Source organism: Pithys albifrons, chromosome 2 (genome assembly GCF_047495875.1).
Source record: "Pithys albifrons albifrons isolate INPA30051 chromosome 2, PitAlb_v1, whole genome shotgun sequence".
In the NCBI taxonomy this organism is placed as follows: domain Eukaryota; kingdom Metazoa; phylum Chordata; class Aves; order Passeriformes; family Thamnophilidae; genus Pithys; species Pithys albifrons.
The window spans coordinates 13,688,292-13,812,264 of NC_092459.1; the positions used below are offsets into that span (position 1 = coordinate 13,688,292).

Here is a 123,973-nt window from a genome sequence, read left to right on the forward strand (position 1 = left end):
TCAGCACTGAAGGTCCATAAATACTCAGGCAGAAACAACATTTGCAAGTCTCAGCACTGGCACTTTTTCCAAGATCTGAGAAATGGCTCCTACAGACACAAGGACATATCATCCTCATCTCACTAGTTTCCCTCCAGGTTCAGAGGCAGACATCCCAAACTCCTCTGAATCTTTGGTCTGTTGTTTCTCAGAGAATGAAAAAGACAAAGATGGACATTCTATGAGAAGCTTATGTGACCATACATAGTGGCCATAGTCCATACATAGTCTAGTCCACGCCAAATGAAGAAGAAATCTATCAGAAAAGAAAACCCTCAAATGAAGAAGAAATTACAAATCATGGTCCAGGCCTAACATTTCAGAAGTTGAATTTTGGCTTGTTTGCATACCACAGTTTAAAAGTACGTTTACTTTTTCTTGGAAATCTGATGGAGGTCCTTAAATATTTTCTTGTACATTTTGTGAATTTCGTACAGTTCTCTGTTTAAACATGTCATACTTCTTCCCTACCCTACAATAATTAAATGCTTGCCTAAAGAAGTCCAAAAATTAGTCTGTGACAAAATAGCCTGTGCAGAAGAACAGCCACATACACTAGAAGCTTAAGCAAATATAGACCACCCAGCCTGAAAGAAATGAAGACAATGTGTTGCCAGGTATTTTGCAACTTAACCCCGTACATGGTTGCAGGCAATTACTCATTAAAGAGCAGGGAATTTAACAGGTTTGACATTAATTTCACTAGTGCTTCTTGGCTTAGGTTAACATTGCTAAGGTGACAGTTTCACGACTGTGGAACCGTGTTACCTTTGAACAAACAAGAACAAAGTGTTCTGCACAACCTGTATTGTCAGGTTGCTTTCAGGCCACATCAATTCCCCCTAAACTGCGACAGAGAATTGTGTCAGTAGGTTTTGACTGTTGAAGGAGGTGAGCACTCATTTGTTTCACATGTTGAAGCAGAGCCTTCATCCAAATGGGTGCTTGCACGTTTCCTACCAGTCTCCTAATCCTGCAGGACAAAGAATACTGTTTGAGGTTAACTTTGCTCTTTCGGATAGTGCAATCAAGGCAATGTTTGTATCCTGTAAGTAGGACGTTCTAAAAACTAGGTAATACTTCAGGTGTATTCCTGATGACATGATTTAGCTACTGAGTCCAATAGTTGACTTGCCAGCACCAGTACAGGGTAGTCAATCTCTGTCATTTCTTGACTGAGTCACTACAGTTTTGAGGCAGGTTATCCTGCTCTGATAAGCCCACAAGGTGCCAGATCTTCAATATCTGTACTGCTTCCTTCCTTCCTGCTTTATCTCCTCCTTGGTGCTGTAATGCCTCTGTACAATGAGTCTGTATGCTGTTATCCAAAACAAAACATGACTTCCAGAAATAAAGAAGATCCATGTTTTTATTGCTATTTGTTTTGGTGTTTGGTTTTTGGTTTTGTTTTAATTTACAGCAGTAAGGAGGAAAGTCAGTCTAACTCAGTAAAGTGCAGACTTTGGAGGACTAAAATACCCTCTAGCTTCAGGCTAATAAAAAACACAAATCACTTTCCCAAAGTGAAAACATTGTTTTATTGGGTTCTGTAGAAAACTAGGAATGTTCCTCCCAGGAAAATAGAGCCAAAAGCTCCAAGCAGCACAGCATGCATATGGCTATTACGACCTCACATAAGCTTCAGAAAGCTGAGTGGAATAACAAAAACAAAAAAAAGATTTGCACTTTCCAACTTGCAGGACAAAGTCAAGTATCTACATGAGCAAGGGGAAGAATGATGCAATTAAGCAGCAGACCTTTCAGTGCCTTCAATACAAGCCCATCTGTCAACAGGCTTTTTCCTGTAAGGTATAAACCACATCACATACATATTCTTCTACAGTGCTGCAAAATGTATATATGAAATTTTGCCCCCCTCCCCCCTCCCCCTTTTATTTTAGGATTTCTAGGTGGATTTGTATAACTCAGATATATATTACAAAGATTGAATTGATTAATGTCTTCTATGTGACATCATGCAGCCTTATCCATGTTAAACATACACATCTCTGTGAAGCCTCAATGGTTTAACTGATTTTCATGGCATTTCTCTCCTTTTACTGTAAAATCATTGAGCAGGAACCATGGCTTTTTATTTATTTATGTAGAAGCATCATGCTGGAGACTGCCACTCCTTTTCCATAACACAGTTTTAAGAAAGAGATGATCAAGGAAGCAGATGGCTTCATCATCCTTCCCAAACACACAAGAACCCATCTGTTACTGAAAAGAGAAGGGAAAGCCTTTGCAGTTGTTCTGGACAAAACTAATTGGATGTTGGCCAGAAAGAGACTATTGAAGCCCTTCACGAAAGCAAAAGAAGTTGTTGAATCTTTGCTAAGGCCCACACAGCTGATAATGCTGATCCAAGAGAAATGTCTGAATTACTGGAGAATGGCTGTAGAATCTCTCATCCAAAAGGGAACCTGTGTCTCCAGGTATGTGACATGTCATGCTCCTCAAGGAGGTGGGAGGGGAAATAAAGGACACCTGTTAAAAACCAAACCAAACCAAACCAAAAAAAAAAAAAAAGGAAAAAAGAGAAGAGAACTTCATTCGGATTAGGTATAGCCAGAGCTAAGAATAAACTGTAGGAAAAGGAGTGATTTACCTGAGTATCATGCCTAACACTGTCTAAAACATGTTACTAGACCAGAAAATTCCCAAATCCAAATTAGTGTAGAGTAAAAAGTGCCAACAGGAACTGCCCAAGTCTGTTCCACAAGCATCTTTTTGTTTGTATGTATTGCACTCCTGATATGCACAAATCCTGTATTCTTGAATAGAAACTCCCGGTTGTATGTACCTTGAGGATTTACCTGGCTCCTTAAGCTCTTTTGCTCCATTTGTAAATGATGGAATTTCTTTCAAACTTTTTTGAATACCCTTATATGAGAGAATCACAGAAGAGTAATAGTTGAATCATGAAGGGATCTCAGCATAATGTCCAGTTCAGGCCCTACCCTGCTCAAACATTAGTCAACTACAGCAGAATGCGTGGGACCTTTTCCTGTTGGATTTCCAGGGGCTCCAGGGCTGAAGACTCCACAACCCCGCTGGGACACCTGTTTCAGTGTCTGACCACCATCATTATAAAGAAGTTATTTCTTATATTTAAGTGGAATTTCCTGTCTTTCCATTAGTGCCCATTGCCACTTGTCCTTTCTGCGTGGTCTTTTACTACCTTAATTCCTTCTGGTATTTACACATATTGATAAGATCTACCAAGCCTTCTTTCCTCCAGGTTAAACAATTCCAGCTCTCTCACCTACTCCTTGTATGACACATTCTCCATTCTCTTAATTATCATTTTGACCCTTCACTGAACTTTCTCCACTATTTGCACTTAGCTCTGGGGAGCTCAGAACTAGACACAGGTCTCAAGGTGTGGTCTCACAAGGGAATCACTTCCCTTGATCTACTGGCAATGCCTGGATGTCGTTGGCTGTCTTTTCTGCAACTGCACACTGCTGGTTCATGGTCAACATTTTGTCCACCAAAAGCCCTGGATCCCTTTCTGCAAAGCTGCTTCCTAGGCTTCAATGTGAACTAGTGTGTGGGGTAAATCCTCACCCACTGCAGGACTTGGCATTTTTCTTTGTTGAATTTGATGAGGTTCATGAACAAGAGTCAGAGCATTTCTCCAGCCTGTCAGTGTCCCTCTGCATCCATCGGATCTGAGCCATTCCTCTCAACCTTGCCTTGTCTGGAAGTTTGCTGCAGGTGCACTCTGTCCCCATCATCCAGGTCCTTAATGAAGACAATAAATAGTACAGGCTCAGGTGTCAACTCCCATGGTATTGCATGAGTGACTGGCCTCCTGCTAGACTTTGTGTCCAGCCCAGCCTTTTGAGCCCGGCAGTTCATTCAGTTTTCAGCCCACCTCACTGTTCATTTATCTAGTCTGCACTTCATTAGTTTGTCTCAGTGGATGTTACAGGACACAACATCAAAAGCCTTGCTGAAGTCAAGACAAACAACATGCACCACTCTCCTTTCACCTGCAAAGCCAGACATTTCATCACAGAAGGCCATCAAATTATTCAGACAAGATTTACTCTGTTTATATCTACATTGACCCCTAATCATTCTGACCATGAAGTATTAGAAAATAATTTCCATGAAGATTTGCTCTATTACCCTCCTAGGGATTTAGGTGAGTCTAACAAGCTGAAGTTCCCTGGATTCTCCTTCTTGCCTTTCTGGAATACAAGTGGGATGTTTGCTTTCTTACTGTCCCCAGGAACCTTTTCTGATTCCATAAGCATCCAGACAGAACTGAGAGCAGCTCTGCATGCATGGTTGAATCCCACCAAATCCTATGGACTTGTATACACTCTATTTGTTTAAATGTTTCCTAACTCAATCCTCCTCCACTGACATTAAGTCTTCAGAGCTCCAGATTTTTCCACAGATTTCCATGGCCTAGGATCCCTGAAAGTACACCTTACCAGTAAAAACCAAGGCAAATTATTTAGTTCAGCAGTATAAATAATTCTGTTTTATTCAGCTGCAATATTTCTTGTATCTGTGTTGGAATTAGCAAATGAATGAGGGCAATGACTGAGAGATGCCTCTTGAGCAACCTGCACTCGAACAGTATCTGTCTAAAACTACCGTTCTTTGTGGCGAATGACATACAGACATTAAAAGATGAAAAACTGTTAGAAGTAGCTGAGGGCATTTTCCTGCAGAATCATATTGTGATATTGGCAATATAAATCTGGACTAGGGAAAAAAAAAGAAGAATGATAAATCTCTCATAAACCTGGAACAATATTTTAACAATCATAAAAAAGCCAAATTCCTCCTTGTGAAAGGAATAGGGGGAAAGCATTTTTTTTCCTTTCAAATAAAATACGTAACTTTTATACCTAAATACTGCAGATAATGCAAGAATGAAAGCAATCATCTTCATGCCTTTGAGAACTCAATTTCGAAGTTTCTGATCAAATTCCTGTTATTGTATTGTTAAGGAAGTGGCCTTGTTTGCTGAGCTAAAGCAGCACTGGAAGAGCTTCCTGTTTAAAACAGCAGGGAGTGCAGCCCCGAGAACATCAATCACACAGCTCATGGTATTAACTTGACTGGAGCACTGCAGGAAAGGGGCTCCAGTCAGATTCACGGGTCCCCTGCAGGGTTATAAACGGCAAGATACTGAAGTCAGTATTTCTTCGCTGTGACACAATAACTAATAGAAATCAGTACAGTTAGGAAGTGATAGAACAACTTTACAGCACTAGGGGATCAGATCAGTGGTTTAGCATTCTCTCTCTCTAGCATCTTTCAAAAAGGTGCAAAACTTTGAGAGGTCAATTACATAACAACCTACCCATAAGTTTCTTCCACAGAACAAATAATAGTTGCTTAGTTGAACAACCAGAAGTCCAAGGCTTAAAGATTTATACCCTTTGTGATCTTAAATTATCTCTACTGTTGCTGATATTTTAAAAATAGATTTAAGGCGCCTTTTATTTTCTGGTAGTGAATTCCATGGAAGATCTATGTACTTTTAATGTGTTATCTGTTCTACATTCTTCAGAAAAATTTCTAGACAAGAAGATATAATGGTCCTATGAAATCTTTATTACTCTTTATTAAATGTCATAATAATTTGTCAATAAAAATGTCAAAACTAGGAGCAGGATGATCAAAACAAGCAGTGATGTCAGACAGATTTGCTCTCTACAACAAAAACCTGTGGACAAAATATCAAGAAATGGGCTCTTCTGACCTCCGTAACAGTTGATGTTATGAACAGGCTTTGTTATGTGCAGACATATATCCTAATGTTCATAGAAGTGAAGAAGGTGCTATCAACTTGATGCAAGAGATGCAATACTGCCTTTTCATTCAGGCTGGTTAATCATTCATGGCCCCAAATATCCATCCTCCAATTAATCTTCAGTTTAGAAACATTACATTTACTATCATCTTAAATATCAATTTCGAAAATCATGGAGGAGATAGTAGCCAAACCCTGCTCTTACACATTGTGCAGAGGGTCAAAAGAAAGAAGCACAGCAGAATAAACATATCTAATGTGATAGTGATTTACCTATATATCTATGTATGTATGTATATATCAATTTATATATATCAATTGTATGTTTACTAAAACACTTCTTCAGTTTCCTAGACAGGTTTTCTGAAAGATAAATTTATATCCTAGAGTGTTTCATGTTCACATAGTGCAATTTTAGAGAGAGCACTGCTCGACTGAATGGTTGAACTTTATGCAAATAGTTCACTCATGCAAGTAACACCACTTATATAAATGGGACACGTATCTGAGCTTGTATATGGCTTGAAGTAACTCTCAGAAATCTGAATGCTGGTAAGCACCATTGGCTACTGTTCCCAGAACATTAGTTAATAAAGTTTTGGGTATGTTTTTGGGAGGACTTTGTTATTATGGCTATTATCTCACAAATTTGCATTTGGTGAATGCTCACATGCTTGCAGAGACACACTTAGCAGTCAGGACATCAAGCTAAGATACAATGAACAGAATTAAACCTCAGTGAAGTATTTTTATGCTCAGTGGCTGACAGTGTGAGGCTCTTGGTCCCTTTCCTCTTGGGCCTCTAGATCTCTGAGTTGAGCAGCCTGTCCTGCTGCTCTGAACAGCAAGGGCTCACCCACTAGGACAGATGGCAACAGCTTCTTGCTTGTTGCACAAAGCAAGAGAAAGGCATTGGTGACACGGGTGAGTCCTACAGCAATTGCAGAAACATTCAGACTCTGACTGAGTGACAAGTTCAATTGCACTGGACTGTTCCTGGCTGCAGCTGACAGGTCGAACATCCCAAGTACCTACTTTGCATTCATCACCTGACACTCAACCCAATTTTGCCACACACCACCACTGGTGGGCGTCTGTCATGACCTACTGGTGGCAAACACAAGGTCCCTCAAGCAGTGCTGACTGATGCTGTTAGAGTCAGAAGCAAAAGGAAAGAATTTTCAGAGCAGAAGCCCCAACAGTATGTAGTCCAACTCTATCCTTTCTAGTGCTGATATCTACAATTTTCATAAAGAATTTAAACTTAATAGCAGACAATGAAACTAATAAGATGTATGAACATTGAAAATGTCTTATGACAGAAACTCAGAAAATGTTCCCAAAATAGGATAATTTAAACTCAAGTGAACACACGAGACCAACACAGAAACCCCTCAAGGAAAATCTCCTACTTCTTACTGAAAAGAAATATGATCAGGATTGAACAGTATAATGCATAAGAACAGGGAGAACCACCCCAAAGTAAGTAGCAATGACCATATGGACTGAGAAAGCTATTTAGACTGAGCCAGTCCAGGGGGACAGAAAAACAAAAGTCCATAGTTCTCCCTTTCTCTTCTTTAAATTAACTGTGAACTTGAAGCAACTGAAAGGAAAACAAGCATAGTCTTATATAGCATTTTTGTTATTTTGTTACTTTGTATCCTCTCCTAGATTTCAACTTGTGTTCTTGGAATAAATTCACTTTACTCCAGAAAATCTTGGCATTAAAAACAACTCTAAAGTAACTCTGGGATGAATCAGGCATATTATTATTTAAAAAACCAATTAATTGAAATAAAGAAGAGTCTTAGTCCTATTTTGTTGCACTCACCTAGGGCGAATGGAAACTGAGCTCTCTCAGTGGCAAGGATCAGTTTGAGAACCTGTTATATCTGATATCAAGGAAAGTGAGGTCTCCCCTTTCAGCCAAGGAGACATGATACAAAGACACCCCAGAAACCTGAGAAACTTGTAAAAGCTGTTATTTCCAAGCCCTGCTGTTACAATATGACAGGAAATTAAATTATATATCCACTATACCTTCATTCATATATGTTTGCTCTGAATATGGGTTTTTTATAGTTAAATCAACAAAAAAGGTAGACTTTCCAGTTTTTCACTACTGTTTTATAGTTGTAGGTTCCATGCAAGGTTATCACCAACCTCCTTGTTCACTGTACTCCCCACAGTCTATAATTAATATCTAATTAAACTCAAAACAACTGTTCTTAAATTCATAGCTTTGAAGTTTGTCCTTTTTTCATTTCTGAAAAAAGGGCTTCTGTTCCCCAAACTTTTCAATCATCAGAGTGACAACAATACCCCAACTGCATGTGGCACTATTAATTACACTTTGAAAGGCTACACACTGTCAGTTTGAACTGTTTCTCCATAAAGAATTTTTGAGTAGAATCTGATTTAAAAAGGCAACTCACTCATTTATCAGAGTAACTTCTTGTTGAAGTCAGTTGGTTTGTCCAGGAAGTTTCTTTAGTAAGGAAATTATAATTTCTAAGATCTGTACCTGAGAGTTGATATTTACAGCTGAACAGAAAGCTTTAGTCAGCTTTCACTCCTTCTTTTTTAGAAGCCGTGCCTGATTTTAAGAGACTTTGTGTTATAATTAAAAACCAACATGGTCTGATCTGAATGTGACTCTGTGTTACTGACACACAACGATGCATTTCCAAATAAGAGAATTTCCAAGATGTAAACACTTAGAGGAAGTTGATTCAAATCAGTTTTATGATAGAAAGTGATTGCTGCCTTAGTAACAGAGAAGGTTGCTCGCCCTCAGAGCTGCTCTAAGATCAAAACAATTCAAAAATCTGAAGTCAAAGTGTTCTGCTAAAAGAGCCAAAGCGACATTTTATCTATCTTGTATCTAAACTATAGAAAGGTATTTATATTTTTTCTAATAAGTGAGAGATAAAAAAATGTTCCTTGAACTGGCAATCAACAGTATCATAATGAAGAATTCCTGCTAATATTAATAGGAATCACACTGAGCACAAAATTACTAAAATAGCAGAAATGGCTAATTAAAGATCATATTAGTTCAGGAAACAGCTGGTGCATGTAAGGCTTACTGTGCTGTACAGAATATTTGAAGAGAGGGCCTAAGACTGCTTTGGAGGAAGGTTGAGACAAAAATACAAATACCCAAATTTCAATAGTAATTTTTTAAATGAAAAGTATTTCCATTTGACTGGCATCAGCTTTTGCAGAAATATTCTTCTCTTTGGAATGAAGTCTCAAATATTTCAAGATAAGCAAAGCCAGATAGGTAAGGCTAAAATAAGACTTTACTGTGAAAAAGTGGTTGACTCTCTACAGCTAACACTGAAACTCATTTTCCTTTTCATTTATTTTGCTAAAAGGAGTTTCAATAATTGTTCCAATTTTCTGACTGTGAATGTGTTCCCAGGATGGCCTTATGAAACAAATAGAGGAAAAAGAACTGTATACAATGGTGTATCTAGTAACTTTATCCCTTGTCCTCTGCTACAGTGCTCTTCTTTTTATTTTGTTTTGTGGTCTGTTTTTTTGGGTCTTTTTGTTTGTTTGTGTTTTTTTGGGGGGCGGCTGGTGTTTATTGTAGAATGTTATATGGGATGACTGGTATTGTAAACACCTGGGTTTCTTGAATTGTCATTCAAATAAACAAAATTTACAGGAAGCCTTTACTGTTTATCACATCATTCTGACAGATTAAGGAATATCTGTAGGTCTGAGAGATGCCTTTGTGATTATTTTTGTACCCACAAAATAAAAGCATTTACGGAACCATAAAAACTTAATCGTAGAACATCAAAAGTTTTTCGTGGTGTGCCAAGCCACTCTCCAGGGATTACTTAAGTCAACGTGTCCTCTTGCATTTTAACTGACAGCCTTTGGTGGGAAGAATTTCCTTGTGGAAGTACCACTTCGTGTTCGCTTACACAAAAATATTTTCAACAGGAGAAAAGTAAATAATTTTTATTGAAAACTGTCTGATTCATGTAAAATGTCATAGATTCACTACTCTGGGTACATCAGCTTCTGTGTATCACTCACCAGCCATCTTTTTCACAGCATTATTCCACTTTCAGGACTAACTGCACTGTTACTGTGTCAATGTGATGCAGAATGCTGCCTGTTGCCAGACAATGCTTCACCTTCCCACACTCAACAAGTATTCTCACACATGCAGGAAGTTCTCTGAAAACATCTGTAATAAAATCTTCTTTCAAAAAAAAAAAAAAAAAGCAGAAGACCAAGTGAGTTTTACTGTAGTGCCCAGGACAGCCCTCACCATACATTATACAGCAGACATCAAAGATAAGCTCATTTTCTCTGGCAGAAATCACTCATTTTCCTGCTACTTTCCTCTTGACCAACATTGTACTCTTCATTTTTAATTGCGAACATAGATTTTCAGCTCTCTGGCGCAGGACTCCTTTTGTTCTTCCATGTAACCAACCTCCTCTGTCACTACAAAGGGACTATTTTGTAACTGTTTTCAAGATGTATTTCTGTGATGTCTTCCCCAACACACACCTTCCTAAAAAAGAGCGCAAGTAAATCTTCTCAAAACACCATATTTCTCCAGTGGAAACTTGTGAAAGACGTAATTTTGTAACTTAATGCCACAGATGCAAACTATTTATAATGACACTGTGCTATACAGTATAGATGTATTTTTCATGTATAAACTCCCAAGATCCTAGGAGTCATGCAGGGAAGCAGATTTTTGTTATTTACAGAGCACTGCAAGAATGCATTCAGTGACAAAAGAATAGAAATTACCAGAAAAATAAAGGGCTGTGTTTTAAACCCAACTGACATTTATGCTGTGTTATCATCTGCTTGTTCTCATGCATTTTGTTAATTGAAAATAAGGAATTTGTTCAGAGGTCAATTATTTGGTGTGACTATTTCATTAAAGTGTCAGTAATGGCACTTCCATGGATTTATATAGACACACCAGAATAATTTCTTGTGACTAGACTGATTCGGAATTAGCTATCAGCCTTTCCTAAAGCAGGTCTTTTGTGACTTCAGTTGAGAATGTTTAGGCTAAGATTTCCAATGATTTCTGTGTGTAGGTATGTGTCTCCTTAATAAAAGAAAATCAGATAAAATAAGCTTAGTCTTCATAAACATAATACATATGTATAGTGTAATGCAGACTGTACTGAGCCCAGTGGCATCGCACTCCTATGAAGCTATTCATATGTATTTATAATTTGCAGGTTAGATTTAAGGGACTGGTTCAGAATTAAGTGGGAAAAGTTTGGTTTTTTCTCCTTTCTGAAAGCACTTCTCTTTGCTTTACTACAAAAACATTATGCTATTTCTTCTGAAGCTGCAGATGCTACCACAGTTGTAATTGCCTGCCACGCAGTGAAGAAATTTAACTAAAACCACTTATTTGCACCTATTAACCAGTCTCTTTAAATGCAGACAAAAGACCTTACCACAAGCTAAAACATAACTACAGAGTGCGGTCTGGAATTCAGTGAGAGAAACAATCTGTGTTTTCAGATAATTACACTTACCTCCATTTTCCTGCTATTACCAATTAGCATTAAACACGAACTTAATGGTTATGTAAATCACTACTCCTCGCCACTACTCCAGACACAATGACACACTGATAACATGATACTGGACAAGGCATTTCATCTTTCACACATTTTAGATGGTGACATTTTGTGTTGATGGAAAATTCCTGATTGCAACGTGGTTTAGAGGTATAACATAAAATAATTATAAAAAATGTTTGATAAAGTGCAAGGAATAAGCTATCATTTTATCTCAACAGACACAGGGTTCTTGAGCAGCTTTATGGATAAGAGCAGAATATTTCTTCAGAACATCCTTCATCACATCTTTTGGAGTAACTAGTACTTCAGTTATTTCACATGAAAAAAAAATCTACAGAAAGCTCTAATGTAAAAGAGGCAGGAATGACACTAAACCAGAATGATTTAGTAAGTAGCCTACTGCACAAGCTCAGCTGGAATAGTTTGCTGCACTTCCCTAACATGGTGCCTTCACTCAAGACTCACTGTTTTACAACGGGTAGTGTTGACTGGACAGGTGGAACAGTTGTGCCGTGTACCAATTCAGGATCATTGGCAATACAGCATCACTTGCTTTCTTTAAGGAAACCATTGGAAAAGTGCTCATGCTTACACCATTTCAGGCTTCTGTACTTAAAACCTAGGCCACTAATGAACTAAAACTGTGGCTTACAATCATGGCAGACAGACTTCCTCAAGTCAACGGGCTCTTGATGGAACAGGGGAGTTTCTTACGCATTTTTTTGTGCAACTGGGTTCCTGGGTGCCTGGGTTCCAGGCCACTTTCACGTCTAGTGTGTATCCACCGCTCGTCCAGCCCCTTGTGCGCAGCTGCGTGCCCTCCTGGCCAAGCGGTGATGGCTCGGAGCTGGACGGAATGCTGAGCTCTTCGGCACCTCAACATTTACCTGCATCCACACGGTTTGGTGTTATCCTCTGTGGCTGACACCTCGCCCGGGTCGCTGGGCACCGACCCCCGGCTCCAACCCCCTGGCACCGAACCCCGGCACCGACCTTCAGCACCGATCCCCTTGCACTGCGCTCCGTGTGCTCCCTCCCTCCCTCCCCACGGCGCTCAGGGCGGCGCCGCTTCCAGCAGGTACTGCATCCCTCACCCTCAGCGCTGAACCCGCGCCCCTGGGCACAGGACAGCGCTCGGAATCACAGAATCCATCAGGCTGGAAAAACCTCTGAGACCACCGAGTCTTCACCCATCGACCACCACCGTGTGAACCAGACCATGGCACTGAGCGCCACGTCCAGCCTTTTCTTGAACACCTCCAGCGGCGGTGACTCCACCGCCTCCCAGGGCAGCCCCTTCCAATGTGCAGTCGCTCTTTCTGTGTAGAAACCCCTCCCGATGTGCCCCCCGAGCTGCCCAGGTGCGGTTCGCTGGTCCCTGCGCGGTACCTGCGCGGTGCGCGCGACCCGCACCGCCCTCCGCGCGGAGCGGTCGCGGGGCGGGGCCGCGGGTGCCGCCCGGCCCGGCGGGGGCGGGGATTGGGCAAACCCGCCCGTCACTCCGCGCGGATACGCGCTCCGATTGGGCGCTGGCGCTGTCAGTCACGGAGCGGCCGCGCCCGCCCCTTGTTGTCACGGCGCCGTGCGGGGCTGGGGCCGTTCTCGCCGCCGTTGTTGCCGCCGCCGCCGCCGCCGCGGGAGCCCCGGCGGGAGCGGCTGCCATGGCCACCAGCACCACGGGCTCCACGCTGCTGCAGCCGCTCAGCAACGCCGTGCGCCTGCCCGTCGACCAGGTGAGGATGGATGGGGAGGCGCCCGCCCCGCCGCCTCTCCCGGGGCTCGCCGGCGAGGCACCGCACCGCGCCCCCGCTCCGCGCCGTCCCGCCCCGGCCCGGCCCGGCCCCCGCGGTCCCTCCGTCCGTCCGCGGGATCGGGGCAGGGCGGGCAGCGCCCGGGGCGGGGGGCGGCCGCCGTTCCGCTGCGCACCGCGGGCGGGGGGCGCCGGGGCGGCGGCTGCGATCCGCGGGCAGGTGCGCCCGCCCCGCCCCGCCCGGTCCTGCATCCCGGCCCCGTCCCACCCGCATCCCGCCCTGCCCTGCCCGGCCCTGCCGCGCCCCAACTTGTTGGCATCGCGCGTCGGCCAGATGTGGCTCCGCAGCTGGGAAGGGCGCCGGTATCGGGTCCAGCGATGCGAAGGTTGGGCAGTAATTGCGAATGCAGAGCAGCGCGCTGCGCCTGGATGCGCCTGCCAGGGGTTCTGCACGCGGCGCTGGAAATGTGCGCCGCACTCACAATGCTGCGGGGGATCCCTCTGCACTTCGGGGCAGGCAGAGCCTCTCTGTGCTATCTATTGTCCGACTGGTATAAAAATTTCTGAAGGGTGTTATTCCCGTTGTCTTCACAAAGCAGCAGGAGATTACAAAATAAGATTGGGAAAGTCAGGTTTGATGAGTTTAAACACCAAAGTTGGACCAGAATGTTTGTTTTTGAGGGAAGTGGTCTAGACCTTCTAAGTCTACATAATATTTAGGTATGTAGGAATATATAAGAGAAGTAACCTGAAGTAACTCCTCCTATAAATTTTGCAGCACCAAGAAATTTCGTGTTAGGAATTACTTTTTTTTTTTGAAAAGAAAGTCTCTGTTATTGTGTGTGTGTGAGTGAAATGCATCAAGGAAAACAGGCTGAGCTTCTGTAGATGAAGATTTTGGTGGTTTGATTTTACAAAGTACACTTAATAAGTAAGAAAATTAACTGGAAATGAAATACAGAAAAAGGAACACATCTAGTGAAAGCATTCAGGAACTAACTGAGCTACACTTTTTTTCCTTTCTTACCCCACTCTCCTAGCCATTTATTTGAATGAAACCTTAGTTAAAGATACACATGAAAAAGTACCTTCTAGAAAACTGATAAAAGCAGGCAAGTTGAAATTGAGCTTGCAGTGATGGAATGGATACTGTGCACCCCTTGCAATGATACCTGTGTCTGGAATCTATGGCCCCAAGTGGCTCAGTGCCTCATACCTGCAGGCTGTAAGCTGCTCTTGCCAGGTGGCATGTGTTTATTTTCATAAAGCATGTAGCTTCTACAGGGTACTGTAATCAAATAAGACTTGACCATCTTTTCATGGCATGATGCTGATGGTGTGTAATTATCTACTTGTTATAGTAGTCATAAATTTAGTTGTTTTATGACCTAGTGTGCCTTCTACCAAAATTGTTTTCAATATTGTGGATATGGCATTTTGATGATAATGAAGTTACTTTTTGCCAAAGTCTGGGAAACTTTCCTGTATTGAATATTTTGCAACAGATGCTCCTGTTAAGCAAATAAGTTTTTATGAAGTACTCTTTGAGCTCTGTTGAAGCTTTTGGAAGTAATCACAATGGAGGATTATAGGGGGAGCCCCCTACACCGAGCTGGGTTGTGGACTGGCAGTCAGAAGAGCTCCAGCACAGCAGACATCAGAAGGCTTGATCAGAAGGCTCACAACTTAAGGAGTTTATCAGATAGGTTAACAGACAGCTCTCATAGGTCATAGTAGAAGTTAGTTCCTATTGCAGCAGTAGATCTAGATCTGACTCGCTCTCACATCCTAGTAGATCTCTCTCTCATGCAGTAGTATCCACACCTTTTAAGCACTCTCACATCCAACATGCCCTCACATAATTGGTTAACCAATTCACCTTGCATACACCACAGCCTCTCATTGGTCACAAGCCACCACACGTACTCCAGGTAGCTCTGTTCTCTTTAAGCTCCAAAACAGCTTTCCTTAAGGGATGCACTTACACTCACCTCCACAGAGGATGAGTAAACATGCAGTTTAGAAGATTTATTACAATCAGTTAGGAGTCAGACATACAGTGGTTTTGGACATCAGTGGACTGTACATAATGTAGGTCCAGTTGTGTATGAAGAGCACTGATTGTGAGTGGCATATGAAGAATTACAAAATTATGGTGTGCTGGGAAGAACACATCTATAACTGATTAAAAAAAAGGCTGTCAGTTTTTTGTAACTTCTCAGCTTAAGAGTGTGTCTTGATAGTAAATTTGTAATACAGAAAGAATGTGAAATGTGTTCAGTGTAATCAAATCAAAGATAGTGAAGGAGAGAATGAGGGCAGAGAGGAAAAAGAAAGTGCTGATACTCTTTGGTGTGTTTGCCTGAAGATTATGTGTGACATTTGGTGATACTATACGTGTATTCAGTATGAGAATGTAGCAGTGCTTTGAAAAAAAGAAGAATAAAGGTTTTCTGATTAGTATGTTGTTTCTACTACTTGATCCAAATTTGTACTATGACTACAGTCATACCAATATAGCAGCTGCTTGACATGGGCACTCCAGTATAATACCAGCACTCAGAACTCCTGGAGGTGAATGGGGTTTATTTCTCCTCTTCCATGTTTCTGTTTTCACCACAAGTAGATACAAATCTTTGTATCCAAAATTGTTTAAAGTGTGATTTAAGGCATTACTATCTATTTATTCTGCTAAGGCGTGTACCTCTTTCAAGACAAATCCAGGTAGCTTGTGTTGATGTTACTACTCCTTGGGTGCTCAAGGAGTGAATGGAAGAACCTTGTCTGTTTGGCAGTGAATGGAAGGAAAAACTTAAGCTAAAGGTGAAGCTTCTGTCTCTAAGATTAGTCAATCAGATGCACATCTCTGTGTGGATCAAGTGTGAGAAATTGATTACTTATTGAGTTAATGCTTGGCAGACCTACAGGCAGTGATTATTTGAGAATGGTGTTGGTTGTGTGTGTGTTGGAGGTCAGTGCACGAGATGAGGATGAGCTGCAGCAGAGCCATCTCACACAGCAGCTCCTCTACATGTGCAACTGTGTTGCAAAAGGGAAACTTTGTTGCTTTAACAGGTTGCTGTTCCTAGACCTTCCTTCTTGGTATTGAAGCACCAGGCAGCTAAAGGAATGGAGAAGAACTTGTTTTCTCCTTCTGAGTGTATCCCCCAACAACGTATTAAGCAGTAATTTGTTGCTATGTTAACCCTTCCTTTACCTCTTGTTTTTTCTTGCACCAAGTTAACTGAAATGGCCACCTAGAAGAGCTAAAGTGTTTTTCTAAGCTTATTGTGCCAGTTTTTCTATTGGTATTTTCAGTTTTTTGGTGCAAAGGAAGATGTGTGGTGTGAGCAAGAACCTACAGCAAACTTATATACCTTTTATTTTGTAGTAGGAAAAGAAAATCACTGCTTGGGTGTGAAAAGTTTCATAAAAACTGTTTCTTTTCATGTCTTGGAGAACCTAAATTGTCTACTCAGCAAAGAAAGCATTCTGTCAATAAGTGTCACCTTGGGCCCCTAAAGTTAATGACTGAGTGAATAAGTAATAATGTACAGCATTATTCCTTCTGTCTTCTTGGGGAGAGGGGGAATAAAAGCAGCCATGTTCTTCCCACCCTGCAGCCTCCCAAGAAGTACTGGAAGGTTTATCATAGAACCTTGGCTGCCAGAGTATCACATGTTGCATAATGCACCGAGGTTGCAACTTGAATTATTTTATTACGGTTATGTCTCTCACCTAGTCTTATGTTTTCCCTGTCTGTTCTCATGTCATAGTTGTGCCTCTCCTGCTTTCTTCTTTCTCTAAGGTGAAGCCTGACAAAGAGGGTGTTGGACCTTGGTCCTTTTCTGATTCTGTCACTGTCTTGCTGGATTTCTGTTGACAAATGACTTACCATGATGATGTGTGAGCCTACTTGCCATTAAGTTGGAAAGATTTAAATTTACTTGACAATGATGCTGGGGGAGAAAAGCTTTCATCTTGGCTTTTGGGTCTCTGTGGGGGTAGATGAGTTCCGAGAATAATCTTTGCTTTCACTGCTTCCACCAGAGGGAGCAAATTTTTTTACTGGAAGGGGTTTTTACTGCCCTTCATTTGCCACAGAAACAGATAACTCTAGCAGGGGAGATAGGAGACTGATTATGGCAATATGTAAACATCAGCTTTTTGTCTGGGTTGTCTAAGAGCTTGATCTTGAAATCCTGAAATATGGTCTGAACTAAGATAACTTCAGTGATTATCTTCTAGGTAAGAAAGAATGTGGCTCCAACTGCAACCAGTATAGCATGTGAAGATAATGTGGACAGAATAAAATGGCATGCTCATGATTATGCACTTCACTTAAAATCCAGAATGTAAAGATAAGAAGTGTTTTGTCAACAAAAGTAGAATTTAAAATTGAATGTTCCACACTTTTCTTGGGTTCTGGTTTTTCTTTCATTCTAATTTTAGCTTTTATTTGGTTAAATTTGCTCGTTTGTGTAGAATTAATATAATTTTCCACACGAGTGCCATCAATCTTCAAAGAATCGAAACTGACCGTTTTTAATAAGAATAGGCATAAAAATCCAGGTCCTCCTAAACATGAACTGTATAAACCATATGAACTTATTTAATTTAGTGATCACAGGCCAGTTTGATGCAGCTTTGCATAATTTTCTACATATGCTTTCTTGTGCAGAGGGTTACCCAAGTTGCTTTCAACATGCCCTTAACACACTCAGTTTCCCATAAATGCACTGATTTTTGTTGAGCTCTTGTGTTTCACCTTGATGCCCTCAAGGAGAGTGGGCAGGAATTTTTTTTCCTTGTATATATATCTATGAAATATTTATTTCTTACATGCATAAGATGTATCTGCAATTTTTTCTCCTTTCTTTTGATGCTTTGAAGATGAGCAGAGCTGTAGTTTGGGGGAAAGGCCAGGCTTGGAGGTGGTGTAGGGAATCACTTTGCTGAGAAACAGAATGTGCCTGATTTGCCTGCAGGGCATCTGGATATGTCTCTGGTTAGATCTGTTATTTCACAGAATTCTGGGCATTAGTGGTGCCTTAGCCTGCCTTGTTTTCTGCCAAGGCAACATAATGAAACCTCCTCAGGGCTCAAATGTTTTAATCTGATAAATCCTTTTTGTCTAAACATGGAGCAGATATCGAAATGTTTGTCCTGTGTAGCTGTCCAGAATTTTGATGGTCTAACTTTTGTCTGAAGCATTATCAAACTATCAAAAGGAATAAAGTGAAGAGTCCCAAGTTTTTGTTGTCTTCCATCGTTGATTCTTAGACCTTTGTGTACAGCTGTGGAATACAGAGCAGCTCCTTACTGATTTTTTGGGTGTGACCCAGGAAACTTAGCAAATAATAGGCAGGAGTAAAAGTAGCATTGATGGGTGTAAAATCACAACACTGAAGACAAGGAAGTGGTAGGGTAAGCAAGTTGTGCCCCTGCTTTGCCCTGTACTTTCCTTATCTGCTCTTAGCAGTAGTCAGGAGAAGGAAGGGTGGATAGCAAAGCAGGATCTCCCATGACAGTAGATGGAGACTGTAGTGGATGAAAAGGAGCTGGAAATAAAGTCCTGGTTTTCATTCTGTTCTCGGTGACTGGAACTTTTGAATTGTTTGGATTTGCTAGCCAAATTTTTTACTGGTTTCTTATATTCCCTTTGCTTCCAATAGTTCAAAGGGAAGTTATCATCAAAAGGGTTGTAGTCTCTCTGCAGTGACACCTTTCCTAGGTCTTAGTATTAGTGGTCAGCTGTTCACTTCATCCTCTACCTGTTGTTTGTTGAGATAACTCTGTGCTGAAAAATGTGTAGAGAAGGATGAAACTGTTGGAAGAAGAGGAAAAATTGGCAAGATAAAGTGACTCCCGAAAGAAGAAGTGGAAGGTGTAATGAATAGATTTGGAAAAGGAAAGAAAACAAACACTGTTACAGTTTTAGAAAAGATGAACCATTTATTAAGTGATAGATTAAGTGCAAGAAAGAAACATGTCTATTTAATTCAGACTCATGAATATAGTTGTTAAGATGTAACCTACAAAGCTACTTTGATTTTTAGGGTGGCAGAATTGATTTTTCATTCTAATGTACTCTGTCTCACTTTCATACCAGGTGTGTTTTCTCCAGGTTTTTGTGAAGCAGTGGAGAAACTGAAATATAATTAGAGCTCAGGGTTTCTACAGTAAACGTCTAAACTGAGCACTCTACCTGAACAGCTTTTAGACACCTGCTTTGTTTTATCATATTGTTTTTCCCATCCTTAGGCAGTTCATTGAGGTGTGTAGGTGTGAACATTTACTCGCCTGTGATCATGACCCTACAAGCCTTCTCTGAATTCAAAATGGGGTTCAGAACTTGCTATGAAAATACTGCAGTTCTGGGATATTGAAAGGAAATACCAAGAGCTCAAAGAACAGGCTAATAAAGAAAAAAAAGTAAGGCATAAAGGAAGATGGCAAATGACATACTGAGTACATGATTCTCACTGTGTTGCTTTCTGTTTGTTTTGAAGAGTTACTGCTGTAAATCTGTTGTACCACAGCTATGTAGATCCTTTTCTCTGTGGGCTTTTTCTTGGGTACTGTGCTGACTTTAAAGCAAGAGTTCTGAAAACTGATAAACCTGAAAAAGATGAGTCATCTTTATCATTCAGTAGCCCTGATATTTGTTGACTTTTAACTCCTGTTTACCTGTTCAGTGGTGACCTAATGGAGCTCTGTGATACATCCTTTGCAGCCTTGATTGCAGCACATTTTCTTTAAATTTATTACCTTGATTAACATGCACTTTTCCTGAGTAACAGTTGCCCAGGTATTTTTTCTTGTTTTCCAAGCCTTTGAAAATGGAGACTAGACTGTGGAGTTTTATTTTCTCCTGAGAGGTGAGAAAAACTACATATACCTGGGTGAAAACCTGTTTGTTTGATGTGTGTGCATCTTTACAGTACTTATTTTACAAAGAATATTGATCCAGCCCTTCAGTATGGATATTTCATTTTCCTTCTTTCCTTTGGGAAGTACTTTAAATTCACCATTAGCTGAGTCAACATTACTAGCCTTTTAGCACTTGTTCATGTGAACAGATCTGCTTGAGAATTTCAATTTGCCTGTGAATTTATATAGATGCTGGTTATGCCTGCAAAAGTGAAGAAGCTATTTTGGTTTGGCTGTAATGGTGTGATTTCCTGTACTTGGGATTTTGGTGTTTCCTTTTATTTCCAGTTAAAGTGACCTAAGCTGAAGAAGAAGGTGCACTTACTCTGAAATGTGGCTTGTGAGCGCTCCAGTTGTATAACTGCAGTGGTGTATTCTGTACTAGGGCAGTCCTGTGATGTAATGGAGAGCACTCTGGACTCCGAATCCCAAGGACCTGAGTTCCAGTCTCAGCGGGGACCGTCCCCTGGCAGTTAAAGCCTCGCTGACATTGATCCCTTCAGATCTTGGATGCTCAGCAGGGTCAGCCCCAGTCAGTGCCGGGTGCTGTGACAGTCCCGAGGACTTCACTGTCACTGTCCAAGCTCGCTCGGCCATGGCAAATGGACCTCAGGAGTTAAACGGTGGGGCCAGTTCTGCGCACGCTGAGCCTCACCTAAAAAAATCAACTGCGCAGGTTGGAAGGGCACACCCACGTGGGGAGAGCCCTTCCCAAATCTTTGTTCACAAACCCGGCCATACATTCTGTACTGTAATGCCACCTGTACAGATCATTCTTAGTCCTTCTGATCCGCCTTTTGGATGAGTAATGGTCTTCATTCTACTGCTTCCTGTAAATCTTACACACACACAGGTGTATATATACACAAACTCAATAATTTGGTTGACTGAGCATGTCATTGGAAAAGTGGACTGAAGGTCCAGACTGTAATGAATGGGGTTTTAATCTTCATGTTGGAAAGGCAAGAAAGAATTTGAGGTCACCACAAATCTGCAGGAGTTTTAGAAGCCCAGTGATTTTGATGAGATTTGTAGGCAGTCTACCCTTAGAATGTGTTAACAGATGATTATCTGCAATGGAATTGAATGTAAGAAGTGAGATAAAAATTATTATAGCGATACATAATTCTAAATGATACTGAAATATTATTGAAACTGGAATTAATTTGAAAAGCCCAGGGTAGTGTCCATGACTTGCATGGATTGCTGCAAACTGCAGATGTTTACAGGGCTGCTGTTGTGGTGCTTGGTGATGATGCTTGGCTGATTCTGTGCATAAGATTCCTGAACTGGGAAGAGCAGGAGGGTGATAGAGACTGATTTGAACAGCAGTACATTCCAGTGAGAGTCTAGTGAAGTCCCCTTGTTCCCCCATCCCTGGAGAGCACTGAGAAGTGGCCATTTTAAAGATGGGGAGTATTTGTTTTACTTGCTAATTAAAATGACTGCTGCTGTTACTGGATCTCTGCAGGCTGTTTGGACATGGGAGTGTTGCTTTCTATGTCTGTTGCTTATTTTAAGATGGATTTCAGTTTCTCACGTATCGGCAGAATATAATTGTACTGAGGTAGATCTTAGTGGAGAGTGTCAGTTTCTGGTTGCATTCAGAAGCACTTCTGTAAATGTTAATTATTTTGATTTCTTTTTTAATGGCCTGGGGAAGTGAAGAGCTTGTAAAGTTTTACACTATTTCAGATACTCTAGTGGTTCTCTGAGCATTAAAATAAGAGCTTGTTACTCAAATATATATTTGAATATCCTGTATACTGCTGATACACGTGACAAGTAAAGATTTTGAGTTCATCTCACTATGTGCATGTGCACTGTGAGTATGTGATAAAAAGCCCTGGTTGTAAAAACACAGGAGGTTGGTTGGTTTGAAACTGCATTTTGCCAACATAATGCCAGGCTGTGCTGTTTTGTTCTGAACCCTTTTGCCCTGATAGTCTGAGATTGCAATCCTGAACAGGCCAAACCAGTTTTTTTCCAACAGAAGCAAGTGGTTTAGGTCCTTGTTTTTGAGGAGAGAAGAAAACAAAACACACAAGCAAAAAAAAAAACACAAGCCAGCATTCTTAGTCCAATTTCACCTTTGAACCAAACTTGTTTCCTAGATTTTGGCTAATCCTGCAAATAAAAAAGCTTTTATGTGTGACAGCTCAGTATCTACAATGCTGAAACTTGAAGAGCTCATCAGAGAGAACACCCTTCAGCTGACATCTTTCTATCCTTAATGAGTTAGTTTCAGTTGTTTTCTCCATAAAATGGGTACATTGATGTTTAATTTTACATCTTTAGTCATGCAGTTTTTCCTAGAGTAACTCTTAGTAATGATTTAGTCAGCCCTCTTTGAAAAAGCTTATTGGATTTGATGCTCATTTATTGCACAAACCAGATTACTATTGCCTGTATCGTGTCCCTGATGGTGTGCTTCACTCTCTGCAGCATACTCAGGAATTGCAAACTAGAATTTGAGAGTTATTCCTGGAAATAGAAATACTATTATTAACCCATGTCATGACTAGATTTGATGTTTTGGACTGAAACCAGCTTGTAAAGAAAAAATTCAGAATCTGATGAGTAAGTCCTTTCCACTGCCAATAAATTAATGTGAAGATGAAGTATATTTGTGCAATATTAAAAAGCATTTGCCAGTGATGTTGACTAACAGAAGTGTTAAGAGTCTGCACTTCAAGGAAGTGGCTGCTATTACAAGGCTGAGCTTGGAATTTTAATCTGAAAAAGTGTCGCTTCACAGTGGATGCTGTACAAACACTCAGTAATACTGTCTGTGCTACAAGGAACACACAGCCTTACCACAAACATCTCCCATACTGATACAACTCCACAGTAACCACTGCTGCTTGTCCTCCTTTTCTTCATGTTTCACCCATGGAGTAAATTTGAGACTTTAGTGCAGGATTCGTGGGCAGTTAAATGCCTCCCTGCCATCCGATCCCGTCAGATCTTGGAAGCTAAGCAGGGTCAGCCCCGGATTAGTACTTGGATGGGAGACCTCCTGGGAAATGCCAGGTGCTGGAGGTTCTAGTCCTGAGGACTTCCCTGGCACTGTCCAAGCTCGCTTGGCCGTGGCAGATGAACCTCAGGATTTAAATGGTGGGGCCAGTTCTGCGCACGCTGAGCCCCACCTAAAAATCCACTGCGCAGGCTGGAAGGGCACACCCAAGTGGGGACAGCCCTTCCCAAATCTTCGTTCGCGAAGTTTGGCCATGCATACATACATACATACATAAGTGCAGGATTGTTAATTAGTTACACTTTCCCCATGTACGATACTCATTAGTAATTGAATAAAAAATGCGTTTGAAAGCATTTCCACAAGATGTTTGATCTTCCAGTTTCTTCCCATCAGTCAGAGAAGAAATGTTCTAGGAATTACTCTTAAACACCCTTCAGCTTTATCAAATACCTGTGCCAGTGTCTCTGAACTCCTGTTTCTGATGATTTCCAATAAATTGAAGAAAATTACTGAACAGTTTGATTTTTATCCTTGTTGTGGAATTTTGCTTTTTTGCAGTTTTACTGTTAAAAGTGTTATCTCCTTTTTTTCTTTTTCTTTTTTTTCCTCTCTAATGTCAGTGCAGTGATTTCCTTTCCGGAAAATAGTAGGAAAATTGGTATTTTCTTCAATAATAGTTTTTCTCTCTTAGTGGTTTGGCATTAGGCAATTATTGGATAATTGTACAAGTTGTTCCTTTAACACTGGATGAAGGTTAGAAATTGGACAGAAGAATATCCATCAATACTGCTCTCTTGTTGCTGTGGAGAAACATTAGCTCTCCTGTGTTATAAACAGATTTCTGTGAGCACTTGTAGATGTTTTTCATTCCTCAACTGACTGTTTTGGTGGAAAAAGTAAATGGTTTTGACTTAACTTGGAGCAAGAACAAGAAAATTATGATGTTTGAGGAACAAGGAAAAACTGATGCTTCATTAATTATGATAAGGTTTGGCAATGTTTACAAATATGTGTCAACAAATATGATGCTTGGAGGGGTTCGTGTTTAAAATGTTACTGCCAAAGCAGCCCTATAGATTTAAAAAAAAAATTAAACCAAAGCCTCAGCTTTGAGATCAGTGCTTCTTACTGTGTGTGTACATTGTTCTGTCTTTATCTCCTAGCTCTTGTGAGAACTTTTGTTCAAGTGTTTTTGTAGTTCATATCCTGGTTTTTTTCTAGAATGTCTTTTTTCCCCAGTAACTGTAGTTGTTGAAAAGTAGCTAAAGGTGGGAGAGGAAAGCTGCTCAGTGCTCCTTGCTCACCAGACATATCAGATAAAGCAAGAAGCATTTGTGATAACTTTGTTTCTGTGGTAGAATGGAGGGTCAAAAATGATTATAGAGAGGGAGACAGGTCATGCTGACATCTTGTAGGTCAGAAAAACTGAATTCTGGAGCAAATATACCGTGGTGTGGCAAAGTGGGGGCAGGGCAGGTGAGGGGGAACTCTAAATCTCGATCTGCAGAGTTGTCATCTCCACAGGTTCTTGACTGGTGCATGTGAAGCATCTTGCATCTTAGAACTGTTATTTAGGCTTTGCACATGATCAGGTAAGCTCAGTGCTTCTGCTTGTATTTGGGGAATCTTTTTTCAAAGCCTAACTCATCAGCAGTAAGAACTAAACTGCCACCTTATTTATTTTCAAGAACAACTTTAAAAAAAACCTCCACAAAATAGTGAATAGACAAAAATCAACAGGAAAACAAACAAAGCAACCAAACAAAACTTCCACATCAGTTTTAATTTGTCCAGAGTGTGTTATTGAGGCCACAGCCATTCATTGCAGTTTAAATGTTTGAATACTTATTTTTCTTCTTAAAGGAGAAAATGTGTTAAAATGAGAAAATAGAGAAACAGAAAGACAAAATAACTTCCAAAGAGTTTGTGTGGGTCATTGGCAGAAGAAAGAGTAAAATGCAACATTCCAGAGTCCTCTTGGGTACTTCACCCACTAGACAGACAACTGTTGTTCTTGTGAGGTACTTCATAGTACGTGTTGTTCTTGGTGTGCCTCTCAGTACCTTCCTACAGCCAGTAAGCAAACCCTTGTACCACCATGTTGCTGTTTTTCAGTGGATTGCAGTCTGTGTGGGCCTTTATGATGAGCTTGTTCCATCCAGTTGGGAATTATCTGTATCAGTAAAATTGCCTCTCTGCCTTGGCCACTTTTCTGAATGAGGCAAATGCCTTCTGTGCTGTGAAGTAGCAGGATTCTGGAGGGCTTGACTGCAGAAATTAGCTTTTCATATTAAAATACAGCTTATATGAAAAGGAAGCTTAGCCTAAAATCTGAATTAGTGGGCAAAATTCGCATATATTAAAATTAGTTTTGCAGAAGAAATAAACTTTGCTTCTGTATTCCTTTTTAATGTGGACTTAAATTTCTTTAATGGTTTATTAAAGATGCTGCCTGTGTTTTAAAGTTGGAGATTTCCAGCTGCTCAAATCAAATGTTATGCTAAAACTTCCTCTTGATAATGAAAATCCTTGTGGCAGTCAGTGACCTTTTTCTCTTTTTTTTTTTTTTTTTTTGCTTTATGTTAATAATTGATCCCTGAAACACTTTTGTTTTCTAAGAAATAACTTTGCTTTTACAAAAGTGTGACATAAATTACATTTAATTTTTTTAAATACTAAAATATATGGCTTTTAAAGTTTTATTATAAACTTTCTATTGACTTTGGCAGAAGTCACATAAATGGGAAATTTCTTACGTAGATAGCTTAATGCAGTTAATGATATAGTGGATTTGCATTTTATGTAGCTACTCCAAATATTGAAACTGTGAATTTGTGCTCCTGTTTTGCTGTTACATTTGGCAGAGCTGTGCCTGTGAACTGCCCTGGCTGTACAACTGGTTTTGAACCAAAATACTGGTTTAATTTTGAAACTGGTGGGCTACACACAGAAGGTTTTGTAATAGTTTAGTATGTCCAACACACTTAGAATCATAGAATCAGTTGGGTTGGAAAAGACCATCGAGGTCATCAAGCCCAACCCTTAATCCAACCCCACTGTGATTACCAGATCATGACACTCAGTGCCATGTCCAGTGTCACCTTAAAAACCTCCAGGGATGGCGAATCCACCACCTCCCCGGGCAGCCCATTCCAATGCTTGACCACTCTCTGTCAAGAACTTCTTCCTGATATCCAACCTAAAACCTCCCCTGGCAGAGCTTAAGCCTGTGCCCTCTTGTCCCACTGTTGGTTGTCTGAGAGAAGAGACCAATTACATTCATTGCTGAATAACTAGTGCTGATAACTTACATTATAATTGCATGGGTTTTATTCGTATGTACATGTAACTTTCTATTACACATTGCTGTGTCTATGAGACTTTGAGGTGTTTACTTTCATAGGCTGAGCAGTTGATGTCCTGACCCTGAGGAGGTAAAAAATTGTGTGTTTTTCTTGTATATGTGATAAATTATAACTGCTCAGGGTAAAACTTGTCATTCTGTGGATTTACATCAGACTTTTTTCCCCCAAGGAAGTCCTAGTTTTAAGATGATACTGTGTTTTTAATTTCTTTTGTAAAGTCAAAGCTGCTTATTGAAACAGGTTTTATGAGTTCAGGGAGGCATGTTACAATTTGGTTTGAGGAAGGGTATCATGCAGATTTTGGGAATGTATCATCTTTGTTCTTTGTGTGTGTTCTGTTTACATCTGACCAAGTCAAGAGGTGCTTAAAGGTTGTATTTTGCCCATATTCACAATGTTGTAAGAGCTTGACATAAATTTTGAAAAGCTGTGCAACATACACATTCCTGGATGTTGAAGTTTTTGTATATCGTATTTGTCAGCAAAATAACTACTTGGTTGAACACCTGGTTTTTGCGGAAGTTTTCAAGATGGTGCTGTCCAGCTCTGTCCTTGTTCCTGCTTGTTTGCTGTTTGAGTGACTCTTCCATTTGACTCCTGGGCAGCCGGATATTTCTGCACATCATCCCAAGGCAGGCTGTGTGTGGCAGTTCCTTGTGTATCTCGGTGTGTGGATACAATGAAGCTCTGTGTCAATTCCACTCTGCCCAGCCTGGGCTAAGGCGGGACGTGTATTTAGGAAAATGCTGAATCTTAAATTTTGGCATTGTTTAGTAAAGCAACAAGTGCAGTACTAGAAGAGTGTTTTTGTAAATGAAGCGGTTGGCATTGAGGATCCAACATGGATGCTCTAATTTTGGGAAATAATGCTTTTGCATAGGTCAGTCTGTGGGCTAAATGTTCACTTGTCTTTGCAGCAGATGTTCTCTGTGTAGATGCTTCTATTCTCTTGCTGCTGGATTGGAAGTGCATGGGTTGGAATTTGAAACCTCACAGAGTCTATTTCTCATTCTACCTCCTATAGTATTGGCAGGGGTTTTATCTTATTTCTGTGTGGAAATAAGTACATGTTTTTGATAAGCTCAAGCGGCGGAAATCTCACAGATAATGACAAATGGATAAGCTTTGATTTTTGTGGTAGAAATGCTGTGTTTTCCCTTTCTTTTTAAAATGTAAGAAGTAAAATATTCAAAGTGTTTGCCAAGTGAATATATAGCTGGTTATAGCAGATGGTTTAAAGGCAGATGAATATTATCTCTGTGGCTGTAACAGAGCCCAATAGTGGTCACAGGTCACACATTCTTCTGTATGAGCTCCTTCTCTTATTTGGAATGCAAACCAGAGGTTTTGTGACCTGGAGAAGCAATAGAAAGAAAATAGCTTGAGGTGATGATTTTAAATTTTGCTTGTATTTATAGATACTTCAGGCTTGATTTATAGGCATGTTGGATAATCAAAATAGCAGCTGAAGTCATATTTTCAAAGCAGAGCTCCACTTAAAGTTCTGTTAAAAGTACTGACTGAAAAACTAGGTGTTGGATATCTGAAGTTGGGCAATCAAAGTTAGTGGGCATTTATTTTCCTCTTTGGGCTTTCATCATTCATGCCCATCACTGACCTTTAGAACAGGAATAGGAATATTGATCTTGCAAAATTATAGCAAAATTTACATTTATTGTATGTAGTCTTCTTGTACAGATCTGCATGAACATGACTATGGGGAAATGTAAGGTTTTTATATTCAGTATAGAATGCAGATGGTAGGTGTTTAATGGGTCATAGGATGAGGGCAAAAACTGGGCAATTGTTCCTTTGCTAAATGAATCCTGCTGGGGAAAACAGAATAAAGCAGCACAAAGAACATTGCCAGCAGTGGGTATGTATGCAAGCTAAACTTAGGTTGTGTGGCTTTTCAATCTGAACTGCTGCAGAGACTGGGTTTACAAATACATATTTAAAGCCTTGGAAGGATTTGATGTGGTACAAGTTTGCAAAACCCCTGGTGCTTTGGAATCTGCATTTTGGTGCACTGTGAGGCAAGGATAAGGGTGGGATAGGTAAGAGTAGAGAAGGAATGCTGGGTGGTGCCTGAGCACTGTGGTGATCTCTCTTACGTATCCAAGGATGCAGAGTTTCTGCACTTTTGGGGAAGAGCACTTCAAAAATATGCACTTTGGGATTCATTTGTAAGGAAAGCTTTCAGAACAGATTTGTGCTGCTTGGGTCATTTAGTTTTGTGTTCAAAAGACCAACATGGTGAATTGACATCTCTGACAGTTTGCTTGTGGGTCTGGTCTAAGGGTCTACAGGTCAGAGATGCCAAGCACTTCTACCCTTTGTCATGGGTGGAGTAGGAGCCAGGTGATGACTTCTCTTGTTCCCTGGGTCTGCTAGTTTGCTTTTAGTGGTGATCTGGAAAAAAAAGGGCATCATGCAATACCAGTTAGTAAATTATCTGTAGTGCACTGATGTCTGGACATTCAGAAAACTTGTCCACTTAAGGACGGGTACTCAGACCCATTTCTTCCATCTGTCTCTCCACCTCATCTTCACTGCATATCTGTGAATATGCAATTTTCTTCTCTGTCTCCCTTCCCCTTTCAGTATGTCTGGAGTGAGAGTTCTCTGGCTCAGAAATGTGCTTTGTGGTATACAGAAAATAATTCCTGTAAGAAATATTCATATGAATGTTGATACTGAATTAATAATTAATTTTTTCCCTTCAATTTTTCTTTCTTGCCCTCTTTTCTAAAGCGCTATCAGTTTATTTCCCTTTCAGTGGTTCATTTGACTTGACTGTTCTGTATTAAACTTTTCCACTAAATCCATAGAATCATCTTGAGTTAAAAACATCACTCTGTTTCATTTGCATCATTGCTTATAAAGGAGAGAAAACAGGTCAACTTATGCCCTGAAAGAATATCTCCTCATTTATTTAGGATTTTTCAAATGCTGTTAAAAGCATAATAGAAATGTGGAAGTAAGAGAATGGATGACAAAGTGTATGTGATGGTTTAGTTTAGGGAGCTGCTCCTTTTAAAAAGAGCAGCCCTGCTTCTGAGTCTCTTGCCCTGCTTGCACTTAATACTTTTGTAGCCTGGTATTACAGAAGGTTTTGGAGAGCCTCAAAAAACCAATGATTATCCTTGGATTTGCAACTGGGGAATCGATGCAGTTGTTACAAAGATGAAAGTTCTGTAGTTGTTGGTATTAATTTCTGCTTTAACCATGCTTGGGTACTCTCACCCTTCCCTGTTACAGCCTGGAACTTGCTTGACAAATGGCAAAGGAACAGACAAGGGCTAGAGGTGTGCACTGTGTGCCTGCAAACAGCAATATTAGGCCTCCTATCATGGGCATAAAAACAGTATTGTCACTGTACCCTGAGGTGTTAAGATTAAATATGTATTTCAGCTGAGTGACATCAGGGAGTCTAAAACACTGTTGTGTGTAGGGCCAGTCAAGCATGCAGGATGTGCAACTGCCTTGCATTGAAGGGCCTTAAACAGTGGTCCCCAAGCTGTTGCTTGTGATGACTGGGGATGCTTGGGAAAATTGCTAGGCATTTTTCTATGCAAGAAAAAAATCTATGGGATGAGAAATAATGTTATTTTCTAAATACAGGGATTTATTCAGTTTTTATAGCTTAAGCCACTTTGGTAATGGTTGCTCTGTTTGAGGAATTTATTTCTTTATCATGTCCTTACTCTTCATTTTTTTTCCAGGCCTTCTTACTTACTGCTTTAGTTTTTTTCAATTCCACTCTTGCTTTCAGAGTCCTAATGCCTTTAAATATTTAATATACAAGAAATTTTCTACCTTCTAGAATAAACGGCCTGAAGGGAGGAGGGATTTCTGAAACTATCCTATTGAATGTATGAGTAGAAAAGCCAGTGTCCAACCAAGCTGTTTATGTGATTACAGACCACTGAAGTGCACTTTGTCGAGCCCTGCTTCTGCACAGAGCACTGTAGTGATCTGTCAGGGATTTCTGGGACTGATATGTAATTCCAAGTTATGCTCACCGGAAAAAAAAAAAGCAAATAAAACCCCAGCCCATATCTTCACATTACAGAAAGAGTAGCAATGATTTCATGGTCCATAGAGCGGCTTGGTATTGAGAGAATTTACAGGAAAATATGGAATTTTTTCCTTGATTTGTGCACAGACTGCCTCCCAGTTTGATACATCTTTGCCTTTGTGTTGCTCAGGGAACACTGTTTTGTGCCTTAGCAAGGAGGGGCTCATGTGAGAAGCTCTTTTATGCTGACATGCTACAGAGCCAAAGGTTCTGCAGATTGCTAAAAATGTGTGGCTATTTCTGTTAATTTTTAATACACATTTGTGTGAGAACTTCTTTCTTTTCTTTTTCATGCAGGTCAACTTTGTAGTGTGCCAACTGTTTGCCTTGCTTGCGGCTGTTTGGTTTCGAACGTACCTTCATTCAAGCAAAACCAGCCCATTTATAAGACATGTTGTTGCAACCCTCTTGGGCCTTTATCTTGCACTTTTTTGTTTTGGATGGTAAGTTGCACTTAAATTCATTTTTGAAGAACTGTATCACCTAATTCCGTGGGGTTTTAGCTGCTGCAAATATGCAGAAGTTAGCTTAAATTTTCTGATGAGCTGCACAAATTTTGAAACATCTTCCACTTGCAAATTGGTAACTACCATGCTGTCTGCCTGTGATTTTGGGAGGATGAAGCAGGTGCAGTTTGTTTAACTTTTACTGCTTTTTAATGTAAACTCACTGGAGAAGTATTCTCTTGAGGCACAGCACAGGTGTGATGACTAAGATAATTTCCCATAAATACTCACCATGTGAGAACTTGCTGTGTCTTTTTCTGAATATTGAATGTAATCTGACTTTTGTGGGAAGAGTGGCCAGAACTGCAGCACCAGTGATACTCCTGGTAGGACAGAATACCTGGAAAGGAGCTGGCCTCAATTTCTGATTGTTTTGTGGTTTTTTTTTCTTTAATGTTTTGGAGGGAAGATATGGTTGTTTTTCAAACATAGCTGTTTGCATATCTTGATCTTTTCACAGTGTTGCAAAACAGACTGTTAGTAGAGCGAGAAAAGGATATACATTTAGTTTCATGAAGTCCTTTTTTCCTTCAAAAATGGCTTACATAGCTCAGGTCTTCCCAAGATAGTTTAAGATTAATTAAGTGCCAGTTTCATTTTATTGCCTTGTAAACAAAGTGCTTACTTAGCTTTAAGTGTATAGAAAACTTATTTATGCTGACTATTATGGAGTGTTACTGAACTAGGGGAATTAATCAAGCTGTTGTGCAGGTGGGAAGGCACAGACAGTGTGTTTGTGTGTCTGCCTGCATGTGCAGGGTGTGTTGGCCTCTATACTGGCATGTTGCAGAGATCTCTTAACATCAGCTGACATGTATTACTTTTAAATTTCAGAAAAAGAAATGAATAAACTTTATTCTTTAGATTTACATGCGCAATTTATGTAAAATCCTACAACTCCTGTCTGTTTCTTACACAGTATTTTGCCATGGTATTCTGCTTTGAGAGAATGGTCTTGTGTCAAAGACTTCCAGTCTTGGCACCAAATAAGGAGGATGATATGGGTGCTACTGTGTGGGGGTTTTGAGAGCTGTATAAACTTTAGAAACACATTCTATAACCATTGCTTTAGAAGCACAAATGATTAATTGTAACTTGCCATTAGAAGGTGTTATCAATATATTCCTATGTGGAATTTGGGTATGGGAGATTTTGGAAAGAAACAACCTCTATCCCCAACAGACATAAATAAATATTTGTGGAAGCTTCTCATTGGCAATATGCCCTGGAAAAGAAATGAGATACATTTTATGCCATACTAGAAAATCAGATTATTCTAGTTTGGTTCGGATCGTACTTAAAGCTGTTATTTTAAGAATGAATTTCTATTTTTCAATCATGGAGCTAAAAGCTTTTGAAAAATGATGAAAGAAAGAACATAATTTGAGATGTTAAATGTACAAATTCTTTTAAAAATGGTATTTTTGTTGTCCTGTCCTTTTTTCTATTACTTAAGTACATATTATACAAGCAGGTTTTTTGAGAGTTTTGCTTTCTTTGGTTCCCCTTCCCAAGGCATCAAGTTTACATGCAGGTTTACCAGCCTGTGCTACACTTTCAGTGTAGTACTTGTGATGGGGGAGTAGGAAAAGAAGAGAAGAAATAATTACCTCGATATAATAGCAAATAGCAAATAGCATAAAGGACCCAGAATACCCTTGGTATGTAGTTAAAATTCACTACTACATGGAGTATTTCAATATGATTTTTGATGTTTGAATCAAAGATCAATCATGTTGCTATTGTTAACAGCTCTGAAAGAGAAATGTTTCCAGCAACTGTAATCCTGATATGGTGCTCCATGTCACTCCACAATTTTAGGCTTTGATATCTTATTATCCTTTCTCTGTATCAAAGAAGCAAACTTCTTAAACTTTCATCATTTAACCAATGACTGTCTTTGCTACACAGTATTACTAATATGGGGCTGATAAGAAAAGAACATGAGTACTTTTTTAATTAGCCATTTCTATATTAAATGTGCATTTGGATCTTACATGGGAGTATCCAGTAGTGAAGCATGGGAGCATGTGCAGATTGGACCTTCCATAAAAAGTCAAGACTTTCAAGGTCAATTCCTGTCCAAGTGACTGGTTTTCCCTCAGTTCATCATGCGTAGACTCTGTAGGATTTTAGTTGGATAGAACTGGGTTTCTTGTTGAAAGTCATTTCCTTGTGAGGGTAGGAGGAGTTAAATTAGGAAATTGCTGAAGATAAGCTGAAAGAAAACAGCATCACTGTAACAAAATAGTAGCTGCTTTTTAGGCTTCTTTTGTGGGAAAAAATTCCCAGACTAGATTGGTAAGTCACTTGCGCACATGTGACTGTGCAGCTGAGGCAGGTGTAGTACCAGAGTGAAAAAGAATCAACTTCCCAAGGATCAGTTCTTTTTTCCAACCACTGGCACTGCTTTGCTACCAGCACTCCACAGGCTTACTGAAGTGTAACTCCTTGAAAAAGCAAACCAAACCCCCAGAGCAATGGTATTGGGATAGCTGCAGAACATAAATAAGAAGAGATTAGAGCACCTCTGTGAGATAAATCTTTGGGTTGTTGCTGTGTATGGGTTTTTTGTGTTTTTGAGACTGTCATCACCAGTGCACCTTTATTAGTTATTGACAGCCCAGGACAAAGAGGCTGCCTGGACGTGGTCACCATTTCTCTTGACTGGGAAATCTTACCATGTGCTGATATTGTGGATACCAAGATATTGTTGGCCTTATCTGAGATAACTGTTGTAAATGGGTAAAAAGATGATTATGGAAGTTAATCCACAAAACTGTCATGTTATTTACACAGGAAATAATGCCAAGCGGAAGTAGTATGAGACATATTCTCTGTATTTTAAGGATTATCAGTATTTACTGTATTCTTGTTTATAAGCTGGAGCATTCCAGCTAAGTCTGTAGTTTTTGGTCATTAGTGCTGTCTGTGCTATACTAAAGGGAGATTAAACTTTGAACCTCTTTAATTTCACATTAAACAAATGCATACAGTTTATTGTTATTAAAGAAAATGCTATAAGGGTTTACTTTTTTCTTCCCCTAGGTATGCCTTACATTTTGTTATACAAAGTGGAATTTCCTACTATATCATGATCATAATAGGAGTGGAAAATATGCACAAGTAAGTTTCCATTCTAAATTTTTTTTGCCTTTAATAGAATGCTGCAGTTTTAGAGTTTTTTTGTAATGGTGCACATATGCCATACTTCTAGTTGTCTCATAACATTACAGTATTTGAGTTCTGCCAATCATTGTTTTATTTCCAGGAGAGAAGATGGCTTGTTTGGAAATTTTTGCCAGCTTTTTGGAATAACTTAAGCTTGTTATAATCACTAATATCCCACGGAGACCTCTTTTGTGTTCTATGCATTCCAATTTTTTTCACTGTTACTTAAACCTAAATATTTTTAGGTGTCTCACAAATGAGTTAATTATATAAATGTAATTTGATAACAGCCCATGCTAGTAGAAGGAAGACATCCAAAAGGAAGAGAATGCGTGTCAGAAATTTTTCTCTGTACTGTGTTTGTAATTTTAATAACAGTGTGAATACTGTCTTAGGTAAAGAATATGTTTATGTAAAATACATAGGATATTATTCTAAGTTTGCTTGAAAGCATGATTAGATTAGCAGTATCTGAATACATATAGAATAACACTTGTTTCTGTTTTTCAATCATTCTGGAAAGCAGGGAAAATATTTATTTTATTACTGCATGCATATGTTTTACTATTCCACTAGCTAGAGATCAGAACCAAATTAGGTTCCCACTGTGTTAATTCCTGCATAAATGTTTAGTAAAATAGCAAATCCTTGCTTGAATAGGTTCCTGAAGTATGTGAGGCTGTTAGGAAAGATGCTGGTGAAAGAAATAAAGAAGAAAATTGCTTAACACAGAAAGCACAAAGCAGGGCAGCCTTAGTTCATGATCCTACCTGTTAGATCACTCTGCTGCTTTATACTGTGATACTGAATATAATTTTATTGTCTTTTGAAATATCCCATATTAAGCTCTTATCTTCAGGGTTGTCTTTAACACCTGACACATTCAAACTACTGCAAATATGAGAGAACCTCATTTGATTGGAGGGCTGGTTTACATACACATGGTTTATTTGATTAGAGGTTGTTACAAAGCAACTCGTTCATGTTGATTTCTCTTTAGACATTCAGCAGTGTAAGCTGTAACTTGTGTAACTTAGTATTTTAAAAGACGGTTAAAATGCAGCAAAGGGAGGTACCAGTCAGGAATACTTGGATCTTTATCATAACCAGTTACATAACTTTCTCATGAAAGGAAATCCGATGGTTTACATTCCTAATAGTGAGAGGCAGGTAGGCATGTGTGTATTTAATATTGCTACAGTGGAGCAAGGCAACTCTTAATTCCCAGTCCTAATTCATATCAGCTGTTTTAACTGCATGGCCTGATCTGCTGGAATGTTTGCTGTGTTATACCCAGCTGTTACTGTGCAGTTGGGAGGGGAAAGCCCAGATTTGACTACTGAGCTAATGTTGCTCTATCACCATGTGGATTAACATGCCATTGTATGAAACAAAAAAACTCTTCTTTCAGTGGAGGGAAAAAAAAGTATAACAGTCATTTGTTATTTCAAGTTGTGGATGATGTTTGGATGCTGTATGGGAAGCTTCAGGATCCATTTCTAATAGGCGATACAGGCAAAACTGAACAAGGTTTGCTCCCTCCATTGCCAGAGTATCCCAGAAGGAACGATGCCTGCAACCTTTTACTAAAGGAATGCACCAGGTACTCTTAATTTTCTGTTATGAGAATGCCCCCTACATCTTTCTGTTTGGCAGTCTGAACAGAAACTAATATGAATGACTCCCCTTCCCACCTAAGTGCTTGTCTTCCGGCTATGAATGTGTCTCACGGAGCCCAAGGGACATGGAAGGGTAAGTGCTGTATAGCAGAGTTCAGCTGCTCCCACCTGGCCTCAGAGAAGGACCCCATCAATGTCTTAGTGGAAGGTGTGTGCATGGGAACAGCTATTGTAGTGCTTGGAGATACCTGCATAGCCCAAGGTTGGGATTTACCTTCTATATCGTAGAGGCCCATTGGCTGGCAGTCCTAGTTAGAGGTTACCTGCCTTGTTCGTGAGCATCTCAACCTTGGAGTCTATAGAACGTCAGATACCTATATCTGATGTAAATATGGATTCAAGTGGCTTTTGTGTTGGAAAAGCACTTGTGTATTGTACAAAGTATTGTTGTATTTTATCTAAATTTATCCACTGAACTAAGTTTCCCTGTTCTTTTCCCTGCCCTGCTTGCTGTCCTGCAGATTCCGTGAGTGTGTAGATGGGAAAATCACTATTTCTCTCCTTCATCCTGCTTTTCCTACCCTCTAATGTAGCTCCTCACTCTCTCCAGCCTTTCCAAAAATTGCTCAACAAGTAAAAGAAAACTAAATTTCGTAGACTGCTATAAATTCAGTTACTGTGCACTGGCTTTCCTTGCCCTCTGAAGCAAGGAGACCTTTGATAAACTTCTGCATTCTCCAAAGCACTTTCACATCTCATACTCCTCTAAACTTTTGTTTCTTTTTTAAAGTACTTCGACTGGACTCTAAAAGTGTCTCTACTATGAAGTTTCTGCCTTTGTGGCTTTCCTGAGGGAACCAATCCTTGTGCAGCTCTTGCTTCTGGGTTGGTCTTGACGTGCCTGGCATGTTGAAGATGAAAGCCTTAATGAAACAACAGTATAGGGAGGGGGGAAGAAAAATTAAAAGGTAAAACCCGAGATCTGGGGTGCAAGAACATATTAAAAAAGAAGGAAACTTTGTATTTTATATTTTACCAACTTTTGGAATTGTTAATTAGCAAGTGTAAATAATGTCCCTCAGTAGTTATAGGGCTCACAGGTGCTTCACTGAAGTCTGTAGTTTCCTCAGGAACTTCACTGACAAAATATGGAAGTCCTAGCTGTGTTTGTGTAGAAAATAATCTGTTTCTCAAAAATCATTACTGTTACAGTGTTCACTTAAATTTCTTAAATATGGTAATGTAAAATCAAGCAATAGACATGCTACTCATGCCTGATACCTTCTGTGTTATGCTTAAAGTTGCAGGATGATACTTTCTTGTTGCAGAAGTCTAGAGTTGAACTGCTAAGACTTAAGTGAACTATTTTTTTTCTAATGCCAGAAATAACCTCCTTAGCTGTTTTATGACATATTTAAGTTGTGGAAAATAAATTAATGAAGGACTCGGAGACCCAAGATAATGAATAGCAGTAAATACATAATGAGCTGATGTGTGTGCCGCAAGGGCCACAAAGATGATGAGACTGGATCATCTCTCCTGTGAGGAAAGATTGAGAGAGCTGGGACTGTTCAGCCTGGAGAAAAGACTCGGGGAGATCTCAGCAATGTATTAGAATACCTGGAGTGAGGGAGCCAGGCTGTCAGCGGTGCCCAGGGGCAGGATCAGAGGCAACAGGCACAGACTGAACCACAATGCTGCCTGAACATCAGGAAACACTTGATTACCATGGGAGAGGTTGTAGTTTCCCTCCTAGGAGATATTCAAAAGCTTTCTGGGCACAGTCCTAGGCAGCTGCTCTGGGTGGCCCTGCTTGAGCAGAGAGCTTGGACCTGATGACCTCCAAAGGTCCCTGCCAACCTCAGCTGCTTTGTGGTTCTGCTTTGTTTTCTGGTCTCTGTGGATGTGCTTCTGGTCATTGCTTTCTTGGGATTTGGGAATGCTCCTCCTCCGTAAGTTCCCTTACCCTCCTAGCCAGAGCCAGGACCCAGCAATGCCTTGTTCCCCTTTGCCTTCACTCCTTACTGTGGCTTTGACAAACACTGGGAGATTTGGCAATGGAAGTGTGGAGGAGGTTTGATGATTTTGCCTTAGAAATCTCAGATTAGAGACAAATAAGTCTTGATGATCTGAGTGAACTCTCTCGGCATGTTAATTGTGGCACCTCATTTGTCAGTCAGGTGTTTAGCAATGCTGAATGTCATGATTTTTCTGAGGCTTACATGGAGATAAGACTTCTGAAGATCATAAATGGAAGCACTGACTAGCACCAGGCAGTGATTCTCTGTATGCTGGAGGTTTGACCAGTACAAAAATAGCCATGTAAAGGGATGTCTGTCTGCAATGACTTGAAAAGTGAGACTTGTTGAAGTAAACAGCTGTTGAAGTACACAGGAATTTCCTAGTAATCCATGCTCATGAATTTCTTCTGAAAGTATTTGTTTTAAGTCGTTACGAAGTAGTTCATCCACTATGATAACTTCCTGTAGCTCTCCTGGCTGTGCCTGCTTAGAACCCAATGCATGCCTTATATGAAGTTATTTTTCAACTTACATCATTTTATTATCCTTTTTAGAATTGTAATGTTTGTGTGGAAAGGCCTTTATTGAGCATATTTTTTGTAATTACAGAAGTGGAGTGAAAAGAGAACTAGAATTTTAATACCTTTAGTGCCGATCACGTTTTGCTGTACTTTTAAATAAAGATTAAAAACATTTTTTTAATCTTTGGGGTGTGTGTCCCCATATAGGGAGAAAGAAGGAAGGACAGGAGTCATGTCATGTCTGCAGCTTTGTGAAGGTGGACACTTAAGTGGAGAGGCTGATAAAGATAATAAACAACAATGCAAAGGCATTTTTGAAGTGTTGTAGCTGTTCCAGTTGGTTTGGTACAGAAGGGGGACATATGCTGCCTTAATGCAACTAGATAAAAAAATCTGATTCTATACTTAATATTCCAGAGAGAAGAGTCTAAATCAGAATGTTTTTGAAATCCTTGCCCCTTTTTAATTTTTTAAATTATTTTATTTTATTTTTGCTTGATTGCTGATGCTACTCAAAAGAACAGAGTTCTCGGGAGAACAGGAATTTTAAACAATGCCATTTGCATATAAAACCTCTTTTATCGCACTTGAAAAAACTCAGGTGAAAAAAATTCTGTACTTCTGTTGTATGAAGTATCTATATCTTATTCAGTATTGATGTGTAGCTGAAAGAGGACTCTCTTACTTTCCTAAACTTTAAATTGAGAGGTAGTTTTTTTCACACTGTGTACTTTGTTTCTCTAAGCATATGGAAGACAAACCCTTCTTGGAAGGAAGCAGTGGCGTAAAATACCTGGGTGTGTTAGAAGTCTGCTGGGACAGAGTAGCTACTGCTTTTTGGCTTGCATAATTTTTTTTTTAAATCTTTGTGCTCAAAGTGAAGCTGAGCACAATCAATCAAGCAAAAGAAAATTGATAGTGTAAAGTTGTGTTTTCTAGGCTTTGTATTTCTTTGGTGGTCTCTGAAAGCTTTAGCATCTATACAGATACTTCTCCAAGGCACATTACTCTGCCTGTCACGCTGCCAAGCAACTTGACTGCCAGCAAATGAGCTCTGAGTCATGGTATCATTGCTGCATGGTTTATTACCTCAACAAACTATTGATGTCAAATAAATCAGGCTCCCCACAAAATGAAGTGTCAGAAGAAATTGTACCTGGAAGAGTTCAGTGAAAGCTGTGGTCTTCAGCTCTTGGCAAAGACTGCTGCTAATAAGAGTTGATTAAAAATTGTGGTTGCATGGCATTGACTGAATTGAACCAGTAGTATTTGGGATAGAAATGTTACATGCAAGGATTCTGTGTGTTATAGCCAATTTTCTTGTCTAGGAGCATGCTTCTGCATGTTTTTTTTATTCTTTGGTAAAATATCTTATATTTGAGACAAATTTCACTTGAATAATTATGACAAGCTCAGCAAACAATTATTTCATTGTCCTTAATGGAACTGTTGGCTGCAAACTGTGCAAGTCAGTTTTGCCTGCAGAACTGCAAGTGGTGATGTACAGAGTGTCTGGGTTGGAGCTAAAAGGTGATCAGCCTTCGTAGGAATGCACAACAAAAGCCAAAAATTCTGTTTGTGTTTTGTTTCCTTTAGGGGAAGGTGGATGTAAATGAAAAGCATTGATACTTCGTGAATACAAATGCCTTAATTTTAAAATCTAGTGTGTCAAAAATGTGTGCAAGCTCCATATAGGCTTGAAAGCTGATTGGTTTTGTAGATCAAATGTCTTTACTGTAAGTTAAAGGTGAGATCACAGAATCATAGAAGAGCTGAGGAGGGAAGTGTTTCTCGCTCCAATCCTGCCTGTTCAAAGCAGGATCAGCTAGAGCAGGTTGCCCTATGAAACCCAAGTCTTCCTTAATAGTAACGTGATCCTGGATAGTTCCAGTTGTCATAAGCATGTGAGCCATTTCCTTTTGGTGTCTTCCTTCAATGTCTATTATAGCTTAAAATTTATTTGAGGTGACTTCATGCAGCTGAGTTGTCTCATTTGGGTCCGGACTTGCACAAAAGCTTTTTAATCTTTAATTTCCCCTCACCCAGTAACTATACTGATTTGGCATTATTAACTTAAATTTATTAGGCTCATTTCAATTTAAAGTGAAACAAACCAGCTGTAATTGAGACAGTTGATTTGGTAGGAGGGGACCATGTTAGGCAATGAGTAGTCTTTCTATCCTGTTTTATAAGAGGTGGTATCAGCAATAAAAACGGGGATGAGGGTGAAACAAAACAGACTGCCAAGAGAAAGTACAGAGGTCGTGTCTCTAAGTCGGTAGAAATAGGTGGAGGGCAGGCTGAGTAATAAAGAAATGTCAGAGGGAGTATTTGACACTGCAAGTTTGGGCTTGCTTTCAATACACTTTTCAGTTTTTTTGAAGACAAGTATTTTTCTAATATTCAAACAAGAAATCCATTTTTTTATACAATTAGAAGATAAGCAACTGATTTACTTACACTTTCTTCAGTATGGATGAAGCAGTTTTAAGAGGGCTATGTGCAAGAAGTCTATTTCCTTATGTATCAGTTGACATAGTTTTTAGCTGGGAAGCTTACTGTTTTATAGCAGAAATTTTTGAACTTTCTGTTTAAAAGTTGTATTGGATAATGCTGAAAGAGAAGTGGATAAACAAAAAAAGTACTGTGAATTGCTGTGTGATTTCTGTATTAAATCTGACTTAAGAAGTAGTGGAACTTTTGGTGTTTTATTTCCTATGACATTTTAGCTGTGTGGTGCTTAAACAGGTGTGCTGTGTGTTTACATCTGGTAAGAATATGCAGACCTTGGACAATGTTACATGATGTTAATCTTCAAAACTGGATGAAATAAAAATACTTAGAATAGGCAACTGCTGAGGAGTTCTTGCAGTCATTACTAATCACAGGCACAACAGGAACTGTGAAGTCAGTGGGCTTGCAAAAGGAAGCTCTGGGTAATCTGGTCTACTATTACTTCAAGAGTGAATAATGTGTTTTATTAATAGCCTGTACCACATGGGAATGCACAATGCATACAAGTAATGCACAATTTTAAACAATGGTCACATGGATGGGTTTCTTTTTCTTGTTATTCTGCTCTTTTTAGGAGTGTCTGATGTTTTAAATCCCATATTCTGGATATTCTTTACTAAGTCTCAATTTTTTCAGCTCATCACGTGTTCCTCTTCTGCATCCCTCCACCATGGTATCCGTTTAATAGATTAATCTATTAACATATGCTGTGTCATATCCTTGTGCCTAATCACTGTGCTCTGGCTCTGATACAGAGTACTGGTTTTCAGTGGTATTTTTGCTTCTGTAGAGAGCTTTTTGTCTTCAAAGTGGCTCGTAATGATCGAGTGCCTTAAGGGCATCTTGCGAGGTGTAAATGAGGTGGTATGTATAGAGTGAGAAATAGGATTTTGCCATTCTCTTTGTTAGCCATACAGATGTCAGCTAAAACTTGGTAAATGTGTTATAATAAATCAAAAGAAAAACCTATAGAGCCTTTTTTTTTATCCTACAAGATGGAAGGAGGTCTCATTGATTAGCAGTATGCACTTGTCTGCAGTTCTAATGAAGCAAAAGTGCACGTTCCTCTGGGTCTCTTTCTCTGAATGACTGTGGTGCTCTGGAAAGCTGCCCAGGACATGCTGTGGGCACATTCTTCTGCAGACAGAGGACATTCATGTAAAACCGTAGTCGAGGGTGTTGTTTCTCAGTTGTCTTGACTGCAGGAGGTTCACAGAGAGGTTTGCTTCAGAAATGCATGTAAGCGGTATGGTTGCTATTACTTAAGAATTGTCCCCATGGTAAATTCTTACCATTTAATGTGGTAACAAAATTAAAATTCAGTCTATGTGACCATGATGTGGTATGTTCTATTACTGTGCCTGAGGGACCTTTCCAGAAGAGCTTGAGGGCCTTGCTACCAAGCTGCTGTCAGAGCTGCAGCCAGAAGCCAATGGCTGCTTTGTTGTTCCGAGCTCTGGAGAACAGAATAGCAGCTGTTGCTTTGTGTTGTGTAAGTGTCTGAAGTATCAACATCCAAGCCCAGGTAGGATATCTCCAAACTGAAAAAGCTAAGGCTTTCTAATGTGAAAACAAAACTTGGTTCATGCATGGATTCTGAAAAGTGCGTTAAAATAAAGCTTTATTCTGATGTTGTTTTAATGCAAAGTGTGTGGCTTTGGAAGCTGGTTATTTTCTCTGGCATTTTTTCCATACTTCATGTTTGAGCAATTAGTATATGTGACACAATCTGTGTAAGTAGTAGAAGGGTGTAATTAAAGGAGCCTATGGCATCTAGAAGCAGAGCAAGTGTAGTTTCTTGTGCCAACTATGTTTTGTTACTCATATAACTCCTCAGTGTACTTTTCAAAGATCCTGCAAAAGTATTCCCTCTGCAGTGTTCATGTGCCTCAGGAATACAAAATAATTTCTGCTCTTAAGCGCCATCCTTTTAGGAATGAAGATCAAGATACAAATTGCAACATAAACTCAAACACACCCAAATACCAGATGCCGTATTCAGAAGTTATTCAGAAGAGTCTCTTTTGCTAGAAGTAGAAACCCCATATTTTTAGTAGCCAGTAATAATGCTTTGGCTTATAAGGTAAGTGATGCTTTTTGAAACTGGAGAAGTAGGCAGTGGTAAAAGCAATGCCAGTGTTGCTTAATATATCCATTCCTCACAAGCATCACCATCTTGTGTTTATGAGCAAAACCAATAAAGAAATAAAATAATTCTTAATCTCTTTAATATTCTGCTATAGGTGCTAAGTGGTGAAAGAACATCCATTATTCAATATATTTCTTGTAAACTTATTCTTCAGGTCAGTACTGAGAGACATTACCAGAATGATAATGACCTGCTGTGTGCTTGTGTTCATTGTGAAATGAAGGTATTATCTATCCACAGTGTATTTTTACAGTGTTGCGTAATCATGTATTGGATTTTCTTTCCTTATTTTCTCATAGTAAGAGTGAAAATATGTAAGCAATCAGAAAATACTTTGTTTCTTAATTGCTCTTTTTCTCCATCATCTGCAAACACACAGGGACACTGTGACACTGTCTAGTTTGTTCTGGATGCAGTGCTTCAGTTTTCGTGTCACAAGACAAAAACAGTGATAACATATGTTTGAAATGGCATTTGATCAAGTCACTGAGCAGATACCTGGCCAACCTGTAGTAGGTCACTTTCTTTTACTCTGCTTGGTAGTGAGAATTTTTTCTCTGCTCCTGTCTCTGTGTGCAGGTGTGCTTAAGAATTGTAGTAGGTAGTGATTAGCAGGTAACTCCTGCAAATTCTAGTTCATGATGCAGTTGAGAAAAGATGGGATGGGAAAAAGGAGGCCAAACAGGATAACTGGCACTTGAATTATGGACTTTGTGTATTTATTGTTGTCCTGACCTGTTGTTCTCTTAGATTTGAGTAATCAGGCTTTATCGTACGGTAAAAACAGCAGACAATCCTTGAACTATCAGAGTGCTCAGTTAAGGATTCTCTGTCAAAGGGAATCTTTTGCAAATGGAAATATTGGTTCATTTTGCCAGAGAAGTTGAGTACCCTGTCTCTGAGGGCCTGAAGGATTCCAGAATAGGACTTCTGCCAGATGGATGCTGGTTGCTGGATGCTTTAGATGCCAAGAGATCTGAGGAGGCAGAGAGAGAAAATGGATGGTAACTTCAGCTCAGCCAGACAGTTCTCGTTAAAGGCTCAGCAGTGAGCCTTCCCCTGCAGCAACTGGTTACTTTGTCTGCTCTGTCGGTATCTTACTTTCTAATGGCAAAGTTTTGGGCTTGAAATTCCAGGATTGACTCATACAGGAGCAAGTCCTTGTTTTCTGATGTGCACCTGAAATACTCAGCTTTATTAATTGTAACAGCCTGAAAAGTCTTTGTGGAATTTGAGATTGGTTGAAGTTGGAAGGAACCTCCAGAGATCACCCTATTGCTCAAGCAGGGCCACCTAGAGCCAGTTGCTCAAGTTCTAGACTATTTGGATGACTTTTGAATATCTTTAAGAAGGGAGAGTCCACAACATCCATGGGCAACTTGTGTCAGTGTTTCCTGCTGTTTGGAGAGCACCTTCTGTGTTTTAGGTTGTGCCTGTTGCCTCTGGGCACGCTGCTGTCACGGGGCACCACTGAGAAGAGCCTGGTTCCGTCCTCTCTGTGGCCTCCCTTCAGGTATTTACATACACTGATGGATCCCCCTAAGCCTTCTCCTCTCTGGGCTGAACAAGCTCAGCTCTCTCACCCTTTCCATCTAAGGATTCTCCAGTCACTTATCTTAGTTGCCCTTTGTTGGATTCACTCCAATATTTCCATGTCTCCCTTGTACTGGAAAACACAGCACTGGACCCAATATTCCAGGTGTGCCATTACCAATGCCCAGTAGAGGAGGCAGATCACCTCCCCTGACCTGCTGGCAGCACTTGGCCTAATGCAGCCTGGGATTCCATTAGCCCTTTTTGTGGTAAGGACACACAGCTGGCTTATGTCTTTAATAGGCTGTTTCCTAAGTAGAAGGAACTTTTCTTCTGGAGAGCAAGCACTGGAGTGTTTTCCCTTAAGAAAACCTATTAAGATATTTAAGTCAACCAGCTTTGAAACAACCCCAACTGGCTTTTCTAGCCATGGTATTTACTTGCCTGTTTTCTGTATTGGAGGTAATATTGGTTCATTTTATTACATGTTTGATTTTGCTTTCGTCTTTTTCATTCTAAAGTGATACTTTGACACATTTGTAGACTTCCAAAGATCAGGTCCTTATTTTAGCAGTAATGAGGTTAAAGAGTTGCAGTCAATGTCCAAGTGGAGACCAGTGATGAGTAAGTGGTGTCCCTCAGGGGTCTGTACTGGGACCAGTTCTATTTAATGTGTTCATCAGTGACAAAGGCAAGGGCATGAGTGCACTCTCAGCAAATTTGCCAAAGACGTCAAACTGTGGTGTAGTTGACACATGGGAGGGAAGGGATGCCATCCAGAGGGACCTGGACAGGCTTGAGGGTTGGGCCTGTGCAAACCCCGTAAGGCTCAACAAGGACAAGTGCACGGTCCTGCACCTGGGCTGGGACAATCCCAAGCACAACCACAGGCTGGGCTGAGGGTAGATTGAGAGGAAGACTATGGGGTGTTGCTTGATGAGATGCTCAACATGAGCTGGCAATGTGCACTTGAAGCCTAGAAAGCCAATCATATCCTGGACTGCATCACAAGAAACTTGGCCAGCAGGTCAAGAAGGTGAGTCTGCCCCTTTACTCTGCTCCTGTGAGACTCCACCTGGAGTGCTGCTTCTGGATCTTGGGTCTCCAACATCAGAAGGACATGGAACTGTTGGACCAAGTCCAGAGGAGGACCAGGATTGTGATCAGAAGGCTGAAGCACCTCTCCCATAAGACAGGTTGAAAGAGTTAGGGCTTTTCAGCCTGGAACAGAGAAGGCTTTGGGGAAATATTAGAGCACCTTCCAGTACCTAAAAGAGGCTTGCAAGAGAGCAGAAGAGGGACTGTTTACAAGGGCATGTAGTAATAGGACAAGGGGGAATGGCTTTAAGCTGGAAGAAGATAGGTTTAGATTAGATACAAGAAAGAAACACTTCCCTGTGAGAATAGTAAGGTGTTGCAGCAGTTTGTCCAAAGAAGATGTGGATGTTCCTTCCTTGGAATTGTTCAAGTTCAGGCTGGATGGGGCTCTGAGCAACCTGGTCTAGTGGAAGGTGTTCCTGCCCATGGCAGGGGCATTGGAACTAAATGTTCCTTATGGTGCCCTCCAATCGAAGCCATTCTGTGATTCTATAAATTGTTCATCCACAAATTGAAGCCATTCTGTGATCCTATAAATTGTTCATCCACAGTTCAGGCCATTTATGGTCCTCTTTGATTCTTGAAAATGAAAATGCATGGTGGGCTTTGTGTGGTTGGTTTTATTTTTTCTTCCCCCTCCCCCCCCCAGTTTCTAAGTGAAAGAAAGCCAACGCTTTGATTGTGCATTTGAAATTGGCCAACTGGTTCAATCAGCTTAGGCATAAATTTGATTGTTTTAAAGATAATTTCCTTTACATGTCATGAAAATTTGAAGCTGAGTGGAGAAGAGAGTACTGATCGTCCTAAATCTGGGATGCTTTCAAAACCTTCACCCATCTCTTGTGGACTTGAGTGTACAAAGATGACAAAGTTTGGCCTGCAGTACAAATCATGTTCCCATTTAGCAGCTGGACCTTCTGTTTCCATTCTAAGGACCTGCTAATTGTTGCATTCCTATGAACCAGTGCAATTCCTTGCTGTTTTCCTTCTGCCTACTGCCTGCCTCTCCTGTCTCTTTGTAGAACACATGTGGTGCCTTGACCTTGTGTGTGTGTGTGTGTGAACTGCCATACTTTTTCAGTTCAAAGGGTGTGTTCATTTTTCTTGAATTTGAACTGGTGATATTTATCTGACTATTACGTACTTCGTGCTCTTGTGTTTTTCTGTATGTTCTCAAGTCTGGGCAGAGGAAGGCCCTTTCAGCTTCAGACAGGAAAGAAGTTGTATGTCTTTTTCCAGTTTTGTGTTGGATAGTATAGTTAGAGAGCCTGCTACTTCCTCATTATTTCAATACTCCAGATCTTCTTTTCAAGGGGATTAACTACTCTCCCCAAAACATGATGCATCACAGTGTGTATAAAACTCTCATTTCCTTTAGGGATCTTTTTAAAGATCATTTTGATATAATCTTTCTTGCTAGGATGTCTTCGTTGTAAAAAACCCAGGCAAACAAGTAGCCAAAACAAAAGCAGAACAAACCCCCAACAAACCTAAACTCAAAACCCACGAAACAAATAACAACAAAACACGAATCCTTGGTTGTTTGCTGTCATTTTATAGCCTGACTAGTTCAGCATTCCAGACTCTGTGGAGAGGTAAGTACAGTGGGAAAGGCAGGTGGGGAGCAGGATGTCTGACTTAACTAGTATACACAGGGACTTTGGTAGCTTTTACTTTTTTCTCTATCAATATAGTGTGTGAGGTTTATAAAATCTTTGCATCATGCTTTCTGACTAAATCTTGGGGGAGAGGTGATTTATTTTCTAAAAGGAGACTAATAGCTTTACCCTTTAAACGTCATAGGCTATTTTGGAGATTATTTGGCTGCAGTAATGAAAGATGCTGTATTATTCATGAAATTTCAGATCTCCCTGCTGTTTGAACTAGATAAATACAAGGAAATGGGATTTCCAGAGATTGCATAAATAGAGCTCCAAATCCATAGGAAACATGGATGGTAAGAGAACATTTGTATTCCACTGGAACACAAAGCTGTCTAAAATACATGGCGCAGAGTTTCCTGACCAATTACTAGGGTGGAGGTCACCATTTAAATGAACCAAGTATGCACCTTCCTTTTAGATGAGCATAAACTTTTAGAAAGGGATTGATTCTTCATCATTTGTTGGTATGAAAATATTCATTGAAGACTGAAGGCTGTTTTCTGAACTGAAGACTATTACAAGTACTTTCAAGTTAATGTGGGTTTTTTTGTTTATGGGATTTTATTTTGGTTTTTTGTTGTTGGGATGTTTTTAGTTCTTTGTTTGTTTTGTTTTCTTTCTTAAAAGGAAAGAGCTTCCATATTTGTTTCTTACTTTGGTTTTGATTTGTCTTACCCTTTGGTAAACTAGGTAGGTTATGAAGAGACCAGCAGAAGTAAGGAGGAGTAGACTAGAAACAAAATTCCATTTCTTCCTACACTGTCTTCTCTGAGTTGCTGAAAAGCAGAAAACAATAAGACTTATGTGCACAGATTAACACTTCTGGAAGTGCCTTTCTGAAGGAAGAAGCCTTCCTCTATTTTCATGCTTCTCTGCTTGCGTCCTTCTTTCTTGTGCTCATCAGGGCACGACTTGTGAGAATCAATGTGTGGGTGCAGTTCTGCTGCAGAGTCCAAGATTTCTGCTTGAGGAGGAGGGGCAAAGCTTTTGATGGAATTTAGCTCTCAGTTTTCCAATCCACAAATTCTTTTTTTCAGTTTCCAAGGTAAATATGTCTGTTTGGTTTTTATAATGAAAATTTTAGAAATACCTTGCCTTACAGAGAGCTGCTGCCAATTTTGCTTTGGCCACAGACTTTGTATCCTCATTTGGGATGGTGCTGAATAAAATGATAGTTCTATTTCTAAATTTGCATCTTGCTCAATATTTTTTCCTCTTTTTATGGAAGTTAAGAAATCTAATATTCTAAGCATGTGATTTGTATTTCTCCATTTCTTCAGAGATCGTCTGCTTTCTTACAGTCCCTGCTGTCCCAAAGGAATTAATAAGAAATGCTACATTTGGCTTTTCAAGGAGAAAGGCATGTAGAATAAAAGTGATATATGTAGAAGGAAGGAAGTGGTGGTGAGAACTTAAGCTCAGTTCACTTTTTTTTTAACTTTTTTATTTACACTGCTTGCATTTTTCTTTTTTCTTTTTTTTTTTTTTGCATTTAATGATGTGCTCTGTGACTTACTGCAAAGAAGTTTAATACAGAATATATTTGTACAGTCTGTAAATTAGAAGATAGAAAAAATGTTTTGGGTTCTCTCTCTTTTACCAAACACATGTTTCTGAATTTACTGGTTCCAAAGGCTCATTCTCACTTGAAAATATTTGTTTGCATTGATCAGGAGATAAGGGAGGTGTAGACTGCCTGCCCTCACAGCATAGCTGAACTTGTAATTAAACAATGTTTAACGTACGGAATGTGTTCAAAACCAACTGCTTGACTGTATAATGCAAAACATAAAATCTTTTCAGCAAATGTAACCTTGATTTGACAAGGTTGGAAGCGTTTAAAAGAAATCTGAGTAGTACTAAAATGGTAGGACACGAAAACAGCTCCCATGGGTGTGTCTCTCATTCCTGTACTTGAGTTTGTCTTGCCAGATCATCAGTATCTTGACTGGCTCCCACAGATGTTTTTCCTTCCCATTGCCTCTGAGCTCTTAACAGACTGTAATTTATAAATACTTTAAATACAGTTGTCTGTTCATCTACATACTGGACAATTATTTTAGGCAGACTCTGTTTCTCTCATTTTGAAAAGTGCTTCTTTGGTAAACAAAGTCCAGTACAGAATTCTGGAAAAGGAGGCTGAAAGAGATTTGAGAGTTTATCTGGATTTGTAATAAAAGGCAGTTTAAAATATTGAAAAAATAATAATTACAAATTTACAAAGCTTCTAGTCTTGTTAAGCAACCTGTATAGGTGCTTAACTGTGCTTGTGGTTAGGTTGTCCTAGAAATTAGCCTAAGTTTAGCCTAAATCTTCTATACTTTGAGCCGCTTTCATCCATGAAGAGAAGTGTATTCTCTTGCCATTTGCAGGAGTCTTCTATTTATATTATATTCTTTCAGTCCAGTAAAGCCTGAACAAGTCTATTTAAGTCTCTTCTCAGGTTGTGTTTTCAAGGCCTCTTTACTCTTTTTTGTGTAGCTGCTTTTGGAATTCTTCCAGTTCTATGTGATTTGGAGATGTGCTTTTCAAAACAGGTTGAGGCATTTGTAATGCTAAGCAGAGTAAAAGGCTTATTCTGTCTGTTTACCAATGCTGTGACTTTCCACGCATCTTTTTCTGGTGTAATGCTGCCTAATAGTTGGTTTCCATTACAGATTTGTATGGTTGATTATTTACAGCCAAAATTGTGCTTCGCACACAACTTAATTCAGCTCCATCTGAGGCTTTTAAACTTTCCTTAATTTTTTTACTTTTTTGCAAGGTAACTTGGTTTTCTGATCAACTGGGTTTGTGGTCTTTCTAATTTAATGTCCACTTGCTGATTTAATTAGCGTACTTACTGCTACAAAATTATTTAGATGTTTCCTATTGTTTTGATATGTTTGAGTTAGTAGAGCAATATCTGATACTTCCTTATGATTTAATGGTGTTTCATCAGTACCTTTTTTTTTTGTATAATTTGGATATCAGCAGGTACTCTTCAGCAACTCAAATGCTGGCATTAAGACAGACAACCTGGCTGGATGAATATCTGTATGTTGTGGTTTAACCAGGGCCAGCACCTCAGTACCGTGCAGTGCTAAAGAAAAAGGGAGACAACAGAAAGAGAGAAATAAAATTGCAGAGAAACAAGCAATGTATGGTAGAGTTGCACATCACCTGCTGACCAATGCAGAGTCCGTCCCTGAGCTGTGATCAGTCCCCTGAGCAAGCTCCCCTCAGTTTATATTCTGAGCATGATCCTCTGTGGAGTGGAATATCACTTTGATGGGTTCAATTCACCTGTCCTGGCCGTGCACCTGCTTGTAGGCAGAGTACGAGACATCAAAAAGCCCTTGATTTGGGGTAAGCACTGCTCAGCAACAGCTGAAAAAACATCAGTGTGTTATCAACATTATTCTCATGCTAAATCCCAAACACAGCACTGTACCACCTACTAGAAAGAAAATTAACTTTGTCCCAGCTGAAACCAGGACACTGTTCTCACACTGGCTGTGGTGACGGGGTAGGTTTGCTCACAGCAGTCATCAGGCCGTTGCTGTGCGTGGTGCTGCTGGCATGGCAGGCCATGTCTGTTTGGTGCAGTCATCTAACCAACTGTGCTTGTTCTGGACAAGCTTTGGTTCAGTTGTGTTGCATGGTTTATCTCCCAGGTTTTTATAAATTATACTGTGTAAAAACTCAAAGCTCAAAATAACAAAACCCTTTGTAGTATTTGATTTCAAGGGTCTATGATTTTCTGAGTTCCTCTTTCTACTTTTAAAGACAATGTGGTAAAGAAACTTAACCTTTTTTCCAATTTCAAGGAAATCTTACACATGCTAAATCTTTCTCAGTGGATAATTATTAAATATGACTAGGCTTCACTTGATTTAAATGTTACTTGTATTTTGATTGATCAACTCTGATTACTACAGATTGTCTCTGAACCTCATCTTTGAATCTGTTTTCTGAAATTGGCAATACTGCCTTTATGATTTACAGGTGGTTTGATTTGCATGGTTTTGAATGCATTGTAACTATTAAAAAGAAAGATGCCTCAAAAGCAGCTTCTTGTGTATTGCTCTTATTCATTAAGCATTTGTTAAGAGGTGAAGGGTTGCTGTCGATTTTAAGAATCATTACTATTAGGAATCTGGATAGATTCTCTCTTGGTAAAAGTGCAGCAACCCCACAACTCAATTATGGTTATTAATGATGTGAAAAAGACATTAATAATTACAGAATCACAGAGGGTTGAGGTTGGAAGGGACCTGTGGAGGTCAGCTGGTCCAAATGCACTGCTCAAGCCAGGCCACCCTGAGCATATTACTCTGGTCCATGCCCAAACTGCTTTTGAGTGTCCAAAGGAGGGAAGACTCTGAGCAACCTGTGCCCAGTGCTCAGTCACTCTGAAAACAAAATGTTTCTTGCTGTTCAGACAGCACACTCTGTGTTTCAGGTTTTTCCCACTGCCCCTGGTCCTGTCTCTGGGAACCACAGTGAAGAGCCCAGTTCAGTCCTCTTTGCACCCTCCTCCAGGAATTTCCATGCATTGATGAGGTCCCCCTGAGCCTTTTCCAGGCTGAACAGTCCTAGCTCTCTCAGCTGCTTCCTACAGGAGAGCAGTTCCAGTCCCTCCATTATCTGTGTGGCTTGTTGGGCTCTCTCCAGCACGTCCATGTCTCCCTTTCGCTGAGGAGGCCAGAACTGCACGCGCAGCTCCAGATGTGGCCTTACCACACAGTGCTGTGTAGGGAGTATGTGTCCCAAAAGTGGGCCAACTGCAAGGTGGGGCTGAACGAGGCAGGTAGTAATGTTTTGAGGAACACTAGAACTAACAGGAAACAATAGATGGACAAAAAATGACAGGCTTAGTTCAACACTGAAAAAGCAAACAATACTTAGTTGAAAGGAGGCTGTTCAATTGTGTGTGCAAATAGTTGGCCTGAAATTAGCAATGGGATCTGTATGTCATGGGTGACCTCCAAGAGAAGCTTCATGAAGCAAGCTATGTGAGGTGGAGAGTAATAGGGAAGACACAGTGTTCTTACATGGATAGAGAATATGGTGTCAAGGGCTTCATTTCATATGGAGTACTGCACATTTACTGAAGATTTGGAGAAGGTTAATTGACAAAAAAAATAAGAGGTGTGTAAAACTTAGATGAGACATTGAGGACATTTGAGTTGGGTATCTTGAAAAGAAACTTAATTAGCAGAAATGTTAACATTATAACCTGCCTAAAGCCGTTTGTCTGCATAGGAGCAACTGCATTTCTGTTGTAGGACAGTGGGCAGGAGGCTGAGAAGGGATTTGAAGTGGAAATGTGTGTTTTATGTTTCTATTGCTGCTGAGAAAATAAAAGAAGCAGGAATTTTCACTGTCCTGTCCAACAGGGGTACCCATTTCTAAAAATAACAATTTATGTTTGGGGCAATCTGTTGCCCTAAGCAAGTACCTACTTTTAATGATATACCTAGTTCTAGCTATGCATGGAGACGCATATGAACAGGATAGGAAAGTCAGCTTATTAATTTCTCTTTCATGAAGAATGTAAATCTATATTGCTTTTAAAAATCCACTCTCAAAAGGTGCAGGGTTTTGCTTTTATCTTGGTACATAGTGGAAATACAGCTTTTAATTTTCTAGGATGTTCTTGGGGCCAACACTGTAGAAAAATGCCAAGAAGGGTTTCCATGTCCTTACTAAAGAGAAGGGATTCTGGAAGGTGTGTAAATGGTAGGCATCAGAATCTAAAATGATTTCCAGCTGTAAGGAATCAAGGTAGTCTTCTTGAGGTCAGTTTTTGAAGGGAGATTTTTAAGTTCATCTTAGCTTCTGATGTAGCACAGACATAGTAAGTTCTTAATTAAAGGTATTTCAAAATAAGATTGGATGTTTTTGTGGAAGCTTTGTGGAAGTCAGGAAGTGTTTTTCATTCAATTTGATTCCAGTGTTTAATTTTATTGATTCTAACCTGAATGTTTTTGAGCTGTATTCCTGGTATTATTTCTTGTTATGCCTGCCTGGTTTTGGCCTTTTTATTAGGTCTCCTACTGGATCTCTCATTCTTTCACTATGAAAGTAACATTTGTCTTCTAGCCAGGTATTCCTTGTCTGAGCTACTGTGCCGTGTGATTCTCACAACTGCTTCTGATGTCTGTGTTCCTGAGGAGTTAAATGCCTCCCTGATGCCTGATCCTGTCAGATCTTGGAAGCTCAGCAGGGTCAGCCTGGTTAGTACTTGGATGGGAGACCTCCTGGGAATAGCGGGGGCTGTAGGTTCCAGTCCTGAGGACTTCACTGTCACCGTCCATGGTTGCTTGGCCGTGGCAGATGGACCTTAGGACTTAAACGATGGGGCCAGTTTTGTGCATGCTGTGCCTCATCTAAAAAATCCACTGCACAGGCTGGAAGGGCACATCCAGATGGGGAGAGCCCTTCCCAAATCTTTGTTCACAAAGCCAAGCCTTCATCACTGTGTTAAGCAAGCCATTGGTTTGATCCTTTCTGTAAAAGAAAAATTGCTGAAGAAGTTCCAAAATAAATTGCAGTGAACAAAATGCATCGTGACTCATTTCTTCTTTTTAAAACAAGGATAGGTGGATCTCTTGTATGGAGGGAGAAATTGCTTGTTCCCATGAGAGCTTGCTTAGAGGTTATGGGACTGAGAAATTGCTGAAGGGTGGCAAAAGGAGAGTTGCAGAGGGAGCCACTGATGCAGGTGGCTCATTGAAGGCTGCAAAGCTGTGGTGAGGAGCTGGGAATAGGCAGCCAGGCCTCGGAGGAGACAGGGAGTGCTTCGGAGGGACTGCAGTAATTGAGCAGAATCTACCACTGTTCAGAAAATACTAGACTTGGCTGGAAGCACAGGCCTGTCTGCCAAGGACACAATGAACAAAGGGAGGGATGTGCTTTTTGTTCTGCCTGCCCTACTTGCTCTCACAGTTTTCTGTTTAGAATTTAAGCTTCTTGTCCTAGTAATGTGTGTGTGTTGTTTTCGTTTTGTTTTCTTGTGTTTTGTGTCCCCATCCCCCTTCTTTGTGTGTGTCCCCCCACAATTTAAAAGCCTTTAAAACAATTCTTGAAAACTTTGCCTAAAGAGTAGAGAGTTGTGGGAGTCCAGACACATAATTTTAAAACTGTGGCTAACTCGGGGTGCTTCGCATGACTCCTGTCCTCCTTTGACTAAGAGGTTTAGGGCATTCATGTGTGGAGGCCTTTTAAATGAGGGTTTCCCACAGCAAGTTGTAGGGACTGTTGGAACATCTGGTTGTTCAAGTTGTCTCGGTTTGAGGGGAAAAACCAAAATGTTTTACCCACAAGCAGGGGAGGGGCCTCCTCCTCAATAATCACACCACTCTTTATCAAATTTAAGAAAAGGAATTTTAATACAAGAAGGATAACTGCTATATATATATATATATATATATGTAAACAGACTAGTGCAACCCACTTCCCCAACACCATAAGAGGAAAAAAAAAACAACAACAAAACCCAGCAGGTTTTCCTCCGGGAGAAAAGGTTATACTTAAGTGTCCTTGTCACAGCCCGCTGGCTGCAGAGTGAGTTTCAGTCCCTCTCCAGCGAAACAGACGAGCAGTGGGCTTTCAGATGGACTCAGTCTCTTTCCCTTGTGTTCCCCGTCCAAGAAGCAGAAAAGGTACGAGCGACCAGCAGCAAATCCAAGGCAGGTAGCAGCACGGCAGGAAAAAGTAATCCGAAGTAGGCAGCGGCAAGACAGCCAGGGAAAACCCCAGCAGTAACCAGCAGGGCAGCCTGCCTCCTTGGAGCCCCCACTCCCCCGTTCCGCCGAGCCAAGACTGAGGAGAATATCCAAAAAAAAAACCAAAAGAGACAAACCTGCCCCCACCCCAGCGATCACAGTTAACTACTTCTTTTGTCAACCGCTGGCCTGGGCAGTTAAGTGGCAGGGGAGAGAATTTACATAATTATCCCAAACTACAACACAAGTAAATGATCTTTTTGACACCTTCTTAGATGCTTCCCTCTCACTTTCTAGTTATTTATTTCAAAATATCTTTGCAAATGTTTGGCGTCTTTGATAAAGATGTACATATTCCTACAAGCTCTGCCACATCTACTGGAAGTTGAGATGACACATTTGCTCTCATGGTTATGGCATCTGCAACTTAAAACGTGTTTGGGAGTAAATAGTTTTGTAGCTAGAACATTAAGAGAAATCTGACTTAACTGCGATGCTTACAGTGCAACAGAAGTTCACTGTTTAGGAATTTACAAGTTTATGTTGGAGGTACATGTTTCTACTATTAAATTAAAATATTGGGATTTTAAAGTGGGATGTTTTAAGTACAATTCCATGAATGCAGCAATATTTTGCAACTTGCTATGTGGAGATACCTCAATACTGAACACATGAAACTACGTGAGAAAGTGTAATTATTGCAATTATTCTATGTGTCAACGTCTCAGTTGTGCTCCAATGTTCATCACTGCAGTGTAACTTTTTTCAGTAGGGCCTGCTTCAGCCCTCATCCTGTGCTGTTCTTCTCATGCAACTTCCCTCTCACAAGTGCTAGGAAGGATTTTGATTATTTGAAGAAAATGTTGTAGTTTGGGATTATTATGTAAATTCTCTCCCCTGCCACTTAACTGCCCAGGCCAGCGGTTGACAAAAGAAGTAGTTAACTGTGATCGCTGGGGTGGGGGCAGGTTTGTCTCTTTTGGTTTTTTTTTGGATATTCTCCTCAGTCTTGGCTCGGCGGAACGGGGGAGTGGGGGCTCCAAGGAGGCAGGCTGCCCTGCTGGTTACTGCTGGGGTTTTCCCTGGCTGTCTTGCCGCTGCCTACTTCGGATTACTTTTTCCTGCCGTGCTGCTACCTGCCTTGGATTTGCTGCTGGTCGCTCGTACCTTTTCTGCTTCTTGGACGGGGAACACAAGGGAAAGAGACTGAGTCCATCTGAAAGCCCACTGCTCGTCTGTTTCGCTGGAGAGGGACTGAAACTCACTCTGCAGCCAGCGGGCTGTGACAAGGACACTTAAGTATAACCTTTTCTCCCGGAGGAAAACCTGCTGGGTTTTGTTGTTGTTGTTTTTTTTTTTTTTCCTCTTATGGTGTTGGGGAAGTGGGTTGCACTAGTCTGTTTACATATATATATATATATATAGCAGTTATCCTTCTTGTATTAAAATTCCTTTTCTTAAATTTGATAAAGAGTGGTGTGATTATTGAGGAGGAGGCCCCTCCCCTGCTTGTGGGTAAAACATTTTGGTTTTTCCCTCAAACCGAGACATTTCTTGGCGCCCAACATTTGGGGCTTGTAAACAAAGAAGGATAACTGCTATTTTGTGGCACCATGTGGGTCTTGAGCTTAGGGTTAATCAGGACCATCCTGTATAATATATTGGCTTTTTGTTGGTACAAATTCATGCCAAAAGGAGCGGCAGGTTTAAGTCTTATCAACAAATCAATGAGCAAAACTCAAATAGCCGCAATTATTATTGAGTTCTTACTCTGGATTTATGGTGCCATGAATTCGATGCCTTTGGATGTCATGTGGGTGGTGCTCTCCAGGCTGTTTTCCTGCCGCAACCTAAGCTGCTACCTCTGGGGATTCAGTGATAATAGTACGGACCCTTGGGAAGGAACAAAGGGGAATCTCTTCTCCCAACCCTTTGTCCATTCCCCATTCAAGTCTGCTACAACAGCTTTTGAGATGTTTAAATTCTCCCTGGATGCCAGAGATATCTTGCTCTTTATGGTTTTTCTGCAGGGTTGTATCCCTGCAGCTTACAGAATGTTTGAAGGTAGGGCCAGGGTTTTTCCAGAATGCATTCAGAAACCTAGCCCAGTGAAGGGGGAAAAGCGAGAGAATAAAACCCCTGATGCCACAGTGAAGGGAGAAAAGGATGAGGCTAAACCAGGAGGACAGGCCAAGCCTATGGAAGTTGCCCCTATTCAGAAAAGGAAATATAAGACCAAATTAGACCATCCAGCAGACGATGAGGGGGCTGCTGCACCTCCACAGCAAGCAGACCCAGAGCCTGAGATTATCACTGAGTCATTGTCATTTGATAATCTCCGTAGTTTGCGGAAAGACATTGCTCGACACCCGGGTGAGCCCATCCTGACTTGGTTGATCCGAGTTTGGGACCTTATGGGTGAAACCTTACAACTGGATGGTGCTGAAGCCAGGTTTTTGGGGGCTCTGGCCCAGGACGTGGCTATTGAACAGGTGTTCGTGAGGGAATCAAAGCCCCTTTCACTCTGGGCACGACTTCTAACGAGTGTAAGAGAGAAGTTTGTTTATAGAGAAATCCTGCAGGAACATCATATTAGGAAGACTTGGAAGACGATGGAAGAAGGAATTTTACGTCTGAGGGAGATGGCAATGATGGACGTGCTTTTTGGAAGAGGTGGGCAAGCTAATAATGACCCTGACAAGGTCAGATGCACACCACATATGTGGTGGGACCTTTCACGCTCGGGGCCAGCTGAATACACCGATTTCCTGGCATCCATGTATAGGGAAGAGAACCATGAAACAGTGGGCGCAGTAGCAAATAAGCTCCGGATATATGAAAGCATGACCCACAGCCCAATGCAGGCCCGTATTTCTGCTGTAGAGACATTGGTTGAGAGTCTCAAGACACTGCCTGCAGAGGTAAAAGCGATCAGAGAGGAAATTAGGGAAAGTCTCCAAGTGGCACCAGTGCGAATGAGAACCTCTGAAGTCAGAGCCAGACGCCCCCCAGCCAGAGGAAGTGGACAGACCTCACGAACTGAGATGTGGTACTTCCTGGCCAAACATGGAGAAGACATGGGACGGTGGGATGGGAAACCCACCCGTGCCCTTGCAGCCCGAGTACAAGAACTGAAGGAGAATGGAAGAAGGTCAGTGAGAGTAAGTGCAGTCCCAGTTTCCCACGGGCAAGAATCTGACCCACAGGAGGGCACCTCCCAGGTGTACTCATCGAGAAAAGGTTCTGACCGCTATGACCAGGATCAGTGTTAGAGGGGCCCTGCCTCTAGCCAGGTAGAGGCACGGGACAACCGTGTCTATTGGACTGTGTGGATTCGATGGCCTGGTACATCAGACCCACAAAAGTATAAGGCTTTGGTTGATACTGGCGCTCAATGCACATTAATGCCATCAGGACATGTGGGCTCAGAAACTATTTCTATTTCTGGGGTGACAGGGGGATCTCAAGAGTTGACTGTGCTAGAAGCTGAAGTGAGCTTGACAGGGAGAGATTGGCAGAAACACCCCATTGTGACTGGTCCAGCCGCCCCATGTATCCTGGGCATTGACTACCTCAGGAATGGATATTTTAAGGACCCAAAGGGGCATAGATGGGTTTTTGGAATAGCCACTGTACAGACAGAAGGGATTGAACAATTGAACTCATTGCCAGGTCTCTCAGAAAGTCCTTCTGCTGTTGGACTGTTGAAAGTTGAGGAACAGCAAGTGCCAATTGCCACCACGACAGTGCACCGTCGGCAATACCGAACGAACCGTGATGCTGTGATCCCCATCCATAAGATGATCCGTGAACTGGAGAGCCAAGGGGTGGTCAGCAAAACCCACTCACCCTTCAACAGCCCCATCTGGCCTGTGCATAAGTCTGATGGAGAATGGAGATTGACTGTGGACTATCGTGGCTTGAATGAAGTTACCCCACCGCTGAGTGCCGCTGTGCCGGACATGCTGGAGCTCCAGTATGAACTGGAGTCCAGGGCAGCAAAGTGGTATGCCACTATTGACATTGCTAATGCGTTCTTCTCCATTCCTCTGGCACCAGAGTGCAGGCCACAGTTTGCTTTCACCTGGAGGGGCGTGCAGTACACCTGGAACCGACTACCCCAGGGGTGGAAACACAGTCCCACCATCTGTCATGGACTGATCCAGACTGCACTGGAGAAGGGTGAGGCTCCAGAACACCTGCAATACATTGATGACATCATTGTGTGGGGGGACACAGCAGAAGAGGTTTTTCAGAAAGGAGAGAAAATCATCCAGATCCTTTTGGGAGCTGGCTTTGCCATCAAACGGAGTAAGGTTAAGGGACCAGCCCAAGAGATCCAGTTCCTGGGAGTGAAGTGGCAGGATGGACGCCGTCAGATTCCAACAGAAGTCATCAATAAGATCACAGCAATGTCTCCACCTACCAGCAAAAAGGAAACACAAGCCTTCCTGGGTGCCATAGGGTTCTGGAGGATGCATATCCCAGCATACAGTCAGATCGTAAGCCCTCTCTACTTGGTAACCCGTAAGAAGAATGATTTCCACTGGGGCCCTGAGCAGCAACAAGCCTTTGACCAGATCAAGCATGAGATTGCTCAGGCTGTAGCCCTTGGACCAGTCAGGACAGGACCAGACGTACAGAACATGCTCTACTCCGCCGCCGGGAATAATGGCCTGTCTTGGAGCCTTTGGCAGAAGGTGCCTGGTGAGACTCGAGGCCGACCACTTGGATTCTGGAGCCGAGGCTACAGAGGATCTGAAGCCAACTATACCCCCACAGAGAAAGAGATCCTAGCCGCCTATGAAGGAGTCCAAGCCGCCTCAGAGGTGATTGGCACAGAAGCACAGCTGTTTCTGGCACCTCGACTACCAGTGCTGAAGTGGATGTTGTCAGGACAGGCTGCCTCTACACATCACGCCACTGATGCTACCTGGAGCAAGTGGATTGCCCTGATTACGCAGCGCGCCCGTATAGGAAAATCAAATCGCCCTGGGATCCTGGAAATCATCACAAACTGGCCTGAAGGTGAAAATTTTGGTCTAGCAGATGAAGAGGAAGAGCAGGTGACACGTGCGGAAGAAGCTCCACCATACAATCAATTGCCAAAAGAGGAAATACGCTACGCCCTCTTCACCGATGGCTCCTGTCGCATTGTAGGGACTAATCGCAAATGGAAAGCAGCTGTATGGAGTCCCACACGACAAGTTGCAGAAGCTACTGAAGGAGAAGGTGGGTCGAGTCAGTTTGCAGAGCTTAAAGCCGTGCAGTTGGCCCTGGACATTGCTGAACGAGAGAAATGGCCAAAGCTTTACCTCTACACCGACTCATGGATGGTGGCCAATGCTCTCTGGGGATGGTTAGACCGATGGAAGAAAACCAATTGGAAACGCAGAGGGAAACCCATCTGGGCTGCCGATATATGGCAAGATATTGCCACCCGAGTAGAGAAGCTGATTGTGAGAGTCCGCCACGTAGACGCACACGTGCCCAAAAATCGGGCCAATGAGGAACATCTCAACAACCAACAGGCAGACCGAGCTGCGCAAGTGAAAGTATCACAGACAGATCTGGACTGGCAGCACAAGGGAGAGCTGTTCTTGGCTCGATGGGCCCATGATGCCTCGGGCCATCAGGGCAGAGATGCCACTTATAAATGGGCACGAGACCGAGGGGTGGATTTAACCATGGACATTATCTCTCAGGTTATCCACGACTGTGAGACATGTGCTGCCATTAAGCAGGCTAAGAGAGTGAAGCCCCTGTGGTATGGTGGACGCTGGGATAAGTATAAGTACGGGGAGGCCTGGCAGGTTGACTACATCACACTGCCACAGACCCGCCAAGGCAAGCGCTATGTGCTCACCATGGTGGAAGCAACCACAGGGTGGCTGGAGACACACCCAGTGCCTCACGCCACTGCTCGGAACACCATCCTAGGCCTGGAAAAACAAGTGCTGTGGCGACATGGCACCCCAGAACGAATTGAGTCAGATAATGGAACTCATTTCAAAAACAGCTTAGTTGCTACCTGGGCGAGAGAACATGGCATTGAGTGGGTGTATCATATCCCCTACCATGCACCAGCTGCCGGGAAAGTTGAGCGGTGTAATGGACTGTTGAAAACCACTTTAAAGGCGTTGGGTGGAGGGACTTTCAAACACTGGGATCAACACTTAGCAAAGGCTACATGGCTAGTCAACACTAGAGGCTCTGTCAATCGAGCCGGCCCTGCCCAATCAGAACCCCTTCACACTGTAGATGGAGACAAAGTCCCTGTAATACACCTGAGAGATATGCTAGGGAAAACAGTCTGGATCAACCCTGCCTCAGGCAAAGGCAAACCCATTCGTGGGGTTGTCTTTGCTCAAGGATCTGGTTCCACCTGGTGGGTGATGCAGGAAGATGGAGAGACACGATGTGTACCTCAAGGGGAACTTATCTCTGGGTAAACGACTCATATTACTGTATTTGTAAACACTTAATTATTTGAAAGAAAATTTAAGTTTAATGTAGAGTATCGGCATGGAAGAGAATTTAGGGGTGGATAATGTTGTAGTTTGGGATTATTATGTAAATTCTCTCCCCTGCCACTTAACTGCCCAGGCCAGCGGTTGACAAAAGAAGTAGTTAACTGTGATCGCTGGGGTGGGGGCAGGTTTGTCTCTTTTGGTTTTTTTTTGGATATTCTCCTCAGTCTTGGCTCGGCGGAACGGGGGAGTGGGGGCTCCAAGGAGGCAGGCTGCCCTGCTGGTTACTGCTGGGGTTTTCCCTGGCTGTCTTGCCGCTGCCTACTTCGGATTACTTTTTCCTGCCGTGCTGCTACCTGCCTTGGATTTGCTGCTGGTCGCTCGTACCTTTTCTGCTTCTTGGACGGGGAACACAAGGGAAAGAGACTGAGTCCATCTGAAAGCCCACTGCTCGTCTGTTTCGCTGGAGAGGGACTGAAACTCACTCTGCAGCCAGCGGGCTGTGACAAGGACACTTAAGTATAACCTTTTCTCCCGGAGGAAAACCTGCTGGGTTTTGTTGTTGTTGTTTTTTTTTTTTTCCTCTTATGGTGTTGGGGAAGTGGGTTGCACTAGTCTGTTTACATATATATATATATATATATATATAGCAGTTATCCTTCTTGTATTAAAATTCCTTTTCTTAAATTTGATAAAGAGTGGTGTGATTATTGAGGAGGAGGCCCCTCCCCTGCTTGTGGGTAAAACATTTTGGTTTTTCCCTCAAACCGAGACAGAAAATTAGCTTATTTTGGGACAAAAAGCTCTTAAACACTGATGGTTTTTCCTTGGAACGCAGCTCTATTATTATTTGGTGGCAAACTTTTACAAAACAAGTTGATAATTTTCTTTACCTCATTTTATATTAAAAATTAACAATTAATAAACAGTTAGATTCATCATCATGGCTAGACTTTGTGAATGCAGATTTGGGAAGGGCTCTCCCCATGTGGGTGTGCCCTTCCAGCCTGCGCAGTGGATTTTTTAGGTGAGGCACAGAGTGTGCAGAACTGGCCCCACCCTTTGATTTCTGAGGTTCATCTGTCACAGCTGAGTGAGCTTGGACAGTGACAGTGAAGTCCTCAGGACTTGAACCTACAGCCCCCGGTATTCCCAGGAGGGGTCCCATCCAAGTACTAACCAGGGCTGACCCTGCTTAGCTTCTGAGATCTGATGGGATTGGGTGTCAGGGTGGCATGACCATAGTTACTGTTAAATTAACAGTTAAATAAACTAAATAAATTCATAGAATGAGGGACAACAAAGTGTCTGATCCAGCCTCCTACTCAAAGCAGGGACAGTGATGGGGTCAGATGAGATTACTCAGGAGTTTATCCTGTAGGATCTGGATAACCATTGCCATTGGATGCTTTCGCCTTCAAGCTGATCATCAGTTAGGAGGTCAAAGTGAGCCTTGAGAACAGAAACCTACCCCATGCTTCATCATTCACATTGAATTAAAATTGATTGCATTATCACTTCATAAAACTTATCTTAGGCTAACAAAATGTAGTCACTAAATGATAAAGAAGTTCTTCCTCATGTTTAGGTGGAACTTCTTGTGCATTAATTTCTCCCTGTTGCCTCTTGTCATATTGGTTGGCACCACCAAGAAGAGCCTGGCTCTATCCTTTTGACAACCACCCTTTAGATATTTATGCACATTAATGACATCTCCTCTCAGTTACCTCTTCTCTGGGCTGCTTAACAACAGTTCTGATAGTGTGAGGTTTCCCTCTCTGCCTTCTGAATCTGATCTCATGTTTTTGCAGTGGTTCAGTATGATTTGGGCAGTGATGAATAACTATTCCTTTGGATTGAAATATTTGTTCCTTTATGGTTGCAGTCATAGATGTTATAGGAGACATGTGTTTTCACTTTTTGATGTATAAACTAATTTTTGGCCTATGTCACTGATTTTAATTTGCTAGTGGCTGAAGATTAACCTATGTACTGCTTTCAATTATAATAGAAACATCTGATCCCTGTGGTAGAGCCTTTATACAGACTGAAAATACTTCAATAAATGGAAGACTGAAAGGTTTAGGACTACTGTTTTTAGCTACTTTGTGTATAATTCACTATGAATTGTGACAGGACTGCAGCTCCTTCTTGTAGGTGTCCTTTACAGTTGATGCTGCTTGAAGTAGAAGGCTTTTTCTCGTGACAGCTTCTGTTTCTTTTTTTCCCATCCTTTTTCAGTCTGCACTTGTTATCTTTCCATCTCCAGACATGAAGTATGACAAGGTTCTGGCATTCAGCTGAACTCACTGAAGCAAAATATGAGTGTTACAATCTGCTCGTTTTTAATTCTGTCTTCTTCTCACAAGACTGTCACCAACTTTTTTCTTCCTCCTGCCTCTTTCTAATTTGAATGTGTGTGCTGGCATAAGACTGTATGTGAAATGGTGTTGCAGTGAACAGTATTTTTCCCTAACATCAGGAAAAGTTTAAACAGCATTCCATTGTCACAGTTTTTTCAAACTAATGCCATTGTCCAGTGAAGAGCTACAAAGTTGGTCAGGTCCAGAGAATCTCTCATACAATGAAAGGCTGAGGGGGCTGGACCTGTTCAGCCTCGAGAAGAGGCGACAGAGAGGAGACCTCATTAATGTGTATAAATGTCTAAAGGGTGGTTGTCAAGAGAATGGAGCCAGGCTCTTCTTGGTGGTGCCAACAATACAACAAGAGGCAATGGACAGAAACTGATGCACAGGAAGTTCCACCTAAACATGAGGAAGAACTTGTTTACTGTTTAGTGACCGTGTGCTGGAACAGATTGCCCAGAGAGATTGTGGGGTCTCCCTCAATGGAGATATTCCAGAACTGTCTGGACTCAATTCTGTGCAGTGTGCTCTAGGATGACCCCGCTTGAGAAGAGAGGTTGTACCAAGTGTTACACTGTGGCCCCTTTCACCCTGACTGAGTCTGTGATTTAAATTTTTTCTTCCAAGTAACAGGAAGGCCTAAAAAGAATATGTTTTCAGACTAGTAATGTTTTCTCAACTCTTCCAACAACTAAAAGTGGGAGGAGAGTGATTACTAGTAGAGCAAGAGCATTATAAATGGTTGAAGAGCTAGGACTGAGTATTGAATAGCCATTTGAATTTAGCCCTGGCTGGAGGGATGCCTGGTGGTCTTCAGAAAAACCAGTGAGATTTATTCTCATTGTGAAAACAGATAGTTAAATAACTAGAGGCAAAAAATAGACATATAAACTCAACATGTTTTGTTTCACATAAATAGAACACAGAGGATTGAAACCTCTCGTGGAGAAACTCTCATTATTCTGGTCTGAGACTATATGGATACCTCTGGATTTCTGTCAGTAAACCAGTATGGAATTTTTTGCCTGAAAGATACTGTCCATTTCCCCTCACATTCTTCTGTCGCTAATAAGTGTCATAATCCCTAAATATGTGAAACTGTATTTTTTTTAGGCATGCAGAACAGTGTGTGCACATTTAGCTGAAATGTTTCTTCAAATTTGGTCTATAAGGAAAATACAGAAGGAAGCTGAACTACAGTGACACTGCTAGGCATCAAAACAATGAATAATTAGAGAGTGTGTTCTGTGTGCTTGTGTTACAGATTAGTTTGTCTTGACTATTATAATATATGCAATTTTTCAAAGTCTTGACATTCCTAGCAAGTGCAGCGTAGGAGCTTCTGGATACCAAATTTCTGGCTGACTGGCAATCACGCTATTTATAGGCCTGAAGAGTTTCAGTGTAGAGTTTCACATGCTTAGAATAAAATTAAGAGTTCTGTCTGAAAATTAGTGAATTTTACTAACTTGAACACAATTTATAAATATGTTGGACCTTTTTTAACAAAAGTTTGTTTTGGAGGGTGGACAAGTTTAGTGTTTAGATGCTCTTATAGTAGTAACCATAAAGCAGTTCAGCATAAAGCAAAATCAGCGAACACTACAGAGTCTTGGGAGTCCAAATGAAAAGTATTGGTCTTTTTCTTTCATTTTACGAGTCAGAGGAAAGGGTGCAGCCAGAAATAGATGGATAATGTGAATCAACTTCTGACTTTGTCAGAAGATGCTGTCACAGGGGTTTGGACTTTTACGGCAGTGGGACACTCTTTGATGGCCATAGCCTGTTAGGGAGGGGTGGGATCCACCTGTCTAGAAGAGGCAAGGAAGTCTTTGACAGCAGGCTGGACAACTTGATGAGGCCAGTTATGATGAGAAGGACTCGAGGGGTTGGGTCCAAAGTGGCAATGCTCACTTCATCACATCCAGCTGGAACTAGAGCTCCTCGTGCAGCCAGAAAGTGATGATATCATAGAAATAACTGAAACATGGTGGGAAAATCACATGACTAGAGGATTGTGATGGCTATGGGCTATTTTATAAAGACAGGAAGGGAAGAAGAGAAGGAGTCATGCTCTATGTTAAGGAGAACCTTAAATATATAATAGTTAACTACGGTGATCATGGAAGCCCTTTGAAATGCTCTGGGTCAGGATCAGAGGGGTTGTCTCCAAGGAGGGCCATACAATAGGAATCTGCTATTGACCTTCAAATCAAGAGGATAAGGTCAGTGAAGCAATCTTTGGATGACTTCAGCAAGCTACAGATCAACAGAACATGGTTCTTACGGGTGACTTCAACTATCCAGACATTTGTTGGAAGAACTACAACAGCAGTTGACATGTCATCCATCAAGTTTCTGGAATGCACAGGGAATTGCTTCCTCATACAAATTGTAGGTGTGCCACCAGGGAGAGAGGCACTACTGGGCTTGCTACTCACAGACCGAGAAAACCTGTTTTGTAGTATCTCAGTTGGTGATAGCCTTGGCAGTAGTGATCACAATATTGTGGCATGTGGGATGTGGCTGAGCATGCTGAAGGCTCGTACTGGGACAGAGACTTTAGAGCTTATCAGAGCAAACTTCAGCTCACTCAGAGCTCAGTTGGGAGGGATTCCATGGAGGATAAAGAAGCCAGCAAGTGCTGGGAGTTTTTCAAGAGCATTCTTCTGGAAGCATAATAAACAGGTCATCCCCTTTAAAGGTGAAGCAAGTAAGCAGAGCAAAAGACCCCCTTGGCTTAACTGTGAGCTTCTGAGTCTGCTCAAAACCAAAAAAGAAGCAAAACAAAGATGGAAAAGTGAATGAAAACCTGTTGAGAACTACAAGGACCTTGCCAGGGTGTGCAAAGATGCAGTTAGAAAAGCAAAAGATCAACTTGAATAGAAATTGGCAAGAGATGTCAAAAACCACAAGAGTTCTTCAGGTATGTAACAACAAGCAGAAACAGAAAGAAAGTATTGGCCTGTTGTTAAACAGGAGAGGTGAACTAGTCACCAACAACTCTGGAAAGGCAGAGGTTCTCAACACTTTCTTCATGTCTGTCTTTGCTAGTACTGTTGGGCAATTGTCTTTGGAAACCCCTACAAATCAATGGGCCCTGGCAATGTCCACCCAAGGGTATTGGGAGCTGGCTGATGTCACCGTGAGAGCTCTCTCTGTATTACATTTGAGAAGTTGGGGTTATTGGGGAAGTCCCAGAAGACTGGAGGAAGGCTGATGTCATGCCCATCAACAAGGAGGGCTTACAAAATCCAGGAAATTATAGGCCCATCAGTCTTCAGTCCCTGGGAATGTTATGGAATGAGGCCTCCTGGGGATTATAACAAGTCAGATGAAGCATGTGATTGGGAAAAGACAGCATGGATTCCCCAACAGCAATCGTGGTTGACAAACCCAATCGCCTTCTGTGACACAGTAGCCTGCTTGGTTGGTGGGGAGTGAGGGGTGGACATTGTCCATCTGAATTTCTCCAGTGCTTTTGGTAGAGTTTCCCATGGCCTTCTCCTGGAGAAACTGATGTGTGACACTCTACAAAAGGTCCATGAGGTGTCTGGGGAACTGGCTGAGAGGCTGCACCCTCAGCCAGGTAGTGGTCAATAGCTACTCTTGAAACTTGGCTGCCTGTAACAAGTGGGGTTCCCCAGGGCTCAGTATTGTGCCCAGTGCACTTTAATATCTTCATAAGTGATCTGGAAGATGGGAAGATGGGGTGGAGAAGAAGACACTTTGGAAGAATGCACCATCCTCCAGGAAGACCTGGATAGGCTGGAGGAGTGTGTTCATGAGAGCCACGTGAAGTTCAACAAGGGCAAGTGTGAACTCTTGCCCCTGGGAAAGCATAATCCAGGAGCACAGCACAGGCTGGGATCTGCCTGGCTGGGATCTACCTGGCTGGGAAGCAGCTCTTTGGAAGGGGCCCTGGGGGCCCTGGGAGCCAATAGCTCAGTATGAGAGAACATTGTGCCACTACAGCAAAGAAAACCAACACGATGCTCGTCAACAGGGGCATCACCAGCAAAGAGGAAAAAATTGTTATTCCACTCTACTTGGCAGTTGCCAGGTGTCGCAGGTTTGGCCTAGCTGTTGCCAACCCTGGACTGGCCCCCCTTCCCCCTCCCAGAACCTTCCCAGCAAAGGAAAGGAAAAAAAACCTGAAAAGAAATGCACTCTAAAGAAACTGAACTGAATAAAAAGAATAAATTATATTTACTAACATTTACAAACCACACTGTATACACAATACATAGGATTCCACCCCCCAGGGGCAAGGGGAAGGGAGAAAAGGGGATTGATTAGCCGAAAAATAGGGAAGACACCAACCCAACCCAAAGAAACCGAATGAATCAAAACAAACACAGTTAAAAACCTCAAGGAAAGGGAACAAGAATGAAACAATCTCACCCAGGACAGGAGAAACACCAGGGACCGGAGGGACCAGACTTCCACCACCTCCCTCCAGCTCCTCAGCCAAGGACCGGAAGCAACAACCAAAACCACTCCCCCACTGTTATGTGGAAGACCCGTGTGGAATACTTGTAACTTCCTTAGATACAATGGTTACTGAGGAAGCCATGGGTCAAACCATTACACCAGGCTGCACCTGGAACACTGCATTCAGTTTTGGTCCCTGCTATGCAAAAAAGGATGTGGACAGGCTGGAGAGGGTCCAGAGAAGGGCACAAAGATGATGAAAGGGCTGGGCAGCCTGATATGTGAGGAAGGGCTGAGAGATCTGGGTTTGTTCAGCCTTGAGAAAAGAAAGTTTAGGGGACACCTTATCACCATTTTCCAGTGTTTAAACGGTGGCTACAAAGAAGCTGGAGACTTCTTCTTTTCCGAGGAGTCATATGGAAAAGATGAGGTGTAATGGGTGCAAGTTACTCCTGGGGAAATTCTAATTAGACATAAGAAAATTTTTCACACTGAGAACAATCAACCACTGGAATAATCTCCAGGAGCAAGTGGTGAATTCCCCAGTACTGGACACTTTTAAGATTCAGCTGGACAGGGTGCTGCACCATCTTGTCTAGACTGTGCTTTTCCAAAAGGGCTGGATCAGATGATCCTTGTGGTCCCGTCCGATATGCTATTCTCTCATCCTATAACGTGGTGCAGTGAAGTGTAATCTGTAACACACCTCCTCATGGAAAGCTCTTGTCAACTGAGTGTTTCTGTGTGTGTTACACAGATGGGGCAGTCAGAGGGATTGAAATAGCTCTGCAAATTTAGCACCTAAATATAAAGGTCTGTGGATTCAATGGGAATTTGAATGCCTAAAGAGCATCTATAAAAATAGAAACAATTGCTTTTATGGATTTTGGTTTGTCACCTGTTTGTAATCATATGATGAGTCTGTGATAGGTTTCCCAGGCTGCTGGAGTTTGCTTCTCCTCTGTGATTGTTTGGCCTGTCTGTGCAGGCTGTTCAGTGGTGTTACAGTGAGCTGTCTCATGTGCTGTGGGACCTTTGCCACCATAATCACAGTAATCACTTCTCTATGTATGTAACATGTATTTCTGGCAATGAACAAATAGGTATAAACTATTTCTTGTGAATTACTTTTTTGACTGTTGCTCTAAGTAATTAACAGTAATTATTAAGTAATAGTCTTTGGCTTTTAAATACAAAGTTTCTCACTGTATAAGGGCTTGAATTATAATGAAAATGAACTTTGAGCATATTTTCTAATTCAGAATAGTAGCAGTCATGAGAAGTACAAATCAAGACAAACTCTCTTCTTAGTCTCTATTTTTGTAGTTCAGGTTTAAAATTCATAAATGCCTTAATGTTTAGAATTCTCTTGTGACTTTTGTGTTACCTGTAGATAAAAGACTTTAAGTAATAAAAATTTTTACAAAGGAAGCTTTGAGCTGGCAAAACAATTGCAGATGCCTTTTTTTGTGTGTAACTTGCAGCCTCTAGACTGCTAACAGCAAAAGATTTGTTCATTGATAAATCAGTGTTGCAAAAGATTTGGAAGCAAGAAGTTCATTTGTTTGGATACCCTCTTTGTGATGAGAAAAAAAAATGGTCTTAGCTCGCATAAAAATGGCTCATTGCCTTTGGTCATATCCTTGCTTGTACAAAACAGAATAAACCAGGAGTATGAGGAGATTTCCAGTCAGTGAGCATGTACAGTGTTTGAATGCTGGGAGAAAGAAATTGTTGAAGTAAGGTTGGTTATTACTTATTCCCTTGAGAGAATTTTAAGTGACTTTTCTCAATTATGTAAATTCAATGAATTGAAAGTTGAGGTCTATAGTGAGTTCTAGGAAATGTGAAAGAAAGAATAACTCAGGAGGGTAATGGAACACCTTGATGAGGAGTGTTAGACAAATGGCAGTAATATGGATATACATATAGGGGAATAATTGGTGGTTTTGATTTCAGATTTCAAAGGATAATTGATGAACAATCTGACAATCCTTATTTTTCTTAGCATTGCCATGAAGACTGCATTTTTACAGAAATGTAGCCTCTGCCACTAGCATATATTGTGATTAAATCTACCCAAAAGTGTCTGCTAGTTGACTTCATACGGTGTGTTGTTAAGGACAGGTCATATAATTCTTTTGTCTGGTATCAACTGAGCCATTCTGGATTTTTTAAAAATTTATTTTATTTTTAGAAAATTGTGAGATAATTTGATTGCTCTAGGCATTTAGAAGGAAACCTTTGAAGGGTGTTAGAAGATGACAAACACGAGTGGTTTTGTATGTCTTCACTGAAGAGCAGGGAGGTGGCAAAGCAGAGTGCAAGTAGTTCAGTGGCTACTGTAGACTGAAAGTGCAGGTAGGTTCAAATATGTATGAAATAGAATGAAGGCAGTATCTCAATAAATCAAAGCTAAAAAAAGGTATGGGTTATATAACTACAAATATATATAATATATACATTTACATTCTGAGAACACAGTTGCTTCCTAACTTAAAGATCGTAAATCTATTTTTGAGTAGTTATTGTTTGCCTGTGGTTAAAGTATGACTTCTGTAAGTGATTGTGCCATGACTTGGACTGCATAATTAAATTTTCTTTTTTTAGTTTCCCATTGTGAACTGGAAGAATGAAAGTTATTCCAAAAATAAATGCAAGGGTTTTTCATAATGAGTTCCTTATGTACTTGCATACAACAATCTGCAGGTACTGATTCTTCCAGCCTTCAGTCTGAAGGATTTCCTCATGAGTGTAGGACAGTAGTACTACTGTATGACGCAAATGACCGTTATGCACAAAGATTACGTTTGCTGAGGATTGGTTTCTGGCCATGCTATTTCTATTGCATATCACTCTTTATGGAGTACTTCAAACTCTTCTCTGGAAACAGGCAATACTGTTTCTCACATATGAGAGAAAAATGTACATGAAAACAGACGTTGCCATCCTGTATTCCTGTGTCAGGCTTTGCCATGGAGCAAAGAAAATGGAGCTGCCCACAGGTTTTCTCCGGGCTGAGAGCAGGAAACAGCTGACTTAGATCTCTGCATGTGTTTCTGCAGGAGCACATGACAAATACTGTGACAGTGGGGAAGCTGATGCATCATGTGAGTGTTATATACATTGCCATGCATTGATTAAATGATGTAGAAGACAGGAAATTGTTGTGGTGCTTTATCTTAGCTGAGGGGTGGAGACTGGACAGAAATTAAACAAGTCATCTAAAAGGATAGGTCTTTCCAGGTTAAAGGAATGTTAAGCATTTGAGCAAAGGAGGCGTTTTGTTTAAACTACATTATTTGTTTCAGAAAAGGTTTTATTCCAGACACTGTGCTGTTTGAGATGCATGTCTCATTGCAAGGTGGTGTCAATAGCTCAGCAAGGTGTAGGGCTGCAGCTTTGGTGTGGATCTGACCAGCTGTGGGGATTGCAGCCAACTCGGTGACCAGCTGGAAACAAAGCATTGTTGGATTCCTTCCTGAAGGCAAAGCAAGAAATAGGGTGGGAAATATAAATACCATCATCCCCTCTGATAAAATATCTCTGTAAAATGGGGCTTTTTGTTTTGAAAAATGTTTTAAAAGAAAATGCAGCTGTGTTAGGTTGTTAACACAAACTCCTAGCTTTCCTTTGATATAGAATCATGAAAATACTTTGTTTCTCTAACTAAATTTGATTCCTGTGGCTTTTTGTTTTGCATACTCCACCTTGCAGGGAGTTGGGTTGTTTATTAATCTGCTTAGCTGCCCTGTGTACTGATTCTGGCTGCACAACCACTTTCTCAGCAAATCATAGCCTGTATGTTTCCCAGCTGCTGCCATCCCTAACACATGCAGAAAATGTCTCCTGACTGGCTGAACACAAATTCCAGCTGGCACCGCCTCATGGCTGAGCAAACCTTCCCCCTTTCTCCCAGCAGTGTTGCAATCACACTGTTTCTGTGTCTCAGGTGTTGTGTCTCAAGGCAAGGATGTGGATTTGCACAGAGCCTGGGGGCCTGAGGCAGCTGGAATCTGTTCCACGCAGCAGCCAGGAAAGAGCAACAGCTGTGGCACGTGGGGATGTGCATGGGGCACAAGGAGGTGTGTGGCTGGAGCAGAGTGATGAGTGGGTGCATGTCAGTAACAGCTCCCTCTCATCTTCATCCAAGATGATACTTGCCAAGTGCCAAGTTAACAGCAGTGATGGGTTTAATAATTGACCTTACTGTTGTTTTGTCTTCAGAAAACTTGTTCTGTTAAGCTGTCTGTGAGTTATTATATGAAGCTTTCTGGTACACTGAAATAAAATCATTTAGTCTTGCAAGATACTTTGTATTTAGCAGTTCTAGTTTACAGTTGTTAAACCATTATGACTAGTAGGCCTGTACTTCAAAATAGCACTTTCAGTAGTCCCATTGCTGGCAATGTTCTGTAGTGACATTATTCTTTCCTTAAAATTATTTTGCAGAAGTTGTGTTGCTGCCAAGCTCCTAATAGGAGACTTTTCTGACTGCGTGGTCCACGGATTTCTGCTGGTTTGCAAAAGTAAAGATGCTGGGCACAGTTCTGGTGTGTGAAGGAAGCTTACTTACCTATCATGAGGGACAAAGAGGAAGGATAAAATCGCTTTCATGCTGTGATGCTGAAACATCATATAGCTAGGCAAATATTTAGAAAAACTGGTGAACAGATGGAAACTCACAGCAGCAGCTTGTGGAAGTCAGCAGCTGTTTAGTTTCTGAATTGTGAGGCCTCCTTAGTGTCAGAAGATCTCAAGATTCTCCTTCCTTCATCTGGGCTTTGTTAGGTGGATTCCAGCATCAGGGTGTTTTGCTTTTACAGATTGTAAAGCTGTTAGGCTTTTGTCTTTGTGCTTTTTAAAGTGTTATATACTACTGTCAACTTTTTAAAATGCAAAGGTCAGACTTGGTGCTCTTATCTGCATTGTTTACTGTTATACTTTCAAGCAATTGCAGAAATAGGGGTTGATATGACACAATATGGTTTTTAAGTGAGAGAGAACTTAGATGACCCCTCATATCTCATCTCAGTTTAACATTACAGTTTTGAACAGGGTCAATTTCACCTCAGCTTTTAATTGTCTAGGGGATAAAATCTATTTTTTTATTCCCACCCTTCCAGATTCCATGTTCCTTTTGGAGTATTACAGGAAGAATGAATCACACAACATGTTTCTTCACTTCCTGAGAAGAAACAAAAGCATCCACCCTTTTGCCCCATCTTTAGTTGTAGATGATGTTTCTCCCTTGTAGGAGATCCTGGAGCTGATCTCCTTCTCCTGGAGAAGTGTCGGACTTGGAGGGAGAAGGGCGAGAGGTTGGAAATTGAGAAAGTGTAAAGCTAGGGAGTAAGGGAAAAAGATGAAATTCTTTTGTGTGCATTTTTGAAAAGAATATGTGTTGCATTTGTTATGTATTACTCTTGCATTTGGAATATGGCCTGTAGCTATAAATGGAATGATCATTTAATTTAGGTTGGTAAAGATTTACTTTACCAAGTCATTATGTTGCCATTATGTAGCCAAACATCAAAATACATTAGGCAAGTGATAATGTCAGCAGCGGATCTGCAGTAAACAAAGAAGGGAGGCACTGCAGATGGTTGTGGGGCAACTGAGCTAATGAAGCCTCATGTTCCTGACGTTGTGTGCATGCAGGAAACCAAAGGGTCTGCCTGGCTTTCTCCCTACTGGCTGAGCAAAACCCTGCGCGGACCCTGCTGCTGCTGCAAAGGTGTGAGCCTGACGTGTGGCCGGCACTGCTGACAGCTCAGCAAGGCACTGCACTGCAGGGACAGGCAGGACAAGTGCGGCATGGGAGGCACGTGCAGCCCTTGGGCCAGATGTTGCTGAGTCCAGATGCTGGGGAACTCTGTCTACTTGTTAAGTTTCCTTTAAAATGGCTATCAGACACAAAAATTCTCAGCTGATGGTTGAAAATGGATGTGATGGGATGGCCGGATTGCTTGTTACCAAAGCATGATGTTATAAACACTTCCTTCTCTGGAAAGAGGCTCACAGACAGTCTGGTTTTGTCTTTTTTGTTGTTGTTGTTGATTTTCAATGCATTTTGTATCTGTGCTTGAAGTAATCAAAAGTGCGTGGATCAAAAGGCTTCATTAATTTTGCTTGTATTTTAGAGAGTACCTTCTTGAAATAGAGGGTTGGGACTTGGTTAAGGCCACACAGTCTGAGTCTGTTATTGTTTAGATCATAAACTTGAATCCATTTTCTAAGTAATGCCAATAATGCATCCATTAACAGAGATTGTGTAAACAGGCACCTCTTTTTGGTGTAAACCAGCATGCTAGGGCAGGCTAACTTACCTTGTGACTCTCAGACAGTCAAACTAAATGAATTCTAATCAGTATTTTTATTGGCTTGTACTTGATGATTGCAGAGTTAGATATTTAGCTATGACACTCTGGACCTTTTTGTTTGATGTACGTTTTTCCTTTGTTTTGTAAACAAATATCATATGTTTTTAACTGCATGGAGTTGAATTTCTCTGTGAGCTATGGAAACTAATTTTGATCATTAGACTTAAAACAATTAACGTAGTTGCATTTTTATAATAATTCAGTTCTGACCCTAAACACAAGAATTCTTTTTTTTTTTTTTTAGTTTTTTTCTTATTTTGGCACAATCAGTAGAAAAACAAGGAGGCAAACACAGGCAGCAGCTTTCAGCAGAGGGGGTGGGAAAACTCAGAGGCTGTTCTGTCACCTTTTCTAAAAATCAATACAGTATAATGTTACAAGGTCTTCCTTTTGAAACTGAATAATTACACATTTAAAGAAAAAAAAGTATTTTTTTCCTAACATAATGGGAGGAATGGATCTTGACTGACACGAAGCCTTTATTTCAAGTCTAAATCTGCACTATGTGCCAACTAGCCGGTAAAAAAGCGCCCTGTGTTTATTGGTTTACTTAACTTTCTTCCAGCAAAATAGCATATTGTGCTGTTGTCCTTCCAATGCATGAGAAGAGCCTAAAATAACAGAAGCTGTTCTGACATCTCTCAAAGCCTGCCTTTGTCAAGGTCACAGTTCTATTTTTGCTGCATTTTGTGCAAACAGAGATAGGTGTGGTAGGAACAAATATTTTATAACTGAGATGCAAAGTCCCCCAAAAGTGTAAAACCAAACAAAATTGCAGCTCCCATGCATTGTTATGCAAAACCCATAATATATATTGGCTGGTTTTTAGCCTGGGTCTGGGTGCAGTCCAGGCTACCCATCAGCAGATACAAAGCTCTAGAATTAACCTGTGGATGTTCTTGCTCTTTTTTAATTAGTAACCCAAAATTTCTGAGGGACACACGTGAAAGATGGGGGTTCTGCACATGTGTAATCTTTACATTCTTGCAGATGTGGAAGCTTTATATGAACAGGTTCTGCTGGCTCATTCAGTGGTAACAAATTTGTATATAGTTATGCAGGAAATGTAGAAATTATTAAATACCCTGTAATAGGCAGTGGGGGTGGTGGGGTGAGCTGCTCCGTGGGGTTTCGTTGCCAGCTGGGTTTAAACCATGACACTGCATCACATGGAGTGAATTTGTAAGCTGACACTGGATAAAAAGCCTTCGCCTGTAGGAAAAAAAAATCAACTGTTCAAACAAAATGAGACTACTTTGTGTGAGGTAGATAAGCAGTGTTGGTGAGAGTGTTCTCTTGGCTCTGCTAAACTTGTGAGGGCAATAAAAGGAGGAGTACAGGGATGAGACTGAGGTTTTCTGCAGTAGTAGAAATGCTGCTTCAGAAATGTATTTCATGTAGCTCCTCTAGTTTAGCAGTAGAAAATGTAATAGGAAAGGTGTATCAAATTCCATCGAGATGTTTGGAGACTAAAAGAGTTCCTGTCATGTGAGAGCACAGAAGCATAATATATACACATATATAGATACACATATACATTGATGAAAGCTTTTTGGATTGATTTACACATACACACACACACATACATACATATATGCATATGTATATGTGTACATATATATGTATGTATGTATATGGATATATATATGCAGGTAAAACCCACCTATTTATATGTTGGTTATTATTACTTGGCAAAAAATGACTGGACTAGAAATAACAACATAGGACAGTGTATTTTCTTTACTAATAAGAGAATAATTTGCCCTTTTTTTAATAGAATTTAACACGTTCTCTTGATGAGAGTTTTCTGTAAATTACTACTTGGAGAGGCTGCTTACTTGGTATTTTCTATGTATGGTAATCTGTATGTGTATTGATATACCTTTTATAGGATGTTTAATTTATGGGTTTAGAATATACTTTTAAAAAACTTCCAGTGGTTTACTTGATATATTTCTTTTTAAAGGAAAGGTAGAATTTTACAGGTAGAACATATTAAATATTACTTTTAGTGCTCTGAGAAGTTTGGAATGGTAAGGAGTTATAATATGGAATACCTGTACCAAAAAAGCCCTTCTGTGTAATAGGTTATCCAATATAGTTTCCTTAGTTTGGTTTTTTTAACTTTAAATCAGAAATTAAACATGTAACTCTGTTCTACTGTCTAGTACTTCATTGCTACAATGTCTCCTGGGTATGTCTGGGTTTGTCACATCTATTGATAAATAAAGTAAGGTCGTATTGACATAAGATCCTGTGATTTAACCTCAAACATACTCTAAATGAATGTCTTTGTGTCTTTCTGTTACATCGTACAGTGTTCACTGCAGGTCAGTTTGTCTAAAAGTTACAATAATAATAACAATATTGTGACTTGCCTGTTCATGTTCAGTGTGAATTACTTCTGTCTTTCTGCTCACAAGAACATTATTTAGAAAGTAGCAAGTATAGAGCAACACTGACATTTAAGACCAATTGCTTTCCTACTGTAGGAGAAAATTTAGCCTTGGGTAAAACCGCTACATTCGTTTGCAGCCTGTAATTGTTGTGCAGTTGGGTAAAGCCTGATGTAGTTGTGCTCTGCAAAACCTTATCCCGTTTTCTGATCTAAGGAGTGGTTTTGGTGAATGAATCCTCGAAGAGAGTAAGAAACATGCAGTAAGAGTACTTTAGAAAGTTCTCAAAGCATTTTCAGATCCTCTTTGAATTTTTTAAAGTAGAGGCGGATTCACATGGGAATTAAGAGGATCAGCAAGTGGCACCAGAAACCTGCAGAAGAAACAACAGGAATGATATAAACTGTCATAAACCTTCTACATATTTTTGGGAAAACATGTTGCTGCATTTTGCCTGATTAAATGCCATTTCTCATCAACAGGGATGTGATGTGGCATAACTAATGTGCAGAGATGCACTTGCAAAGTGAAAAGCATTGAATGGGTTGCAAGTTCTCATTCTTTACTCATGAGTTAAAAATTTTCAGTCTTTCAAGCTGTGTATAACTTAGAGCTGTGGCTTACATAGTTGGAAGATAGTTATAATTCATAGTTTGGTGAAAGCAATGTAACAGCAAATTTCACTGCTCTGTGGGAAGACAGCTTTTGTTTTACACTGAAAAATGAAATCTGGGATATAATCGAGAAGTTCACGGTGGTTTGTTTTCTTTTTTCTTTCTTCTGTTTCTGCACTGTAACTTCTCGGTGGGTATTAACCGAATGTTGCGAGAAACTACACCAAGCTGGTCCTGAGGGTTAACACCTATTTCATAGAATCATGAAATAGTTTGAATTGGGGTCATCTAGTCCACCCCTCCAGCACTGACCAGGGACTGACCAGGTTGGTTTGCTCAGAGCCCCATCCAACCCAGCCCTGAATGTTTCTAGGGATGGGGCATCCACGACTTCTCTGGGCAATCTGTGCCAGTGTTTTACCACCCTCATCCTAAAACCCTCTTTCTTATAGCTAATATAAACTGACCCTCCTGCAGTCCAAAACCATTACCCCTTGTCCTACCACAACAGGCCCTGCTGAAAGGTTTGTCTCCATCTTTCTTATAGGCCCCTGTATCAGGAATTGAAAGTGTTGACATTTTGGTCTGTGTTTTTGCTTATGCCACCTGTGCAAAGATTTATGCTTTTTATGCCAAGTTTAGGGAACCAAAGCTGACAGAGTGAAGGCTTCGTCCTTGAAGGCAGACTTTGCATAAACTAAAGTTACTCGAGTCTCTCCTGTTGGCTGACAGCGTTCAAAGGAGAGCTGAGGAGGGGAGAGCAAGGAGGAAGAGAGAGAGAGTGAGCAGCAGGGTCTGTGACCTCTTCCTGGGGGGTGATGGCCTCACCTCCCCTGGCAGAGGTCTCCAGAAAGCTCAGTAAAAGGTGAAAGGGCTCATGCTCTTGGCATTGGTGTTTTTTTCCCCCAAAAGACAGCAGGGACACCTGCTGTCTGCCAAGGCCTAGAAGATGTAGCCCCTGTCTTGGGGGAGTGTTCTGAGTTGGTAAGACAACCTTATGTGAGTAACTCTTTGGTAACTGGGGTGCTTACTCATTTGGGTTTATTGCTTTAGTCTCCCTCCTTCTCCCTCTCCCTTCTCTTTGGGTTCCTGCTACTCGGTCACTCCTGTTAATAAAGATACTGTTTTCCTGAACTCTCAATGGTGCTCAGCCTCACTTTTCCAGCAACTGTAGAACCCACCCGAGTACTGTAAGACCACAATGAAGATCTCCACGGACCTTTTTCTTTCCCAGACAGAACAACCCCAACTTTCCTCATAGGAGAGGTACTCTAATCATGTTGGTGTCCTTCCTCTGACCTCACTGCAACAGGCCCATGTCCCTCCTGTGCTGGCGACTTCAGGGCTGGATGCAGCATTCCAGATGGGATCGCACCAGAGCAGATCACAGAGGCAGAATCACCTCCCTCAACCTGCTGGCCCTCCCCCTTCCCTTCTTTGCTGCAAGGGCATGTTGCTGGCTCATGTTTAACTCTGTATTCACCAGCACTCCCAGGTAGTTTTCTGCCAAGCTGCTTTCCAGTTGAGTTGCCCCCAGAGTATAAGGGTGCTTGGAGTTGTTCTTCCTGACCATCATGAGGTTCCTGTCAGTCTGTTTCTCCAGCCTGTTCAGGTCTCTCTGGATGGTAGCAAGAGCTTCTGGTGTATCAGCTGCTCCTTCCAGTTTGGTATCATCAGCAAACTTGAGGCTCCACTGCCCCATTATCCAGATCATTAATGAAGATGTTGAGGAGGATGTGATCCAGAATTGATCCCGGGGTACACAGGCAGTTCCTGGCCTCTGACTCGGCTTTGTGCCACTGATCACCACTTTGGGCCCAGCTGTTCAGCCTGTTTTCAATCCATTTGGCTCATCCAGCCCATATGTCATCAGCTGCTCTATGAGGATGTCAAGCACCAGATGATTTAGTGAACTAATGATATTCTTTCTATCAACCTTTAAAAAAGATAAGTTTGCCCAAGAATTGACCTTGCGTCTCCCCAGTTTGATATTCAGAACCACGTAGGCTCATTATTTCTCAATTTTCTTGTACATGTAGAACCAGAGTAACATTAACTGTCACCGAAATTCATCTTAAAGAGGAATGCAGTTTTTATGAAACACTTGAATGCATGGAGAACAGGAAATGCTCATGGGGAAATGCCAAACTTCTTTAGTGCAGCATGTGGAACATATGCAGTAAGTAAAGTAACCTGAATGCAAAGCCTTTAAAAGATATCCAGAATAATGACCTGTTTCTTCTGTGAGGCAGGAATTTGCAGTTGCAGGGTTACATAAGCCTGCAGGTCTGTATAATATGGATTCTAGAAAAGAACCTCAGGTTTTCTGACTTCTCAAGTGCATTTATTTTAGGACATTTATTAGTACTTTTTCACTTGTACTTACCAGCATAGCTTTTCTCCTTGCAAAAGGAAGTCTTTGTAATGTCTTGATTAAAATCAACATAAATATTTTATGACAAACTGTAAGAGGTAGAAACTGGTGTCTGTTTTCTTCCATCTGAAGGTGTGTTCCTAATCCACTAATTTATGAAGTGCATTTCTTGTCCTAACCAAGTATGTATTACTTGTGTAGATAACATTTGAAGTTGTGAAAGCTACAGATAGAGGTACTTCTGTAATTCTGTTTATTCTAGACCTATTACAATATACTGTGAATAGACCATAAATACATGATATTGCCAGTGGGCAAAAATGCGGTCTGTGGGTGAGTATATAGATATCTCTACATGCAACAAGTTACTTTTAATCTGTGGTTTTGTAGTATGTAAATCATGAGGCTGGTAAAGCTGGAAATCACAGGGACTTCTTAGTCGATGGGAGAACTGGGACTGATGTCAGCACAGGCAAACTAAACTTGTGTACTCCTCATTTATGTGAAACATGGCTGATTTTTTTGGGACACACACACTAGTTTTTCTTAAAATATCTCAGGAAAATTTTAATTCCAGACTTTAAGAGTGTATATTATATCATACTCCTGATATCTGCAGTCTGCTAGATACTACTTGTCTTAATTTTTTTTCTTGATGAAATAATTTGGTATAATTATGAGACAATTATTGTGTAATTTTGTTGAATTCTTAGTACAAGCACTTTTGTACCAGTTAGCCACCCAATATCATACTGTTTCCATCTTATTAATATTAATGAAAACAGAAAATAAACTATTTCTAAAACAGATGTCCCCCCAAAAAAGTAACAAGTGTGGTTTACTGTAGCTACTGATATTTGAGGTAATCTGTGATTTCGAAGTCAGATGTTTAAAACATTAAATGGTTTGTGTCTAGCACAATTCTCAATGAAAGGTTAAGCCCTGTAACAGCTTTCAGATTGAAGAATAACTTCTAAGATCTTAGAATTTCTTATGTTAACACTTTTTTTCCCCAAAATATTTATTTGGAAAAGAAAGGTTAAATAATCATGTTCCAAGGTCTTCCTGCAGTGTCCCTCACCATTTCACCTAAATCCAGTCCTGGTTATGGTTTTCAATTGTTGTATGAATATTTTCATTCTGACTGGATTTCGAATGTATTATAGAGCCTCCTGTACAGATTGCACATTAGTCTTGTAAACATGAAACAGGGACTGTGCAGTTCATATGTAAAGTTGAAAAGGACTAGTGAAGTTCCTGTTGGCATTCACTGTCCTTTTTGACTGCAAAGAACATCTGGCAGATTTTACGAGGTATATTGGCAGATCAGTTTGCACTGTTGTGCTGAGGAAATGGTATGTGAAATTAATTTTATAATACATGTAACACATACGGTGGTTCTCTGTGATTCTGCTTACATTTGCTGGGGATCAGCTTAGCAGAAAACATAAAGGGATCCTGTTCCTTTTTTACTCAGATATGTTTTAATATGTGTATTTGGAAATTAATTGCCTTTTCCCATTTCTCTGAAAACAGCAGCAAGGGGATTTATGGTACTGAATTTTTAATGTATACAAATACATTCAATGGAAGTTGTTTGATGTATAGTTTGCCAAACTTCTATACTTGTACAGACAAAAATTAACCTTGCACTTAAAAAAAGCATAACATTAATTTGCTCTTTATAGCACTTTCTGATTTTACAGTGGCACTTAAAATTCCTATGCTTTATTTATGTGAATAAATATTTTGGCTAATGACAATAGCATTTATATGGTTGTACTGTGTCCTCAAAAACCAAAAGTATGTGCTTGCATAGAATAAACATCACCAAAAAAGCCTCAGGCACAACAGAGGTGTAATTAGACTCCAGTTATGCAACGTTCACTAGAAATAACTGGATATTAAACTCTATTTAAAAGGTAGTTTATTCAATGAAGAAATGTTTATGTTTTTTAACTGAAAAGCTTTATTTCCCATTTTCCTTCCAGGTATTGCTTTGTTTTCGCTTTGGGATACCTCACTGTGTGCCAAATTACTAGAGTCTATATCTTTGACTATGGACAATATTCTGCTGATTTTTCTGGGTAAGGAGAAAAATAATCTCTCCATCTTGTCCTCCTAAGTGATACTCTATTTTTTTTTTTGGGGGGGGGGGGGTTGTTGTTGGCTCCCCTCCTCTAAGCAGGTCAGCCTTTAAGACTTTGGGAGAAATCTGGGCATGTGTGTGCATTTGGCACACATAGAAATATGTATGTACCTTTGCTTTAATCATAAAAACAGAATTTTTGTGTCCTGTAGAACCACCCATGTGTTATCTGTTGCCTCCTGTTTCTGCCCGAATAGCATAAAGGATTTGGTGGCTGTGGGAATTTTTTCTCTTTGCTTTTTCCCTTGACAGCATGATGAACCTTGACTTGTGTCTGGTGTACTTGCTGGCCTGGCACAGTCTGGTACTGCTCTTTGAGGAAAATCTGAATGCTTTATGGAATTTAGTTTTTAGCTTCTTTCTTTCTTAGTTTTATGTTAGATGTTTCAGAAGGAGAAGGCTAAGGAGGCAGTCACCTGATTGGTGAGGTAGTCACAGCCCTTGGAAACAGAAAGTTTTGTCTCTATGTGCCCTCATATAATGAACTGATACCTATATATGACTTGAATTGTATAGAAGCAAAACAGAATTAAATGGGCTAAGTAAAACTAAAACCGTATTGGTGATTCTTGTTTGTACTGCAGACACAGAGAAGTGAGGGACAACATTTCTTATAAACAAGTTTGCTACTGTGATAGTGTTTTGTTGATTTAAAGGAGAGTGTGTATTCTGAGGGGGAAAAAATATGGAGAGTATTTGTTAGTCTGCTTAAAATAACGCATTAAATACTTTTCAGGAATACTGTGAATGGCAGTGGTCTTTGTAGTTTAGTATTACCTGTGGTAGAGTTGTTCTTATTAGTCTTGTTGCTTCTCAGTCTTCATTGGTAACAGCCATGTAGTCCAGAAACTTAAAAGCCTTTATGGTTAAGTTCATATTTTCTGTCATCTTTATCTTCTTACCTTCTGAAACATCTTTCTACATTTGTCTTACATCCAAGTGTCTGCCTTCAAGCCAGATAACCCAAGTTCCAGTTGTAGTCAGCAGAGATGTGATCAGTGTGGACAGTGAAGCCTGGAGGGCATTTCAGCTGACCCACCACTGAGCATCTACCTGAGCGTGAACTGGGTCACTTGTCAGATGCCCCTGACTATTGACTAGATCTCCACTGGCTTTAATGAGAGCTTGCAACACAGACATATGCTTAAAGACACAAAAACTAGATTTACTGATGTTGAGTTTAATTTCACCACTACAAGTTGAACTGTGATCCAAAAGCTGTCCCTTCCAGTTCACTGTAGGGCCAAAGTGTACAACCTTGCCAGTGATCAAAGCTCTGAGCTGACTCTGGAAACTGCATAATTGCACTTTGTTGTTGTTCTCTCAGAACTGCTGGTAGAGCTTGGGCATACCATGGCTCAAACATAACTACAGCTTTCAGACAGCAGCTGCCTTGTGGCTCTGCTGCTTTGGTGGTAGCAGAGATTTCTGCTAGGTCTAAACATGTCCAAAGGTTCTCATGTCTCATCCCTGGAGGTGTTCAAGGCCAGATTGGATGTGGCTCTGAGTAACCCCATGGCAGTGGGGGTTGGAACTAGGTTATCTTCAAGGTCCCTTTCCAACCCAAACCAATCTATGATTCTATGATTTATGAGCTCTGTGCTCTGGACAGAAGGGTTCTGAAGCCTAGATACAACTCTCTTTGTATGTTTGAGCTGTCAGATTTAAACCACCCTTTCATGCAGCAGTTTGGGAGCTTGACATATGCATATCACATGAAATCCTGGCATACACTGCATATGCTCCCTTGACACCTTGAGACAGAGGCTACTTCCAGAACAGGCAGAGAAAGAAAACTTTCCCCAGTTCCAGGGTAAAAGAGTAAGCTCAAGAAAATAACTAAAGTTGCCCAATCAGCTGTTGAACCCCAGCACCAGCAAGATGTTGGCAAGGATTTGTGTAGTGATTGGCCCCAAAAGAGCTCTGAATGTCTGCCTGCCTGGATACTTCTAGCATTCCATGCCTATCTGAGCTGTGTCCATGCTGAGAAAATTTGTAAAAAATTTGAAGGACTGTCTCAATGCACTGACTGGAGAAAGCTGAGGAGACCTTGTGCTGGAGATGCAATTGCTTGTGCAGAGTTCTGTGGGCCTGGCTGCAGCACTGCCAGATCCCAGCTGCCAGTGAGCCCTCCACCAGCTCCTTCCGCTTTCTCCCAGCACCTAAAAGAGATTGTTAGAGTCCTGGTTCCCAGCCTCCCTGTGCCAGGAAGGACTCTTCCTCTTTCAGTCTCTAGATTGTTGCTCATCAGCCACATCTGTGATGATACTGGAATAGCCACTTCAGAAGGCAAAACCCCAAAAACTGGGGCCTGCTGTGCTAGCAATGACAGACGTATCAGCTGGAATTAATGGAAGGGCTGACTGAGCTCCGCCTGGGCTCTGTCCTTCCACCAGGCAGGATCCATGCTGTCACACGTCTGCTTACAGAAAGGAAATCCATTATGTTCAGAGTCACTTGGGGATTTCTGCCAGCACCAAGCAGTTCTACAGCTTAAATGCCAGAAAGAGATGTGAGAGATTTACAAGACTATCAGTTCTTGCTTATTTTCTTCCTTGGTGACCCTTGTCTGTCACTTTAGTCTTGATACCAGGATTTTGGGGCACTGATAATAGCAGTAGAAATATTTTCCCCCTGAGTGCATTTTGAGGACTGGAAATAATTGTGTGCATTGAAATAACCATTACCTAAAAAAACCCAAACCAAACCAAAACAATTTGATGAAACTAATGTGACAAATACTGGGGTAGCCCTGTCAATGAAGAAGGACTTGATGGCTTTTGGATTTATTTTTCTGTGCCAATATAAATGTGCTATAAAATGCCACGTGTGCTCAAAACTTGAACAAAAATAAGTGCCCATTGTACAACATGATTATTTTGTTGTGGGGATTTTTTTCTTGGTTGAGGGGGTTTTATTGGGTTTTGGGGTTGTGTTTTGGGTTTTTTTTGTCTCCAGCTCAGATGCTACGAGGTAAATAGAGCCCTGATACATTTTTTGAGCTCTGATTTCAAAGTTAAAGTTTTAAATTCTAGTAGCTTACTTTATGCATTCCCCCATTCCTTCCCTCCCACAGGTAGGGGGTTTGCTATGTTAAGATTTGCATCAGTCAAAAGCTCTTACATATTACAAAGATGGTATAATGTCTTAGTACAAATCCAACTTAGGTAGTCATGGAAGAGTATTTCTTGGACAGTTTAAGATTCACTGAAGTGTACAAAATTCAAAACAAAGCGAAGTCTGTTGGAACAGCAAAATTATGCTGGGTTTTTGTTTTGCCAGATATGTTTACTTGAAGCAAATAATAATTCTAGATGGAAAAATTAAACATAAGACTGGGTGCCAGTAGAAACACTGGAAGTTGTCTACATATCCAAATAATTTATTTTAACGTTCAACTTTGGTATAGTTTTATTGTCATTTGTTTACTGCTCCTGTAACTTACAATGAATATAATTGCTCTCACTGCCCTTTTCCTTTTACTCCTCTAACTGTAAAAAAATAAACTATGTTAGTAGAAAATACATGTGAAACACTAGCTGTGTTTGTGTAACTTAATGCAGCAATAAAAGACATGAGTTATCAAATACTGCCTTTAAGGCTTAAACTCTTTTCATTGCATTGAAAACTCTGTAATAGTTTGAGATCAAAAGATTAATCACTTTGTTCTTGCATTGAAGAACTTCCAGTTTAGAAAAACTAACCTGGACTACTACTATAAACTTTCCCTGACATTTACATGTGAAAGAAAATTTTGAACTTCTATCTAAATTGTTCTTTCTTTCTTTTCTTGTAACAGTCCAATGATGATAATTACACAGAAGATCACTAGTTTGGCATTTGAGATTCATGATGGTAAGGTTTCTTTGCTGTGTTTAACTTTTCATACAAAATAAATTTAAGGACAGTTTGTCATGAGTCAGTGAGTTACTTTAGTCCAGTTTTGTATTGTAGGGCAAAATACATTTTTGTGTCTCAATTGTTTTTTTTGATGCTTCCTAATGAAAGTCCTGAGAAATGTGGCTCAGACTCTCCAGAAGCTCTAAAAATGCTGACACTGTGCCGAAGATCCAACTTACCAGAAGAGCAGTGACTCTTCTGGAATCATTGACTAAATACCAGTGATGTTCTTTTGTGCTGGGATATTGATCCTGGGAGTTAGCTGAAGAATTTCCCAATTCAGAGATCTCTGTTGCTGACAGATAGATGGAAAAAGGATGTGTAATTTCAGTTGTTGAGCACCTTGTGTTTTAAAATGCCAACTGTTGAGCTCTTGCCTAGTTAGTACCACATATACTGATTGTTATAAAACCTTTGTGTATGTTTTATTTTACTATCATAGTTACACTCACTGCTAACATATTGCTGTTATCACAGAGATATCTAATTATGCCTATGTCTTTTCTCCTGTCAGATTTATCCTTCAGATGAGTGGGCCCCAGTTGTGACAGTGTATCCTAATGCTGGTTTTTGTGGGTAGGATAGCCAGATTCTTAGTTACCTTCAAATTCAAAGGGATAATTTTCATTTTAAGGTTGAAAATGTCGTCTAATAAACATGTCCAATTAGCTTGAATCACTTGGAGCTACAGCTGTCAGTTGAAGATTTGGGAGTGTAGCCCCAGACACCTGGATCAGGCCACCTCCTGTCCCAAAATTGCTCTAGTAACATTATGTATGGAGTTTAATATGTTTTTGTCTCATATGTGTCCTGGCTCTAGTGCTGTTGGTGTTCCTTTTTTTTTCCATTCTTATTAAATTACACTGTCTAGAGAAGCCTGTAGGCAAAAACATTCAGGAATATGGAAAGTTGGGAAAACACCTTTTTGTAAGTATTTTTTGTATGAATGAAGATGAATAATGCTTGGCATATCTAGTCTAACTTCCAGAGAAAATATATTCAAAAGTATTAGTCTTGCAATCTATAATCAGCTGGAGCACCAAGTGCACAAGTTAGAGGAAACATGTTACTATAAGGAAGTAATAGTTCTAGTACGAAAGATACACGCTTCCTCTTACTAGGGAAAAGAGATATTCTGAATTTGCTGACATCATGCACAAATAGTGGAGAGGTGGTATATATGTATGGCCAAACCTCACGAATGCAGATTTGAGAAGGGCTCTCCCCACATGGGTGTGCCCTTCCAGCCTGCACAGTGGATTTTTTAGGTGAGGCTCAGCGTGCACAGAACTGGCCCCACCGTTTAACTCCTGAGGTTCATCTGCCACGACTGAGCGAGCTTTGACGGTGACAGGGAAGTCCTTGGGACTGTCACAGCACCCAGTACTAACCGGGGCTGACCCTGCTGAGCATCCGAGATGTGACAGGATGAGATGTCAGGGAGGCTTTAACTGCCAGGGAACGGTCCCTACTGAGACTCAAACTCAGGTCCTTGGGATTCAGAGTCCAGAGTGCTCTCCTTTACACCACAGGACTACCCCAGAGGTGGTATGAAACAAGCATGTAAGTGTTCCTGGCAATCTTGAAGCAAATGTTTCACTTAGTCAGCTCTATTCTTAATTTTCATCATGAACTAGACTGGATTTTTTTCCGTTTAAATTAATTCAGATAATTTGTTTTTTCCTCATAAGCTTATTTTCTGTCTGGATTTCTTGTAGATACCATTGGATTCTAAGTATCAGTCTTGAACTTGTGTTCTTTGTTGACCCCTAAAGGCTTTGTCAGCCCATGAGGAATAGTTGGTAGTATATTGGAAAACTGGTTGTCTCTGCATTTTGGCAGCATCCTTGACCTGAGTGGGATGATCACAGTTGCAGTGCGAACAGGACTTTCAAAAGTTGATGTGAGCAATGTGAATTCAGGAGCAACTGCTAGTCTGGTGTCAGGAGATGCTGAGGAAAGATGTACAGGGGAAACTAAGATTGCATTAAAACAAAGTTTTTTAACTGCAGACAAAAGGGATCCCTCATGAGAAATTAATGAAAACAGTCCTGCTGTCAGTGGCTTTTGTTCTCTGTACAAAGGTTCATGTTTCCATTGGAAATTACTTAGAGATATACTGCTGGGAGAGGAGATAATGCTGAAACTCATTCTACTTAGTGATTAATGGCACTCTGAGCTTTTAGTCATATCAGCTTCGCCATATTAATCACCAATCACTTTATTTTCCTCCCTCATTTTTTACCGGTACATCCAAGGAAAGGTAATGAAAATAAACAACTGAAAGAAAAGTTGGTGGAAGTTCTTGGTTTCTAGGATTCTAGTTGTAATTAGGTGGGGTTTGTGGTTAAGGCAAGTCTTCTGTACTTGATCTTCCCTTGGCAGCCAGTTCATTGTGTTGAGCTGTTTTCCGTGCCACATTTGAAGGACTCGGAGTGAACTGAATGTACTCATGAAGGCCACTCACTCATGCTGACACCAAGGGTCTGTCTAGCCAAGTGGATATGCTTGATTCCAAGTTGAAAACTAGTATGAAATCCCATAAATAAATAACAACTATCCCTATAACTGTCATACCCCAGTGTTCTTAAGGTGAGGTATTTTTAAGCAGGAAATATTATGCAAGTTGCATAGGTTTAATTTAAGTTGGCTGTATAATACAGACTTCTTAGAAATTTGCATGGATCATAAATTTACACCTGAAGAAATCTGGAGTATGCCTTTTATATATGTTGTGATTTGCATTTTGAATTTCAGTCTTTGGTATTTCTTACCTTTTAGTTTCTCAAAATAGCACTGCCAAAAATGACTAGTTCATGTGTTAACATTAGCTTTGTAATTTTTCTGGTTATCTTTGGCATCTCACATGTAAATTCTAAAGGCAGAAATGTTTTTTACCTGATTTGGAGATTTCTGGTGTCCATATTCATTTTTATGGCAAAATTTAGATTTATTTATGCAACACTTTAGGCTAATGACAGAGTTAACAGAGAAAAAGAAATTTTTTTACTTCAGATCCTATATTCTGGAGCACTTTTTAATCACATTTGAAACTAGCATATTTTCAAGAAGGAAGGGTCCATTGCAGTTATTTTAAAAGCAGGGAGTTTGTCTAGAAGGGCTGTAAAAGGGAGGATTTTATTTGCCTGAGAACTTTCTAGCTAACAAGTGGTGGCAAGTAGAGAAGCCGTTTAGCAATTTTAGTTATAAGGCACTAAAAGTTAAGCAGGGGAGGTGGAGAGATGCTGTCACTGCTTGACTGTGTCTTGCAAAGAGCTCACATGGCATTCTCCCTTTTTTTTTGTTTACAACCCACACATCCCCACAGAGCCTCACTCATTTCATTGCAATTCTGTATGAGATCAAGGATCTTTACTGGAGATACCCATATCCAAATCCAGCCTCACTAACCTGTATGCACTTTGGCAGCTTGGTTTTAATTCTAGTGCTTAGGAATCTTAAAGACTCTCTTCCAATTTTTATACTCATAACTTATTGAAGTTCCGAAACTCACAATATACTTACTTTTAAATCTCCAAAAGATTCAGTCAGCAGAACTAGGGAACATTAGGCTCAATTTTGATATTTGAAAGGAAAAAAGAAATATCTCACAGCTTTTCCCAACCCTGTTCTTATGTGTGTTCTCTAAATTATACAGGAAACTTTAAAGTAAAAATAATTGTTTTGGTTTGGTTTGCTTTCCTTTTTAATGATAACAAACATGGTATCTAATTCTTCCAAAGTAGTCAAATTACTATGTTGCACTCATCCATAAAAATGTGTGTGGGTAGATACAGGTAAGAAACCAGAATCAAACCCATTCTGTTCTGTCAACTTCTTCTTGATTCCCAGAGGCTTTTCTCACATGCTTTCTAAACACAAAACTCTTTATTCCTGTGTGAAACTGTTAGAGTTTCAAAATTTTTCATGGATTTTTTTTTCTTTTTTTCTTTTCCCTAACCAACACTATGGTTTGGGAGTTGGAGGCCAGGACGGATGTCTTGTGGAAGCCCAACCCCCCTGTACCTGCTCCCAGAGCCAGCTGAGTGTCTAAAGGCTGAACCAAGGGGATGGCTGACAGCTTCCCATTCCAACATGATGGCTGGGGAGAGGACTGGGGAGGTGGGGTGGGGAAAGAGGTTTCGTGGTGTTTGCCACACTTCTCTGGCTGCTGAGTGCCAGGCTCCATCGCTGGGTTGGTGGGAGCACTGGGAGGGGCTCCCTGGCTCAGCCCCGACTGTGCGCCCTGTGCTGCTCTTCTCTGAGAACAGTCGCCACTGCCTGGATGTGCTACAAGACCCCTTGGGGGCTGACACCACCTGCGGAGGAGCTGCTTAACCCACCCACCCCCTCTGCCCCCCAGCCCCGCAAAGGCTCTTGGACAAAGGTTGGTGAGGGGGTTTTTACACTGCCCACAGGAAAGGTTTCAGCCTGTCACCTGTGGCCGCCATTCCCACATGAGTTTTCGTAACCAGCACCTCTCCCTACTCTCCATCTTTGCCTCACACGTGGGTCCCCAGAGCTGTTGCCTCCCAAGGCGCGGCACCGCCTCCTGCTGTCTGGGAATAGAAATGCACTGAAGGGGCAGAGAGAGTACTGGATTTGTTTCAGTTTTGGTTACAAGTTGCTGCCTGTTCTGCTTTTTTTTTTTCTTTTGGTTATACACATATATATTTGTAGTAAAGAGGTGTTATTTTTCTCTACATTTTCTGATTAAGGTTTCTTAATTTCAAAGATTGTGATGGTTTGTGGGGAGAGGCCCCACTTCCCTAGTCTGGAAAGGTTCCTCGCTTTCCTTGATAAACATCTTGGTTTTCTTTTAAACTGAGACACCAACCTTCTCCCATCCCCTATGCCTCGAGTTTTAGCTGTGCAGTTGCTAACTTTTAAATGTGCTTTTCCTGTAACGTTCCTTGCTTTTTTCCGCCTAATTATTTGTTTCTCCTTTGCACTGGCACTCTCCATTTTTAAAAGCAGTAGATTAGACATTGATGCAGATCTGGGGAGGGGCACTGCTTTAACTTACTGCGAAAACTAAAAGAAGTTAAAGAGTGCACTGAATATGCAACTTTAAAGATTTTTTAAAAAATTATTATTTTACCTCTGCCTTAGCAAACTATAGTTAAAAGCCAGTTTTACTGTAGTATTTTAGGTTGCTTTGCTGCAAGAGTAGGCTATTAGGGCAGTGACTGGATTGTTTTATGCTGGTTTTCCACATGTTGCTATTGTAACATTGCAAAGTTGTAATATTTCCAAAGAGGCAATTAGAGCCCATTTCTCCTTGCAAAATAGCAAAACTATACTCTTGAGGAGAAAAGACACCGCAGAAAGAACCGTTCCTCACCAATATCACCTAAAGAGAAGTTCCGCTGTGCCTTTTGTGACTGGACCTGCCTATCCCATATTGGCCTTTTTAGCCACCAGCACGCTTGCAGCAAGCGTGGGTAGTGCCCTTCCCAAATCTTCGTTTGCAAAGCCCAGCCATGATGATGAGTCTTTGTATGGCCTGTGAGAGGGGAAATATTTCAATGTACAGATGAAATATATGGAAAATGGAAAGGTGATGAGGAAAAAGAAACAAAGGTGAGGAAAAAGAAACAAAAGTGAAGAAACTTATTCACAAATACTTTAATAATTGTCACAGTCTTAATTATTTATTGTTACCCACCTCATCAGGTTGTGGTTCTACACAATACACTTGGGGGTTTTTTTCAGCCAATACTTTTTTCCGTCTGTTTTTTTTTTTAAGTAGAAAGTAAATTTCTTGTTGGTTTGCAGCTAATGAACATCCTATCCAAGCTGCAGTACCTGTTATTATGTTAGTAGTAATGGTTTTGTTATCTCTTCATGTACCGTGAAATAGTGTCAGAAGTGTTAAAGAATGTTTTTTGATTTAGTTGATGTAAATATTTCTTCTTTATCTTTAGTTAATGTTTACTTCTCTCAAAGGTAAATAATTCTCATAGTACGCAGGAAGACACTGTATCTTTCTAAAGGCTGGCAGACAACTTTAGTATTGGTCTGCTCTGGCTTGAAGGGTGGAAATGAGGATGTACTGAAGCACTGGACAGCTTACGTGTTTCTGTACATTAGATGTAATATTTCAAATTAATTTTAAATAGATACCTTAAAACCCAAACAATATTACCAGGCTGAATTGCTGATCATCACAATGTGACACCATGGAAAAAAGAAAAATACCATATTTGGTCAACTTACTTTTCAGCTTGGGTTTTGGTTTATTTTTTGTAGTGTCAGGGGTCAGTGTAGGTTGTTACATTTATGACAATAAAGTTCTCATAAACTATCAATGCACTTTTCTGATTTCAAATAGGATGATGACGATGATGATGATGATGATGATTATATCTCTTTAAAAGTGTATTTGAATGCTGTTGTTCAGTTTTCTCTTGTTTATACTTTCACAACTCCTGAGACAGAGAAATGTGAGTTTATATATGTTGAACTAAATACTCTTAAGGATTTTTGATAGGTTATTATGACCCAATTTTACATTATAAATCTTGGTATTAGAGCAAAAAATTTGCAGCTGTTTAACCAAGGATGTTGTTTTCTAATGTTTCTGTTAATTACATCAGTGACACTGCCATGGTGTAGTGGTTTGCTTTTTGTTTTGGTAACTTGATGCTTGCTTATACCCAGGAGTTTCTTTTAATTTTCTTTTATTTTTAAAGTGTTCCTTTTTTGTGACAGCATGACATTATTGTTTCAGTATGAGCTACCAAATCACTTTTATTCCATAATAAAGCCTGTGTGGCAGGATAGCAGCACGCACCTGAAGACGTTGGTTTTGTTACCATTAGAATATGAGCTCTTGAGAAGGAACGAAAAGATGGAACTTCCTTGTGACATAGTCCACTAGGGATAAATTTTGTTACTGCTGACTTATGAAATTCTTTTACCAGGGAAGGAACATAGGAGTGTTTCCTGCTTTATGGATGAGAAAATAGAGTTATAGAAGCCAAATGGCCAAATCGGTTCACTTTTCTGACAGATGCTCAATAAGACCCATTTTTGCTAATCTCTACTGTGTGATTTGGTAGCAACTCAGAATTGCAGCTATTGTGGCAGTGTCCTGCTTTAGGATAGGAGAAAACAATTCTTATAATCCCCCCAAAAAAGTTCCAAACCCACATGACTCCCCTAACAGCAGCGCTCTGCCAAAGTGAGGGTTCTTCATCTCCAGGGTGTAGTAGGAAGGGAACAGCTGTGATTTATGAGCTCTCTGTTCCCATAGGCTTACACTGCCTGGGAAATCTTGAGTCTATATATATTAATTCATCTCATATTGGATAAACATCAATGTAAGAGCATCTCTTACATATAGTTTTTGTATGATTTAAAAGTTATTATGAATAGCTTCCTGAAAGCTTTCAAGAGTATGACAGAGATAATGGTTTCCTTGTTCTTGTGTGCTGTGCCAAGATGATAAATGGGCCTTCAAGGCACTGAGAAGGCATTGAAAAAAAAGCCAATAGGGTAAACTGACCTCAAAGAATCTGCTGGCTGGAGGGAAATCTTAGTGAGATAGGGAATTGAAAAATTAGTGAGGCTTACTTGAATGTAGTATGTTTGAGACAGCAAGTGCATTGCTTACCAGGGTATTCGGGCCTTAACCTATGTCTTAGTTTGAGGGAAACCAAAATGTTTACCAAAACCAGAGGAGAGGATTCCTCCTCAGTAACCATGTCACACCTTATTAAATTTAAAAAAAGGAACTTTAATTAGAAAATGGATATAAGAAGGATAACTGTTCTTAACTACGATAGATAGATAGATAGATAGATAGATAGATAGATAGATAGATAGATAGATGGAGATATACATATAACTATAAACAGACCAGAGCAAACTACTCCCCCAGCACCAAAAAAAAAGCACAACCCTCCCGCAAAAAACCTGTAGGTTCCTCCTGGTACAGTTCTGTTTATGGTCAGTGTCACACCTCAGCGGGCTGCAAGGTGAATTCTCAGTCTTTTCCCAGCAAGGCAGAGACAAGGGGGTGAACAACTCCTGTGGTGAAGGATGAAACCTTTTTTGTGGGGGAAGAGCAGACTCTCTCCTTGTCCTTAGTTCAAAAAGGAGGAAAAGCTGGGAGTTGAGGAGTGATGATAATTCCCAGGAATCTCCTTGCAGTCCAAGTCAGTCCCCATGAAGAAAAGGTCTGCAGTGTGTCCTGAAGCAGCTGTGACCCTCCTCTCTCTCTCTCTCTGAAACTCAGAGGAAGAGGGGGGAAGACCAGGAGTAGAGCCGGAAAAGAACCCTCACCAGCTTAGCAAACTGTGGCTCTTTTCCTGCAGCTGCCCAAAACCGAAAGTCAAGCCAGCACACAGGGAAAAAACCTCTCCCACCCTGCCCAGGTGCTGGAGTTCTGTTTCTCCCCTCCACCCCACCATTCAGTTGAAATCTGGAGTCATCAGCCACTCTTTTATCCTCAGTCCTGGCACTTCAACGCCCAAACCTTTGTGTTTGTAGGGTGAGAAAAGTTTTCTGAAGGACTCCTCCCAACACCACCTTCCTGTGTTTGAACCTTTAACAACTGGGTTCTTATTTATGTATGTATATAACTGGAACCTTTTTTAAATAAGCCAGTTTTTTCCTCCTCACCCCTCCATAACCACAGATCGTATTTCAGTGGTTACAATCCTCTCTTTCACGTTTGAGATTTTTTTTCCTTCTTTTTTATACCACATCAATGATGTGAAATCTTTCATTTCACTAATTACCTTTATTTAGTGGCTAATCTGGCTTTATGCAAGTTCATTTGGACACACTTGGTGATCTGTTCCTCTTTTTGACAAAAGAGTAAAATGGTCATATGGAGTATAATGGCAAAGGAGGCTCCTGCTCCAGTCAATTTGCATTGTGTAGGCTGTGAGACACTGAAAGCTCTGTTTGGGAGACTTCTCTACATTAGCCATGTTGTGGGATCAGCATCTAGCTATAGGAGTCTTTGTGTTAAATTTCTGTTTAAATTTGTGTTAAATTCAGAGATTCACTACCTGTGAACTGTAATCTTTATGGCCTTAAGTGTTGCACAGTCTTTCAAAATGCTTCTTCCACATTTTTTATTAAGTACCTTTATCAGTATAGAAATCTTTGCTGTAGCTCCAGGGATGTGAAAATGTAATTATGAAGATGAGAAGGTGTGTGCATGACATTAGGGGGTGATACTTTGTTCTTCAGTTTCTTGCCTTGATTGACTATGAATGGGGGTGACTTTCCACTCTGAAGGATCAGGACCAAGGAAGACATTTTTCCAGGTCATACTGAAAGAGAGGAGATGGCAAGTTGCTAATCCCTCTGTATGCTTTGCTCTGTCCAAAGCTAGAATTGCAGTTTTGAAGTTGTGTGTATAGGTCATGGTCACACTGGAGTCACACTGAGTTACCTTCTCTTTAGATAAAAAGTGTTTCCATGAATCATAGAATTAAAGTAGGTTTTACTTCCCCCAGCTCCTGAATCTTTTTTTTTTTTTGTCACAAGCCTGACGGATTTCAATATCTAAAAAAATTGTCTTCAGTTGAAACTTTCCTTATGCTTGGACCAAGTATAAGGGCTCCCCTCTGTGGATTTATTGGAATCAAGGGATGGGATTGACGGCAACCCTTCCATGAGAGGAGGATGATCTTCTGTATAAATAACTATTGTCTTTAAGCACGTTGGGATTTCATATCTGTATTACCTCTACTCTTTCACAAACTTGGTTAGAAGCTGCTATTGGGTTTAAGCACTGCGGTGGGAGAAGGTAGTTTAAGTGAAGGAAGCCACATGCATAAAAATAAAGTTTTTAGTGCTTGTAATGGCAAAGAAAAATTCCAAATGGGAACAGCAGGAAATGGCTGCATGTGGGAATGTCAGCCACTGGAGAGGCAGCAGGAGGAGCGGAGGGGGTCATTTTGGCAAGCAGTGAGGGCTGGTATAATCCGCCCCTGTCTGAAGGAGGGAGTTCTTTGTATCTCTGAATTAGTGTATTTCATAATACATTAGCATGTTGAAAGTCTTATTTTTTACTGTTCTATTTTATGGGAGTACAGATTTTGAAGACTGTTTTTCAGGGGTAGGTCATCAGCATTTCAGAAAGAGCCTCATATGGCAAGAAGGTAAATTCAGTCTTGCTGCTGAACTCAGACATGGCCTGCCCCCTTCTGCCAGCAGAGGTTAAGGCTTCTAGTTAGTGCTTAGGAAAAAGACGGTAGCACCCCTTGCTGCTGTGCCTGTTTCAGTGGGCCTTGGCCACAATCTTTACTTGCAGGAACAAGCTGTCTTGAGGTCTGCCTTAAGTTTAGAATTGCTGAAATCTGTCTTGGATGGTGTTCATTCTACACATCAAAATTGTAATGATGACTAATCTAATGCTCCTGGGTTACTGCAATCTTGAAAGGATTCTGGGGCTTCTCCAGTTTCCAGGACTGGGAATAAAGAGTTTCAAAACCTGCAGACTTTGAAGTCATAAGCAATGTAGGAGAATCGCTTTTGTCAACACTTACTGCAGGTTGTCCTAATGCTTTCCTGAAATCCATGTGATTTTAAGTTTAGGCACTGCTGGATATAACTGAAGATATGAGAGTTTGTAATTCTGTCAACAGTAAGAATTGTTTGATTCAACTCCAGCAAAAATGTTATGTGACATAATACCTCTGAAGTTACTGGAGGGGTTAAGAAATTACATTGCAGCATGAGGCTTGCTCTACTGAGTAAAGAAATGGCTAACTAATGTGTTGGGGCTTAGCTTTTCTTTATATCTTGTTTTTCCTGTCCTCTTCCCTAGGAATGTTTCGGAAAAATGAAGACTTGACTCCATCACAGAGGTGTTTGGCTGTAAGGTGGGCTTTCAGACATTTCTGCTTTAGGGGTGGGTGTCTCATGTGCTTTATTAATGCTCTGTGCAATTTCTACAGTTCACATTCAAGACAGAGAGTTTACAAGCTCACGTAAAACAGATCCATGCATTTTATATTTGTAGCTTAATTTGTACATCTGTTCTGAAAAATATCACTAGAAGTAGGTTTTGTACTTATTTAGGAAAAGCATTCTAAGTTCTATGCAGTGTATGCAAATTAATGTTGTATCAGACAGGAGGCTAGTTAGCAGTTAGTACACATAGGAAGTAGCTGGTGAAGGCACATGCTTGTTTAATTCTATTTTTCTGTATTTAACTTACCTTTTCTCCTTTCTTTATTCAGGAGGCTTGAAAATACTGTGTTGTCTTGGCCAAGAGAGTCTTGACTTGAGACATTTGCTTTAATTGAAATTATTGCCAGTTAACACAAGCCTTTGTTTATTGATTCAATTGTTGAGGGGAAAATAGAGCACTTAATACAGTTGAACAAACACTTAGAGGAACAGCCCTCCCTTTCCTTCTCCAGGCCCAGCTTCAGTCAAACACCTCTGATGGGCAAGGAGAGAGTCATTAGAGTTCAGGAGCTCTGTCTGAAAACACTCAGTATGGATTGGAAAGAAATTCTATGTGTAGAATGTTTCAAGGTGTGATTACGAAAGACACACAAAGTGCTTTTTGTCCATGTGGTTTTTACTGCAGTCAGAGTGCACAATAACATGGAGTGTGACTTTTCCTACTGTGGAAATTCTGTAGAACTACACATCCCATCTCACAAGTTGCTTGTCTTTGAATTACAGACGCATGCCAAGTCTACTGGAGTATTTAAGTTACAACTGTAATTTCATGGGTATCCTGGCAGGCCCGTTATGCTCTTACAAAGACTATATTACTTTCATTGAAGGCAGATCATACCAACTGCAACAGTCTGAAGCAAATGGGAAGGAAGATACAAAATATGAGCAAACGGATCCTTCCCCAAATGTAAGATGTGTGCCTCTTGCAGTGCTGATGCTTACGTAACCATTGCATGAAAAGCTTGTTTTGCTCTCTTCATTTACAGGCATAACTTCTGAGCTCTGTCTGGAGTTCATTCATCAACAGAATATATTCCCTGTTCAAAAAGTTATATGCTTATTTTTTTAAGGCAGGTTTTCTCCATGGCTTCCAGTCTGGATCTTGTGGATAAAAGCAGATTAAATTGGAGCTTCCTAACAAGCTTATATGGTAAAAAGCCATCTTTAAACTAAAGCAGTTCATGCATGTTTCCTTCAAAGCATATACTGTGCTTAAGAAAACAAAAAGAGTCCTGGTAAGCACAAAGTGCACAGTTTGTCATTCGAAAGCTGATGAGACTTGAAAGTTCCAGCAAGGTTTCATGAATGTTCTCTAATTATATATTTTTTTAATGTTTATTTGCAACAAGTAGGAAAGAGTCATATGTAACAAATGGAAAAACAATCTTAGAAATAGATTCATTTTTCATGCTTTCAATCATGGAGAGAGAGATTGAAGGCGTAGTAAAAGATGCACTAGCCATGACAGTATGAATAGTAGTATGAATAGTACTCTAAGCCACAAAATTATTTTTTTCTCTTTGTTCTGTTATTGGAGAAGAGACCAAATGCATAAAGATAGTTCAGTTGATCATGCCTTACAAAATAGATTGTATGACCTGAATGAAAATCAAAAGCTCACAAAGCTTGTTACTTTTAAAATTCAATCCAATTAGTTTAATGCTCAGGGTATTGAATATTGTTTTTTCACTCTTTTCATATTCTCTTAAATTGAAGTGTGTTGGACATTTACATTTGCATTGCCTAGGATAATTATTAACACACATAAGAAGCAGAATTATCAGAGGGTCGGCTGGAACACTTGAGATAGATGGCTGTTGCTAATTCCAGCAACAGTTCCCCATGTTCTCCAGCTGTTGCTGGAGCAGCTGAAGGCATCCCCACAGGGAGCTGCCCATGTCCTCCTGCCACATAGAGATTGTGGCCCCACACCTGGGCCAACAGGGAGTGCTTCCCCATTGGTTGTGGCATCTTCAACCACTTCTGTCCTTCGAAAGTGGATGAGGACTCTCTATGTGTTCCACTCTACCCATCTTGGTGGTTGGAGTAACTTGCAGCACAGCAAGGTAAACCAGTGGCTGGAGGATGACAACACTTCCAACTGCTCCACAAGCTGACAAAGCACATGAGCTCACACAGGTGTGCTGTGGAGCAAGGAGTTAGGAAGGGTGAAAGACACAGGGAGAACTCCTTGTGTAGATTGGCACCACATGGTCCATACTCTGCATTGATGTGTTGTATTGACAACGTTGCAGACACTTCTGTTTCTAAATGGTGTTTTGGCTCAGTAAAATCTTGTGTACTAAAATCCTATTTTTGCAGAAAAATGTTAGGTAGTAAAATTACTGCAAATAAATGGAGGTAAACTAAATCTGCCCATATCAGTACATTCTGATTGCACCTACTGATTGCCTGGTAGGAATTCCTGGCTTTTTATCACATAATCTTGCTAGTAATCTGGACAAGGTCAATAGAAATAAATGTAAACCTGTGATGGCTTCTTCTTTCAGGTAAGCAGTTTTCCTTTAAAAGAATTGCTCTTAAGATGCTTGAAACTTTTTGCAATTTATGCTGCATTAGCTTTTGACATAAAGAGAAGCTGTTTATGCTCTTGATACTTTATCTCCAAACTGGTGTTAGAGAAATTTGGCTGCATTTTATAACACCAGTGAGTATTGTGTGCTTTTGGAGAAATATGAATGATATCATTTCACTGCATTTGCTGTATCAAATAAAATATTAATTAGCTGTTCTAGAAGAATGTTTAAATACCATTAACTTTATGTTAATACTTGAAATTTGCTCCTTGATTCTCATGTCATTTCAAGAAGAATAAATTGTTAGGTAATTAAAAAAAAGTAATGGGGATCAGCAAATGTTTATGTAGTAAATAAAAAAAAAATCCTTGAGTTGAGTTACAATAAGTTTCATTTTCTGTTAAATATAATAACCAAAGTAGCTTATGCCAGCCTCCTCCTCAGTAATGTGTGTTGACTGCATGGTGTTACCTTGGTTTAGTATTTTTGCTGTGTTCATTGCATGTTAAATGAATCAAGTCACCATATTAAAACTTACTTCTTATATCCCTCCTATTGTGCCTTTTTGCAAGCTATCAGTTGTTGGTGCTCAAAGTGGTGTCAACTCTCAGAAATTAATATCTGTCTTTGTAAGTTTCTTTTTATTATGGCTACCCTTAAAATACAAGATTCCTGTCAGCAGATATCTGCTTTTTTGCTTATTATGCAGCCTCTTCCTACAGGTTATAAGTTCTTGCTTAATTGCCTCTAATTTTTATCTGAAGTCCCAACCTCCCCAAAGTCATGTTCTTTAATATAGTTCAATATTATATTGAGCTTCCTATTGATTCTTTATGAGCCAAGAACAAGTTCATTCACATAAAATTTTTAAATATTCTTCTCTACTTTTTTATATTTATTTTTATGTATTATACGTGTTTATTCAGTAATATATTTCTAAAATTCCTGAAGTCTGTGAGTGTTTTGCCTTTATTTCTTCAATTGAAAAGCTGTTCCTCAACTCCTTTCTCCAATTAGGTATCTAGCTTTCAACCTAATTATATTCCCACCTAATTTATGCACATTTAATTTTGGTCTGGTACTGTTTTCTAGCTTAAATACCTTTTTCCCTTCCCAATGTTGATCTTATTTGATACTTTTATACAGGTATGCCCAGTTGTTCATCACAACTAAATGAGCCAGATCTTTCTACCTTTTTATTGTAAAATAATTTGTGTATGCTAATTCATGTCAGGTCAGAATTATCCTTCAGCTTATGGTCTTTTAATTCCTGAACAGAACAGTTATTTTGGTAAAAATAAAGAGTAAATTAAATTAAACTTTGAGTTACTTCATCTTTGTAAAAACTGACCAACCCGACTGTGACTGTGCAACCCAGTGATTGCCCATTTATGCCTTGGCAAAGAAGCTTTTACTAATAACCTGGTTAATTAAATAGTAGGAAGTGAATTAGTGTTTTACCAAATGCATTTCTGTAGGTAATTGAACTGTAGGGTTATGTTGGTCAGTGTCCAGTGTTGTAGTCTTGTTCAGATAATGTGATGTAGTCTAAATCTAACTTATTAAAAAAACCTGACCAAAAACCACCACACAACACAACACCCATCCCCATGAAACCCCCAACAACAACCAAATAAAAAACCCAACAAAATGCCAAAAATCTAGGTTTTCATCTGGTTTGTTTCTCTAATCCAACTCACTGTAAGGACCAAGAGCCAAACCTGCAGCCAAGGAGTGAAGGCAGGGCAGGACTGGTGCTTTGCAGGGCAAGTCTGTGTTTGGCTTGTCCTTCAGAAACTCTGCTTAAACCCAAAACTCTGCTTAAGTCCCAAAATTGCAGCTCCCAGACTTTGTAGAGGCAGAATATTTATCTCCATCACAGTTTTCTAAGGACACTAATATCCCTGGTACTAATGCCTGTAAGTGGTATTGGCATGTTGGGATTTATAATTATTCAGTGAAGTAGTATAATTACAAAAAAAAAAAAGTTTCATTTATGGCAGGGTCCTGTATGAGTTCATTATTTTTTCTTAAGGTAAATTTTGTTGACAGCAAACCATAAAAGAAGAGTTTACATCTCCACAATTTAGTTAAGAAGCTTCAGAGAGGTACTAAACATATTTTGGGTTGAATAGGCAGAATAAAGGTCTCTATTTACTAATAGAAAAATTGGTAAATAGTGGCAGTGGCACAAAACAGGTCTCTAAACAGATATAACAGTACTTACAAATTTCCAAAACATTTGTTTAGACTTTATAGTAATCTTTAGATGGAAAACATCTCTTTTATATATTCATGCTTATATTTTGAGTGCTAATGTTACCATCTTGTAAATACTGTTTCTCGTGTGAAATTGCACATGACTTTTAATCATGGCTTAGACTTTGAAGTTGAATCCTTGCAACTGTATTCAGAACTTTGGGTGATGCCTTCTGGTATTTATAAATATCAAACTTTTGTATTTATCAGATACTGCATATCAGAATTAAAGATTCATTACTGTTAATAATAACTGATTTTATGAGCATTATTTTCTATTGAAATTCCTGAGAAACTTAAGCCAACTGAACTTTCCCTCTGCTCTAGCAAAGAGAGAGGTGGAATAATAGTTCTAGAATAACAAAGGGACACTTTTAGAAAATTAATGCCCTTCATTTTGAACTTTTGTAATAGATTAAAGTATTTAAAAAGTATTAAAAATAACTTTATTAGAAAGCAAGTAGAAACAAATTATTAAACACCAACTTTAGCCATTGATAGTAGTTGCCTCCTGAATTTTCCAGATGTGTTTTTAAATAGCTGTGATTTCTGATCCTCTCTAAAATACGTTCTGAGATGAGCCACATGAACTATATGCAGTATTGAAAAATAGCCTCAGCTTTTCCAAGTCTGATTTTTTTATCAGGTTGTACCACCTCTTACATCTGTATGACTGGGTGAATGAATCTTTGATACTGTTTGTATTTGCAGTTGGATGTTTAATGCTCCATTCTGTATCATGGAACAGAATTACCCTTTGTTTTGGAACTAGATGTGTGAAGCTGAACTCTCAGTGAAGCAGGATGTTATCTTTGAAAGTTTGGGCAGGTATACTGGAAGCAGCATGGACAGAAAAAGGATTCTGGTTATCTTCTTGTTCTGTTGCTTCAAAGGAAAATAGATTGAGTATTTTCTTCTCAAGTTTATTTTCTGTAGAATTTTAATGTAAACTAAAACTGTAATGTGAAGCTTACAAAATTTCCTGTCTTAAATTTTCAGATAGCTGTGGCACAGAAACTCTTGATCTGTGGATTGTCCCTCCTCTTCCACATGACTATTACAAAAACTTTGCCTGTGGAATACAACATTGATGATGACTTCAGAGCTACAGCATCATGGCCTGTAAGGTTTTTCTACCTGTATGTGTCTCTTATGGCTGCCAGACCAAAGTATTATTTTGCATGGACTTTAGGTAAGTATATATTTAAAAATACAGTAATAAGTGAAGGGGCATCTGTTGAGTTTCATTTGAGATGCTGCACACTTAAACATGTATTAAAAAGTGGCAGTGCCCTCTTGAGGCCTTAGGAAAACCTGAATGCATTTAAGTATTCTGAGGTATTGGCAAAGTATATTGAATAGTGTCTGTCTCTCTGAGAAATGTTACACACTGTTGCGACAGTGTTGCAAACTAGATCGTAGTCTCCTTTACAAGTCTGAGCAAAACCTAAGGAGTTTTGGAGAGTGGTAGTGTTTTAATGAGCAACAACTTGTGGGGTTTTTTTAAATGTAGCGAATCTAGTCTGATGTACAATCCCCTGTTCTCTTTTTCTTTCTTTTTTTTATTTTATTTTGATACCTTAATTGTTGGCACATCTGCAAAGTTAATTTTAACCTCTTCCTGTGTTTATAGTTAACAGTTATTTGCTTGATGCTACTCAAGCATAAAGGAAAATGAATATATTGACATTCAGATGTTTCACACTGTTGCTAATAGTAGGTGGCATCTGCAGTACTTTCAGAATTTGATGAGTGATGCTTCAGTTTTAGTCTTTGTTTGCTAAAAGTTTGGATGACCAGTGGGAAAACATCCTTAGTCACAGTTTTAAGACATGTGAATAAATTATAATTTGTATGTTTTGTGTTTCACTTCATGGTATTTGAAAAAAAACAACACATACAACAGAAAAATGCTTTATTTATGTGAGTTGACATCTTGGAAGTGGCTCACACAACAGATTTCATCAGCTTCCTCCTCTTCACCAGTTTTACATATTTGTTTCATAATTCTTTTGAGAGAGAATCTGTGGGAACAATGCAATAAAGAAAGCTTTGGTGTAGCAGAGCAGCATGACTCATTCACAGCTGCTGGTTTCATTCCATGTCAATGAATGAAATGCTTTCAGCTTGTCTGGAAATAGTAATTTTGGGGCTTGTTGTGGAATGAAATAATTTCAAGTATTGTGCTCTTATGCACCCGTATCATGATCTGTAAATAGTGAGTCATTTGAAAAATTAATAACCTTGTTGGGGTTTTTTTCTTTAATACTTCAGATAAACTTCTCCTTATGCACTTGCTAGCAGTGTAGAGTTAGCAATCCCTTGGTGAAACACCAAAGAAAATAAATGATGCCAAGTCTGTACTTTTAATTTGCTAAATAGCTTTTTTTACTTTTTTCCTTCCACTTTGTCTCATCTAAACTTAGAGTGGTAGGAGTGGAATGTGAGGGGGTTTAGCAGTTTTAATGGATGTTATGCTTTTGAGTTGTATGTTACTTCAGAAAAAATTGTAAATGAAATAAATTACTTTAAACAAAAACTTACCAAAATGGTAGTTAATAAAATGAGTAGCTGTAGTCTATGCATTCTTATCTGGCAAAAGAGTGCAGAGTTTGTGTCTTCAGCTGTTTCTAAGTGAGCATAAAACCATTGTCTAATATTTGAAGTTGACATCACTGACATCAGATGTATGGTAGCAAAACTTTTTGCTTTCAAAGATTTTTTTTTTTAATTTTCACAAGAAAATAAAAATATTATAAATATATTAAATGAAGAGTCACAAAGCCCTCTACCAGACTGGTGGATAACTGGAGAAACTGAACTTCAGGAAAGGAACTGCTTGTTTGTTTGAGTCCATTGTTGTTTTTAGTTTCCAAATACACTACATTAATATCTTGAAAAAGTCATTGAGAAAAAAGGAAATTATAAAAGATACAGATTTTTCTTACATGTCACTATCGTATGAAGTAAATACTTTTCAATATGGTAATCAAAACTGTGCAATATCTCCCATATTTTGGCTGTAATTTAAAAGGTCATAATCTAATTGCAGTGCTTCAGGTGAATTCTGAGCTAACAGAGGGGGCTCATGCCCAGTAACTCGAGGGCTAGATCTGTGTGGCTTCTCCAGAGCCTTTTGCCTACCTTAATTGCAGTTCCTCAGGACTGCTCTGAAGTGAGAGAAGGGCTGGCATTCTTCCCCCCATGGGCACACAGTTATCCATGGAAGTGGATACATTGTTGAATTCGTGCCTGGCGGATATGTGGCCATGTTTGGATCCATGCACCAAACGCCTGGCTCACCAGAGGAAATACTTGGGAAAAAACCCTCACTTTTTCATATGTGGCTGTCCTAATTGGAACTGCTGAGGAAATTGTAGCGTCTGAGCTAACAAAGCTCAGGCAAAGGTGATGCCTGAACGTGACAGGCAGTCGAGATCCCTTGGGTTTTCCAGCATAGTCCAGATGACAGCAGCAGCTTTTTCTTCTAGGGAAAAATATTGTTTTCTTTTCACTATCTGACCTTTGACGTGCACTGTAGACACTTCACATGTTAACAGTGGCCTTGTGCCATTAGTGGAAGTTTGACAAATTCTGCATCACTGAGAAAATGACTGTTCTCTTTTGTTGGGCTTGCCCTGCTCTGTGCAGGGAACTGTGAATGTGCACCTGCTTGTAGGGAATTGTGCAGTTTTATCTTTATGCATTAAACATCGCTGTCGCTGCATAATGAGAACCAAAGTGTACCATCTGAGTGTTGAGCTACTGGCTCAAATCATTACAACCAACCACTGTCTCGTAGTCCTGATGTATCTCAGTGACTTTGGTTTTCTGTCAGATTGCTTAAGGAAGTCTTAAGTAGGTGCTATGAGAGAGGGAACATCTGTACTGTGAAGCAGATAGTTCTTTCATTTTTATGGTTCTGTATAAGTTTCTGAATTGAAACCCAGTGTGTTGCTTGGATTGTTTTCTCTTTGTTCAAGTTATCCTCAGTATTTAAGTGAAAATAGAAGTAGCCGTTAAGATGTGATAATTATTTCGAACAAACAGCATGGCGGGTGATGCACAATTTGTAATACATGCAGTTTATAATTAATTTGTTTCTTTTTTGTTTCATTGCAGCAGATGCAATTAATAATGCAGCAGGGTTTGGGTTTAGAGGCTACGATAAAAATGGAGTTACACGTTGGGATCTAATATCCAATCTGAGGATCCAGCAAATAGAGGTTTGTTCCTGGCTCTTTCACAAAACCCCACATGCCCATGGAGGTGGTTGTTTGTGATTTCAGTGACTTTTCCTACGCATTTTGGTCCTTAAGGTAGTCAATATGCTCTAAGTCAGAAATGACGTGTTCACACCCTTAGGAAAGGATGAAAAATAGAGTCTGTTTTGAACATCTTCTACTTGTCAGTTGACTTCCAAAATATTTAGTGGTTGTAAGTAGTTGAGAAAATAACTTACTCAGCTCATGACAAAGTTGGCGGGGGAGAGCTTAGAATTTATACACGAGAATGTTGAAACTTTGCAGCACTTTACAATTCTAGAACTAATTAATTTGTTTTACTTACAGTTTTCCACAAGTTTCAAGATGTTTCTTGATAACTGGAATATCCAAACAGCTCTTTGGCTTAAAAGGTATTTATTTCATAAAGATCTTTTCTCTGCAGAAGTTTATTAGATAAATATTTCTTTGAAGAAGATATAATGTTTAAAGCTAAAACCCCACAAAACATCAGTTGTTTAGCAGCTCCATGGGACATTCTTCTTGTAATGCTTGAATTAAAGCCTCTGAATTTAGGACTTCACTTGTAGCATAGACTATCAGGTTATGATAGAAACTGTTTGTCTTCACTGGCCATAGGGAACCTAAAACTGTTAATCTGTGGGAGTGTCTTCTTTTCCTCTCTTAGGATTCAAACCAGCGCTAGTGCTGAGAGCATGAGGCAAGATGTACATCTCATCCTGTGAAAGCTCTGCATTATTTTTATCCCCACAGCAATATAGAAACTTCCATACGTTTTGTGAGAGAACTTTCTGTGCTCTTTCCATTATGAGGTCATGACAGACATCAAACCCCATAACGTGCTGTCAACAAAAATTGCAAATATCCCTCAGCTGCATTCTTTTTGCTTGTCTGGGAAACACATACAGTGCCCTGTGAACTACATGTTTGTGCTTCTTTGTGGCAACCAGAAAGTCAAAGTATTCTTGAGTAGCACATGGGTGTTGTTTCCCTTCTTCCAGTCTGGTGAGTTCATCTCCTATCAACAGATCCAAGTTCAACTGAGACTCCCACCTCGGGATCACTCAGAGGACTTTACCCCTTTTTCTAAGAGAGCTGGCACCAGGATGTTTCTTCCATCAAATTTCCTCGTAGTGTTTCCTCTTCCATAATTGCATCCCAAAATATTTTAGTGACCCAATTGAAAACAGAAATTGAATTTTATATGGTTGTTCTGATTGGCTTAATAGTCAATAGAATCTATTGGTAGGACAGTGAACAAAGAAGAATTGCATGCTTGCAGGTACTGAAACATATCATATAATAAATATCTTATCAGTATTAAAACTTAATGGGAAAAGGTTGTATTTCAACGAACTTTCAAATTTCCTACATGGAATTATTCTGAAGAAAAGCTCTTTCTAGTGAAGAAGTGTAACACCCTTGTTAAGTATTGAAAGAAAAAAATGCAAATCAATTGCTCAGGGGGACAATAAAAGAAGATGTGAGGAAAAACTAGAGCATCCCCATTAATAAATATTTTTTAAAACAACAGTAGAAGAATCCTTGAGAATAGTCTTAAGTCTTTGAGGATAATCTAATTTGATTCTGCCCCAGTGAAAGGGAGAAGGGTGGATGTTTTCTGAAAGTTTTGTTGCAAGTAAGATTACTTTAATTGATTATATGTGAGGCCTATAATTAATGGTAGAGAATATATATTATATTACTAATCATTTGGTTAGTTGCAATGCTACAGCAATTAGAGTGGAGGACAAGCTCATGTCTTTAAACATCCACTTTTAATACCTCACTTTTTTACCATTTATGGATCTATCTAAAATGTTAGCCATTTATCTCACATGAAATACCAGACACCAGCATTTGTTCTGTTCTTTTCTGATACTGTCTAAAGCAAAAGCGAATCATCAGAATCACAGGATTTAAACCCTGATTGTGCGTGAAAACAAACTCCTTGTAAAAAACACAGTTAATGGAGATACAGATCACAAAGAAGTTTAGCAAACATTTAATGTAGATCGTAAGATACAGCAACTCAGAGGTATTGTTACATGCATGCAAGTGAAGACAGATATTTACATAGTAGCATATATCAACAATACCTATCATGATATTTCCTGACTGGGAAAGCTGTTATGTTTCCCCTCAGCCTGTTCATGACCTTTTCCAAAGAAACCATCTAATCCTATTTGTCTTTGGTCATGTTTGCTTGATTCTGACATCTTTCCAACATTCCTGTCTTCTTAGGAGTGGATGTAGTACTTCTGCTATGATCTTCAAGGTCATTCCCTGGCTCATTACAGGCAGAGTTGAATAATTTGACTGGATTAATTACCATTATTTTCTGTAGGTAACACTCTGATGTTTTAGAAAGTGTTATATCTGCCTTTTTTGCAGCAGCAACGTACTGTTGATTCATGCTCAGCTGATACTCAGTGTTTCATACTGTGGATTCATATTCACACCCAGCTATGCTTTTTCAGGAATGCTACAGGAATGGTACTGTTTCGTATCTTCAACTTTTCTTATTAGGTGTTCTATGCTTTGGACTTCATCTTGTTGATTTCAGAACATCCTTCATGTCTGTCAAGATCATTTTGGATTCTAGTGCTCCATCTGCTAAGAAAACAATGCCAATCTTGTCTATCCCACCCCCCACCCCAAAAAAGGAAGGGAAGACAGGGTGGAAAAATACACTTCTCAGTCTACCTCCCAAACCTGTAATGAAAGTATAGAGCCAGACCAAGGGCAATACCTTATTTTCTAGAGCAAATAATGGATAAGATAACCTGGACCAACTGTGTTTGAACAGATTTTCTGAACCTGTTGAGATGACCATCTTTCCTTGGTTCATTTTAGGAATGTCAAATAAGCATTTGAACATGATTTATTACTGCCAAAATCCATGGAAGAGTTTAAGTGTACTTTTTACGCTTTGAAATTGAAACCTGATGATTTTTTTGTAGTATGTTGTACCTGACTTGCATTGATACAGCTGAAACTTGTTAGTTATTTTAGCTCATTGTGTTCACTCCTGAATGCTTTTCAGAGGACTGTTTCAGTAGTTTAAAACAAATAAAAATTGAAGCCATGTATCAGTTTATTAATGAGACAGAATTAACCGCTGGTCAGTGAAATGTACATTCAGAATTAATAGCAGTACTAGAACAGATAACGTTTTGTATGTGTTTGGTGCTCCAGTTTAATAAACCTAAACGCTCTTCTTTAACTAATCCCAAGCAGTTTAAAAGGCATGGATGTCCACACACAGTTCCATGGAAACTGTGCCACCTGATCTAAGAACATATGGGATACATTTGACTTACAATATCTGAAATGGAAAAAGTCCTGTCAGAAGTGGACTTGTGAAGAAAATGAACAAGCTAATTCTAATGCCTTAAAAGCTGAGGTTTTTAATGTTGTTTAAACATACAAAATGGTTTCTATTGTTCTTTTTGCCAAGTCACTGCTTCTCCTTCCCAAAATCCTCTGAGATAACTGTTATCTCACCCCTGAGGAAGGTCTGGAAGTAAGTTATGAAAAGTGTTCTGATTGGATGTTATCTACCCCTTTCTATTGGTTGTTAACCCTTTTTCCTATTGGTACAGAGCCAAATCCCCTCTGCTTTCTATTGGTAGATATAGGATCCCTCCAAAACCGATATAAACCCTCACCCTTGAGCAATAAACTTTCTCTCTCATCCCTCTCCTGTGGTCTCTGTGTGAGTCCTTGTGGGTTCCCTGGGGGCCACGTGGTGGGGAACAGCAGGGGGAGCACACCCTTGGAGGTAACGGGCTTAGTCCTGGATCTAGAGCCCCACTCAACCATTGCACACCTCCTCCTGGGAGTGAAGGGCCCCTGCTTGTATGCACTGCCTGTGGGAGATGTAGGTGCTTTGGCTTGGTGTGAACCTGCTGAGTCACATGCCCTTTAGAAAAGCATGCACAAATTCATGCTCCTGCAGCTTGCAGGGATGAGATCCTGCTTCCTGGCATGGCACTCTGCACTGGCAGTCCCCTACCTGGGATGCTCTGCCTTGGCTGAGACAGAGGTGGTCATGGTGCTGGTGGGGCAACTTCTGGCAGTGTCAAACCGGCTTTTGATGACTAGTATTTTGCTTCAAGATGTCTCCCTGGCTCATCACAAATATTCCTAATGCTTTTATACTTCTGAGGCTGACATATTCTTTGTCAAAAATGTTTCTTTGAACTTCTCTGTTTACTATTTAGCCTGGCCAATGTTGCTTTCATCTTTAAGGTGATCTGTTTGGGGCAAATGTCCTCAGATAGTTTTGTCTATTACACATGCAAGCACTTGCCCTCCACTTAACCCCATGTTCTCATCTTAATGGCCACTGTGAGCCAAACCCTTTGGCAAGAGGAGGGGGCTGTGCTCATATCCCATACTGAAGACTTTATAAGATAAAACACCACATCTATTTGACTGGCAGAAACTAAATTCGAATAGTACACTTTTGATATTACACCATTCAGATCCTCTCTTTTTACCTTCTGTTCTTCAACATTGACTGCATCAGTAGGTCTCAGTAATCTTGTATATACATGGAGGTTGTAGAAAATAGTTAAATTAGTAGTGAATGTTTTGGCCCTCTGTATCATTAGCTCGTTGTATTCTTTGAATAATAGACATGCATTCTCTTCTCTTTTTCTGTTACTTGCTGTGTGGTTACAAAACCCTTTTATATATTTGTGTCTATGGCCTTTTTAGTTAAAACTCATTTTTGGATGTTAGCTATAGATTTGTGTTTATGCATGCTTGTGGTGTTTATTTTTGCTTCATGTTAGTTTGTATCTATTTCCATATTTCCTATTGCTTTTTGGTTTTCAGATCATTAAAGACATTAAAGAAATCTTGATGAAGCCATATCAGGACCTTACCATGTTTCCTATCATTCTTCCACATCATGATGGTTTGTCATTGTGTCATATAATGTTGTCTTCTACAAACTACCTTTCTTGGATTCCTTTTCCCCTTCTTTCTTCTAGAATTCTTTACTTTAGGACCTTGCCTAATAATTCAGAGTCTCAGTTTTTAAATAACAGAGTTCAGCATTGTCCCTATTTGATATTCTTGCAATGCTAGAGTATTTGTTACAATTTCATCATCATGCTCACCTAGTTGTATCACACAGGCATATTTTCAACTGTAGTCTCTTTATTATTCAGAATTGAAGGTAGTTGTTACTTTCCCCATTTTCCTATAAGCTGCTTTCATTTTAAGAAAAACACGTGTCTGACTCATTGCAAAAGTCTGTGGGGTTGTCTGTGCCTTCCAGTGTAGCTTTTCAAACACATTCTTGGATGGCTCAAGATCCCTTATTAATGCCAACACCTATCTTTGGATGATTGTGTATCACTTCATTATGAATAAGTACCATGTGGTGGCACTGAGCACAAGTTAGCACTGAGGGCTTGAACTGGGAGCTGCAAAGAGCTTTAAACATGTTCTGTAAGTCATAATACAGTGGCAATATTGTTAAATAATAGAAAACTGCAATTGTATTCATACTTACACATTGGAGATGCAACTGGTAAAAGTATAAAGGATAACTGGGAAGATTGGGGGTGATTTATCTTGTGTTACTTATCTTGAATTGTTTTTTACTTGCTAGAGTGTGCTATGAGCGAGCCACCTTCAGCCCAACGATCCAAACCTTCATCCTTTCTGCCATCTGGCATGGGGTTTACCCAGGATATTATTTAACATTTTTAACAGGAGTACTAATGACACTAGCAGCACGAGCTGTAAGTACCAACCAAGTATCTTGTTAAATAATAAGTTTTGTGAAAGAATATTGATCATGTTCTGTAGTCCAAAGATGTCCTGTACAGCTGATACACAATCTGTCTGATAGTGGTGTTTACTTTTTTTAGTTAAGAGAGCAATAGGAATCATTAGATATAAGGATGGGTTGATTGGTGGAAACAAACAAGGCTGTACACAGCCTGTAACATCTTTGTAGCACATCTTTTGTGGAAGCTCTTCCTCTATATTAACTGGTCGTGTACTACTGGCACGCTGAACAGGTTGATGTTATCTAAGATAATTTTTAAATCACTTATGATGAGTAGCTTAACATTATGGTGTCAGTGCTCTATTTTATAGAGCCTGTCCCCTCCCGAATTTCTGTCCAGTGCCAGTGTAAAGGTGGTAACTAAAGAATGCTTCCTCTCAAGCAGCAGATGAAAATCTCTAGTGCAGCTACCATTTCAAGTTGGCCAGCCAGCAATGCAGTCATGTTAACAAGCTTTTGCCGCTGCTATTCAAAACCATATGGAACCAGCAAATCTGCCAAGAAATCTCTCAGTCCTGCTTGAGAAAGCTGTGTAAGAACAGAGATAGGCTTATCAGTTACTCAGTGGAAAAGAGGAACAAATTATACATCAGATCAGAGCAGCATAACAGACCATATTTTTTGTTAAAAGAATTAGGAAAATCAGAAATGAAGCAGAGTGCTGCTTGTTGCTCTAATAGCTAGGGGAAGGTGGTACTTCAGATTTAGGTTGTTACTACGGCAATAAACCAGATGCTTCTTTTTCTTCACAAGATGTGAGTGTAGTTCTTATTTGACAGAACTGACTCCTCTCTTTACAGTAGTTATAGCTTTCTTCTTTTGACATTCATCAGCGAGGGCCTGGTGCAAAAGGCAAGGTTCTGGGACAGTAAAAGTTTACTCAGTGAAGTGAGTCCAGTAAATTGGAGTGCTCACTGCACTTCATCCTGGGCTTCTCCAGTAAGGTGTGTTGTGTTCACATTTCATATGTATCAATCAATAGGCTAGTAAAAGAAATAGTTTTTGAGTTTCTGTATTAACAGTACTTAATATTACTAAGAAATATTAGAGGTATATCAGCATATTTTTTATTTAACTGTGCTATCCTTCAACTGCAAAGTGTGGCAGCTCTGATCCACACTTTGTTCTGGCACAGCTAAGCACGTATTCAACTTCTTTCCCCTCCTTTAATCATTACACGTTTCATAATCAGGTGTTTACTAGGAGCAGTTGTAGATTTGTGTTAAAAGTTGTCCTTCAAGTCCTAAAATACAAGATTTCTCTACAAGAAATTCTGTGAAGCTTCATCTGAGTTCTACAGCACTCAGGCACAAGGCAGTGCATGTGACCATAGGAGAAAAGTAGGGGGAGAGGCAGGATGAAGAGTATGTGGCTAGAATTACTTGTTTGATTTAGCTTGACTAAAAAAGTCTGAGTATCCACAGGGCAATTTGGGTAAGAAGTACAAGAAGGGTAAGAAAAGGTTTTTAATGCAGAGAATTAAATCAGCAGGAGCTAGCCTTGGGAATGTTCTTTGGAACCAGGCGTTCTAAAGAAATTGAAGGTTGAAGAAGCTGAAGTGTGCACTTTGGTGTGCAGCCTTACATAGAGAACTGCTTCAATGCAGGTGGCTGGGAGGTGGCAGCTGTGACACCAAGCTCACAAAGGCTGAATTGAGCCCCTCTTGGCTTCTCAGCAAGTAAGAGTGTGAGCAAGGATGACAGTTCAGTCAAAGGAGGAGAAGCAAAGATATACTGATGTCTTTTGATCATAGACTGAACCCACATCTCTGTGGGTTTTGGATTTGGGGTTTTTAAAAGTGCTTTTCATATTCTGTTTGAACAGAATTTTACAACCAAAAAAGACTCAGCCTAGAAAATGGAGTCATTTTATAACAGTCCCACTTGACAGTAGTTGTTACTAAGACTCTTGAAATATGTCATTAGAACTGGTATTTTGTGTATTCTGATTTATATTGCTTGTCCTAAAATATATCTTATTAACACGTATAATGAAAATGGCTTACTATATAGAAGCTTTCATTGGAAGCATTCTGCCTTTCATTTACTCCAACCCTCTATATTTACAGAATGGCGTGATAGAATAGAAAGTCTGCCTCATGCACACAACCAGTTCAAAGCTGCATTTGATTTAGGGAAGGTTCTTTTACTTAAATTCTGCTTAAACTGATAAATGCTTAAATTCTTGTGCTGGATGAAGTGCAGGGGATTTGAATGGACTCCTGTTGAAGCTGATGGCCATTTTGAATAGTTCAAAGATATTTGACCATAGCATTTAAATTCAGTCTGTGAATTTTGTGTTAATGGAACAAACTCTGAGCTCTCGAAGTTTATTCCTAAGCTAACTTACTATTACCTGCTTTTTTCAGATAAGAAACAATATCAGACACTATTTCATTGAATCTCCTGCTGTTAAAGTATGCTATGATATTATAACGTGGATGGCAACTCAAATAGCAATAAGTTACACAGTTGTGCCATTTGTACTGCTCTCTGTAAAACCTTCTTTCACCTTTTACAGGTAAGCACATTCTTCCTGTTTCCTTTTCTTTAACTTGAAATACAAGTGGCATAAGATTTCTAAAGCTATTTTAATGATAATTATAAAATTCATTTGTTAGCTGAGTGAACCGTATTTCTGTTCCAATACTCAAACATGGTGTGTGTTGTGTATAAAAAACCATAGAGTGCTTTCATTTTCCTGTCATAGTATGCTTATTTTTCCTGGTGCAAGGGAAAAAAATCCAACCAAAAACAGAACCAGAAGGTAGCTTTGAAATTACTATATGCCCTTGATCTATTTTATAACAACACTAGATATTGACTTCGCAGAAGTAACTTGTGATAAAAGGTTGAAAGCAAACTTCTGTGCCCTTTACATCTTGTTACAGCACTAAATACTGTAAGGGAGGACTTAATTTCTGATTTCCTCCTTATTTTACTTTTCTTAAAGGAAATATTAATATCTTCTTATCTTACATGTAAAGTATGCAAGTAGGTTTTAACAGTTTATTCCTTAAATATCCTGTAATAGGGGTCAGAGTTTTATTGAATTATTATTTCTGTTTGTTTTTTAGCTCCTGCTATTTCTGTCTTCATATTGCCAGCATCCTGGTGTTGCTGGTATTTCCACTGAAAAGAACTCAAAAAGGAAGTAAAAAGCATGAAACCATCCAGCCTGTGTGGCCCAAAACACTAGAAGAAGAAAATCTTTTGCAAAAGAACAGTTATTCCACAACAAATAATAGTTTCAGTCAGAAACAAGAAATAACCTGCAGATATCAAACATTAAAACAGTGATTTGAGGAAATGCTATGATGAATATATTTTGTATGTTTTCAGAAACCCATTTTTAGCACCTTTTAAAGGGGTTTGTATTTGTTTGCAAAGATGTTTAGTAAGAAAAGAATGCATCACCTAGGAAAATCACATACAATAGCAAGACTGGAAACAAAACAAATTAACCCCTCCCATGCCATGTCCCTGTGGGTCACGCCTTATATGAAGATATTACCATTATTTCAATGGGCACTCAGGACTTGCAACGTATGTCCATAGGGTCATATGTGTGCCCTTTGCTGAATGTACGTTGTGTATCCCAAGGCACTGATGGGGTGGAATAAAATTGTGTCAATCTACGATTAACAAACGGAAAATAATTTTTCCAAATGAATGACTTGCCTTAAACCCTCTATTTACTGAAATATTGTTTCTAAGTGGGTATTTTCAAGTTTGATTTTATGTGGAAAGCGCATTTCAAATATATAACGCTATGCTATAATGAAGATAAAAATAGGAAATGCAAAGTCACTAGAAGACTTGTGAATCTTTAAAAGGGAATTGCAATAAGCATCTCAGTATTTGGAGGGTTTTCTTAAAGTATCTCAAACTATTACAGTACATTACAGAACTGTAAACATTGATGCCAAATTATAGTTAGGTTTGTTTGATAGAGTATAAATACTTTGAAAGGATTAAAATGGCCCTTATGAATGGATTCAAAACACCTCAAAGTTCACCTTTTCCAGGGCTTGTTAACTCTAATGTAGGTTTCTTTTACTTTAAGGTACCTAAACCCAATGAAACACTGCCAAGTGGGCTTTGCAGCTAGAGGGAGAAAAGCAGCTATAAGGCACAGAAGACAATGTGCAAGCACTGGGATTTCAAAGAAAGTGCAGTTTTGCCCTTAAATACCAGAAATACTTGTTCTAGAATAGAACTGTTTTACAAAAAATGATTTTTAATACTTAAAGTTATTTTGAATTTTCAGGCATCAGTTAGTTGATGATGCTTCCAGTATAATACAGCAGAATACCTTGAAGGTCCAGCTTATAGGTAGTCAACCATGAAATGACTATCTTAGCTTGATAATTGATGGCCCTTTATCCAAAGAAGTGTATGAATTCAAAGAAAAGCTTTTTCTTTAAATTTTAGATGCAAAGTTCATGTCATATTTGTGGGTAGCATAATGAAAGAAGGAAATCCTTCAGACTTACTGAATATCTGACTTACTGAGTTATGGAAGTGTATCAAAGAAACAATGCAGTGGTTCTATCTATTGCAGACCATTATTGTGATGATGGTCACTGTTAGAGTACTACTGTTAAAGGGCTACATTTTAATTGCTTATATTCTGTATTTTCTTATATTTTTTTTACGTAAACACAAACTGTTTATCCACATGGGGTTTATTTTTAATTTTAAACAAGACACAAAATACTACAAGACAAAAACAATGCAGCTCATTGATTAAAATCTGCAAATGAGTAACAAAAATTTTGTCATAATATTTTGAACCTTAAATTTTTCATCAAATATCCAGCACCAGTCAGATGGGTATTGTTAGCACTGGAAGTGCAATGATGGTCCTCAGCTTTGGGGATACTACCATGCAAAAATTGTCACAGTACTTCTGGCATACTTTCTAAAGAACTAGATCCTAAATTTGGTCAGAGTTGTTTCTTTGCTGTCATAGTTCTGTGTCTGGCCTTTGGCTCCTTGCCTAAAACTCCAGGAGGAGGATAACATGTTTTTCCATATATGTAGACTAGCACTAATTAATCTACACAGTTAGAAAGGGGCAACTGACGAAGAAATGAGAGTGGGTGAGTCTGTTTAGGGATGTTCATTGTTTCAGTGACAGCTGTATTATCTTTAAAATAAAATAATCTGACTTCTAATTTTTGCTTTGATTGCCCAAGTAGACATCCCCTTACATGGGGTTGTGGTTATCATATGCCTCTTTGAAACCACAGTACACTTTCTTATTAATAATAAGGGAACACAAGTTTATTTGTATGATCATCCTTATTAGATACAGAATCAGGAAAGATTTTTTTGCTTTCTGTACTTGAAGATAGGAAATTAGAATTGCACATTTTTGGGTGGGTAAGAAAAATGAGGGTTGAATCTTTACGCCTTTGTTACTGTTGAACTTCAATTCATCTTGTTGGTGCAGTCTCTGTATCTACCCAAACACTTTGGGTGCCAGTACAACATCCAGTGTGCTGTTTTTCTGTTCATGTTCTGGTATTCTTGTTTTCTTGTTTTGGCATGTGTGCCCAAGTGTGCAATGGAGACTTACTAATTCTTCTTAATGAAATATGAAAACAGTTGTAAACACTTACAGAAAATAAGCAGTTTAGGGTAGTGCAGACTGGTACTTCAGTGTGAATGAATTCACAGGTGCAGTTTTGTTTAGAACTTTTGTGTATGGGGAAGTTAAAACAACTAAGAAAACACATTCATGCTTTCATCGGGCACAGGTGGCAAGATACAGGTATCTTCATAATTTGGCCCATTAAATAATTGCAGTGCAAGAAAATTATGATAGTTAATTCATTCTGCACAGAATTTACGTCTAGTGTCCTAGACTTTACCCTTTAAATGTCATTGCTGAGTATAAAAGTATTTTGAAGCAAAATCTGCTCTTCATGTAAATGAATTCTCTGGAGGACTATGGAAAGAGGTGTTTTGTTTTAATGGCAGCACTCTGATTTTAATCAGACTGGGGGTCTGTTGGTTTTGCTCTTCTGCTGCTTTACTCATGTTCTGCCTTGCTATCACACTGGATCCTTTTTATCCACTCAATCACAAAGTCAAGAGCAGCCAGCCTCAATGCTTTAGGTAATTTTTAGGTTTTACACACATAATTTGATAATACTGAATTTGAAAGGATGACAGTGGTTTACTATTGCTCTTACTGAAAAAAATTGTAGAAAGTAAATTTCCTCTATATGTTTTTGGCATGAAGGAAATATGGTTTTAAGTATTCTTTCACTTATTAACTAATGTATATCCAAAAGATAAAAGTGCTTTCTGTATTGCAGATCAGCACACTATGGAAAGTAAATACAACATATCATTCATAATTTTATGGTGCTTTGCAGATATTTGCCTATTGTGAACAGTTCATTCAGGCACTTAATGAATTAATGTTAGTAAATGTAGTCACCCTGATAGTAACTATTTGCTTGCTTAACCTTTTTTAACCTTTATGATTCTGTATTAATGGAAGAGATATGTATTACATATTTAAATCATACTTTTCAGTGGTGCCCACTACTTTTGTAATCAGAAAGGCTTTGTTAGCTTTGCAGTTACAGATAAGCCCTTCTTATTCAGGAAACTTGTTCTTCCATGGCCATTCCTTAAGTTGACATGTAGACAAGATTTCAATAATTGGGAACATTTGAAAATGTATTACATGTAAAAATATTGGTATACATTTCAATACGCTTTTGATAACATCATACTTTAGTGAGAAGAGTATGAAGAGACCTTTGTATACTTCCTGCTCTACACTGACATATGGTATGAGTTTTACCAATATAGTATATTATTTATTAGAAGAATTTTACACTTAAAGAAACTTGTTCTGTTTCCCCCCAGGGAAATAAGTAATATGAATATAAATGCTAGGCTTGTATGACAGGATGCACACTAGGTAGTTTTGCCTTTTTTGATGGCATTGATTTGGTTAGTGGTAAAATGTCCTCTGATGCAGAGGAGATGTTTGAGATCCTCAACTCCCATCAAATTCACATCAAAAGTAATTTTAAGAGAGTCTAGACCTTTCTCTCAGAAGCTTTGCAAACAAATTGTTGACAATTTGTTTAGATACATGGTCAAATGTGTCTTCACGTTTGCCTGCAAATGTGTCACTGTTGCTTATATGTAAACTTTCACACGTTCAACTTTATAAGTTGGCCTTGAATGATAAAGAAAGTTAAAAGCACAAGCACAAGTTACAATAATTTAGGCTTTCATTTCCCGTATCCTTAAGTCTTTCACTTTGTAATTCTCATTGACTTGTGAAATCAGGCTTGAATTTTTTTCATTTTCAATGAACATTCTCAAATACTGCCATCCATGTTGAAAAGTGAAGTGTGTTAGAAAAACAAATGGAAATTCATTTAAGGATTTTAAATATGATGCAGACTCTATTAAAAAATACACAGTGTTTCTGTGCTGATTCATCACAGCATTTCTCTACATAGTTAACCTTTATGTATTTATTCAGATCCATATCAGCACTTGGGAGTATTTTTAAATTTTCCTATTTAAAAATCAATTGGCAATAAGTACTTAAACAAGTATTCAAATGCTATTCTGAATAAGTATCTAAGCAGATGCTCTAGTGAATTGAGCCTACTCTCATAAGATCACCAGATCTGTCTGGATCTCACCTAGTTTGCACTGTTGGTCTTCACCTTCTTCACAGTCATGGTGGGAATGGTGGCAGTGGAGGAGTCTCCAGTCAGAACGTGTCCTGTTTGTGGCTGGAAGGGTTTGCCACACAATTCCTGTGGGGAGCCAACCCTCTGTGCAGAGCTTGACAGAGGTTCTGCTTCCTTGTGACCTAATCTGCAGCTGCTCAATGGTACCTACATCTGTCTGGACTTTTGATATATTTGCTGTCTAAACGTAGACATTTTGCGAACACCATGAAATCCAGACATCCACAGAGTCACCCTGTGAGGTTACAACTGCAAATAGTGCAACACTCACTTATTATGGTCAAAACTAAATTAAAACAAAAGTCAAAAACTTGTTTTGATATGAGTTTTTTGTAGTTTTTTTTACAAAATCTGACCATCAACCGTATCAATTTTCATTGCATTAAATACTTAAAACATAATTTTGCTCAGTTTAAGTATACAAATGTGCAAAAGCAAATTTTGCCACCTCATCATCATGTGTGCATTAGCTGCATGTGGAGTACTTAGACTGGTTTTAGTTTTAGATGGTTTTAGATTTTCTAAATCCAGGTACATATCCATATAAACATTGTGTAAACTTTGAACTGACAAAATGTAGTTCCATGTAGTATGCATAAATACACTTAAAATAAGCTCTATCACTATTGAGATGAGGCTGGTGTTGAGCCCTGAAGGCTGTGGGGCTCTGTTCTCAGAGTACTAAGCTTCCTGCTTCCTAAAGTGAAAACAGAATCTGTTGGTTACACGTTAAGTGGCAAGTAAAAGGCTTCTTTCACTCTGTTCCAAATCAACTCCTACAGGATATTCTGCTGCAGGTTATGAATAGAAGATTTGACTTCAGACTGAGATCTGATCTGAGGCAGGGCCACTTTCAGAGGAGATTTTTTGTATCACTAATGACTCAGTCCAGCACCTTATTCCAAACAAACCTTCTGGCAAAAGAGACCTCTGCACAATCTTCTTCCTTCCTTTCATTCTCTAAGAGAGAAATACCCCAAGCTGGATTTTCATTAGGTTTCACTGTAGTGTGTCACATGAATAGGTACTTGTGGTCCATGCTCTAGTCAGATTAGGCTTCAAGACTGGGACAGTATAATTGGAAACAAAACCCAGAGAAACAGGGTGCCTAGAGACTGGTAATCAGAATAGTGCAACACTGAGTATTAATGGTGCAACAATTGTCACAATTAAGTTAAGGAGTATTTGCCTATGCATCTTTTGCCTTTCTATATGTGTTTGAGTTCTCTTTACATATTTTCTTTGTACCTTCTTTTGTCCAGTGGTGTTGACTGTTTCTATGAAGAATCTGCTGATGTGTCTTACTGTGACAAAGGTGTCAAAATGCTACGATAGTAACTAGGTAGTTATTCTTAAATCCCAGACCTCAGATGTGTTCTAGATCAGTTAGACGAGAACATTCAAAATGTATTGGATGAAAAATAGTGTAAGATGGGTAAATATAGCATTATTCAAAGATGTTGTAATAAGTTATTCAATTTAAGAATTTAAAATATGGAACTTTGTTCTTTCCTGCCTTGGTTACAATTCAAGGGAATAGTTTTACCTCAATGCAGAAGTAGTTATGCCTCCAACCACCCGTATATTAAGGTGAGAGAACACCCCTAAAAGTGGATAGCTACAGTATTCCTAAATTTGCCTTTCCTGATTCAGATTATAATACATTGTCAGTGAATTTCATTTTTATTATTCCAAAATATATATTTTTTAAAAAGTGTTATTTTTCAACAGATCCATAAACTAAGTGTTGGTGTATGGTAAAATTAAAATACCACTGTTAGTTACACTGTGATTGTGATATTTTAATAATTACTTATTTCTAATTTGTCTCAGCAGTGCTGCAGAAGCAGCATGCTGTTATGTTTTAAAGGTGTTTTTAACTTGCCTATAAATGTTTTTTTCTAATTTGTGTCTTTAAATCTGATTAAACTGTAGTTTAAAAAAATGCAAACTTGTTTTTCTAAATTCTTTGGTGTCTGTCTTTAATGAGTACTAAAGAATAAAATTATTTTAATGCCGTTTCTCCTTTGAGATTGCTAAACATACAGTGCGTGCCTTTATACTGTTATTTGGAAAGTTCGACTCAAAATTGCTTTTATTTTATTTGGGTTTTGGAGCTTATATAAGTATATGTACATAATTATTTTCCAGTAGAGCTGATAAACAGATTTTCAAGTTTAGCCTCTTGTTACTTGGGAAAGGTACTTAAGCAACTTTCAACTCTCCATCTCGGAGCATATTGCTGCCTGATGAGCACTAGTTCCAAATATGACAACTGGTATATTTTTTGCTTGAGAAATGGAAACCTCATAACTGAGAAATCAAATTCAGTGTTTTGAAGAAGCTGCTGCTTTAACTGATGGTTCCAGAGAAGCAGAGCTAGTTGGGTACCATATATGCACTTTTTTTTTTAAAACTTGACTGCCAGGACTCTGCTGAGGCAGTTTCTGTTGACTGGTGACAGGGTGTTAAAGCTGGCTGAGACTCCTTGACCTGCAGGTTTTTCACCATATGTGCCGAGATTGTTAGAGAAAAGAAGGGATATGTCACTATTAAAGAGGCTGTTTCCATCACTTCCTCATACCAAATAATTTCCTTTCTTTCCTTGATCTGGTATAAATTCTGCTTCAGTACAAACATTGTCAAGCCAGTGTAACTTTTAGAAGACATCTTTACACGGATCTGTTTCTGCAAGGGGTGCCACCCTATAGGAATAGTTTAATGTGTGGTTCTGTTGAAAGGCCCTACTGAAGCAGTGGTATTTTTAGGCCTTGTGTGCTCAGAATTCATGGCCAGCCCGTATCACAGGAGATAAAAATACTTGCCATTTCAACACAAAGGACTACAGATGCAATTTTAGAAGCTCTGGTGATTTGTGTCATTTTAACCACTAGTTTAACTGCAATAGATATTGCTTTCTCAAATACACATTCACAGTCAGTCAGGAGTATGAAGTGTCTTCATAAACTAAACATTACTGCATTTAGTGAAAAATTAATTTGAACAGACAAAACACAGCTTTCTGCCAGTACTTCAGGATGCTAAGACTTGCTGGTGATGGAAACAATGTTGCACGAAAGAGCCATGATTGAGAACATCCTGGAGCCAGCAAATATTTTCCTGTGCCTATAATTAACTCAATTCCATCTGAGTAACTTCCTGGTAACATGCAGGATGTTTCAGTATGGAATACAGAAGTAGTTCTAGGGGTAGATGGGTTCAACCTACTCTCTAGATCAGAGTTGGAGGCCTGTACCCTCAGCAGAGTTTGGCAGTACATCTTGTAGCTCTTCCTAGGCTGGTCATATATAGTAGCAAAAGAGTAATTTCTCTGTGTGGGCTACACATTATCTTTCCAAACTAAATAAACCACAGTGGGGTTATGTTTCAGTGCCTATGTGAATTAATCACCGCTGAGAAAGAGCTGTTCCTCTAAGTGAAGGGTACCGGTAGAAGAGCACAAGGATGTCAGGAGCTGGATTCATCTGTAGCACAAGTGGATGAAAATGAAGAATCGCACAGAAAACTGTGCTTTCTCTGCCTCCACACTCCCAATGTTTGTACAGTTTCTTTTCGTGCAGGAGGGAAGGAGCTACTGTTACTGCATAATAACTTTCTAATTGCAGGGTGAAAACACAGCTAACCCTGATGGGTGGAAACACTATGATACTGGAATAAGGATTTGGCTAATGAGGAGATCATAAGATATCACTATACATTTTTGTATAAAGTGAAAAATTAGAGTAATATTTTGAAAATATTTCCAAATCTATAAGTCTTCAGAGGCTAAGATAGGCAGTGTGTCAGGAATTAAAACTGTTGACATATTGGTCTGTGTTTTGCTTATGCCACCTCTGAAAAGATTTATCCTTTTTCTGCCAAGTTCTAGGGAACAAAAGCTGACAGAGTGAAGGCTTCGTCCTTGAAGACAGACTTTGCGTAAATTAAAGTTACTTGAGCCTCTCCTATTGGTTGACAGCCTGGGGGAGGAGAGCTGAGGGGCAGGGCGGGTAAGCAAGGAAGAAGAGAGAGAGAGTGAGAGCAGCAGGGTCTGTGACCTCTTCCTGGGGGGTGATGGCCACACCTCCCCTGGCAGAGGTCTCCAGCAGGCTCAATAAAAGGTGAGAGGGCTTGTGCTCTTGGCATTGGTGGCTTTTTTCCCCAAAAAGATAGCAGGGACACCTGCTGTCTGCCAGTGCTTAGAAGATGTAGCCCCTGCCTTCAGGGAAGTGTTCTGAGTTGGTAAGACAACCTTACGTGAGTAACTCTTTGGTGAGCGGGGTGCTTACACGTTTGGGCTCATTGCTTTAGTCTCCCTCCTTCTCTC

General features: G+C 39.9%; 1 protein-coding gene and 1 pseudogene across 3 annotated transcripts; one reads left to right on the forward strand and one right to left on the reverse strand.

Moving 5' to 3' along the window:
* Nucleotides 1–13,005: 13,005 nt before the first annotated feature.
* On the forward strand, nucleotides 13,006–121,667 carry MBOAT2 (membrane bound glycerophospholipid O-acyltransferase 2). 3 transcript variants are annotated; one of them, XM_071548372.1, is made up of 13 exons: nucleotides 13,006–13,148; nucleotides 30,822–30,967; nucleotides 34,079–34,156; nucleotides 82,061–82,156; nucleotides 86,018–86,073; nucleotides 96,911–96,965; nucleotides 97,780–97,963; nucleotides 102,852–103,044; nucleotides 105,975–106,078; nucleotides 106,424–106,488; nucleotides 111,726–111,858; nucleotides 114,277–114,428; nucleotides 114,985–121,667. In XM_071548372.1, the coding sequence occupies exons 1-13, from the start codon at nucleotides 13,077–13,079 to the stop codon at nucleotides 115,205–115,207; spliced, it is 1,557 nt and encodes a 518-aa protein (XP_071404473.1). In that variant the 5' UTR covers nucleotides 13,006–13,076; the 3' UTR covers nucleotides 115,208–121,667. The 3 variants fall into 3 exon arrangements, with proteins under 3 accessions (XP_071404473.1, XP_071404474.1, XP_071404475.1); XM_071548373.1 differs by lacking the exons at nucleotides 13,006–13,148; nucleotides 30,822–30,967; nucleotides 86,018–86,073; XM_071548374.1 differs by lacking the exons at nucleotides 13,006–13,148; nucleotides 30,822–30,967; nucleotides 34,079–34,156; nucleotides 86,018–86,073 and adding an exon at nucleotides 72,375–72,387.
* Nucleotides 62,634–62,749, reverse strand: LOC139669118 (5S ribosomal RNA; annotated as a pseudogene).
* Nucleotides 121,668–123,973: the final 2,306 nt, after the last annotated feature.

Excerpts from the sequence above, each read along its gene's own strand:
- MBOAT2 (XM_071548372.1), top strand. The coding sequence starts at position 13,077 with ATGGCCACCAGCACCACGGGCTCCACGCTGCTGCAGCCGCTCAGCAAC. Across the intron at positions 97,964-102,851 it reads AAACGGATCCTTCCCCAAAT|ATAGCTGTGGCACAGAAACT; the intron begins GTAAGATGTGTG and ends TTAAATTTTCAG. Across the intron at positions 114,429-114,984 it reads CCTTCTTTCACCTTTTACAG|CTCCTGCTATTTCTGTCTTC; the intron begins GTAAGCACATTC and ends TTTGTTTTTTAG.